The following is a 118866-nucleotide window of genomic DNA, read 5'->3' on the forward strand; positions in this document are numbered from 1 at the left end:
GCCACTTGCTTTTTTCTTGAACACATCTACAGGACTGTGAGCTCTGCCAGGGGCTAACTCATATGTGCTTTTACAATACGGTTTAGCTCATGGCTCACAGCAGGTACTCAAAAATTAAAAACCAAAAGCCCAAAGGAATGAATGCCTCCATGTCAATAAACACATACCAACAGCCTCATTAATCATAATTTTCTCTATATAGGTGTGTCACAGTTTCATTTGTTTCATATATACATTTGACAGTTTTAAGATTTTTTTTTTCTAAAGGCACAAAGAATAACGCAGCACAGGTTATTAAACCTAATCACCCAGAATCAACAAACTTCAAGATTTTTGACAGTTTTGCTTCACTTTTTTTGAATAAAAGAAAGCATTGCAGATAAAGTTGAAGTCTGCATTTTTTCTCTCCTCAGTTTAATTTCCCTCCTTCCTTCTACCTGGACAATGCATTTGGTGTGTACTCTTTCAGTCCGTGATGATACTTACATAAAATATGTGGTTAGTATAGGTTCTGCAGGATTTTGTTTATAAATATAGTGTGTATATAGTTCTGCCATTTGCTTTTTTCCACTCTACAGTGATTTTGAATTCTATCTACAATCGTTTATCCTTTGAAAAGAGCTGAGCTATTTCACATATTTCATCATTTGAATATCTACTTTTTATTTTCCTACTCTTCCCTATTGATGGACATTTAGGTTCTTCCTGATTTTTCTCTATTGCAAACCATGCTACAATGCTCATTGTAATTACATTTTATTCAGTGTTTTACACATAAATTGTAAAATCCATTAAGCTCCTTTTATTTACAATATTTCATCTGACAATTGTTTTTAAGAATTATGTTTACATCTTGAAGACAGAACAAGGGCAGGACCTTTAAACACACACAAAGGAAGGCTGGCAGCTGCCCCGTGGCCTGCAGCCTCGGTGGAGACAGGATGCTCAGTGTGTGAGTGAAAATGTACACCCCTGAGTGCAAGGGGCGCTCCATCACAGAATATTCCCTGGAGGCTGCTTCTGCTCCCAGTAGGGTGCCGAATGCCTGGGTCCAGTACAGGAGAAGACTGGAAAATGAAATTGAGTTCCCAGCTGCACAATAGAAGTCTGATAATCAGCTCCCAGGAGAGAGAAAATAGAGGGAGGGGTGAGGAGGCTCCCAGGAAGAGCTAAGGCAGAGGCAGGGCTGAAAGCCCAGCTGGGGTTCAGCTAGGAAGGGGGACAGGGTGGTGTACCAGGGGCTGGAAATGGTGTTAAAGTCATCTAGAGATGACCTTCATTATTGTTTCTTTGGAGACTAAAATTTGAAAATTTCATGGGAGTTGATTAATGGAAAGGGAAATTCGTTGACTTTGAAGGTGACAGCAGCCCTCAGCATCGGGCCATAGACAGTAGGTGGTAGGAAGTATGACACAGGAGAGCCAGCAGTAGGTGGAGCATTTGGCTGCCAGTGTTACTTCTGCTCCACATGGCAGCACAGTCCCTGCACATGTCCTGGTACCAAATCCATGGCCCCAAATGCAGAGAGTGTGCAGCGGCTGACAAGTCACTGGCAAATATCAGTATACTGTATGTACAGCACACAGCACTTCTACACACCACGTGCACAGCACTGGGTGTGAGTCACACCGATTCCATCTGGGTGTATCTGACATCCTTCTCTGACTTGATTCCATGGCCGGCCAGCTGTATGTCCGTCTCTGCCCTCACTTTTGGTGGCTGACACCGACTTGGTAACTTAAGGGTCCTCCAGGCCTGTTAACTTACTGTCTGCACCCAGGCTGGCGTGCTCGAGAAGAGATGGTTTTCGGGACAGCGAACAACTTGCAATGAGTGCTATGGGGACAGCGTGCAGCTGGGCGGTGACAGCGGCCCGGGCCGCAGGTGGCGGCGGGACCAGGAAGCGGCGGGAGGGGCGGGCCAAGCGCCGGGCGGGTCGGCGGCCGAGCGTGACGCGGCGGCGGTCACGTGACGCCCGTGGAATGCCAACAATGTAGCGAATGTCCCACTTGGGTCTGCGCGTCGGAGCGGCGGCGCGAGCGCCGGGGAAGATGGAGCCGCCGCCGTCCGCGCTGCCGCCCGGGATGCCCCAGTCCCCGCGGGGCCAGCAGCCGCTGCCACCACCAGCGCCCGGTCCCCCGGCGCGCGAGGCCCCGGAGCCGCGGGCCAGGGCGGCCCCGAGGCGGTAGACGGCGCCGAGGTGAGGAGGGCGGGTCGGGGACTGGCCGGGAAGTTCGTGCGCAGGGGCCCGCTCGCAGCCGCCGCGTCGGAGGCGTCGTGGTCGCGGTCCCGGGCCGTGAGTCGGTGACGGGTGGGGAGGTCGGGCGGGCGGCGCCGCTTTGTTGCGCGGGGCGGCGGCGGGCGGCTCCGGCGGGTGGGCAGGGGCGCCGCGGGCCCGGCCGGGCCGGGGGCGGGGATCTCGCGGGGCCCCGCCTCCCCCGGAGTCCCGGAGGGTCCCGCTCGGGGCCCCGCCGTCGCATGTCCCCTCTCTCCTCAGGGCTGTGCCGTCGCATGTCCCCCCTCAGGGCCCCGCCATCGTATGTCCCCTCTCTCCTCAGGGCCACGCCGTCGCATGTCCCCCCTCAGGGCCGCGCCGTCGCATGTCCCCCCCTCAGATCCGCGCCGTCGCTTGTCCCCCCCTCAGGGCCCCGCCATCGTATGTCCCCTCTCTCCTCAGGGCCGCGCCGTCGCATGTCCCCCCTCAGGGCCGCGCAGTCGCATGTCCCTGCCCCTGGTCGGCGCCGTCGAATGTCCCCCACTCAGGACCCCGCCGTCGCACAGCCCCTAGCCCCCAGTCGAGCCTTCGCGCGTGTTGTGGTTCTCACGACCTCACCCTCTCAGTCCCGGGACTCGGCGGGCTGCCTCTGCAGTGCTCGAACCTTCCGCGCTGCCCGCGAGGGCCTGTCCTGCCTGCTGGTCCCACGGGCCCTGGTGCTCACGCCTGCCAGCCGCGCTTCCAGCCCTTTTGCGGGTACACTTTATGTGCGGATTTGCTCATGTTGACACGATTGTAAGCGAGAACTTTGACATTTACGCATTCCTGCGGGGTAAGTGAGGTGTTCTAAATGTGCAGGTGACCTAGACCTAAGTGACAGCCGCCAGGCTCTTCGCAGACTGCCAGATACACGCACAATGTCGGGGAAGTTAGCCCACGCCTTACCCAGGAGCTTGAGTGTGCTGGAACGGGAGTGGGAAGTCACAGGACGTGCGTGACCTCGGTACAAGTGTCTTGTTAAAGTTTCACTCAGTAGCTGAGGGGCCCCCTTTGGTAATGGAGAAAGTAACTGGTGCTTGCTTATTCGGGAATTTGTACCAAGTAGACCTGGCTCCACACTGCAGTGGGACCTCACCTTGATCCCTGCATGATGGCTCACTGTTTTTGATGCCAAATTAGGAGACTAGGCTGCTTTGTATCGTGTACTTTTTTTTTCTTTAGCAAGAAAGATCCTTACCATCCTTATTGGTGTAATAAGGTAGTAACAGAAAAATCTTCCAAATAATGCAGAGACTGTTTAAGAAAGTCTGTTTTAAATTATAATTAACAAGACACTATGTTATTCAGCTTCTCATAAAATTTGGTCTCATTATCCAGGCGTATAGAATACATCAGCATTCCTTTGAAATTAAAATTGCTGAGTATTTAATCTTAAAATGTCAAGCAATTTAAAGTGGTATCTGAGTAGAAGACATCAAGCAAAATGATAATGGTGAGTTACTAGAATCAGAGCATTTAGAACTGGGAAGGATTCTTCCAGCTTCTCCATCCAGTTTGAAATAGTTTTCACCTAAGGGTAAGCTGGAACTGTACATACTTCTATTCTCAGCAAATCACAGGGCTGGTGGGAGGGACTTTCCTCTGGTGGGAGGGGACTGTTTTTACAATGAGATGTCTTGTTGTTTTAAATGCTGTGTTGTAAGTAGCCAGCCCTAGGCTCCTAGATCCCACTGTGTTCGTGGAGGTGGGGGAAGTGCTGATGCTGATAAATGCGCAGTAAACACACAGGCAGGATTTGGGGAAGCTTTGGGGGGTGTTCTGCTCTGTGCTGGAAAACCAGACATACACGGTTTTTGAAAAGCTGCTTTTATATTTTATTTCATGGTTATAATAATGTGAAACTTTGAAAAACTATTCCTTACGGACTTTTTAAAAACAGGCTTGAAAAACAGAAGATGAATTCTGTGAATTTATTTGGTCTTGACTGTAAATCTGCTCTAACGAGGAGCAAAATACCCTGAACACCAGAATGAAGTGACTGACTTCTAGCTCCAGAAGTTCTCTGAATCTCCTTTTTAAAAAGCCTTAGAGAAAAGCTTAGCTGTTTCACTCAACAGAACTGGGCCTCCCAATTGGCTCAGTCCTGGGGTTACCATTCCCACTGTGTGCTGGGTGCCTCTCTGAAGTGGGGCTGTGTTACGCAGAACACCTGTAAGTGGCTCCCTGCTCAGGCCCTGAGTTGCACTCCTAGTCAGCTTTAAGGGCAGTGTTATCTGATGGATAGGTTCATTCTGGAAGTATTATTAAAACGAGGTGATGTTGGAAATAATGGTTATCATGCTAAAGTTAGGATGGAAATTTGGCATTGCTTATTGCTTGCCATTCACTGAATGAAAACTTTATGTTGCATGCCGTCTACATCATGTTGACCTAACTGTGATAAGCAGCTTCTTTAATTAAATACTTTTTGTTTCTGTGCCAATGTTTGACATTCATGGGAATTTTTCTGGAGGAAAATGAAAAATCTCATATTTAGTAGTAGTGGTTTGTATGGACTGTTATGGCTGTTGCAGTACTGAGGCCCCTAGATTAGCTGGGATGGTAAGGGTCTTCTTAAACTGTAAGTCTGCTTTCGAATGCAGTGGGCCTCCATTTGGAGTAGCGGCCTCACCACCTCCAGGCGGTTACCTGGAGCAGGCATGCTAGGGACAGCCTGTTCCTTCAGTAATTAACTCCGCTCTGCCTCCTGAGTCTCACTCCAGTGTTTTTGTTACATGCACCCAGAGAGGACCTGCCCCTCCACAACACTGTCTGCCTGTTCATCCTGCCCCTCTAGGTTTGAGTCTTTTCACAGGAAGTTCCAGACTCCAAGAATAGTTTCACACTTCCTCCATCAAATCATATCCCTTAGCCTTTCCAACTTTGGTGGGACACTCCTTTCACTGGGAGGTTTTCTCCAAACAGGCACGAGCACTGGGATTCTTTGGATACCACGGATTTACCTCTGTGCGTAGCAGTGACGTCTCATGTGGACTAGGCATTCTGACTCCTGGATTGGGGTACACCCGGAACTTGGAGGGAAGGAGGTGGGGCAGAGGAGGCTGGGCTTTCTGAAAGATTGAAACCCCTGCTGGGGTATGAACTTGAATATAATCTCGTATAATCCCGCCCTATATCCTGTATCACAGAGCTATCATGTACCAAGCTAATAGAGAATATGCTGGTTTGCTTTTCCCCTAGATTGTAGTTGTTATTTAGGGGCGACACCTTGTTTCGCCTGGGTGAGACCATATAAGGTCCAGCTCAGTATTTGGCACACATGTGGCACTTCTAACCCCATTGAAACCTTGTGTCGACGCTGTTGATTGAAGAGTGTTCCTGGACCCCCAGAGGGAGGTAATCACTATGTTCTTGGACACCCTCATTCTGAGGAGTAGCCCCTGCCCTGTGGGTCCCTGGACAGCGCTGAGAGGCACGTCAGCCTGGCGGGCGGTTTGTGACTGTCACCCCGGCATCTGGCTGGAGGCCTGGCCCATCTGCCTGGTTTAGTTTCATCTTTGCTAGTTAATTATAGTAAGTATATGACTTAAATAATAACTGGAATTTTAGGTCCAAGAAATTCTGTTTTTAAAAATGCCATCATGTGTTATTAGTGGAGGTCCCATGAGACGTGGGTTTGGTGGGTTCTTTGGTTGGTGCTTGATGTGTGTTTGGCAGCCAGTCTAGGTTCATGAAACACTAGGAGAAATTAGAATAAAAATTCTTGAACATCTGATAGTGTTTTCCAGGATTGGATCGAGAATTGGAATTGGGTTTGGTACAGCCACATTAAGCGGTGCTTAAAAGATTGCTCTCACATTAAGTTATTACACGAGCCACCCATACTGAGTGTAGGATTTAGTACCTATCTCAGCTCCAGATTTGGAAATGAGCTGTTTTTGTTTTGCGAGTTATGTTAGTTTTAAAATTGCAGTGCCTTGTAGTTTCTTTTAAAGTATACTTAACTGATGAGGCCAAATAAACTTACAAAGCTAGATTTACTTTGCTTGTATCCCCATTTTTAAAGTTCACATCCATGAGACCTTACGTCTTATTTATAAAACTCATGATGAAAGAACATTTCTCATATGTTAACTTATTAAAATGATATAGTAGTGTCAGGATACCTCATTTCCAGCTGCAATCTTAATTTGACTGATGAGTATTCTCATGAAAAATTCTTTCAGAAGTTCATACTTTGACCATGAAATCTACTGTCTTTAAAGTAAAGCCTAAAATACAAGCTCTCAAGCTGAGAAAATACAGAGGGTGCCAAAAATATGTATATACACTTTAAGAAAGGAAAACTTTAAAAATTGTAACACTCAATATATACCCATAACAAAAGATGAATACAAGTCACATTTGACGTCTGCAATTACAAGAGGTGCTCAAAGTGGTTGCCATCAGCGTCCAGACACTTCTGATTACGGAGAACTACTGCTTGAGCAATGCTGACCAAAATGTGCACTTGTATACATTTTTTTGGCACCCCTGGTACTTTCATTCTTTATGAGACTGAAGGAAAGTTTGATCCTTTCCAGATTATTCAGGAAGAGCACAGTTTGCCCATAGGTGCTATTTTACATACTCACTTAAGACAGGGACAGTACCTCTGGTGATCCTAGGGCCAGTGCTTCCTGGGAGACTGGAGTGGGATGGAAGCAAGTGACCACTGTGTGAAGTGGCTTTGTGGGGACAGAGCCGGAACAGCAGTTTCCAGGCTCTCAGCCTCACGTGGAAAGGTGCTGGCTCGGGTAGTAGATGGCCATCAGCTGTAACCAGTTAGCCATTAGCCACTAATATAACTGCCGTGGCTACGCTAGGGGGTTGGCTGGTTGGCAGAGAAGCGGACTGCGGATTGTGGCTAGCAAGTGGGGTTAGCAAGCAGATTACATTGCAGATCGTGTGGACCCTACTTCGTGTGTCTCGCCTGGCCGCCAGCGAGACTGGGGTGCAGGAAGACCCCTCACTGGGGTACTGGCGGATGTTTGCTTTTGTGTCTCGACCAGCCGCCAGCAAGAATATAGTGGTATGACTCCCCTACCTATGGCTCCGTGGGTGTTCCTTTTAGGCCTCTGTCATGCGGGGCGGCCTGCAGGGTCTCTGGTCCCGCTCCCCACATAAGAACGCAGGATATGGTGAGGCCAAAAAGGAACACCCACGGAGCCATAGGTAGGGGAGTCATACCACTATAGTCTTGCTGGTAGCTGGGTTGGAGACACAAAAGCAGGAGCCACACCGTTCGCAACCCTCACTGTACCGCTAGCAGGCTCAGCCCCCATCTTCTTGCTAGCCCCCATTTTCTGCTAGTGTAGCCATAGCAGTTATATTAGTGGCCAATGGCTCACTGGTTACAGCTGACGGCCAACTAGCCACAGCTGATGGCCATCCAATCACAGTTGATGGCCATTTACTACCTGAGTGAGCACCTTTTCACGTGAGGCTGAGAGCCTGGAAACTGCTTTCTGGGGCTCAGTCCCCACACTCCACCCCTACAGGCTCTCGCCTCACAATCTACGCGACAAGCGTCTTCCGCGAGGGGCCCTGTGCGAGGAGCCTGTAGGTGAATGCAATATCCTGGACACAGCCAGGCTGTCTGGGCACAGCCAGGGTTTCTCAGGGCACCACCAGTGCTTCTGGGCACAGCTAGACTTCCTGGGCTTCTTAGGGTACCAGCAGTCTCCCCAGACACAGCCAGGGCTCTCAGGGCTCTGCCACTCTCTCTGGGCCTCTCAGGGTACCCTGCTGGAACAACAGCGGCTCACAGTCAAGGTGCTTACATATTCTCGCTGGTGGCCGGTCAAGACACAAAAGCAAATATCCCCCAGTTCCACTACATGGTGGTATGTTCCCAAACAGTCAAGCGGTCCATTAGGGATGGAAGGCAATTCCCCATAGTCCATAGTGATTCGCCAGGGCTGTCCTGGGGGTGAGGGATGACCTTGACCTCACCCTCATCTCCCAAGGAGGACTCAGCAAGCCTTTCCTCCTGGGTCAAGTCCTGCATCCAGGCTGCCTCAGCAAGCACTTCCCAGCCCACAGGGCCACAACCACCTTCGCTTTCTCGGGCCTTTGCTGGTTGGGGAACCGTCCACATCTTTCCAACCCTCCACAGGGTCCAGCTCTCCAGCAGCTGCTCCTCCTGGTCTTCCTGAGACTGAGTGTTCATACGCACAAACTGCTCCACTGCCCTTTGGAGAGCTTTGGCCGGCACCGTACCCTGCTCGCTGCGCCATTTGTCATGCAGGGTGTCAGGCGGGGTCTCAGCTCCCGCTCCCCACAGAAGAACACAGGATATGGTGAGGCCAAAAAGGAACACCCACGGAGCCATAGGTAGGGGAGTCACACCACTACAGTCTTGCTGGCGGCTGGGTTGGAGACACAAAAGCAGGAGCCACACCGTTCGCAACCCTCACTGCGCCGCTTGCAGGCTCAGCCAACATCTTCTTGCTAGCCCCCATTTTCTGCTAGTGTAGCCACAGCAGTTATATTAGTGGCCAATGGCTCACTGGTTACAGCTGACGGCCAACTAGCCACAGCTGATGGCCATCCAATCACAGTTGATGGCCATTTACTACCTGAGCCAGCATCTTTCCACGTGAGGGCGAGAGCCAGGAAACTGCACTCCTGGCTCTGTCCCCACAGCCTCACCACATCCTGCGTTCTTGTGTGGAGAGCGGGACCAGAGACCCCACATGACAGGCCTCTTTCTCCCTCCATACCAGGGAGCCCTCCTGGTGGTGGGTTTTGGGGTGTCACTGAATAATTCTTTCAACCTTTTTGTATGTTAGAAATTTTTCATAATAAACTGTTGAGGGGAATAAAGAAAAAAAGGAAAGCAGGACCTGTGGTCTGGAGTCTGTTTGCATGCATCCCCTTGGTATTTCTTAGCTCAGCATAGACGCAGACGTGAGAACAGGAAGACCTGCCTGGTGTCCATGGCCCTGGCGGCTTTATAACTGGAACATTTTGGGACACACAGGTGCTAAAAACTCACAATATCTCCGCGAGTGGGCCCTGAGGAAACCGCTCCCCACTGTGTGTCCCAGTGTCCTGGCAGGGAAGTGACAGTGCGCCTGCAGCTCAGGCTGCACTCTGCAAGGGGACTTTGCTCTGCGATCAGCACGCAGCCTCAAGGTCAAGTCTGTTTATTGTGTAGCTATGTTTATTTAGAAAGGGGCCTGTCGTGCGGGAGACCCTGCTCGCTGCGCCATTTGTCATGCGGGGTGGCCTGCGGGGTCTCTGCTCCCGCTCCCCACACTAGAACGCAGGATATGGTGAGGCCAAAAAGGAACACCCACGGAGCCATAGGCAGGGGAGTCATACCACTATATTCTCTCTGGCGGCACTATACTCTCACTGGAGGCTGGATCCACACTGTCCGCAAACCGCCATTCACACTTGCCAGCCCAGCCGCCATCTTCTTGCTAGCCCCCATTCTTTCTCTCTTCTCTCCTTTGCTAGCGTAGCCACAGCAGTTATATTGTGGCCAATGGCTCACTGGTTACAGCTGACGGCCAACTAGCCACAGCTGATGGCCATGCAATCACAGTTGATGGCCATTTACTACCTGAGCCAACACCTGTCTATGTGAGGCCGAGAGCCTGGAAACTACTTTCTGAGGCTCTGCCCCCACAGGGCCCGTTGTCCAAACACTAGGTAGCTAGATGGGAATAGTTAGGTGACCTTTTCCCCATTTTTGAATCAAGGTGAAATATACATGATGCTTATCTTTTAACCACTCACACATGTGCAATTCACGGGCCGACATACACTCATATTGTGCTGTCATCGGCACCACACGCTACACTCAGAACTCGCATCATCCTAGACACAAGCTCTGTACCCTGAAGCAGTGCTCCCCATGCCCCAGCACCTCCTGCTCTGCCTCTGCCTCTGCCTGCTCCAGCTGCCTCACGTAAGTGGTGTCTTGCTGAGCTCAATGTCCTCCAGGTCCCCCAAGTTGTAGCATCATGGTTCTGAGACTTTATAATAGTATCTGTAAGCTTCACTCAGGGACATTTCGCTGGGGCCTGAATCTTCAGGTTCGGAGAGAGCGCCCTGCCACCGCCCCGTGCCTGCACGTGCACAGCCTGCTGCTCTCCCGACGGCCTGCCTTACTCCTCCAGCTCTCCTGCCCTCGCCCTGCTTGCGGTTCCGGAGACTGACGAGGAGCAGGCACGTCAGCACCCCACACTGTCGGTGCTGCAGCCCAGAGGTGGCCGGGTGGCCGGGGGAACTCTCCTTGGTGGGGAATTCCAGGTGGGGAAGTGACTCTCCTGGGAGGGACATTTGTCTTGGCGCATAGAGTGGCCTTGCCAAGTTCCAGAGGTCAGGGTGAAGACAGTGCCTTGACTAGCCCAGGGTCGCCCAGATGGGAGCTGGTTCGGTCACCTGGGAGGCAGGTAGCTCAGTGAAGCTCAGGCCTGCTGGGAATGGAGCTCCTTCAGACTGCACTGCTTGTGACTTGAGCTTTCCTCTCTGTGCTTTTCTCTCTTTCAAGTTAAAAGAAGGTACTTGAACTTTTTAAGTGTGGTTATCAAGTAGTCACATAAGAGGGGTTACTTGGAGTGAGTGTGAAACCCTGTTTGTGCATTCATTTGGTGCCTTCCCACTGAGCACACCTGCATTTTGCCCCGGTCTTGTCTCCTGACGTGATTGAAGCCTTTGGTCTGATTCTGAGTCCTGAACTTACTAGGAATCCTAATCGTTGGCCAGTGTGCCGTGCGTTACAGATGGCAGTGGTCTCACACGCAGTGTCACCCTAGCACATAGTCAGAGCAAGGCTTGTTGGCAGGCAGGAAACGGAGGCTCGGAGAGGTGCAGTGCCAGCCGGGCCCCTCCCGCTGCTTCAGCTTTTGCACAGACACAGCCTTCCCAGCCTCGTTCTCGCCTCCCCACAGCTGCCTCCTCCCTCACACGGGCTGTACTCTCGACCGTCCCCACTGTCCAGGTGGCTGTCCTGGCTCTGAGAAGTCGCCACCATTGGCTCTGGTTCCTAAACCAGAGCCGTGGGCTCCATCTTGCAGCAGCCTGTCTAGTGCACGTGACCGGCTGCTGTGGGCCCTGCTCATAGGCACCACTGACTCCACCCTCTTCTCTGTCCTCCAGCTACTACTCTATTTCAGATCCCTTAATTCTTAGGGGAAACTTTTATTGTCACGTGTATTATACCGTATTTCACTGGTTAGTGACGGCTGCTCCTCTGATGGACGCCATTTGGGAGGGGCAGGAGTTGGCCTCCCCTCACCTGACCTCTCTGTCTCATGGCTGCGTAGGAAGGTCAAGCTGGGTAAATTTCTCACTGCTGCTGGCTCTCCATCTCTGTTGGGCCAAGGTGTGACTAACTCTTAAAAGCACTGGGGTTGCTGCATCTCACCCAGGTTTTCTCATCCAGCTGGAGTGCTGAGTTGTCCCTTCCAGGCCACCTTCCAGTGGCTTCCAGACTGAACTCCCTAAAGGGCACTGGCCATGTCACGCTAGGTCAGGGGTGTCCAAACTTTTTTCAGTGTTTTTCACCAAGGGCCGTATGCAGTAAAATACACAAACAGCCGAGCCACTCACTCAAGGTGAAGTACGTATTGCCTCACCTGGTTTATCTTTAATTTTTAATTTTTAATTTAATTTTTAATTTATTGGGGTGACAATTGTTAGTAAAATTACATAGATTTCAGGTGTACAATTCTGTATTACATCATCTATAAATCCCATTGTGTGTTCACCACCCAGAGTCAGTTCTCCTTCCATCACCATCTATTTGATCCCCCTTACCCTCATCTCCCACCCCCCAACCCCCTTACCCTCTGGTAACCTAAACTATTGTCTGTGTCTATGAGTTTTTGTTTCTCATTTGTTTGTCTTGTTCTTTAGTTGCTTTTGGTTTATATACCACATATCAGTGAAATCACATGGTTCTCTGCTTTTTCTGTCTGACTTATTTCGCTCAGCATTACACTCTCAAGATCCATCCATGTTGTCACAAATGTTTCTATATCATCTTTTCTTACCGCCGAATAGTATTCCATTGTGTATATATACCACAACTTCTTTATCCATTCATCTATTGAAGGACATTTTGGTTGTTTCCATGTCTTGGCCACTGTAAACAAAGCTGCAATGAACATTGGAGCACACGTGTCTTTATGGATAAATGTTTTCAGATATTTTGGGTAGATGCCCAGGAGAGGGATTGCTGGGTCACATGGCAATTCTATTCGTAATTTTTTGAGGAACCTCCACACTGCCTTCCATAGCGGCTGCACCAGTCTGCATTCCCACCAACAGTGTATGAGGGTTCCTTTTTCTCCACAGCCTCTCCAACACTTGTTACTATTTGTCTTGTTGATGACAGCCATTCTCACTGGAGTGAGGTGATATCTCATTGTGGTTTTGATTTGCATTTCTCTGATGATTAGTGATGTTGAGCATTTTTTCATATGTCTATTTGCCATTTGTATGTCCTCTTTGGAGAAATGTCTCTTCAGGTCCTCTGCCCATTTTTCAATTGGGTTGTTTGTTTTTTTGTTGTTGTGTTGCATGAGTTCCTTGTATATTCTGGATACTAGCCCCTTATGGGAGGCACTGTTTGCAAAAATCTTCTCCCATTCAGTTGGTTGCCTCTTTATTTTGTTGATGGTTTCTTTTGCTGTGCAAAAGCTTTTAAGTTTCAGATGGTCCCATTCGTTTATTTTAGCTTTTACTTCCATTGCCTTTGGAGTCAAATTCATAAAACGCTCTTTGAACCCGAGGTCCGTAAGTTTAGTACCAATGTTTTCTTCTACGCAGGTTATCATTTCAGGTCTTATGCTTAAGTCTTTGATCCATTTTGAATTAACTTTGGTACACAGTGACAGATAGCAGTCCAGTTTCATTCTTTTGCACGTGGCTATCCAATTCTCCCAGCACCACTTATTGAAGAGGCTGTCTTTGCTCCATTGTATGTTTTTAGCTTCTTTGTCAAAAATTATCTGTCCATATTTATGTGACCTGGTTTATTTAAGTAAACTAAATATATTTTTGGAATTTGCTGCAGGCCAATTAACAATGGATCATGGGCCGCAGTTGGCCCACGGGCCGCAGTTTGGACACCCCTGCTCTAGGTCAGCTGCGTACTGCGGCTCCTCATCCTCTTCACTGAGTCAGACAGGCAGGGGGGCCTTGGAGGGTCTTCCCAATCCCGGGCCTGTGAGCCTCTGGGTGTCACCCCTGCCCTCCAAGAAGAGCCTGCGGGTGGGTGGGCCCGCAGCCTCCCCATCTGCTCCTGCACATGCTGCTCCCTCTGCCTGGAAACCCATCCCTCCATACCCCCCCCCCCCCCCCCCGGCTTTGCTTATCTCTACTTCACAGCTTTGGCTGACTTTCTCCTTTATTCTCCCATCTGTTAGATGACTTTTTCCTCCTCTTGGGCATCTCTTTTTCTTTAAAGCTGTTTATTTTCAGGCACCCTCACCTCTCACTTGACTGTGAACTTGCTGAAGGCAGGGTCTGGTTCTTTTTTGTGTATCCTAGCAGTACCTGAGACTGAGGCATTTGATAAATGTTTGCGAGGTGGACATGTGGGTGGGGGGGAGGGGGAATGAATACAGTTTGACAAGCAATCCTCCCTGCATATTGTCAGGCCCTCCTCATTGTTTACTGGGAAGATAGTATGATTTCTCTCTTCACGATTGGAAACAGGTGATTCGTGTGAGCCCCTAGGAGAAGCTGTACTTTCTGCCTCAGTCCTCAGACAGCCACTCATGATCCTCATGCGTGAAGCACGTCCTTCAGAATGTCTCCGTCTTGTTGGAATGTGAACTCATGGTTCAGAGAGTGAGGTATTTCACACAGATGCTGAGGGCATGAAGCCACCGAGAATGAGTGTGGTCACAGTGTGCCCCACTGTGCAGCAGTGGGGCCGAGCGGCAAGCTCCCGGGCTGCAGCAGGCGGCCTGCAGCATCCGCACAGCCTTCCAGAGTCCTTTCCGCACCTTCAGTGCAGTTGAAGGACACTGAAATATGTTTGCATGTGGAGAAATTTAGTCTGGTTCTTTCTTTCTAAATGCAGTCTTCTCTCAGGTAGAGAAAGGGCATGGTGATGACCCTGCATCCTCCCACCTCTAAGAAAAGAATAGTACCGTGTTTCCAGGGAAACACGGTAGTGTTAACATCATCCTTTGGGCTTTCTGTTGTCTATGCTTACATGATACATCTATGTAAGTTAATTCATACAACACTCTTGCAGCAAGCCTGGCATGTAGTAAATACTGGCTGTCTGGTAGCTATCCTTTCCCACCCGAGGACATCTGTGAAGCAGAGTTCCCTGTCACTTTCTGAAGTCCCTTACTGAGACAAAGCCCAGCCCCTTTTGCCCAACCCCTGGAGAGGATGCTCTTTCCTGGGTCCGTTTTCTGCGGAGGCTGGGCAGGCCCTTGCCTTCTGCACCAGCGGGCCTCAGTGCTGGGCTTTGGCAGCTGATTACATAAATGATAATGATCTTGTCCCAAGGACTGCTGAGCGCTGTCTCATTCCACGTTCCCCACCACCCTGTTACCAAGTGTTGTCATCTGCTCTACAGAGGGCGGGTGTGGGAAGGCAAATGACTGGCCCAAGGTCACCCAGATAAGTGACTTGCACTAGATACCTCGTTGGCTGCTAAGGGCACTGTCAGATTTCGTTTTTTTGAGCTTCATTTCATTTCTGGATGCAAGAATAACAGAGTATCCAAGGATAGCCTGGGGTAGGTCCAATCACTGTTGGAAAATGCTGAGGTCCTAGCTTGTCTATGCAGATAACGTACCTTGTCACAGTGCTCTCTAAGAAACACATCACCCACATACCTAGCAGTCCCCTTCCATTGAAGTGTCAGTCTGTACAAGAAAGATATTTTTTATTTTGGTATTTATGTCAAAATACTGATAAGTTGACCAGTTTACAAAAGATCAGAGAAGCAGTAGCCTTGAACTTCTCCTGATGCACTGGGACTACTTTCAGTTGCAGTATAGGACACCTTCAGTGTTTTCTGGTATCTTTTAGGAAATTTGGGAGGGTTTTATGAGGAAAAATTTCCAAAGAGATGGAAGAAGCACAGCGTCAGGTCTGGGAGAGGTTGGTGAGGCCCGGATAAGGGACAGCGGAGAGGATCAGGAGCGGGTTTATTAGGAACAACCAGAAATCCGAGACCCCATGCAAGAAAGTGCGGCTTTGAATACTCCAGCTGTGGATTTCAAAATAAAACTGTTCAAACAAAGTACCTTCAATGAGCCGTCCGTGGTTAACACTGCTGTTCTCGCCTGCGTTGGATTTGAAGCCACTCTCAGCAGTTGTGGAGATGTGCTTGGCCGCGCGTCACTCCGTATGGGTGGGAAACATCTTGGGACACTTGTGGAAGTCATGTATTCTTGTCATTTCTGAGAGGTGACGTGTTCTTTCCTAATCTTTCCAAGTGGAATATTTTCAAGATCACTGTCCAGTTCTGAAAAGTATTTATTATGAACTTTATGTGAAAACCACCAATGAACATTTCTTCCCATCTTCTTTTTCAGGTAGTCATGATCTTCAAAATGAAGGCTCTGGAAAATTTTGGGTTCTCTATAGGAACTACAAAAATTGAAGGAAAGAAAACTTTTAAAATGAGATTGTTTTGAAAGTATGTTTACAACTAACTGATACTGTTGCCAGTTTTTCAAAGCAATAAAACCCTTGAAGAAGGTTGTATTTATGGTGAGAGGGAACTGGACCCACCATGAGGCCAAAGACCTTTCCCGCCACCACTTACTCTGGAAACAGCCGGCAGCGCCTGCAGGAGATCCGCGAGGGGCTGAAGCAGCCACCCAAGTTTCCCACTCAGGGCCCACCCGTGGGACCAAATGACGCCTCCCTGGGGGGCAAGGATGCTGCGCGGCCACAGCAGCTGAGAGCGGCCCCGAAGTTTGGGCCGTACCAGAAAGCCCTGAGGGAGATCCGGTACTCCCTGCTTCCCTTCGCCAACGAGTCGGGCACGCAGGCCGCGGCCGAAGTGAACCGGCAGATGCTGCAGGAGCTGGTGAGCGCAGGCTGCGACCAGGTGGGTGAGCGCCCCGCCCGCGTGGCGGCCTCCCTGGGAGTCCCGCAACGCTGCTCTGAGTGGGTCACTGCTCAGAGAAGGCGTCGAGGTTAACAAGCCCCGACCCTTCCCGTGGGTCACTGCCCTCTTCTCCACCTTCTCTCCAAAAGGGTCTTTTTAGCTGCTTTTCTGCTGGCCACATCCAGGAGTGTCTCAGTGCACCTGAATTGTGCCACCTGTACGTCTTGTCCTTGTGAAGGGCTCTCACAGGAGTCCTTTCCATGGGGTTTAGTTGGGCTTACTCTGACCTGTCATAGGACAGACTGGCTTCCCTTATCTTGTTTTTGGTTTGTGCTGTTTTTACTTAGTTAAGGGGAAGGTCAACACCAATGGCTCTTCCTTGACTCTGTTTTCTCCTATTAAAAAAAAAAAAAGTCGATATGCTGTTATAGGAGATGTAACTATATTAAGGAAATGAGAGAGAGTAGAAAAATCATCAAAATGGTGGCAACAGTCTACCTTCTCAATTGCTCAAGAATAAAGGGCACATTAATGGAAGTGGCACTAATCATACATAAATACACAATGTGTAGCTATGCCTTGATGGTCCCGTAGCTATTCACAAAGCTGAATAAAATCCAGGTTGGGGCAGGGCCATATAAAATAACCCGTGGAACTAGGGTTCAAGGTAAAAATGTAATTAGTAAAATATAAATTGCCTTATCAAATGACCTCTGAAAGCCCGTGTTTTGTTACCATCTGTCATCTTAAAAGTCACAATTGCATGAAAATGGAAATGTGAAGTATTTTTACTGCCTTGGAAAATTAGTAAGATTTCATGCTCAAAGCATATCAGGATGGTTTGAGCACTTTTAGTTTCTTAGAAATAACCTAACTGTGCACTCCTGGCGTCACGGTCACAGAACAGGCTAACTGTGTCCTCCTTTCTCTCCCTCTTGTTTGTTAGCACAGAACTTAAGTGGAGAATTTACATGCCTCGGATGAGATATTTGTAGGGCCTTCCTTGCTGCTGTGGGACATTGCAAGGACTGACTCGTGCGTAGTTAGCATTGCATAGGAAGCCCAGGGCCATGAATGAGGCGGCATGGAGTGTTCCAGCAGTGGAAGCTGACAGCACAGCCATGGCCTTTCTCACCGTGGGCACATGAGGTCGAGTGTGGTGCCAGGTGCTGCCCGCCTGGCAGAGCTGGATGGTCTGAACGTAGGAAGGGGCCGTCCTGGGGAAACACTGCAGTGACACTGCTGAGACTCGCAGCCCAGCAGCAAAGCTAACAATCCCTGTAAATCACTTTGCCAACAAAAGAGGTCATCAGAGCCAGAGTGTTGTTTGTGTTTGTGTTTCAGCTGTGACAGAAAGAAACAAGTCAAGCAGATGATCCAAAATACAGGTGGGGTCTCACTATGGTAAAATCCATTCGTGATAATTACAGTGCTAGGAACAGGTGCTGTTTCTGATACAGTACAATGCAGGATGACGACACCAAGAGAGTTCTCATCAATATTTATTTATGTTAATTGCTAGCAGAAGGACTCCATTTGCCATAGTTAATACTCCTGAAACAATTGAGTCAGGTTGGTATACAGCGTTCCTTCCTGACTTAAAGCAGCTCTGCCTTTCCCCTTCACCCTCCAACTCAGATGTTTCTGATCTGGATAAAGGGTATATTTGCTTTTAGAGAATTCTATTCAGAAAGTCACTATGTGAGTCCAGATAATGTGTGAGAAAAAGATCAGCTGTACCTATAATAGGTGTGTGTCTTGAGTAAAGCAGATTATTCGAATTATAATAAAAAAGCTAGAGAGAATTCTTATTATTGCAGCTTTTCCCCCTTTGTTTCCTATTGTATTGCCCTTTAATTTAGGTTCAGTTCTGTTCTCTTGTATTTTGAGGCTAATTGCCCTTTTTAACCCTATAGTCATCAGAATGGCAATAAACTCCATGTTCTCCTGAGGTCTCACAGGAGCTTAGTGGTGACCCCCTTTTACATGCACTGTTTTATCGTACGTGCACACACATGCTTTTTCCATTTTATTTGGATTAAGACTCATTGAAAATATTTACTTGAGTGTTTGTAAATGAGTGTTTATTTTAAACTTTGTTAAAATAAAATTCATAAAAGAAAAGTACATGATTCCTAAATGTACATCTCAGTGACTTTTACCCAAGGAATTTTACCCATATAACTAGCACATATGGGTATATTTTTTATTAAAATAGTTTGAAATAGAAATTTCTGGAAAAGTAAAGGATTTTAAGTATTTTCTCCATAATGATATAATGTATATGCCAAATGATACAATGTTCATAAATCTTTTACACATAAATTACTAAAGACATGAAAATTTCTATGGGGAAAAAAAAGGCCAAAATATTACTATTCCTTAAGGAAGGAGCTGTTCTTTAAATATAGATGTAAGGAATTGGGAAGGTCGGTGTTTTGGTTATGAGTGTCATATTTTGTATCACTGGATATTCTTATTACTGGAATAAGTAATAATGTAAATTTAGCTTTTATTATTTATAACATTTGGCTTCACTTTTTCTTTTAATCTTTATGGTTTCAAATGCCCATACTACCAGGTTTTCCCTCTTTTTCTTCCTGATAGTGTTTTAGAAACCACTCATTGGGTTTTGCAGTGACATTGATAGGTATGACATTTCTGCTTCTCAGAGCATGTGACTCGTCTTCTCACTGGTCGAGGTGGGCTGATGGGTACAGATGCTCGCTGGGGACCTGGGAGAGCCCACAGCTGATTTCAGCAGCCCCCAGACCCTTAGAATAACAAAGCACTTTCCTGTGTGTCCTAGAGGAAGACAAGTGACAGATCTCCTTCAGATGTGGCACTAGGAGGTGTTTGTGCTTCCCTTTGAGCAGCTGGCACGTGCTTTTTCTCTGTGGACAGCTGCACCCTGCCCTCTGCTGCGGGAGCCAGGTGTGTGGCAGCTTTGCTGATGCTTCAGGGCTCTTGCCTGGCGTGCTACGTTCCTCTGGTCCTGAATTTCCCTGTTAGTGTGACTTTCCTAATCCTGATTTAAGCCTGTTTTTCCTAGCCTTATTGTATGTGCTTAAGTGAAATCAATCTTTAATGGAATGAGGGTAGGAAGGAATGTAAACAAATCGACGTATTATGCCACGCTCAGCATAAGAAGAAAGCCAGCAGTCGGGATGTGCATTCACAGGCAGGGTTCCTGAGAAAATGATGGCAGCACCGAATACGTCAGGGGTGAACTGGTTAATAGGAAAAGGGAATGAATTCTTTGCATTCGCAAGCCAAAAAGTGCAAGAACTCAAGTTTCTCAACCCATCCTACACGTTACGCCCCCACCCAGGTCCCTTTGCCAAACGAGAGCCCGCTGGGGCTCGTGGATGTCCCAGGGACAGCGGCCCACGGGCCAGGTATTGCCCCAAGCCCTGGTGGACACAGTGTCATTGAAACATTACAGCAGTCATTTGAGATGGAGCCCAGTGGTTTTCCCTGTGTTTTAGAAGAAGCTGTGGCTTCAGGATCATGCAGGTGGTTGGAGCCCCCACTCCCCTGCAGCTCTTACAGCAGGTGTGAGGTAGACATGGTGTCACATGCATGTAAGAGGAAGTACGTCAGTGCTCCCTCGGTGTGGCCCGTGGGTGCTGGTTGTGTCCTCTGTCTGTGGCCACTGTCACCTCTGGGTTTGCTGATATGTGTCTTGTCCTGTGACTTCCTCCTGTTCTTTCCCCCATGTCCAGCGAGGCGCCATCCCATGTCCTCTCACTTCTGTGGGCAGCACTTGCTTAGCTTATCCAGCCCCCGTGCCCCGCTCACAGCTGGCCCTCTGCAGGCCGCCATGCTGGCCGTCCCGGGAGCTCCGTCCTTTTTCTGTGCGTGCCCCCTGCCTCGGACGGTGTGTGGCCTGCTCCCAGACACCTCTCCCCTGGCTCTGTGTGGGGCTCTTTCCACGTCTCGTTGTGCTGGCTGGTAATGTCGTCTCCAGTGTCCCGTGTCTGGACTTGGGCATCTGGGTTCAGCATGAATTCTTTTTTACCGCAGGACCTTCCTGATCCTTCCAGCTGCCCATGAGCTTGCTCCTGTTCAGACTCCCACAGTCATTTATTTCTAACTCCTCGGGCGCTGGGTGCACTGGGCCTGTGCCATGTGGCAGACTGCGGTGCCCTTTCCGCATCCCCTGTTGCAAGGCCTGCTTCCCACAGGGCATGTGGGAGGGTGTGCTCAGTGGGAGGGGAAGGGGGACCTAGCTCCTTGTCACAGGCCCAGACACAACTCTGCCTCACGCTATTCATGTTCAGCCCTAACAAGGCGCACCATCAGGAAAGCTGTAGAGACGCCCAGACAAATGCTGACACCAAGCTGCTGTCCCTCATTTCAGTGGCGAGGTCCTACCTCAGGATTATTTACTGTAATGGAGGCATTTTGCTAACAAAAAAGATAAAAGGAATTTAGATAACATGTACATTTCTTCCTCCCTTACTCTGAAAAGGAAAGACTTCTCTGTGTTATTGGGTTCTGAGACGGGCCCTGAAATATTAATAAGATGAGAAAGAAAAAAGAAACACTTAGCTTTAGGAATGTCAGTAATGTCACAGGAAATTGTATTACAATGGATTTCGGGTGTAGCAGTTCCTTGCCTCCCCCCTCCTTTTCTTTTTCTTTTTGACGTTCAAATTAAATTTGGCCCTGCCACAAGATAAACTGTATACGTTTTTAAAGTAGGTTTACTTTAAAATACTTTGACAAGACACACGCAAATCATACCTTTGTGTCATCCCCCCGGCTCCCCTCTAGTTATTTCCAAACTTATACAATGAACACATACGTGTTCATTGTATAGGTTTGGAAAATATAGAAAAGTATGAAAAGAAAATAGAAATTGCCTATAATTCTATTAGCTCAGCTATGACCACTCCGAACATTTTGGTAAAAGTGTCCAGAATTTTTCTAATTAAAGGAAATGAAGAAAAGCGAGGAGAGACGTGCCAAGGGTGACAGGTGGAAAAGAGTCGATACTGTACATACAGTATGATTCCAATTCTTCTGTTTCCAAGTACTTAGTGTGGTATGTCCCGCTTCACTTTGCTTTGCTTATCTCAGGCACCGCCCGCCCGCCCAGGCTCTTCTCTGCCCCGCCCTCCGCCCCACCCCCAGCCTCACCTTGGCTCACCAGATTGGAGTGTTTCCTGACTGCTCCTCCTGTTCCCTCCACAGAGCAGTCTGAGTGATTCTGAAATGGAAAAGATTCTGTCATTTCCTTTCTGGAAACTTTTCCCACTGTACATGGGATGGAGTTCTTGGCCGGGTAGGCAGGGCCCACCCTGCGGCCTCCGGTCACCGCTTTTCCTGCTGGTGCTCTGGTCGGCCAGCTTTGTGGCCTTTTCCCAGACTTCCTGACACTGGCCCCTGCCTGGGTAGAGCCCACTCCTGCTGGAAGTCCTGCCTGATGTCTTGAGAAAGCCTTTCTGAGCCCTTGGTCTAAATCACATCCCTCTGTTTTGTTCTCTCTCAATACATTGTAACTTCCCTGCATAGATAGCCTTTATCAGTTTGTTACTAAGTAGTTGTGTATCTTATTTAATACTCATCTCTTCGTTTAGATTTCAAGCTCCGAGACAGTGGCTTTGTTCTACTCACCCTTTTCTAGGACGTAGAACTGTGCAAACTCTCAAAAATATCTGATGAATAAGTGAAGAGGTAAACATTTTATTACACACATTCTCATTTTTCATGTCTGTATTTTATCCCATGTTCAAGTAGGTGTTCTATAATTTATTGACAATAACCAGTGTTAAAAGGTAAACTGGGACATACTGATTTTAAGAATTTATTTGAGCAAAAATTGATTAAAATTGGGCAGCACCAAACCGGAAGTGGTTTGGAGCCCTCCACCAACAGGAGCTGGAGAGAGACTTATAGAGAAGAGGTGGAAACAAGGCAAGGAGATCATCTGATTGGTAGTAGCTTAAGCCATTGCCTTATTTGGGAAAGCCAAGTCGGCTGTGATTGGTTGTCCTTAGGTTTTGATGTCTTAACCTTGAGGCATTTATAGGCTTAGGTTTGAGTTTGCTTACATAGGCTACTAAGGCATTAGAACCACCTTATTCTAATGGCCTTCTCTTTTAATTTAACACTGATAATGAACATCTTTCTACATAAATCTCTATGGATATCACTGATTTCCTTAGAATAAATTTTAGAAATGGAATTACTAGAGCAAATGATAAGAACATTTTTAGTTTTTATTTGTATCACCAAGTTTCTTTTTAAAAATTATTAAATTGCCCTTATATTTCCAACCCTGCCAACAGTGAATACTACTACTACTAAAAAAAAAAAATAAACCGAAAGAACAAAAAAGCAAGTGTTTGTCAATTTAATGTTTTTCCTGTATTCTTTTTAAAAAGTTGTATAATTGACATAAAACATATTAATTTCAGGTGTACAATGTGATGATGCCATATTTGTATATATTATGAGATGGTGACCACAATAAGTCTAGTTAATATCCATCACCTCACCTAGTTACACAATTTTTTTCCTTGTGATGAGAACTTCTAATGTCTACTCTCAGCAACTTTCAAATGTGCAGTACAGCATTAACTGTAGTCACCATGCTGTACATTACGTCCCCAGGACTCATTTATTTTATAGCTGGACGTTTGTACCTTCTGACCCCCTTCACCCATTTCACGCCATCCCCTTCCCCCAATCTGTTCTCTGTATCTATGGGCTTGGGTGCATGTGTGTGTGTATCACAGTTTCTTTAACCAGTCATCCATTGATGGACACTTAGGTTGCTTCCATATCTTGGCTATTGTAAGTAATGCTGCAATGAAAATGGGGACACAGATATCTTTTCGAATTAGTGTTTTCATTTTCTTCGGATAAATACCCAGAAGTGGAATTGCTGGGTCATAAGGTCGTTCTATTTTTATTTTTTTGAGGAAACTCCACACTGTTTTTCTTACTGGCTGCACCAATTTACATTCCCACCAACAGGAAACGAGGGTTCTCTTTTCTCCAGATTCTCACCAATGCTTATTATCTCTTGTCTTTTTGATGTAGTCATTTTGACAGGTGTGAAGTGATAGCTCGTGGTGGTTTTGATTTGCATTTCCCCAGTGACATTGAGCATCTTTTCATAGGTCTGTTGCCCATCTGTAGTCCTCTTTGGAGAAATGTCTGTTCAGGTCCTCTGCCCATTTTTTAATTGGATTTTTTTTCTTTGCTGTTGAGTTGTATGAGTTCTTTATATATTTGGGATATTGTCCCCTTATCAGATGTATGATTTGCCAATATAGTCCCCCATTCTGTAGATTGCTTTTTCATTTTGCTGATGGTTTGTTTGTATTCTTAATTGTGGTGATTGGTATGTGATAGTAAAAAGAAAAAGGTAATCGTTCTTTAAGTAGCAGAAAACTGTCATATTGTGAGGGGGCTCTTACTATATGTCTGAGATTTGCTCCATTTTCCTGTTGAAATGAGATGTAAAGTCTAGGACATTAAGACCAAAACACATTTTTGAGGAAACATCTTTTCTGAGTGACTGACACTTGCATGTGGTACAGGTCCTAGGCTGACTCAGGAGTCTGCCGTCCTGGTGGATATGCCAGGGACGGGGCACTGGCAGACCGTGGGCCAGGCCTGCTCCTAGGGAGAAGGACAGGCCGTGAGAAGCGGGAGCAGCGTCTGACACCCCACTGGGCTTGCTGCAGCAGAGTGTTCTGTGCGCACAGCACCACTTCCTGGGTGGTGTTTAGGAATAACGGGCCACAGGTTTGCAAACGAGTTGGGCCCCACTGTCGTGGGGAGTTAGGTCCCCGACTCCACCCCCTGCCTTTATACTGGCATACAGCATTTCCTCCAAGTGCCAAATGTGAAAACTGTTGGGAGATCACCAGTATTATTTGTTTATCACCAGCTATATGTCATGCCAAGCAGTTTCCTACATGGCAGATTGTTTATGTTATGTGGTCATGGCCAATTTGATGGGTCCTGTCGTCCTCGTGGGTGATGGACGGTCATTTTCTTCTGTAGCATTGTGATTTAGCCCTTACCAAGTGCCGTTGTAATGGTGGTGCATAGAGGGGCCTGGGGCGTGTTGCACAGGCCGCCATCCCAGAGACTGAATGCAGTCAGTGAGGTGTGGCCCCCGGGAGGGGGGGATTCTGACATATGGCCTGAACCTTGCTCTGTGTCGGATGGACTGGGTCCGGGGTGAGAAGCTCTGAGTCCTGTGTCTCCTGTTCGCACTCAGCTGTTTGGGGCCCCTTCTTACGCCGTTTCTTAACATTGCCAGTCCATTTACGGGTGTGAAGAGACTGGGAAAAACCCAATAAGGAAATTCCATTTTTAAATGTCATTTAACAATAATCTCTTTTAGAACTATTTTTAATAGTGTAATTATGAATTTCAGACTTAAGAACAAAAAGAAGCCACACCCATTATAGTCACTACCAGCTTCTCCTTATTTTGTTAAAATCCACTTACCCACTAGGGTGGGTGGCGCGCACCTGGAGTCCCAGTTACTCCAGGGCTGAGGCTGGAGGATGGCTTGAGCCCACTTCTGTGCGCAGGACGCTGAGTCTGGCATCAATGTGGTGACCACCACGTTGCCTGTGGAGGGGTGAGGCGGCCCAGGTAGGAAACAGCAGTGAAAGTTCCTGTGCAGGTCAGTAGTGGGGTTGCGTCTGGGAAGGCCACTGCACTCCGGCCTGGGCAGCAGAGCGAGAGGTCCCTTTTGAACCCCTCCCTGATTGAACAGAATCCTGTATCTCTCAGATAAATAATAAAAGTCTGCCCCTTTCCAGATTTATTTTTTTAAATACAGTTACCAGAAATTCACATTTATCAAGTTTAAAGTGAACTACATTCACCATGCAATTTTTATATGTTAGGTTTTACCCATCTTGGATTTCCTTATTTTCCTTATTTTTTTAGCATTATTTTATAATTCATTATTTGGAAGGGAGATGGCTTTCATAATTATACTTTTCTAATTTGTAATTTTGCATAATTAACTTCTTCATTGCGACAATTTGAATCTTTATGTGTTCTTGATATCGTTCCCGTAGTCATGGGAAACTACAGGAACCTTCTCTGCCCTTGGTCCCACTCTCCCACCCCTCACCGTTACCCCCAGCACAGGCCTGGGTCAGGAGTGCTCAGCAGACACTGCCAGGTGACAGATCAGACCGACCCTGTACTTAGGTTCTCACTGAGCTTGCTCTGAGTGTGATTTGGGGATTGAATTAAGCTGCTGGTAGCAGGTCCCCATACCCACATGTGGAGTGAAAAGGAAGGCGTGAGGCTGGCAAGGCGTGGCCAGCACGGTGGTTCTGTGGTGTCTCCAAGGCCCCGAGCTCTTCTTCTTCCTCTCTGCCATCCTCAGGAGAGGCTTCAACCTTCTGGTGGTACCTATGCCATCAGCATTCCAGGCCAGAGGCGGGGAGGGGGAGCAAGAATGGGCTGCCCTCTTCCTTCAGGAGCATCCCACATCTCACTGGCTAGAATGAGTCACTTGGTCACAGTAAGGGAAAGCAGCCTTGGAAATACGCACTTTCATTGGGCGGACTGCTGCCCCTAACAATACCGGGCTGTGTTAGAAAGGAAGAAAGGGAAGGTGGGTCTGGGTTAGGAGACCGGCTGTGTCACAGGGGGGCTAACAGCTGACCTCCCTGAGCCTCCAGGTTCTTCATCTCCTGTGCTTTTGGATAACAACTATTCAGCCTCATGGGTAGTGCTGCAGACCAGAAAGAATGTTTCTAAGTGCCTGGCACAGGGCAGGCATGGAAGGGCTGGTGGTTAAACCACAGTGCTGTGTGTCATTTGTTCCGAAAATTTGTGAGTGGCTGGAGAGCTGGGCTTCAGGTGCTTCATGGTGAGATTGTCACCTCTCAGCAGTCTCGTAGCTGCAGGTCCTCTTTCCCCGGTAACCACATGGAAGAGATTCACTCTAACCCATGCAGTGTGTTCCTATACTTGGCTGGTTATGACATTAGAAGAGTTGTTCATCATGTGGCAGAAATAAAGGTGGTTTTGTACAAAAATAAATGATTAACCGTGACAAAAGTTCCCCAGCCAACAAGAAAACGTGCAATGTAAATTGAAAGCAATCTCATTTGCTTTATAAAAACTTTTATTCAGCAGCGAGCCAGTGTAAAGCTGGTGGCATTTAGCATCTTGGATGCCCAAGAATGTGACTGAGCACACTGGAGCGAATCAGCCTCTGTGCCAGCTGTCAACCTCAAGAGGAAGCTGCATGCATGTGTCCTGTCACTTCCCCTTTCTGCCTCATGCCGAATGGCTTCATTCAATTCTGCTGTTTTGGCTTCTGACTGTCTTTTGGTGTTTTGTGCTAGAAATGTTAGCACAGGAGGCCCTAACCTGTAGCTGGGGATCTGTTAGTAAATTTCCATATGCTTGTATTCAATGTGCCATATTTGTGTCACTTCTTTTTGGGCTAAGGTTTCTGAGAGAAGGGATTGAGGCAGCGGAGGCTCTGCCCACCCCTCAGGATTTCACTGGTAGGTTCAGACTCCACCCACCCTTGTTTCAGGGTTTCCCTGGGTAGGTTCAGAAGTCCTTTGTGCAACATGAGGGTGTATGCTCTCTGACTCTCTGGCTCTCCCTTTCCTCTCTCTAACTCTCTGTCAAGAAAGGCTGGGAGCAGTTCCCCAGAAAAGGTTGAGACATCTGTCTTAGACTTGTCTTTGACTATAGTCTCTACGTAAGTCATTATAATGAGGACCTGCCTCAATAACTGCTATTTTTTTCTCCTAAGTAGCTTTCAAATCTATGTCTTTTCAGTGCTAACACCCTCTACACCCGGATTCTTCTTTGTAGTCTCCCTGACTCAGTATTACTTCCTGTAAACTTTTCCTAGAACGTGACCATCAGCCACTCTCTTGGTAACCACTGCCCTTCTGCTATCATCTGTTCCCCACTTACTTATCACACTTCATAATTTTTCTCTTTACTAGTCCAGCCCGTTGGCTCCAGCTGTGTCTATCTCTTTACACTCCATCTGCCATCAAGCTGTGTCACTTTCTCCACACTGGCTTCACTCATGCTATTTACCCTACCTGGAATGCACTCCCCCAGCCTGCCACCTTCCACCCACTTGAGGCCCACTTCTTCCATGATTCATTCTGTGGCCTTCTCCAGCTATTCATTCCAGCACAAGCTGAATTCTTCCTTTTCTGAATTCCTGTTTTCATCACAATCATCCGGGCAACCGTGGTTGGCCTACACAGGGTCTTTTCACAGGTGAAATACCTGAGACCCAGCAAGATGATGTGATCAGTTTGAGATTATACAGCAAGTGTTTGTGGGGTGGCGGGCAGAGCTGAAGCTGCAGGCCACCCAGTCTGCTCCATGAGACTTGAAAGAGAGAGAAAGAGAAACAGTTGTTCCCCATTTATAAAAATAAGATATTTTCTTACAGTAAAATTATCCATCAACTGACTGATCTGGAGATAATCACTGTTATTTGGCCATACATATATTTGTTTTTGTTAACTTTTTAGTTTGGAAAATTTTTTAAAAAGCAAACCAGCCCAGAGAAAACCCCACGTATCCATCAACATTGGTCAGCATTCTTCCTTGTTTCATCTGTTTCTGAAGTAATTTTTAAAATAAACATTTAATTGAAGTGTGATATCTAGGGTATTTTGAAAACAAATACCAGGCATCATATCATTTATCACCCACATATACTTCAATATATTTCTAAAAAACAAAAAAAGATTAAAAAAACACAAAAGACAAAGTAAAAACATAATCACAATACTGTTATCACATTCAATAAAATAGACATATGTATATAATTTCAGTATAATTTAATAACTACTTGGTTACCATTTTACAACTTACTATGTAAATGCAATTAATATTTTTTTGAACAATCGCTATGGGACTGTCATTCTCCCAAGAAGCCCATGAAAAAAGTTCTACCATTGTCAACATTTTACAGATGAAAAAACCAAATCATAGGTTAACTTACTCAAGGTAAATAGTGTAGGTAGTGGAACTAAGTAGTGGAACTAAAAATCAGATCCAGACCTGGCTGTTTCTTGTTTTGTATCCTGAATTCTTTTTCCTCAAATTAATAATATACAGAGCTGTCATGCAGGGTTTCTGGTCCCGCTCCCCGCACAAGAACGCAGGACGTGGTGAGGCCAAAAAGGAACACCCACGGAGCCATAGATAGGGGAGTCATACCACGATAGTCTTGCTGGCAACTGGGTTGGAGACACAGGAAGCAAGAGCTACACGATCTGCAATCCATCATCCACTTCTCTGCCCATCAACCAACCCCCTAGGATAGCCACGGCAGTTATATCAGTGGCCAATGGCTAACCGGTTACAGCTGATAGCCAACTAGTCACAGGTGATGGCCATCTACTGCTCGAGCCAGCACCTTTCCACATGAGGCCGAGAGCCTGGAAACTGCTCTCTGGAATTCTGTCCCCACAAGAGCATTTCTTCATATCCATTAAAACATTATTCTAAAATGTGTTACGTGCTGTGGGAACAGAGTCCCAGAGAGCAGTTTCCAGGCTCTCGGCCTCACGTGGAAAGGTGCTGGCTCAGGTAGTAGATGGCCATCAGCTGTGATTGGCTGGCCATCAGCTGTAACCGGTTAGCCATTGGCCACTGATATAACTGCCATGGTTATGCTGGTTGGTTGGTTGGTTGGTTGGCAGAGAAGCGGACAGCAGCAGATTGTAGCTAGCAAGTGGGGTTAGCAAGCGTGGATGGTGGATTGCGGATCGTGTGGATCCTACTTCCTGTGTCTCACCCGGCCACCAGTGAGACTGGGGTGCAGAAAGACTATTGTTGGGGTACTGCTGGATGTTTGCTTTTGTGTCTCGCCTGGCCTCCAGCGAGAATATAGTGGTATGACTCCCCTGTCCATGGCTTCGTGGGTGTTCCTTTTTGGCCTCACCATATCCTGCATTCTTGTGCAGGGAGCGGGACCAGAGACCCTGCATGACACGTGCCATCATGGTAGTCCGTCTGCCAGAATTTAACAGTTCTCCTAGTTTTAGACAATGAGCTTGTTTCCAGTTTTTTACTATATAAACAATGCTACAGTGAACATGTTTATTCATAGGTTTTGGAAGACATTACTACTTTCCTTAGGTCAGATTTTTGGAAGTAAAATTACTCCAGGAACCTCATTCTGTAATTGTGTTGTGCAAGTTTTGCCTAGAGGTTGAGTAACCTTGAATAGCAGTGGGTCACGCATGCAGCAGTCAGTGATTGGTGAAGCAGGAATAAACCCAAGTCATATTTTGTCATTCTTGCAGCTTGTGTTTATTGAACACCTACTAGGTGTGTGTACTGTGCTAAACACTGAGGACTCAGAGATGGCTGAGACCAGAGACCCTTCCTTTTGATGCCTGGTTGGTTCTGGACTCTTTCTCATTTACCAGTTAAACTCTCCTGGAAGTGTTTCCACTAGTGCTAGGGAAGTTAAGTGGTGGCAGGCACCCTCATTCTATAGCAGTTATAAACACTGGATTTTAAAAATTAAACATTTAACAACACTGGAAATTATCCAAAAACAGACACACTACAGGAGAGGTTTAATCTCCAAAAACTAGTGGGAAACGGTAACAACTGGGAACTTGTGCCTTTCCAGCCCAAAGGTCTCGTCTAACGCCCATAGCTGCAGAAAAGGGGACAGAGGAGGAAGTAAACGTCAGCCTTCCTGATTGGATGCAGAGACCAGAATCCAGGCAGAGTCCCCAGAATGTAAAGGGGACATCTAGGCAGTGGGGAAGTACAAAGTTGTGAGCTCAGATTCTGAGCGCAAACTCTCCCAGACCCCTGGCAGCAGTTCACCTGTACATGTGTGGGGACAGTCCAGGAGGAGCAGTCAGAAAGCAGGTAAAGACCAGGAAGGAATACATCCTGAGAGAGGAGCTGTGTACAGCCACTCTCATGCGCTTGCTGCATTTTTAAACCAAGTGCATTCCTCAGCCATGTGCTGTGTAGGTGGTGGAAAGTCAAACCCTTCTAGGCTTGAAGCTTTAGAGCACAGAGCAGCTGGAAATTAGTGGTGAGGGGATGGAATTCCCAGAAGCAAGAAAATCACAGACAGGCTGAGCCTCAGCTCTCCCCATAGCCTTTGCTGACAACCAAATGACGTGGGCACAGGAGAACCCCCCACAAGGGTGCCAGGTTCAAACATTGGGGGAACACAAGAACAGAGCAGAGATACCAGTTTCTGTGTGCGGCAGATTGAATCCAGTCAAGCTGCTGCCTGTGACAACAAAACCACTAACCTCAGAACCCAGCAGAATGCAGTATTGCTGTGAGCTATTACCCAGTGTCCAGTTTTCAACATGCAAAAAAACCAAAAAACAAAATAACAGGAAGTGAGACCCTTATTCAGGAAGTAAGGCAGTGAATAGTAACTGATTTCGGGTGGAACGAGATGTCGGCTTTAGCAGAAAAATTTTTAAGAGCTGTTTTTAAATGATTAAGATGGCATTTTATGTGCTTTTAAAACCACAATTTTTAAAAAAGCTATTAAAAATATGTCCAAAGAATGAAGGGAAAACGTCAGAAGAATTAATGTAGTATTAACACGTTGTGTACAGATCACGAGAATCTTCACGAGGGATTTAAACCCCGCCGTACACAACGTGTTAATAAATGCACAGACAGAAAATCTCCACAGAAAAATGGAAACCACAAAAACAGAAATCCTCAGCTGCAAAGTACAATGAATAAAATTTAAAAATTGACTAAATAGGCTCAATATAAGATTAGGTACAGCAATAGAAAGAATCAGTGAACTCAGTTAGCTATATAGATCTGTAGACATTTCCCAGCCAAACATATAGAAAAAGTTGAAGGGGCAGTAGTTTGCAGTAGTTTCCAGCAGATTCTGCCCAGCCGACCCTCTTCTTACTTTAATAAGTCTTCCTTCTATATTAAAAAAAAGAAGAAAAAGTAAAAGAAAAGGTTGAAGAGAAGTAAACATAGTCTCAGAGACCTGGGGTCTCTGTCAGGTGGTCCAGTATGTGTGAAATTGGAACCCCTAAAGGAGAAGAGCAATGGAAAAGGGTAGAAAAATGTTTGAAGCAGTAATAGCTGAGAACTGCCCAAATTGTGGAAAAATTTCTAGGTACTTCAAGAAGCTCAGTGAACCCAAAGCAGGATGAACACAGAGAAAACAGTTCCTAGACTTACCGTATTTAAACTGGTGAAAGCCAAAGATAAAGTCAAAATCTTGAAAGCCCCCAGAGAAAAACGATGTGTTCCTCACAGAGTAATGTATATAGGTTAACAGCTGACTTCTCGTCAAAAAGTATAAAAGCTGAACATATTGGAATGACAAGTTCAGAGTGCTGAAGGGGGAAAAAAAATCTATCCACTGAGAAGTCTATGTCTAGCAAACTGTCCTTTGGAAATGAAAGTGAAGCTATTTCCAGAGAAACAGAAGTCTACGAAGATTTGTCATCAGGGGACCTGTAGGAAAAGAAATGCTAAAGGATATACAGGAAGGGATGAAGGGCACTAGGATGGTAGGTATCAGTGAATATGAAAGGTGGATTTATTCCTTTCCCTTAATTTCTTTAAAAGATATGTCAATATTTAAAGCAAAACAACACTCTATTAATGGGTTTATCATGCATATAGATGGCACACAGAATACTAAGGATAGGGGGTTAAATCGAGTTATATTAATTGCAAAGTTCCTATATTTTCCTGACATAATTAGAAATTAGTATTTAAGTAGATTATGATGTTAAAAATGTATATTGCAGTCTTTAAAGCAACCACTAAGATGTAATTTGTAGAGCTAGAGCTGGAAAGCCAACTGAGGAATTAAAATGGAATATTAAGAAAAATTGATTGACATGAAAGGAGGCAGGGAAGGGGAGATCAAAGGAACAAAAACCAGATGAGATCAATAGGAGCGGCAGACCTAAATAAAACCACATTAATAATTACATTCACTGTGAAGGAATTAGCACTTCACTCAAAAGACAGATTGTCATACTGAGTGAAAAAAGCAAGTTCCAACTATGTTCTGTATACAGGACACACTTCTGAAATACAAGGACACAGACAGACTGAAAGTCAAAGTCTGGAAACAGATACGCCATGCAAACAGTAAACATAAAATAGACACACTGGCGTCTATTAATATCAGACTACCCTTCACGATGAGAGCTACTGGAGACAAAGAGGGACACTTCATAATGGAAGGGTCAGCACACCGGAAGATGTCGTCATGAGGATGCCCCTAAAAACACAACTTCCAGCTACGTGGGGTGAAGCATGTGAGGCAAGAGCTAAGAGGAGAAACGGCAAACCCATGGTCACACGCGGAGACTGTAGCTGCCTCTCAATAACTGATGGAACAATAGGCCACAATATGTGAAAGGGACAGGAGATTTGAACATTCCCAACCACTTCAACTTAATTGGCATCCATAAACACCCTATTCAGTAACTGCAGGGTACACATTCTTCCCCACCGATGTGCATAAAGCTAGGCCATCTGTTAAGACAGAGTCACAGTAGCTTTTCAAAGACTGAAATCTTACAGAATGTGTTCTGTAACCACAAGGAAATTAAATTAGAAAAAAAGTGAAAATCTTTAAAAGCCCCAAATACCTGGACCTTAAACAACTGACTTCTAAACTCATGAGTCACAAAAGAAATCACAAAGGAAATTATTAAATATTTGATGTGAATAATAATAAAAACAATATATCAAAATTTGTGAGATTTTACTACAGCAATACCTAGAGGGAAGTTTATAGTTTTAAGTGATTATTTTAGAAAAGAAGAAAAGCCTAAGATCAGTTATCTAAGCTTCTCCCTTGGGAGGCTAGAAAAACACAAACTGTAGTTAAGTCAAAGAAAGGAAACAATAAAGAGGACAAACAATAGGGACAGAAAGTACAGAAAACCAATAGAGGCAAAAGCTGGTTCTTTAAAAAGATTAATAAGATTGATAAGTCTCCAGCTAAACTTACCCCAAAATGTAAATAAAAAACTAGATAAATAAGAAATTTAAAAGGCATAGACAAAACAAATGACGAATTTCGGGAGTGAATGAAGGCATACCGCTATGGATCCTACAGACATTAAAAAGACTTAAGGAAATATATAAATAATAAATGTGTTATCCAATGAATGTGACTTAGATGAAATGGATAGACTAATTTTTTAAAAGACAAAATACCCAAATTGACACAAGAAGTAGAAAAATCTGAATAGCTCAGTATCTATTAAAGAAATTCATAATTAAAATCCTTCCTACGAAGAAAACTGCAGGCTCAGATGCTTTACTGGTGGTGAGTGCTATTAAACAATTAAGGAAGAAATAACAGTCCTAGCTGAATTCTTTCAGAAAATAAAGGAAGAGAGAATAGTCCCCCACTAATTTTAGAGACCAGTATCACTCTGATATCCAAACTTGACAAAGCCACTGTAGGCATAGAAAACTACAGGCCAATATTCCAATATCTGTTATAAATGCTATTTAAATCCAAACATCCTAATTGAAACAGTAGCAGGTGGATACAGTAAGAAGATAATATGTCAGGACCAAGTGGAATCTATCCCAGACATGCAGGGTTGGTTTGACATTAATCAATATATTCACCCTATCAATACGGTGAAGAGGAAAGCCGTGTAAATAAGAGTAAAGCTCTATCAATAGATGCAGAAAAAGCATTTTACAAAATTCAACAGCCATTCATAACAGAAACTCTCACCAAACTGAGCAAAAAAGGGAAGCTGCCTCAATTTGCTGAAGGGCGTCTGTGTAAAATCTGCAGTTAACATCACATTTAATGGTGAAAAACTGAATACTTTGCCTCTAAGATTGGTAATAAAGCATGGATGTCCATTTTCATCTTCCGTGGAGGTCCTGGCCAGTGCATTCAGGAGAGTAAAAGAAATAGAAGTACACATTGGGAAAGAAGTAAAATTGTCTTTATTTGCATTTGACATGTTCTTTTTTGTAAAAAATCGTACGGAATCTATTAAAAAGCTACCAGAACAAATTATTTCCTATATAACAATTTAGCACAGTCAATGTGCAGATATCAATAGTTTTTCTATATACTAGTAATGACCACTTAGAAACTGAAATTTAAAATGTGATTTCACTTACAATAGCACTTAAAAATATGAAATACTTAGTGATAAATTTAGCAATATACATATAAGGTCTGTATTACTTAAAACTACAAAACATTACTGAATGAGTTAGAGGGATCTAAATAAATGGGAAGATATACTGTGTTCATGGATTGGAAGACTTAAGATGGCATTTCTCCTCAAACTCATCTATAGATTCAACACAATCCCAATAAAGCTACAGCAGGCCTTTTTTCTTTTTTTTAATTGAAATTAACAAACTGATTCTAAATTCATATGTTACTACAAAGGACTTAGAATAGCAAAAGGAATTTTTAAAAGAATACAGGTGGAATACATAAATTACCTAATTTCAAGACTTATACTAATCAAAACTTCAGGCTATAATTGAGTAGACTTTAGAGCTGCAGTAATCAAGACAGTGTGGTATTGGCATAGGATAGACACACAGATAAGTGGGACAGAACACAGATTGCAGAAATAGCCACCATTTATATAGTCAATTGATTTTCATCAAGGTATAAAGAAAATTCAATTTGGAAGGTTAGGGCCTTTTGTTTGTTTTTGTTTTTTCAGCAAATGGTGCTGGGATAACTGGATATCCTGATGGACAGAAATTGACATTTACTCTTACACCATTCACAATAATTAAGTCAAAATTGATTATGGACCTAAATACAAAACTATAAAAACGTTTAGAGTAAAGCATAGGAGAAAATGTTTGTGATCATGACAAAGGCAGATTTGTTTTTTTTAAGATTTTTAAATTAAAATACAGTTACCATACAATATATTAGTCTCAGGTGTACATCATTGTTATTTAACAGTACCCACCTGGCACTATACAGTGTTATTACATTATTGATTTTGTTCCCTATGCTGAGGAACTGATCACCATGATAAGTCCTGCAACCATCTGACACTGTACCACGCTATCACAATATTATTGATCTTTCCCCCCATTTAAAAATTTTCAATTACAGTTGACATTGAATATTATTTTATATTAGTTTCAAGTGTACAGCATAGTGGTTAGACATTTATATAATTTAGGAAGTGATCCCCCTAACTAGTACCACCTGGCACTATACATAGTTATTACCATATTGGTTATATTCTCTATACTTTACACCCCCATGACTATTTTGTAACTACCAATTTGTATTTCTTAATACGTTTTTCACCCTGCCCCCAACCCCATTCCCATCTATCACCCTGATAGATCTGATACTTACCTGGTACCACACATAGTTATTACAATATTATTGACTATATTCCTTATGCTATACCCTACATCCCCATGACTACTGTGTAACAACCAATTTGTACTTCTTAATCCTTTCCCCCTTTCACCCATCCCTAACCCCCCTCCCATCTTGAAGAAGTCCCTCTAAGGTTCCTTGTAATACTGGTTTGGTGATAATGAACTCCTTTAGCTTTTTCTTGTCTGGGAAGCTCTTTATCTGTCCTTCAATTCTAAATGATCGCTTCACTGGGTAGAGTAATCTTGGTTGCAGGTCCTTGCTTTGCATCACTTTGAGTATTTCCTGCCAATCCCTTCTGGCCTGCAAAGTTTCGGTTGAGAAATCAGCTGACAGTCTTATGGGAGCTCCCTTGTAGGTAACTAACTGCTTTTCTCTTGCTGCTTGTAAGAGTCTCACTTTGTCTTTAACCTTTGACATTTTAATTATGATATGTCTTGCTGTGGGCCTCTTTGGGTTCATCTTGTTTGGCACTCTTCTTGCTTCCTGGGCTTGTATATCTATTTCCTTCGCCAGGTTTGGGAAGTTTTCTGTCATTATTTCTTTAATAGTTTTTCAATTCCTTGCTGTCTCTCTTCTCCTTCTGGTACCCCTATAATGTGAATGTTGGTACACTTGATATTGTCCCAGAGGCCCCTTAAACTCTCAATTTTTTGGATCCTTTTTTCTTTTTGCTGTTCTGGTTGAGTGTTTTCTGCTACCTTATTTTCTACATCGTTGGTTCGATCTTCAGATTCATCTAATCTATTGTTGATTTCCTATACTATATTCTTCACTTCTGTTATTGTATATATATTTTTTTATTTCTGACTGGTTCTTTTTTATGTTTTCTATCTCCATTTTTATGTTTCCTATCTCTTTGTTAAAGTTCTCCCTGAGATCATTGAGCATTCTTATAACCAGTGCTTGGAACTCTGCATCTGATAGATTGCTTATCTCCATTTTGTTTAGTTCTTTTTCTGTAGCTTTGTTGTATTCTTTTATTTGAGACATGTTTTTTTGTCTCCCTATTTTGGCTGCCTCCCTGTGTTTGTTTCTATGTATTAAGCAGGGCTGCTATGTCTTCTGGTCTTAATAGTGTGGCGTTAGATAGTAGGTGGCCTGGGATGGGGGGAAGGGGCTCAGTAGCGCAGTCTTTCTGATCACCTGAGCCACGCACTCCAGGTGTGTCCCTTGTGTGGGTTGTGTGTGCCCTCTTCTTGTAGTTGAGCCTTGGTTGATAATTGTACTTCAATGGGAGGGACTGACCCTTGGCCTCACTGGTTGTGAGGACTGGCCTTGACTACAGTGGAAGAGTTGTTGTGCAGGGGCTGACCCTACGGAGCAGGATCTGCCTCAGCTGGGCTCTGGTGTCTGCCCAGAGTGCCCGATGGGTGTGTCTTACTTGGAGGCAGCTGGTTGATTCCCTAGCTCGTTTTGAAGCTGGCCACTGGGGGAGCCAGCTCCAGAACCATCTTGGAGAGGATCCACTATAGGTCAAGTTCAGCCATAGCCTGTGCCCCACCCAGGCCACCTGGCAGGAGCCACAAAGAAACCCATGGTTGATTGCCGCCTGTGCTGTGCTTGGAAGCACCTTGAGCGGCCAAGCCATGAACTAAGGCCGGCTGTCACTAGAGCTGGCTTAGGGCTGCTCAGCCAGAGGCACAGGACATGCTCAGGCCAGATGCTGTTTGTCTGGGTTCTGCAAATCTTTGAGAGACCCAAGGAAAGTCTGCAGTGTGAGCAAGGCAGGTGGTTTGTATGAAAAAGCCACTGGAATTGACTTGGGTGTGCCCGAAAGTTGGGCAGGGCTGGGTCTCAAATCACCAGGGCGTGGTGAATGAACTGGGGAGACTCAGATATGGCGGCCACCTGCATCCACATGCAGGGGAGGAGAAGGGCTCAGCAAAGAAACAATGGCCTCCCCTACATCCCCGTCCAGGAGAAAGCCGCCTCTCCAGCCCCCGTCCCAAGCCAGACAACTCAATTCCCCACCACATGTCCCTGCCGCCTTTCCAGCTGCTGCCCCAGCACTGGAGCTCAGAGCGAGTAATTCCATTGATGGGTAAGTCCATGTGCTGTCCCTTTAAGAGGAGCACTCAGTCTCAGTCACAATCTCTCCTGGTTTTCACAGCCAGAAATTATGGGGACTTCTCTCCCTGGCACTGGAAACCTGGGCTGCAGTGGGGCTGGAATCTCTCACTCTGCTGGGGGGTGGAGGGGACCTCCACAGCTGAAATATCCCTCCTGCTCTTTAATGGTCACAAGTGGGTGTGGGACCAGCCCATTATGCATCTCTGCCCCTCCTACCTGTCTTGAGGTAGCTTCTTCTGCACGTCTTTAGTTGTAGAGCTTTGGTTCAGCAAGATTTTAGGTGATTCTCAATGACAGTTGTTCTGTAGTTTAGTTGTAACTTTGATGTGGTCGTGAGAGAAGGTAAACACAGTGTTTACCTACTGCACTATCTTGGTGTCTACCAAGGCAGAGATTTCTTAGATCCAGCATAATAAGCATGGACCATAAAAGTAAAGTTGATAAATTTGACTTTTCCAAACTTAAAAAAATCTTTGCTCTTCAAAAGACATCATTAAAACAACAAAAAGTCAATCCATGGAATAAGAAAAAAATATTCCCAATACATACATTGGACAACAGACTTGTTTCTTGAATACACAAAGAATTTCCAGAATTTGATAGTAAAATGACAAACATTTTAAAAGGGTAGAAGATTTGAGCCGACACGTCACAAAAGAATATATAAGAATGGCTAATAAGCACATGCATGAAAAAATATTCAACATCACTAGTCATCAGGGAAATGCAAATTAAAACCACAGTGAGATACCACTACATACTTACTAGAAAGGATAAAATTTTAAAGTCTGATAATACCAAGTGTTTGTGAGGATGTGTAGCAACTAGAATTTTCTTACCCTTCTGATGGAAATGTAAAACAACTTCTTAAGTTAAATGTGTGCTAACTGTACATCTCAGTCCTTCTTCTCCTATGTATTTATCAAAGAGAAATGAAAACATACTCTACAAAGCACTTGTGCATAAACATTCATGGCAGGTTTACTTGTAATAGCCCAAACTAGAACCCCTCAAGTGTCCATCAACGGGTGAATGATAAGTAAACCTTGGCACAGCCATGCAATGGCATACTACTCACCCATGAAAAGGAACAGCACAGATGAATTTCAGAATCACGCTGCATGCAAGATGCTAAACACAAAGTGGCATTACGTAGGATTTTCATTGTATAATATTTTAGAAAGTGTAAACTAACTTCAAGTGACAGAAAGTAGATCAGTGGCTGACAGGTGGGGTGCAGGAGGGAGTGTTGCAGAGGGGCACTAAGAAAATTTCAGGAGTGATGTGAACCCTATCTGTTGTGATGGTGGTTTACTCGTGTACCTGCCCATCACACTCCTTGAGCTCTCCCGTTAAGTGAATGCAAATAGAGTTTGTTTCCCTCTCCCCCTCCTGTGACCTAGAGGAGGATGGCACATCAGGTGAAGTTCCAGAGACTGTTACTGACCTCACGGGCAACGCTTCCTATGGCCAGTACTTTCAGAAGTGGCTTAGGGATGAGCTGGCCAGATCTTGGCGGTGGGGGGGGGGGGGGGCGGTTTGGGAGGAGAGATAATCTCTTCCAAACTGTCAGACAAAATCAAAGCCAAAAGCAAGCTGTACTTTAAGAAGCCGAATGACAGGGCCCTAAACTGGTCCTTGTCAGAACGCCAAGATTCATCTCCAGGCCGCATGGCCATCAGTGCCTGTGTCCACAGCCTGCATCGCTCTAGCCTGGAGCATTACGAGAGGGGTCATGGTGGAAACTGCACTTCTTCCTCTGTCCGGGGGATGGGAGACCCCACCATCTGTGAGTCATCATGGACCATTCTGAATGATGATGTGGACATCATCTGGGTCAGTAATTTCGAGCTAATGGAAAGCAGACAGTTTCGTGTGACGCCAGCTTACATGTCATGAACAGAGATAAACACCTACATAATCCTTTCTGCAGGAAGACACTGGAAGTAGAGTTACTGAACACCTACATAATCCTCTTCAGAAACCCTCCACAGGTGCTCCTGCAAATGTGTGCTACCCATGCCTCCACAGAGGCCAACCAGAACCTCTCCATCAGTGCGCAGAAGGGACACATCACTAAAGGTGTAAAACTCCCTGGGAGTAGAAGATAGTGGGTTAGACATTCGGGAATGTCAGTGTAATTGGTGATAACTGGTCATGACTAAATCGGACAGACCGTTATGTGGGAAACCCAGGTCTGCTGGCTCTGTGCAAGTGTGAGTGGCTCAAGGGCACGCCGGTATTCTCTGGGCCACACTGCTCCGCCCAAGCCACCGTGGGAGTTGTCTGAGATGAGGTGTGCTCTGGGGGTCCATAATCTGCACCTGGTCTGGGAGAGTCCATGCAAAAAAGACAAGATAAACCATCACACTGTTTTTAATATCAGTTACATGTTGAAAAGATACATTGGGTTAAATAATACAGAAGGTGCTAAAAAAATGTACACACATTTTAAGAAGGAAGAAAAGTATTAAAATTCTAATACTATATACCAATAACGAAAGTCATGTTTGACTTTTGCAATTACAAGAGGTGCTCAAAATGGTTACCATCAGCGTCCAGACACTTCTGTTTATGGTGAACTACTGCTTGAGCAATGTTGACCAAAGTGTCCACTTGTATACATTGTTTTGGGACCCCCGGTATATACAGAGAGTGCCAAAAAATGCATACACATTTTAAGAAAGGAAAAAAGTATTAAAATTGTAATACAGTGACTACACTAGCATTCATTTAACACCATCTTTTCAGCCAACATCATATGACACATTGCTACGGTAATTCAACTTTGAAAAGTAATACATAGATAACATCTCTTAAAATGTGTACATTTTTTGGCCCCCCCAGTGTTAACATAAGTTCCACTTTTTCTCTTCTTGAATGTGGCTACAAGAAAATTGGAAATTATTGCGGCTCATGTTATGTTTGTATGAGAAGGTGCTGTCCTCGCTGGTGGTCACAGGAAAACTGAGAGCAACAGGCTGTCTCCTGCTCAGGCAGAGCTCCCGCTGGCACTGAAACTTCCTCGCTAAAGGTGTCACCAGCTAGGGTAACTTTTGTCATTTCATTGTTCCTTATTATCGTTACTTTTAAATGGTAATGTGTACTCATTGTAGAAAACTTCTGGCACTGCAGATGAAGAAAACAAGCAGCTGACCTCTGAAAGAAAACCGCTAGTAAGATTACATTTTTTAACATTCATATTTTAATAAGTACACCTTCAGCCTTTTTGTATATATGCGTTTTATAAGAAAACAAACTAGAATCACATTTTTGTAATCTCACCAGCTTTCTGATTTTTACTAAAGGTTTATCATTTCATGAATTTATTATTTCCATATTCCACGTCTTTTTTCTTCTTGTGTTTAAACCCATTCATGTGGTTTTTCAAATTGATGTTTAATTTCACAGTTAAATATTTTACTTTTCCCTGTGAAGCGCTATAAACTGTCTGTGGGGACCGCCTCCACAGGAGGCCAGGAGGCCAGCTTTATGTTTTCCCAAAGTCCCCTGATCTTTTTCTTACCCAGAGCACGAAGTGTGTCATTAATTGGGCCTCCCTGCTATCCTTCTGGAATCCTGAGATCTCGTGTCCTTGCTGATCCTGGATGTCAGAAGCAGGGCCCTGGGCTTTGCGGTGATGGATGCTGGGCCCCACCTAGTGCCCCCCCCTCCCCCGCGCGGAGCCGCCACACCAGGCCCGCGCCTCTTTTTCTCCTCAGCTCCGTTTTCTTCTGCCCCACGTGTCCCAACTTGGAAAAGCCAGGACTTTTCACCTTAAAATGTGGGCTTTTACTTCGCCTTGGAAAGTAGAAGCCATGGGCCTTCCCTACTTCCAGTCGTCCTTGTCGCCGCTGCTGGCCAGGCTGTGGCCCGGCGGGGGTGGGAGCTGCGGGACGAGGAGCAGGCGGAGCGCCCCGCGATCGCTGTCGCCATCGGCCTCCCGTCCGCCAGGGGTCCGCAGCGCTGCCCGCCCAGAGCCGTGTCCTTGTCCCCCGGCATCATGTGCGTTGGCGGCGGCGCGCAGCCCCCGGTGACGGTGACGCGGCCCGGTGGGTGCCGCAGGACCCCGGATCCTGTGTGATGGAGAGTCTCTGTCGTGCGGGGCGGCCTGCGGGTTCCCTGGTCTCATTCCCCACACAAGAACACAGAACGCAGGATATGGTGAGGCCAAAAAGGAACACCCACGGAGCCATAGGTAGGGGAGTCATACCACTGTGGTCTCACTGGAGGCTGGGCCCACCGGACGTGCGACCTGCTGTCCGCTTTTCTGCCAACCGACTGATGACTCTCCTCCACTCTGCTCCTCTACTCTCCTCCGCTCTCCTCCGTAGCCGCAGCAGTTATATTAGCGGCTAATTGGCTAACTGGCTACAGCTGACGGCCATCTACTACCCGAGCCAGCACCTTTCCACGTGAGGCTGAGAGCCTGTAAACTACTTTCTGGGGCTCTGTCCCCACACTCCACCCCTACAGGGTCTCGCCTCACAATCTATGCGACAAGCGTCTTCCGTGATAGTCCCTGTGCCGTATTAGCCTACTGACACCTACGGACGAAAACCAACAGTAGTCTTAGGAACCAACAATGGCAAATCCCTTCCATCTGGGAGGATACATGCCAGCTTTTTGTCCTGGGAAAGGAGGGTCGCTGCCACTGGCACCTTTCCCGGTTTGTGGTACCAGACCTTTATGGCAGTACTTGGGGTCCCTGGCATAGTTTCAACATGTAACAGAACAGGGAACCCCATAATAGGCCATAGTGAGAGCACATAGTTTCCTCACAAAATCATCCCGTTATCGGGACCTCTGTATACTACAGTCACTTGTGGTGGCCACTCAGCTACCACCCCTGGTGTCACTTGCAAATCATGAGTCAAACCGGCCCCCCATGGGGCTATCAGGCCCAACCACCGACAGTGGGAGCTTTTGACCTGCCAGGGCCAAGTCCATTGCTGCCGTTCCCCTGCTTTCAAGCATGTGGGTGCTGGCAGCAAAATGTTCCCATTCCTGCCGTAGCCTGGCTTTAACAGAGTCTCACTGGTGGTAACTTGTAATTGAATGGGAGCGGCCGTTCGATGTAGCAGAGCTTCAACTGGTGCGGGCCCTCCCTTCCGTGGTCTCTCATTCAGGACTCTCAGGATGTCCCATTGACGCGAGGCCCAGTCACGCATCGTGGGAGGGTGTTTCAACACCCGGAGACCTTGCTTCAAAAGGCCATTATAGCATTCAATCATGCCAGCTGCTTGTGGATTGTACGGGGTGTGAAACAACCATTGCACGTCCATCCTGGCAGCCCAGCGCTGCATTTCTTGCCCCGTAAAATGGGTACCTCTGTCACTTTCAATGACTTGGGGGCGCCCATAGAGGGCGCACAGCCGTGTAAGGGCGACCACTGTATGCCGCTGATCCGCAGCCGGACAGGGCCAAGCAAACATCAACCCCGTAGCAGTGTCCACTGCTGTAAATGCGTAAATCGCATTGCGGGCCTTAGGCAGGGGTCCAATGTAATCCACTTGCCAGCGAGTGAGGGGCACCCTCCCTCGCGTAATCTGCTGTGTCTCCCAGGGGAGCCTCCGCCTTTGGGAGCTGTCCTGGGCACAGACGGCACAGTCATAGCAGGCATCTGCTATCTCCTGCCATTTCAAAGGCAGGCCCAGCGCCTGCTCACCTGCCACATGGTTCGGCTTCCAACGTGCTGCAATTTCCTATGCAGCCAGTGGGCCACGTCAGTGGCAGGAGCCCGCTCTGACCATCATACCCGTGCTAGGGCGTCTGCTTCATCATTACCTGGGGACACTAAGGGGGAGTGACCTGTGACATGCATTAAGGTCACATCGTTTCTCTGCCCTAGGTCCCAGAGGTCCTGCCACATGGCTTGACCCCACAGTGGACGGTGTCCCACCAACCAGTTTTGGTGTTTCCATGTTGGGAGCCACAACGTTAGGCCCCGGAACACCGCCCAGCTGTCAGTGCAAATAACTAGGGGCCCAGGCTCGTGGCTGATCACCATCCACACAGCCTGTAATTCAGCCCACTGGCTACTCTGGCCCATCCCAGTATCAAACCAAATGGTGTCTGTTTTGGGCTGCACACCAATAGCCGTCCAAACAGCTGCAGCCCCTCGGCTAGAACCATCGGTAAACCAGGCATCCTCAGGTACTGGGGACTGTCCTTCTCTGTAGGGCGAGGGCTCCAAGTCCTCCCCTCTAGGCAGAGCACTTGGCTCAGCCTGGGCTACAAGCTCCACAGGCCCCAGGACCTGTTGTAGCTCTGTGCTCAAAGGGCTTGAACTAAGGGTGCTACGTTGCTCCAAGTAGGCACCCCACTTGGCGAGGGTGGTGGTCTGTGCCACCCCCGTTTTGGGTCCCTGGGTCCATGTACGGACCCACCCCTGGACAGGATAGTTTGTTCGAACCAACACCCGTGCTGTTCCTGTGATGGCTTCTGTGGCCACTAGGGCTGCATACACAGCGGCCAACTGTTTCTCTATTAGAGAGTAGCGGACCTCCGCTCCTTTCCATAATTGGGACCAAAATCCCACTGGCAACCGGAGACGCTCCTGCCGTTGCCAGAGGCCCCATCCATACCCCTCTTGGGTTACGTGAACATCAAGTTCAAATGGGCAGCTGGGGTCCACTACTTGCAGAGCCTGTGCCTGCTGCACTGCCCATTTCGTGGCAATGAAGGCTTGTTCTATAGCCTCTGTCCAATCCCATGAGGCCCCCCTTTTTTTTTTTATCATATTGTACAAGGGCCTTGCCATTTGTGCTAAATGGGGTACAAATGCCCGCCAATATCCTAGCAGACCCAAATACGTCTGCAGTTGGGAGACCTTGGTCGGCCGGGGAAAGGCTTGTATCTTATCAATGATTGCCTGAGGTATAACCTTTGTCTTACCCGACCACACAACACCCAAAAACTTGACGGGTAAGCCAGGGCCTTGGACCTTTTCCTCATTCACCACCCAGCCGCGTGACTTCACGTGGCGGAGAAGAGAGGGAGCTGCTTGCTCTAAATCAGAAAGAGAATCTGAGGTTAACAGAATGTCATCAACATAATGAAACAAGGCCACAGAGGATGGGCGATCCCACTGTGCCAAATCCTGGGCCACGAGCCCGTGGCAGATAGTGGGGCTGTGCAAGTATCCTTGCGGAAGGACTTGAAAAGTCCACTGCCGCCCATCCCACGTAAAAGCAAACTGCTCTTGACACTCGGGTGAAATGTCAATGGAGAAAAAAGCATTGGCCAAGTCCACTACATAGTGATATGTCCCCAGGCGGACAGTCAGACGATCCATTAGATCATGAATTGAAGGCACTGCAGCGTGCAAGGGTGGCGTCACCTTATTTAACTCCCTATAGTCCACAGTCATTCGCCAGGTCCCATCTGGCTTCTTGACAGGCCATACTGGGGAGTTAAAGGGACTGTGCGTTGGCCTCACAATATGTGCCTTCTCCAATTCCAATATTGTACGACCAATCTCCTCCTGTCCTCCTGGCAGGCGGTACTGTCGCACTGTAACCACGCACCAGGGCGCTGGCAACACTTGAGGAGGGTGGTGAGCATGCCCGCGTGTCACCGCTTTCACCACCCGGATCCGGAGACGGAACTCTCCTACCGACGTCTGTAAGCTGAGGCCATGTAGCGCGCTTACCCCTAGACTATATTCCGGAACGGGGGAGACATAAACCTTGTAGGTACGAGGAGGAAGCCTTCCTATACCCAGTGGTAAGGAAACGGTTTTCACAGTCACAGTTTTTCCCCCGTAGCCATCAATGCAGATTGCTGGTCCGGGGAACAGTTCTGGGTTCCCATAAACGAGACTGCAGTCGGCGCCAGTGTCAACTAGAGCCAAAACCCTCTGTACATTCGAAGGGGACCAATGTATGGACAGTTCCACGTGGGGCCTCCAGTCCCTGCTCGTCCCCTCTGACCGGGTACCTTGGCCCCACCCCTAATCAAGCTGAAAGGAGTTGGCCTCAAGCGGCTGCATGAAGTCCTGGAGGGACACGGGTCGCGCTTTCCCAGACTCCTCCTTTATGCTTCTCCGGAATTGTTGTTCCGGATGCAACTGTTTCCAAAGTTCCAGCAGGAGTGCATTGGGTTGTCGGTCTATTTTCTTCCTATCGACCCCTGCTCGCTGCGCCATTTGTCTTGCGGGGCGGCCTGCGGGTTCTCTGGTCCCGCTCCCCACACAAGAACGCAGGATATGGTGAGGCCAAAAAGGAACACCCACGGAGCCATAGGTAGGGGAGTCATACCACTACGGTCTCACTGGAGGCTGGGTTCACCGGACGTGCGTCCTGCTATCCATTTTTCTGCCAACCGACCGATGACTCTCCTCCACTCTGCTCCTCTACTCTCCTCCGCTCTCCTCCGTAGCCGCAGCAGTTATATTAGCGGCTAATTGGCTAACTGGCTACAGCTGACGGCCATCTACTACCCGAGCCAGCACTCCTCCACGTGAGGCTGAGAACCTGTAAACTACTTTCTGGGGCTCTGTCCCCACAGTCTCTGCAGGTGGCTCAAACCCGCCCCGCCAGCTGCCCAGCTGTCCAGCATCCCGGGAGTCAGCAGCCTGGCACCTCAGTCAAAGACTCCAAAGTAGACATGAACAGTTTCAACAAGTTGAACAGTCACAAAGAAAAGCAGCTGGGGACGATGCCAGTGTGCACTGGACACACGATGGTCCTGCAGGGTCCGAAGGGGCAGCCACTCTCATACCTTTGTGCCCCCTTGTGGCCCAGAGTGTCCCGGGGAGGCGGTAAGCAGGGCCCGGCAGCGTCCACTCCTTGGTCCTGGTCTGGGTGCGTCGACCGGTTCCTGTCGCTGACCTGCTCCCCTTCCCAGGAAGGCAGACCAGGCCGGAGGCCGGCGGCACATGTCTGTGTAACTGAGCAGCCCACAGACAACAGCTGAATCCTGGCTTCCCCTGTCACTTTGCTGTGCAGAAACACCCCACCAAAAACATTTTTGTTTGTTTTCATCCCAAATCAAATATCAGCCCACCCACAGCTGCCTGTCTGGGAAGCGTGGGCTCAGTGCTGTTCCTGTTCTTACCTGTGACTGGTCCGTTGTTCAGTGAGTCTGGGGGTGGGTCTTCAAAACCAGCAGAGGAAGATAAACAGACACCTGCTGTCCCCCTCCCCCTGAGCTGTTTGTCCTTGGGAACAGAGTCCTTTGCATCCCTCTGGTAGCACCACCCTGTGACACTGTTTTGAGGTCCTTCCCCTCCATCCTTTGGGAGGAATGTCTTCTGTCTTTGGTGTCATCGTCCCATCCCTTTACTTAGCATATTTGATCTCTCCCTGAGCAGGGAGTGGCGGGTAAGCAGCTGTGCTTCACTCCTGTTCCTTCCTCGCTGCTTGCAGCCCTCTTGTGCTCTGAGCACCCAGGGGACCTCACTGCTCCCAGAGCGGGTCTGTGCCAAGTGACGGGGCACTTGGGATGAGGCTGATCCCAATGTTCTGTGGATGTTCCTGAAAATGACCTTGGGAGAGCGTTGAACTATTCGAGTGCCCAGTCTCGGTGGCCATTGTTTTTCAGTCCCATGAGCATTGTGACATTTGTTGTCTCAGATTGCAGTGTTTTATGTTTTGAGTTTAAAGTTGACTTTCAGAATACTCTTAGAAAAGAACTAAACTTTTTTCCTTTGTGGATCTGCTTTTTTTGGCAACTGACATAGATAAGCATAGGCTTAAAAATGTGTTACTCCCCATTTTCTTACCTTTCCTGTTGCACTCTGCATTTTCCCTTTCTTTCCCCCCTCACCCCCCCTCTGTTGGCCCTCCTGCCTCCCCTCCTCCCTCCTCCCTTCCCTCCCTCTCTCCTTCGTTTTCCTCTGCCAGGCCATTTTTCAAATATACATTAAAGATACCCAGGTGTTGGTATCTGATAATATCTGTCACTTCTCTTATCTGATGAGTGACCTTTTATTTTTAAGATGACTACAGACCTATTTTTAGACATGTTTTCAGTAAATTTTGAACAGCAACTTTTTAATCACACATCTTCCAGTGTTAGGAAGGCAAGGAATGTCCGCAGGCGAGCCTGCTGTTCCATGTCACCATCCTTTGTCTCCTGTGGTCCCTCATGAGCGCTTTCCTTCTCCCTCTACTTTGGGTGTGCATGCTCGGCATTTGTAGTGGGTGGTTCGTAAAACTGGGCCATTCTTCTTGCCCTGGGTTGTTCATGAAAGCCTCCTTCTTCTCCCTTCCCCTTTGCCCCGTCATTCCCCCTCCTCCCCTGCTGCTCTCCTGACTATGGACTGGCACAGTAATCCCAAAGGAGCCACTCCTCTCTTAGGAAGACTAATGCCTCTGTCCCCTCCTAGAAAGACAAGTAAAGTAGCCACTGGTGTCCTTGGAGTTCTGGTTGCATTTGGGGCCCTGAGCCCTCTTTCTGAGGATCACATCCCAGGGTGGGAGGAACCGGCTAGTTAGCAGAGAAAGCAAGCTGTTTTTCTTTTGAAGTCTCAAAAGACCCTGATTGCAAACACATTTTAGACAGAAGAGAGAAAGGATGTCTGGGGACCTTTGTTGTGTTTTCTGCTACAAAATGTGAATAGTTCAGAGTGAAACCTTTCGTGATGGTTAGTGTCGCTCAGGAATAAGCCAGACTTCCAAGGTTTGGAGATGCTTTCAGTCTGAAAAATTGATGATCAGAAATGGATATTTTGTTCTGTTTTAATTAAACCCCAAAGTTTGCTTTAGAAAAAAACAAAATAGAAGCCATGACTTCGTGACTCGTCCCTCTCGCCTGGAAGTGGTCGCAGGGCTCCTGGTGACTTCTGAGCCCTCTGTTACCACAGTGGTCGGTGCTGACACAGGAGAAGCATGGGCTGGGGGACTGAACACCAGCCCAGAGAAGGGAGGAGGGCTGGCTCGGGATACTGGCTGGGGAACCTCGTCCCCTCCGGAAACTGCCCACTCCTTCCTCTACGTGGCTGGGAGTGCAGATCCTGGCGCCCCACTCCTGCCTTTGCTAGAGAAGAGGAAGATCCAGTGCGTAGGCCCAGGTATAACACACCAGCCACTGGGAAAGCGTCCAACCAAAGAGGGAACAGGAGGATGTTCAGTGTTTACTTGCCGACGGTCAAGGTGATAGCCATGTCCCAAAAAGGTGATTATTTCTATGAAAGCAGGGCATTGTGGCTTTTTTCTACCCCAGAGATTATCTGGAAAATCCCTTTGTGAGCATAATAAGGATCTTTTATTCTCAGGGCAAATAGTTCTGCTTACATCAGCTTCAGTTTCTCAAAAACACATACGTGAACCCCCCACTTCATGTCTATATGACTTTGTGTTCGTTTCTGATGCCCTTCGTCTCCATCCTGCTTGCTTGAGTTTTCAATTTATCTGACTCAGGTGGTAAACACAGGATTCCTAAAATCTCCTTGACAACGAAATCAAAAGCTCGACTGTGACTTTCTTGTAGCTCACTCCGTCCCTTCAGACATTTGGAAAGGGGACCTGATTTACTCTGTATGGTTAGAACTCCGGCGATGGGAGCAAGGTCCATGTGGGCTCATCTACAAACGACACAGGAAGAGCTTTCTGAAAAGGAGACGTCAGGGAGGTTGGGCTCCACGGCCAGTGGGGGGGAGGGTTGTCAGGGCTGTGCTGAGGACATCTAATGCATCAGGTCACGTGCAGGCCTGAGTACACGTTAGACTCAGCGAGGGGCTCCGGAACATGAGTGAGCAAACACGCACACTCACACACATACATGCACTCACACACACACATTCACACACATATACACATACACACACTCATACACTCACACACACAATACTCACATATACTCGTACACACTCATACACACACACATACATCCACACACTCATGTGACTCATACGCACACATACATACACTTTCATACAAACACACCACATTGACACATACACTCACACAACTTGCATGCACAGGCCTGGGCGCCAACCCCAGTGGTTCAGATTTCGTTGGTCTTGATGGGCTCTGCTGGTATTTAACAACCTCCTCAGCAGCCATGAGCACCCCTGACTCGTCTCATCTCTGCCCCTTTCCATTTCCCTCGGGCCGCCACCCGTTACCCTATGCACTTTTGTGTCACAAATGAAGTCATCTCTTGTGATTTGAGGGAGAGAGTATAGAGCAGTCCAAGTGCAGGTTTCTGCTATTGCTTGTCACGGGTTTGTAGAAGTGAGGAGGCTGAGGAGTATCACTTGGCTGCTTGGTGACACTGGTCTCCTGATTCTGTGGAAGGCGCGCTGGAGCTCTGTCAGAGGAGGCCAAGTGACACATGTGCCAGAGCGTGTGCAGTGATGGCCTTAGCAGCCTGCACTCACGGCGGAGCGCTAGGGCTCCTGGGACAGGCGGGGAGTTTCAGTGAGGACAACAGGAAAACTGCACATCAGAACGGTGTTAAAATGAAGTACATGGAAGGCAGGGCTTGGAAAGGGTTTTGTTTTCTCTGGAACCTTAAATGTGCACATCAGAAATGCCTCTGAAAGCACTTTTCATTATGGAAAACTTAACATGTCAGAAGTAGACAGAATGAAATAACGAGCCCTTTTGTATGCATTGCCCAGCTTTAACGACGACCTGTCCCCTCGGCTCACCTCCTCCTAGACTCCCTGCAAAGAAATCCTGGACATCACACCTAGAAGCACCTTTCTGTGTGTGTGGACAACCAAGGACATCTCCCCAATATTGTTGTGTGGCTTGAAGAGAGAACACACAGGCCAAGTGACTTGCATGCTGTGGGCTAGCAGACTGTGGACACTGATATGACAGCTGTGGTGTTCATGCTGGTGACAGGAATGCAGATGGCATGTCTGTGGGAGGCGTGACTGCCAAAGGATGGGTGTGCTCCTATCCCCGTGGCATGGTGCAGGCACTCCTCCTGGCGGACAGAGAAGCAGTGCCGACGGTGGCAGGAATGGCACCTGGCCGGTCAGTGCCAGTCAGATGTGCCTGTTCCATGCAGGGGGACAGCAAGCCAGGTCTGTGAGTACCCCTAGTACTCTGTTGTAAGCAGGAGCAAGGTCTTGTGAACTGGAAATGCCATTTTATGTCGGGAGCATGGCTTCCACACATGCATTTCCTGAGGCACTGCCTGGGCAAGTGGCCTGGGCCCAGAAGCCAAGCCTGAGCACTCAGTTTTCCTTGTGCTGAAGACTTGGATGGCAGCTCGGAGACAAGTAGCCAGGCCCAGAGCTGACAGTCACTGGGTGCAGACACAGCAGGCAGTGGGAGTGCTGCAGGGATACGAGCTCTGACAATTAAGTTCGCGAACTCATCCTAGAAAAAGTGCTCCCTGCCTCATTGCTGAGTATCACTACGGTCACCTTCGAAGTACTCCCCTTGGGAAGCTATGCACTGACGCCAGCACTTATCCACCCTTCAAAGCAATTTTGGAACTCTTTTTCTGGAAAGGCCTTCAGAGCTGTCATCGTGTTACCCTTGATGTCCTGAATGTCATCAAAATGTCTTCCTTTCAATATTTCCTTTATCTTTGGGTAAAGAAAGAAGTCATTGGGGGCCGGATCAGGTGAGTAGGGAGGGTGTTCCAATATAACTATTTGTTTACTGGCTAAAAACTCCCTCCCAGACAGTGTTGTGTGAGCTGGTGCATTGTTGTGATGCAAGAGCCATGAATTGTTGGCCAAAAGTTCAGGTCGTCTGACTTTTTCACGCAGCCTTTTCAGCACTTCCAAACTGTTTGTCCAGTTGGCACAAATTCGTAATGAATAATCCCTCTGATATCAAAAAAGATTAGCAATATCATTTTGACTCTTGATTTGGACGGAACTTTTTTGGTCGTGGCGAATTGGCTGACTTCCATTGTGCACTTTGACGCTTTGTTTCAGGGTTGTATTTGTACACCCATGTTTCATCACCAGTGATAACACGGCCCAAAACATCGTCTTGCCTCTCCAACATGTCTTGGCAAACTTTGACTCTCCTTTGCTTTTGTTCATTGGTGAGCTCCTTTAGGACCATTTTTGTACACACCTTTCTCATGCCAAGATTTTCAGTTAAGATTTTCCTAACTGTTGATGTTTACTTGTCTGTTATGCTTCTCACAATCAGCCAACGATTTTGACGCACAATTTGACAAATTTTTGCACTGTTATCAGTTGTGCTCGTTACTGGCCGCCCTGACCGCTCTTCCTCAGTGACGCGTTCTCTCCCCTCAGAAAAACATTTAATCCACTTGTACACTGCCGTTTTCTTCATGTCATTATCCCCATAAACTTGGACTAACATGTCCCTGATTTCACTTCCACTCTTAACTAAGTTTAGCAAAAAATTTAATGTTTGTTCGTTGCTCTAATTCAAGCTCTGACATTCTCACAAGGGCACACAAAAATACACAACAACAATAATGAACGCCACTCAGCAAGACACTGCCACACGTTGACATGAACACAGCTGTGAGACACTGATATACCAAGGTTATGAAACCTTACTGAGCTCTTTGTACAGTGCTGCCAATGTAAGTACACAGTCGCGAGTTCACGAACTTCATTGTCAGACCTCGTATAGAGGTAGGTGTGACTTACACCTGAGAGACTGAGGAAGGCCCTTCACACTCGCAGGTGGCCTCAGACTGATCCACAGTTCAAACCTGGCATGTCTGGCCCCTGCTTACACAACCTGCTTCTTTACAGACCTGGCTGGGTAAGAGGGTGGCTGTGGAAGAAAAATAAGCCAGAAAGAGGGACTCCGTGCCTCTCTGGGAGTGTTGGTGTGAACAGCCTGTCAGTCTTGGGCTCTGGTGACAGTATCAGAACAGTCTTCCTGGCCTGCCACTCGCTGCCCAGGGTGATTCCTGCCCTTCGGTCACGGAAGCCCAGGTGGTCCTGCTGCAGCCGTCCAGCCCCCTCTGAGCCCTCGCCCCTCGCATGGCCTTCATCTGCCCTGTGACACAGTTTTGGTGATGGTTGGTGATACCACCTTATCACCTCACAGCAATAAATTCCTGCAGTGTCATTGCATACCTAGCCCAATGCCCACATGAAACAAGTGCTATGGGTAGGAGCGTCCCAATCAGGAAGAAATTTGTTTCATTTATTTCCTTACATGGTATTTTTGAAATAAATATTTACTGTCCCGTTGAACCCTAAATACACATGCCTGAGGGAATGTGTTCAGTTTTAATGACCTTTTTGACTGAACCGTCATTTACATATCTATTATGAACTAGCTGGTGAGCCTCTGAGTAGGAAAAAGGATCTGAGGACTGAAGCTAATAAGTTACAACTTCCCAGTGTTTTCCCCAAACGGCAGACCTTCAAATACAGAGGCTCCAAAGAGGATCGTGGCACCTAATTGAAGGGACAAAAGAGTTACCTGTTTGGGGAAGGCATTGGTTGCTGACAGCTCCCACCCTTCTAGCAGTGTTTTTCCCAAATGGCAGACTGAACTCCTGGACTGGATCAAATGATCCGTTTGGGTTGTGAGGTCCAACGCAGAGTCACATCACATGTAAATAGAGTAAGTGCTGTTTTTATAAATTGTGAGTCAGTATAAACAGCAGTGACACAGCTTCAGATAGAGGGATTTTTCCCTGCACGGGAGGACACCGGCATCGTGCTGGCCGTCTTGGAGTGCCAGGCACTTTGCTACAGCTGATGGTGTCACCACCTGTCACTACTTGTGAGGCGTCACGTTTGTTAGAAACCTGGCAGGTGCAATGAAACGAGGATGGATTTGTTTCCGGTTTTCTGTATTTTTCTCTGTAAGACAAGTTCTTTGTCAGGTGTAATTTGGTGCCTGATTAGTCTTCCTTCCATCCAAGAACAAACACAGGGCCGAGGCTCATGCACAGCGTTCCCCTTCGTCCTGATCTCCCTCAGTGCAGGGAGCTGGACCTGACAAGGTGGGCGGTCACGGCCTCTGCCCGTGGCGGTGGTTTCCGTCAAGAGGAGCTCTGTGAGTGACAGGCTTTCTGCCAGTTTCTCACGGTGGAATTAGCAAACTAGTCGCTTGCTGGCCATGTAGAGAAGCACTTGGTTTTCACTCCATCACATACAAGGCAGTGTTCAGTGGCATTTGCAGTACATTGAGGATGTTTCCAGAGTGTAGGACAAGGGTGAAATGCAAAGATTTTCCCCTACTTTTTTTTTTTTTTTTAAGATTTTATTGGGGAAGGGGAACAGGACTTCATTGGGGAACAGTGTGTACTTCCAGGCCTTTTTTCCAAGTCAAACTGTTGTCCTTTCAATCTTAGTTGTGGAAGGTGCCATTCAGCTTCAAGTTGTTGTCCTTTCAGTCTTAGTTGTGGAGGGCACAGCTCAGCTCCAGGTCCAGTTGCCGTTGCTAGTTGCTAGTTGCAGGGGGCGCAGCCCACCATCCCTTGCAGGAGTCGAACTGGCAACCTTGTGGTTGAGAGGACACGCTCCAACCAACTGAGCCATCCGGGAGCCCAGCGACAGCTCAGTTCAAGATGCTGTGTTCAATCTTAGTTGCAAGGGGGCGCTGCCCACCATCCCTTGCGGGACTCGAGGAATTGGACTGGCAACCTTGTGGTTGAGAGCCCACTGGCCCATGTGGGAATCGAACCGGCAGCCTTCGGAGTTAGGAGCGTGGAGCTCTAACTGCCTGAGCCACCGGGCCGGCCCCTAGCTTTTTGCAAACTGCTGGTTATAGAACATTAATTTCACAATTGCTTGAATTCTGTTTATTAACACCTATCTGGTAAAATTTTAAAAGTTGAGCATTAGTGAAGCCAAAGATATTTTGCTTGTCTTATTACAGAAGGTGGGAGTAAGTTGTATTGGGGTTTTAGGTGAGTTAATGTGTGTAGTATGGCTTACTACAATACATACTGTTAACTTACGTTAGACGTTTTTAGTTATGTGTGGATGTTACTTTCAACACATCTGAGAAATTGTGTCCAGAAGGGTACAACATGTAACCCTTCCTGAGTCCTGACCTCACGGGATCTGAACCACGCACTTCTCGGCAGGACCCTGGCGGGAACAAGACAGCATAAAGCAAAACCCCACCCAACATGAGCAGGAGCTTCCGCTGCCTCGGCCAGTCCTCTGCTTGGCTGTCCCTTTACCTGTTCGGCCAGCAGCTGGTATCTGAATTCCTCAGAGTGAGGGATTTGATTTGGAAGAAGAAAAGTGTTACTAAACCATTCTTGCCAAAGTGCAGTACAGTTGACCTTGAGCAACACGGTGTGAACTGCACGGGTCCACGCTTACGCAAGTGTTTGCAGTAATATGTAAGTGTATTTTCTCTTCCTTATGATTTTCTTAATAACATATTCTTTTCTCTAGCTAACTTTATTGTAAGAATACAGTATGTAATACATGTAACATACAAAGTATGTGTGAATCAACTATTTATGTTATCAGTGAGGCTTCTGGTCAACAGTAGGCCATTAGTAGTTAAATTTTGGGGGAGTCAGAAGTTATATGTGGATTTTTGACGGCCCGAGGGGGTCAGCATCCCTAACCCCTGCGTTGTTCAAGGGTCAACTGTAAGCTCATTTGAGTAGTCATCTGAATATTACTGGAACAGGAGAGTTTGCAGTTTGACCTGGAACACCATATATTTGTCATTCAAAGGAATTCTGAGTGGCATTGACTCAGCACACACATTATGGGGTGCTGGCTGTATGCCAGGTTCTGTGTTAGACCCGGAGGCGCAATAACGAACATAAGGCCCTGACGGACCCTCTTGAACTTTACAACCAGCCAGCAAATACACTTCAGTACCTTTTCTCTAAACTAACTTGTCATAAAACAGACATCTTAAGACTAGTTTAGATTGCCCCTCTGAAAAAAGAATTATTACATGTTGTTTGTGAATTTCTGAGAAAGGAGTTTCACTTAGTTGAATCTGTAAAGTTAAACCACTCAACTTTTTTTTTTTAATCATTTTTCTTTTTTCTTGGCCCTGTGATATTTATTGTTACTGCTCAAATTGGACTTTAAGGCTGATAGCAGTGTGCTGGCTGCAGGAACAGATTTTTGCCCCAGTTCCTGAGATAAGCAAAACTGAGTTGCTAAGCTGATGGCCTTTCTGACTCAGTGACTAAGGCCTCCATGTGCAGTGTCATCACCCCCACGCGCCGTCTCAGCACCTCCAGACCCCCTGAGCACTATTCTCAGAGCCTCCCTCACCCCCCACCCCGCCCCCATGTGATTGGTAAACAAGCAGCGTGCCCTCCTGGGTCAGAAATCCTTCCTTCACAGCTGGCCTCAGAACAGGTGTGCTCTCTGCACGCGGTACTCCCCTAAATCATCTTGTCTGCAGAAACCTGGACTCTTTCAGGTATTCTAGAATTAGAAAGAAAGCACTGGTTTTTGTTTTTATCAGGTGTAATAATGTGTTCCCTCAAGCACATTGCTCAGTCTAAGAATTGAGCGGGTCATTAGGCGTCAAGCCAGGACAGCTGATGCCGTGAGCTGGCGAGTAGTGCTAGTCACCCGGAAAGCAGCCGGCGGGGGTGACAGGCAGAGGGACGCGCAGGGGGCACTGTTACTGCAGGAGCGTGCCATGCCTCTAGAGTGTGGCCCCCACACAGAGGGACTGTCTGCTTCTGTCACTGCTGCGTCCCCAGTACCAGGAACAGGGCCTCATACTGTTTGATTGTGTAGTGACTGGAGTGCATGAGCGACTACAAGTGAGAGCACACATTCCTGACTTGAACAAGGTCTTTGTCACCAAACTAGTTGCTTTGTCATGGAGACAACCATGGTCATCTCCTGTCCTTACCCTCCCCCCCTCCGTCCATGTCATCTTTGGGACTTTGGGTAAATTGCCAACCTGCCCTGGTCTCAGTTCTTCCATCTTTGAAACATGGCTGGTAAGGCTTGTTTCACAGGGTGACTGTGGATTGACAGCAGACGATTTGGGTCAAGAGCCTGGCACAGCACTAGGCCCCTTATCACACTGTTCCTTCGATTGTCCTCTCAGACATCCTGTTTCCTTTACACATCCGCCTGCAGCTGACCTTTGTGGCCTATCCGATGGCGTCGTAGTGGCACTGAGAACATAATCCTAAGGTGGGCACCCACTCAGTAGGGTATTTGACTAGAAAGCTTCCTAGTGGAGGAGTTGAAGCTTTTGGCAAATAGTAATGAATGAAACATTGTGTCATTCTGCAAATCTGTGGACTCCCCAGCAGCCAGCTGGTATTTTGGCCCCAGATTTTCCAGAGTTGAGCAAGGAGCACGACAGATTTTTAGTTCCAGGACTGAGGCAGGGGCCCCGCAGCCGCGGGTGGGAGCACGGTTCCGCCCTGATGGGGAGGCACTCCCACCAAGCCGTCTTCTCAGAGAACAGTAAGGGGCCCGCCGAGCTGTACAGCGTGAGTTCTGATTTTCAGTTGATGGGCTCTCTGCCCCTCATGGGGACAGTGACCAGGTTACAAGCACAGGTCACCACGTCATGAGAAGGACTCGTCCAGCCAGTCATGTGCAGAAAGTGTCAGAGTGCATACTCCTCAGTGTCTGGGACCCGGGGAGGGTGCAGAGGGATATAGATTCTGACTCTGCACTGAAGTTGACACCATTCTAGAAGCTCCAGTCTTTGGTGAGGCCGAGGGAAGGGAAGCATTTCCAGCTGGTGGGCAAAGAAGGAGTGGGAGGAGTTGAGAGGGGCCATGGGTTGTGGCGTAGAGGAACTGCTGGTGACGAGGTGTGTGTTTCTAGAACACGGCCATGCCCTCCTGTGACGTAACCACCATTAACACGTTGGGAGATGCTGTGCTTGAATTTGACAGAGACAGGGCATATTGTGTGAACTGTTCGACTTGTTGGTTTTGGCTTTGTGTTGGAAAACACTCTCAAGCATCAGTGCATTTTGGCCATTTGTGCATATGTGGGAGTGATGCACTTAAATGCAGGTTGGAAGGACTGTGGGTGGGGCCTGTGGATTGGGGTGTCATGGTAGGGTGGGTGATCAGGTGGCCAGGCAGACCCACAGATGTCTACGTCTGCAGGCTTGTGTCAGGGGCCCTTTGGTTTTCCCAGGGGATTCTCAAATCTGTGAGGGGCAGTGCAGTCGCAGAGCAGAGCCAGAGGGCCTATGGTCCAACAGCATGGACCCCCGCACCTAGGCCCTGTGTCTTACTGCTCTGCTTCCTGTTTGCCCCTCGCAGGGCCACATCCCTGATGCCAGACTTCTGGTTCAGTGTCGCCAGGGGAGGGGACTGAGCAGGGTAGGGACCTACCAAGCCAGGTGCTTTGCCGCAGACCTCCAGTCAGGCGCCCTCTTCCGGCCCAGTCCATCCTCGGCCCTGAGGGCTCACAGCACCCCGAGGGTGTCATCCTCTGTGCTTAGGGGCAGCAGCTGCCCCTCCATCTGTTTCATGTTCTGAAAGGCACTGAGCTCCCTTCTCACTGTGATGTCACGTAAGAGCTATGGTGACATGTTAAGCAGAGTAACGAGATAGGGATTAGGAGTGGCTCGTGCACACACATGAGCCAAAGTCCCACACGGTGCAAGTTAATGAGACCCACTTTGCTCATTGGTTTTTACTTAACAGTATATTGTAAACATCTCCCCGTGCCATTCACTTGTATTCTCTAGCACAGTTGTTTAAAAAACAGTGTTGTATTCCACTGAATGGATGATAGACCTTAGTTTAGGTTGGGAATCAGGGCTGCAGTTTTTCACTCAGAAACCACACCCAGGTGGATATAAATTCCCTGCTGGGCATGACTTGCTAGCCAGAGTTGGCAGAGAGTTGGCACTGTTTGACACCAATTGTCCGACAGAGGATTTGAACCAATTGCAAGAGGGGTTTCTGGGTAGGTGAAGGTGGGGAGACAGGAGCAGGTGCAAAGGAAGAAGGTCTCCAGGGCACCGAATCAGATGTGAAATGGTGCTGTTCCTGCCTTCTGAGAGCTTAAGGGGTGGTGGGGAAACCGAGGCGTGAGGGGGCTGTGCTCTTGCGCATTTGCTCACTGTTCGTTTGTTGCTCACGAGCATGACTCAGCAGCTCCAGTTGGCCAGGCACAGGGGACCAGATGTGAGCACGACTCAGCCCCCTGCTCAGAGTGCTTCCAAGACAGGAGGCGGAGCTGTGAGGAAAGGGCAGGGGCCAAGGGACCCACAGAACCCCAGGCCTGGTTTTACTGTTAAATATGTTTGGTGCTGATTGCTGATGTCCTATTTCAACATTTGTAAAAGTAGAGAGAATAACGTAGCATTTTCCACATTTGTTTCGGAGAAATACTGTGTTGCACACTGTTCTGCGTCTCCCTCCCGGAGAAATACTGTGTTCCACACTGTTCCTGCGTCTCCCTCCCTCACTCCCTCCCGAGAGGCAGCCACTATTCTAGTCACCTCCATTTTGTCACCTCCATTTACATTGTATACTTTTACTGCTGCCCCATACAAAAAGAACACAACATGACTTTGTAACTTGCTTTTTTCATTGGACATTATGTTGCTGAGATTTATCCGTGTTGATAGATGAGCTCTATTTCTTTTTGACTGCTGAGTTATATTGCATTGTATCATTATAGCGCCACTTAACCTGTTCCTTATCCTGTTCAGGGTGTTTCGATTGTTTCAGTTCCTTTGCAGACAGACGTGCAGCGGCGCTTCTGCGTGAGCTCTTGTGGCTGTGGGAGTCTCTTGAATGTATTCTTAGAAGTGGAATTTCAGGGTCATAGAATTTGAGCATCTTTACGTGACTGGATATTGACAAAGTGTTGCCCATGTGGTTAGAGCAGCTTCCGCCTGTCCTCAGTTTACCCTTGCCAACTGGGTGTGTCAGACATTTTCAGTATCTGTCAGTGTAGTGAGGGCAATGGTCCCTTGTTTTAAAATGCACTTCTGTGAGTACTAACAACGTGGGACTTCTTTGGCTTCTCCATGTCTTGGATTCTGACCTCCTGCTCACTGTGTGGACTTGGGGAATGAGTCCTCATGCTGAGCCTGTCTCCTGATATCCGTGAGCCACAATACCTACATGTAGTTCTTATGAGAACCAGAGACCCCGCGCATGTTCCTGGTCACTTGTGTCTCAGTCTCCAGTCATTCTACCAACAATACCCGGAACGCTGCCCCTGCCCCATGGAGAAGACCCCCTTCCCCATCCAGCTATGGTCTCACACCCACAGCTGGGTGTGTGCCGTGGGGGAAGGGCCTCTGCAGTGTCCACAGAGCAGCCACATCACATCGTGTGCTCCAGATCCTCCAGGGGAAGTGCCCATCGGGGTCCCTCGATTACTTTTCCCACTGTGCTTTGTCACCCGTTTAAATCCTGAAATCAGTTGACAAACCAGGAAGTGAAGTAGGGAGGCCAGGGTGGCACTGAGCGAGTGTCGGGTAGTTGGCTGAGTTCTGTGCGTGGGCACAGTCTCCAGTGTCCTACAGCCACATGAGCGGCCCCCTCCCCCCACCTGTCCATGCTGCTCAGCCAGGGAAGTCCCTCAGTTCCTGGGACATTCAGGGCTTTTGCAGCTGCTGCTCCCACCCCTGTACAAACCTTCCGGGCTCAGCCCCTCATTTCCTCCAGGTCGCTGCTCATGTGTTTCACTTTTAAACGTCCTTTACAAAATAGCAAGCCTGGGCCCAACACACACACACTCCATCACCCTGATTTGACTTCCTTCTTCATAACACCTGTCGCCATCTCAACATCCTAGGTATTGATTTCGTTTTTGTTTGTTACAAGCCCTGTGAAAATACGAGCTCCTGTTTCATTCACCCCTGCCACCTCCAGCACACGTGGGCCCTCAGTAATGCACCTGTTTGTAAATGTTACCACCGCCCGCAGGCAAATAGTATGTAAACCAGTAAGTACCACACAGTGGCATGAGTTCACTGATGGTGTGACTGCCAAGTGCAGTGTCAGTTCTGCTGGGTCGCTTGCTGGGTGCGGATGGGGCATCAGAAAAGGCTCCGTGGTGGACAGAAGACTGGCGCTGACTACTGAAGTGTGGTGTTGGTCACACAGGAGCTAGGAGTGGGTCGACATCCAGCCTAGGAAGCAGTGTGGGCAGAGGCCCTAGGATGTGAAGCCACACGACAGATTTCTATGATGCATTTCAGAGCGGCTGCCATTCAGTGCAGCCCAGTGGTGGGGTCCAGCTGGAGCTGCAGAGGCCACAAAAGGCAACACTGTGGAGGTGACTCTGTGGGGGGCTCTGAGCAGTCAGAAAGACCAGGAAAAGAGGGGCAGACCTGAATTCCGACAGTAGCGGACTGGGTGTATGTGTATATGCATGATGCATTTTTACTGAGGCTTCATTTTCTGCGCATAGGAGCAATACAAACTCATTATAGATTTGGAAAACATGGGGAAAGTGTGAGAATATAAAATTCCCACGTAATCCTACCACGCAGCGATGATGGCAGTGCTAGCATCTCAGGCTGTTTCATTCACTGCCTATTGCATTCTTTATCCTCATTAATAACAATCATTTTTTTCCAATTATGAAGTTTGTCAGATGTTAGGTTGGGAGCCCTGCAGGAACTGAGAGCTCTTCGTGATAGTTACTGGCATGGAGAATGCTGGCCACAGAGTCCCACATTCTTGAACCTTATTGTAAGTTCAGCCTTTCCCCAAATAGGGAAATTACATAGATTTTGGGCCCCTTATTTCTAAGCCCATGACCAGTTTGTCTCCACCTCCCCACCTCTCCCATACACCTACACGCACACTCCACACTCCGTCCCCTCTCCAGGGTGGCTGGGCTGGGCCTGGCCTGCAGAGGGGCGTCACATGCCTGGGGTCACTCCCTGCACTCTCAGAAATGGCATTGATAACTTTCTCCTTCCTGTGAAAAATTCAGGGCAGAGAGGGGTGTGTTTACACCTCAATTTGGCAAAAGCTATTCTTGTCCTGTTGGGCACACCCAGATTTAAATGCAGCGTCCCACGTAATAGTAAATATATTAAAATAAATGCGCACGGATTTTTTTCACATAAAATTCATACCACTGGCAATGCATGTTCTGAGATTTCGCTGTCAGCAACATAGAATTAAAAAACCATTTCCAGGGGCCGGCCCGGTGGCTTAGGTGGTTAGAGCTCCGTGCTCCTAACTCCGAAGGCTGCCGGTTCGATTCCCACATGGGCCAGTGGGCTGTCAACCACAAGGTTGCCAGTTCAATTCCTCGAGTCCTGCAAGGGATGGTGGGCTCTGCCCCCTGCAACTAAAATTGAACACGGCACCTTGAGCTGAGCTGCCGCTGAGCTCCCGGATGGCTCAGTTGGTTGGAGCACGTCCTCTCAGCCACAAGGTTGCCGGTTCAACTCCCGCAAGGGATGGTGGGCTGCGCCCCCTACAACTAGCAACGGCAACTGGACCTGGAGCTGAGCCGCGCCCTCCACAACTAAGACTGAAAGGACAACAACCAACAACTTGACTTGGAAAAAAGTCCTGGAAGCACACACTCTTCCCCAATAAAGTCCTTTTCCCCTTCCCCAATAAAATCTTTAAAAAAACCATTTCCAACTGGTCTTCACAGCCAAGTATCAAACAATTGGATTTTAAAGCACTGTTAGAAAATGGAAACTGTTACAGAGTTTCTGAGCCTTGTGTGATACGAATTAAAAGTTAAACCCCCATATGTATCCCTTTCAAAGTTACATGGTAACTTTTTCTGAAAAATACATAAAAATGTAACTAATAGCCAGGGAATTTCAGTTTTCACTACCATGTTTTATAACTACAATGTTTACATGTGAATAAATTCCGTTGCTTAATAATAAAGTGCCCTGTATCTTTCAAGGGCACTGCTGAAGTGCGGAGTACATGCCTGTCTTCCTTCTTAGCTGAGCCTCTAGCTTCCAAGATTGGCCTATTGACTTGGTAACGTTTGAAAAATAACCACAGGGGAGAGAGGTCTGTGTGGTCTGCATCCAAATACTCCCTCCCTTTGGTGAGAGGGGGCGACTGTCCCCAGCAGAGTGAGACAGAGGCAGCACTGAGGCCACAGAACACAGGAAAACAACACAGCCGCTCAACAAAAGGCGAAGGAGAAAACTTGGGGACTGGGACAGACCTTGCTTGAGTGACATAGGCCCGTGTGCAGTTTGGGGTGAGGGGTGTTCATGGCCCAGCCTGCAGGCTTATTTGTCTGGAAGGAAGAGCAGCCAGCCTTCCCACACAATTAGCCCGCTCGGTTTCGGGAGCCAGACTTGGCTGGTAGCCCAACAGGACACATCTGTTCTTCCAGAAGCCCGTCCACGCTGTCTGTACTTGACGACTCTGGCTTGTCCTTTGGTAGTCTAGTGCTCAGTCACAGCACAGGTTTGTCCCTTGGAAACTCAGTCTCATCACAGCTCACGGCTGAGGTGTGAACGGTCTTCATAGAGCTGACCCGTGTCCTCGTGCCCTTTTCCAGGATGTGCACACCTGGGGTCATGGGCACCTTTGCCTTCCATGGCCACGCACACACCTCCGGTCAGAGTTCTCACCAACGGCAGGTTGCCCCGTCGCTCACAGACCACTGGCCTGTCACCTTTCTTGCTACGATTTTTCATTCTCCAGCATCATGGCCTGAGGCAGAAACTGAGTCCTGTCCTTTATGAAGACCTTTTCCTCTGAAGGTAGCATTTCCAACAAGAGTGAATTCAAGTTCCAAGTTTATTCCCTTCTTCATTCGGCTCCTTACCTCCAGGCCCTGGAAGACAAGGGCAGTGGCCTTTTGTCTTACTTTATCTTTCCTAGCTTATCTCCATCTCTGTCAGGACAGCATTGGAAGTGCAGAAGTAAGTTTGCAGAACTCCCAAGCTTGGCAAGCCCTACCGTCTGGACACGTCCAGACCTCTGAACCTCCTTGAAAGGGAGAGAAAGTCAGTGCTGTCCTGGCCAGCCTGAGCCCTGTCCAGCTGGGGAGCAAAGAAGGCTGACTTTGGGTCTCTTGGCATCTGTCCAGTGTAGCCCACACGCTGTCAGGATCAGTTGTGTTCTTTCTGAGCTTTCTCTGACTGCAGTCTTTCCCTATCGACCAGAAAGTCTATCAAGCTGTCTTCTGAATTCTGCCCATCCCCAACGCCACCCTCCATACAGCGTCCCTTAGTTCAGTCTCTCGAAGTCCCCGTCTTTCTAACATAGTACTTGATTTTCTTCTGTGTTGGGAAATCATGGACCTCTGCCTATTCGTGACATCACCCCCTTTGGCGGGTGCTTCCCTAGAGTTGTCTCTCCTGTGGGACCAGCGTCACCCCTTCCTGAGCACTGCCCCGCCAGTGCACCACTCCTATGCTGTCTGCTGAAGGCCCCCCACCTCCTGGAGTGAACGCACAGAGCATGGCTGTGTCTGCCCCCAGGAGTGACCATCTGGATTTCCTAGCGACTCTTTTAAGACCTTGTGAAAGGGAGGCACATGAGAGCTCCCCATGCTTTTATGTGCTTATTTTCCTGGTGAATTGTACAACCCCAATTTTAGAGCACCTGCTGTCCTCCTTAAAAATAGGAGGGATGTCCTGGTGGGGGAACTACTCTGGGGGGGCCCGAGCAGACTGTGAAGCGCGTGCGCAGTCTTCCTGCACTTCAGTCCGCTCCTCGGGTCAGGCCGCTGCTGGATGGTCTCCTGGTGCAGTGGGAGCCGCAGGTTGCCTGCAGGTTGGAGGCTGGGCTGGGGAAGCAGTGCAGTGAGCCCCAGCAGTGGGCTGACTGTGTGCACGTGCAAATTCATGCCTACACACAGGTACTCAGGACCCAGGAGCTCTCCTTCAGAAGACGTGACACTGGACAGCACCTTCCCCTCCTTCCCTGAAGCAGTGTAAAGTGTTTTTGTATGTTATATTCTATTTTCCTATTGATTTTTGTGATTTCTCAAAAAGAAATTGGACCCAAGTCATCATAATGATAGCCGTACCCAAGAGTTTAGTATTTCTTTAAGAGCAAAAACATTTAAAGATATAATAATAATTTTTTAGTCAGATGTTAACCTAACCAAATTTTATTTGAGGGTCTGCAAAGTTGCAAGACTGTCAAAAGGCAGTGCTTACTGCCGAGCATGCAGCCAAATTATGATAAGTAAATGCAAAGTGGGTGTTTTATTACTGGGGTCATAATAGGAAAATAAGAACAACTTAATGGGATATACTGGAATAAAAATATGTTTGTTTAGGTTCTCAAATATCACTAATTATAGCGGCAGTCACTGTTGGAATAACCTTGCAATTTTCTGATGAAATACTTTTTCTTGGCAGTCTCACAGATTCAGAGAACAAACTGATGGTTGCCAGATGGGAAGGGGGTTGGGGGACAGGGTGAGAAAGGGGAAAGGAGTAAGAAGTACAAATTGGCAGTTGCAGAAGTAATCATGGGAATGTAAAGTACAGCATAGAGAATGTAGTCAATAATATTGTACTAACTGTGTGTGGTGCCAGGTGGAGACTAGACTACATGTAATCGGGGGGTGGGGGTCACTTCATAAATGATATCAGTGTCTGACTACTACGCTGCACAATTAAACTAGTATAATAATGAATGTCAATCAGAACTGAAAAATAAAAGTAGTGAAATTATTTTAAAAAATTAGATACCCTTGAACAGTAACTACTATTAAACGCTAGCTCACTACAATTTATTTCACTTAGTTTTTGGTAACATTTGTTTTTCTGAATAAAAATGTGAACTATAGAAAATAGCATAAAGTAAAATATTAGTTATCCCTTATCCTGTAAACATAACCTTATTAAAATCCTTTGATTTTTTTTTCCCCCTGTACGTGTCTAGATATAAAGACTGGGATCATATATGCACAAGGTTTTGTCATGTGTTTTATTATTCACCCAACAGTATATTATGAACATTTTCCTATGTCATTAAATATATTCACAACATCAAAATATTCCATTATGTGAATGTACCATGTTTAATTTACTAATACTTATTGAGAGACATTAGATTGTTCCTAAATCTTGCTCTTATATTTAAATAATTCTGAGATGAACTTCCCCGTATACAAATAAGACAAATTAAATATTTCTTAAAAATTGACTTCTAGAACTTGAATTGCTAGGTCAAAGGATGTGAATGTGTTTATGTTTTGTGATACACAACAACAAACTGATCACTAAAGATGTAACCATCAAAGAGCTCCCACCTGGACCTTGTACAGTTACAAGGGTGACATTTTCTTTAAGGAGCAAGGCTGCTGCCAACTCACTCTCTCCTCATCAGGGTGTCTTCTTGAGCACACAGTAGGCCCAATTAAAAGGCTCACTCTTTTCATTTGACAGTGCATGTTTGTGAGCCTTGTGATCTTGAAATGGTAAATATGTCCAGAATTAGCTCAGGGTCCCTCAGAAGGTACACAAGTGTGTCCCCTGGCCTCTCAAGGAAATCAGAGAAGTTTTAGTCATTCTGTCTTCTACTTTTCTGTAAAAACGTGTGTAAAATTCTGTCCAAACTTCACACTTTTTTCTTGTAGTGCTACCTTACATGCATGCAAGTCTGATAATTACCCAATATTAAAATTACATTCACTCTTTCTTAAAAAAAAAAAGAAAGATTGTTTCTTGGCATTTTGTTAAACCTAATAATAGTGATAATCTTACATATCTGTAAATTTATTCAGAAAATTTTCTGATCTTTACAGAAATTGGGTTTATTTGGGCAAAAGTTTTGTAGATCAAACTGTTCAAAGTTTAACATAAAACAAATAGTAGACATACTTTAGGTAGAGATACTTTCCAGATTATACATTGCAAAAAAAGGAGAGTTAATTATCAATGATCTATTGTGTAACAAACCATCCCAGGATTTTTAGTGGCTGAAAAGTGACAATAATTTATTACGTATTACGACCCTCTGGGTTGGCTGGGCTCCACTGGGCGATTCTTCTGCTCCACGTGGCCTCTGCTGGGGTTCTGGGTGGACCGTTGCACCGTGACTCAGCTGGCTGTGAACATCCAGCACACACAGCATCACTCACATGTCAGAAGAGCAGCAGGCCTAGGGTCTCAGCGCTGGCTGGGTCTCTCTTTTGGCCACTCAGGGATCCTGGAGTGAAAGTGAAAACAGCCAGTTCTCTTGAGGGCTGGGCTCAGGACAGCACAGGTCACTCTGCTCACTCTGCTGTTGCATTGGAGCAAGTCCCAGGCCAGCTGCGATTCAGGGGAGAGGAGACGGATGCCATGTCCCAACGGGAGCTGCAGCCCATTGCAGATGGGGGTGGAGTTGTCTGTGCTCATTGTTGGACACAGTTAGGACACAGGAATTGACATACAGGATCAAGGACCCCTGAATGTGTGTGTGTGTGTGTGTGTGTGTGCGCGCGCGCGCGCGCGCGCATCTGTGTCCGAGAAAACTAATAGGGATTTTGGTATGTTAAACTCCCATCGAGTGTGTCATACCTCTGTTCACTTGTCTTGATAGTGGCCAAAGTAAAATCTCTAAACTTTTGTCAAACATCCCTGAAAAACATGGAACTTTAGGATTGGCAGGAACTTTGGGATGACCTTGTGAAACCTTGCCCTGTCACTGGAGTCAGCTGTGACCTGGAGAATTTTCGTCATCTGTCCACAATTCTGTAACGAGACAATATAGGCAGATTTATTATTATGGAATTTGACACATATATAAGTATTCTTGTCTTACCCTCTTTAATAAAATCATTGTGTATTTCAACATTAAACCAAATTAAGTCAAATTTTATATTTCTCATGTTCCCCTGAAACCCTTGTTCATAGATATGATTAATTTGTACACAGCTTTGATACTAAGAGACATAAATTTTATACATGAGCATTTTTCATGTTTACAGTGTTGAAAGTTGCATGTTTTGTTCACGGCTACATACTCAGTGTCGAGAACAGTAGTAGATGCTCAGAAAATATTTGTCAGGTAAAGAATTGTGGCCATACATGCGATGTTCTGGCTGCATCAAGTGCAGTGAAGTGTAATTCATTATAATTAACATAACTATTCTGTCATCAGATATTTAAGCTCTTCCTAACTCCCACTTATCCCATTCTACTTGAGGGGCTGATTTATTATGCCTAATTCTTAAGACATCCTTATACAAATTGACTTTCAAATGGAATTTACACGCTGAGAATAAATTTCAAGGAGTAAAATTAATGACTCAGGGTACACATTTAATTACTTTCAATACTTATTAACAAATACTCGCCTCAGAAGAGTTTTATGATTTATATTGGCACCAAAAATACGAGACTGAAGAGTTTCACTAGCCCGTTTATCTTTAAATGATTTACTTTATTTTGGTGCTAACAATAGTTATAAAAGGCTGCTTTATTAGAGTGTCTTTGATCATACACAAGGTTGAAATTTTTTCATGTTTGTTTAATTTTAGGCCAAATTTCTTCTTCTCTCCCTACCTATGTTTATTTATATATTTTATATATAAATATATATATCATATATAAATACATACAAATTTATATATTGTATGTATGTATATATATATATATATACATATATATATATATATCCCTCCGAAGTGCTACGCCACTGGCTGTATAATATATAAATACATACAAATTTATATATTGTATGTATGTATATATATATACATATATATATATCCCTCCGAAGTGCTACGCCACTCGCTGTATAATACTTTAGGGTGTAGGGCTGCAGCTTCATCTGCCGGCCGTCAGAGGCCACCACCAGGGTTGAAGTCCCCCATAGTCTCACTGATGTGAAGCAGTGATTTATTTTCTTTTCGTGTACACATTTACAATTCAAAGGGGACTTGGTTTTTTCCTTCGCTTTATTTTCCCACCATCGTTTGAGTACACACAGGAAACCGCGCCCTAAGAAGTCCAGGTGGACCTCTGCGTGTTCCTTTTGGGAAATACACAATGCAAAGCACGCGGGGGCTGGCCTGCCGGCCGCAGAAGGTTCCCGCACAGTTCACCAAGCCTGTGCTTCTGACTAAGGCTTGAGAGCTGGCACAGGACACCTGGAATGCGCGCCCCACTGGGCTTCCAAAAGACCAGGCAATGTAATGCGGCAGGAACCCTGCAAGAAAGCACGTGGGCCTTGCGTCCTTCGTCCAGAAGCACCTTTGGTGGGGGGGTGGGGGGGGCTGTAACTTACATGGACGCACCTCAGGAAACCCGCGCTCCCTGGTTCTTCAGTGTCCTCTGTTCTCAACAAGCCTAGTCTTTTGGATCAGATTCCTTTCTACGCAGAAGAGGAGGAAGCCCGCCCTGGGTGTCTGACATGACAGCTGCCTGTGCTGTCTTCCTTGTCCTTGACGAGCGGACGATGTGCCCTTTTCTTTGGGGTTTCTTTGGGGGCACAGCGTCTGAGGTCCTCAGAAGCTACTGAAACTATTACCCCCCAGGACAGCAACGCCCAGGTGGCCATGGCGGCTCAGCCTCTTCAGCGAGCCATGGCCAGAGATGCCTTTGCTCCATTTAAGCTTTGCACGTGGCTTGATAGCGTGGTGAGCAAGGTGCGGAGGCGGGCAGGCGCAGGCGCACCGGAGGGCCGCGTAGACCCAACGAGGCTGATGATGTTCGTCTCCTTTTCTGGCCCAAACTCATCGTTGGAATGTTAAAATGGTGGCATATAACTTTGCTAACATTTGAAAAATGCTTCCTTAACGGGAAGGGGGGGGGGGCGGAGCTCTGTAGGAAATTCTTTTTTTCGTTCATAATAACGTCTCACTGAATTTAAACTGTTCTCAGTCGTGTGTTGGTGCCCAGAACATACTTGAGCTGCAGGGTATGTGAACCCAACTGTCTTCCTGTGAGTTAGGAGTCAAAATGTGGAACGTGGCAGGTTCCCCACAGCTCTTGCCTGTTCTCGGGTGACACGTCAGGTGGGCGCGCAACTGGCCAGCCGGCAACCTTTACCTCCGCCGACACAGCAGGAAGGAGAGCCTGCCTCAGGGGCCAGGGGCCAGCAGAGCCAACCGCCGTCCCTCCTCTTCTGGCCGGGGGCTTCCTGCTCTGAGCGGCTGGTGAGGCAGGCCTGTTGATGCCCTGGATCCCGTCATGCTTTAGACGTGCGCCCGCAGGGTCCGCTGACCTTGCTGGAGGCCACCGCCCACTGTACCCCTCACTTTGCACCTCTCTGAGCGGGTTTACCTTCTTATGGTGACACCCCAAGCTGCTGGCTGTCTTGGTGACAGAGCCTGAGTGTGGCACCGCCACACACAGGAAGCAGGTTGTGCCGTTCGATGTGGTCAGGGCTCAGTGACATGTGGCTCCGGCCACGAGCAGCCACGGCAGCCAGTGAGCTGCACTGCCCGGTGCATTTGGGTGGCTTCTGCCCTCCTATCAGCTTTGGCAGCATGGCTGTGTGTACATGTACAGGGGGGCCCCTGAGGTTTCACACACAAACTCCCTTTGCTCAGTGAGGGCAGTGACAGACCAGGCCAGACCTGGCACACTCAAGTTGTTGAAAGGTTTTATCTGGTCAATAACGTTGAAGTGCTGAGGTTTATGGTTTGAAACGTCCCTGTGAGCAAGAGTCATTATTTGTGGTAGCCTCATGTTGATTCTTCTTGCCTAAATTCCTAGATTTGCAGCACAGTAAATGTACAAGTCCTGAAGGGAGCCCGGTTATCAGGGAGAGAGTTGACCCACCCATGCACACTTGACTTAGCGGACACCTGGCACGGAGCAGGTCTGGAGTTATAACATGCCTGGCAGTTCACGCTGCACATGGGCCGTGGCCTCGTTTCACACAGAGCAGCATGGACAGTTTGTCTAGTTGAAGGGTTTGTGGTTAGGGTCCACTCCTAATGGCACATTTTACAAATGGGCACCAGGAGCTCCAGGGTTACCCTGGTGACAGGTTCTCTCCCACGTCTTTCTCCAAGCAGTGGAGACGCCTTTGCAGACGCAACCCATCGCATCACAGAGCATGAAGCAGGGTGGGGCTGCACTCTGCTCTCTCTCAGCAGCTCTTCCAGATTTTGTACACTTGCCCTTTCTGTCGATCCAAATTCTACTTTTGAAACACAGCTCTGTCCTTATGACGACCTCCCAGTCTGCCTAGTAAACTGTCACCCTGTCCCCTCTCCCACCCTGTCCCTCCAGCCCCTCCTATCCCGTCATCACCCCCTTGCTCCATGCTCACCCACTGGCCCCTGGACCTCAGGACGCTCCAGGTTCCCTTCTGTGAAACCTAGAACTCCTCTGCCTGCTCCACGCCTGCACCCAGTAGGCCAGCCTGTGTGGTTATCCTCCCCTCTCCCGGTCTTTCCTGTTGGCCCACAGCTCTGCAGAGCAGACCCTAAGGCTCCTGGGCCACAGCCCTCACAGCCCAGTCCTCTGCTGCCTGCTTGATCTTCCCCACCAGACAGCGCCCCCAGCTGGCCAGTCTTCCCTCTGCCCCAGATCAGTCTTCTCTTTGACCCACAGCGCTGTTGAAAGCTTCTGCAACTGCCTTCAATCAGGGCAAAGCCCTGGGGCCCTCCGCCGAGGGCAGTCCTCACCCCTGCCTCCTCAGGCTTCCAGCCCTGCCTCCCCACCAGGCCCCTGCTCTAACTGTTCCAAGAATACGTTTTCTTTACTGGGCTCCCACCTGCCCAAATTTTGTCTGTGCTGGAGGAGCCAGCTGTGCGCCACCTCTTCCATGGGCAGCCCCTAGGGCCCCTTCCTCAGTGGAAGGAGTCTGTCTGCTGTGACCCTCATCCACGCTACCTGCATCTTCCCGGGTACGCACCAGTGTCTGTGCCATAGCAGTTCTGAGGGCCTGTCCTGGCATGGCTCCGCAGGCTCCTTAGCCTGTGCTTGCCCTGTCCCGCTAGACCAGGACCCTTAGCGCAAGTCCCCTGCTGCTATAGGCAGCACAAGGCATTGGAAACAGTAGGCCTTCGGGATGCTTTTTATAAATGACTCTTTGACAAAACCCTCACCCCTTAGGACAGGTCACCTGCTCCCCACGCTCCTCTCAGATTGAGCCTGGGTGTGAACTAGGTCAAAGCAAGGTCTTCCTGGCACACTGTTCTAGTTTTAGGTTTACCCCCAAACCAGAACATACCAGCCTGACCACACACATTTTTCTACGAAGCGGAACCTCAGGTCCCCCACCCAAATTTCTGTATGTTCTTGACACTCGCTGAACAGACTGTGGTTTAGTGTGGGTCAGACTCTGTCATTCTGAGACTCCAGCCAGCACAGAGGCGAGTGTCACATCAGTCAGGTGCGGGCAATGGGAGTCCCTGGTGGGTTTGTTGACGATGGCACATGTGCTTCCCACAGGAGATGGCTGGCCGAGCACTCAAGCAGACGGGCAGCAGGAGCATCGAGGCTGCGCTGGACTACATCAGCAAGATGGGCTACCTGGACCCCAGGAACGAGCAGATCGTGCGTGTCATCAAGCAGACCTCCCCAGGTGAGCGCAGACCTGCCCTGGGAGCCAGGACACTGGCGATTTTCACATGCACAAGGGAGGCCCAGCGAGGCCATCCTCACATCCGCTCTCGGCACCCTGCCATGTACCATACCTGTCGTGGGTGAGCCGGGCCTGCCCTGCTCTGACATGCAGGACGGAGGGCGGTCACAGCTGGGACTTACCTGGGTGCCTCCCGTCTGAAATTATCTGTGCTACTTCCTACCTGGGGAAAGTGCTTGTTTTGTTTTATGAAAGATACAAAAATTCACTGGACACCAAATTTAGGCAACCCAACAGAGTGAGAATAAAAGCGTTCGTTTGACTTTCTCTTGGGCCTGTGGAGGGGTCTTTGAAAAGGGAGGCTTATTTCCTGGGTTCTAGAACACGCATGTTCTCCCACTGTAGCCTGTAGGAAGGCCAGGGGTCCAGCACCTAACACTGCCCCATTGGCCGCCGACAGTGGATGGTCTCCTTCCAGGACAGAGCCGACTGCACGATCGTCTGGTGCCTGAGACCCTTGCATGTGACAAGGGACTCAGGATACTTAGCAAAAGGCGTCCCCCCGCCTTGTGGAAGGCCTCGGAGAAACCCACACCATTGTTGTGGGGATTGCACAGGCTGTTTGTTCAGAGGAGATGGGCCTGTTTTCCTCTTGGCAGTGCCAGGCCCTCGTCCGTCTCACACGGCTCCCAGGCCGCAGGCCTGTGCTCTGCGACATTCTCTTCTGCATTTGCCTGTGCTGTGTGCTCAGTGCTACATCTTCTTAGTCGAGGAAACTGTGATGTTTGGCTGTGACTTCTGCCTGGCGTGGTGTCCGTAGGGGGTCTTGGCTCTGCCAGGCGTCCCTGTGAGGGGTCTCTGTGGGCAGGGCAGAGCCTGCAGACTCCGCAGGCAGCCTGGATGTCCCCAGAGCAGGGCCCTGCCCTGCCAGAGGCCTTCAGCCTTGGAGCGGCATCAGCATGCTAAGGTGAGCAGGAGTCTGAAACTGCCAGAACCCGCAGCACAGACCCCTCTAATGGCGCGTCCTTTTCTTTCCTCTGCAGGAAAGGGCCTTGCGCCCACCTCTGTGCCAAGGAGGCCCAGCTTCGAGGGAGCAGGCGACCCTTTCCCCCCCTACCATCAGATGAGCGGCGCCTATGAGGGCTGTGGCGCGCTGGATGAGGTGCCCCGGCAGTACGTGGACTTCCTCTTCGCCGGGGCCAGCCCCCACGGCGCGCCAGGCGGCCCCCAGCACCAGCCCAAAGGCTATTCCTCGAGCATAGAGGCGGCTGGGCTGACTTTCCCGGGGGCCGGGCCCGGGGTCCAAGGCCTCCCGCTGCAGGCCCCGCACTACAGGCCGCACCTGCTGGTGTCCGGGGAGCCCATGGGCTACGGCGTCCAGCGCAGCCCCTCCTTTCAGAACAAGGCGCAGCCAGACGCGGGTGGGTACGCCAACCTAGCTGCCAAGGGCCCGTCCGGGCAGCCCGGGGTCAGCCACGCATTTCAGCCCGCGGGAGCCGCGGCGGGTCTGTACGTGCCGCACCCGCACCACAAACAGGCCCCCCAGGTGCACGTGATGGGCCCCCAGCAGAGCCTGCTGGCGCCCGCCAGGAACAGCCTCAGTGCAGACCTGTACGAAGCAGGCAGCACGCCGGTGCAGCCCTGGCCGGCCCCAGGCCTGGCCCGCCGAGACTCTCTGCAGAAGCCGGGCCTGGAGGCGCCGACGCGCCCGCACGTGGCCTTCCTGCCGGAGGGCCCGGTGCCCAGCAGAACCAGCTCCTTTAACAGCCACCAGCAGCAAGTGGCGGTGGCCTCCCCCAACACCATCACGGCTGTCACGGCCGCGCACATCCTGCACCCGGTGAAGAGTGTGCGCGTGCTCAGGCCCGAGCCCCAGACTGCCGTGGGGCCCTCCCACCCGGCCTGGGTGCCGCCACCCGCCCCCAGCCCGGAGGGGCCCGAGTCCGCCGACGAGCACCCCCCACCCTTAGGAGGCGCCGGCACCTTCCCGCGGGACGTGGACGTGAGGTGCCCGCCCCCACCATACCCCAAGCACCTGCTGTTGCGGGGCGCAGCCGAGCAGGTGGACGTGGACAGTCTATGCACCGAGGTGGAGCAGCGGCTGCGGGGTGCACAGGCCGAGACCCCGGACCGGGCCGATCGGGGCCCCAAAGGCGCCAAGGCCGACCGAGCCGGGAAGGATAAGAAACAGATCCAGACGTCTCCCGTCCCAGTCCGCAAAAACAGCAGAGACGAGGAGAAAAGAGAGTCTCGGATCAAGAGCTACTCGCCCTACGCGTTCAAGTTCTTCATGGAGCAGCACGTGGAGAATGTCATCAAGACCTACCAGCAGAAGGTCAACCGCAGGCTGCAGCTGGAGCAGGAGATGGCCAGAGTAATGTTTCGTTTCCTTCCTACCGCTGTCCGTGCCCGCTGCCTGCCGTAAGGGGTGGATGGCAGCAGATGCCTTCCGCTTCCGCCTCGTCGTCCCCTTAGGTGCAAACCCATCATCTCCCGGCGGTGGCCTGGGCACAGCGGAGGGACCTGGAGCAGTGGCAGGTGTCGCAGCCGCCCTTCCCCTGTCACCCCGACGTCAGGGTCCTAACAGGAAAACTACCAAATGAATTGTTAGGATGTGTCCTCATTCATTAACAAAATTCATCAGGTTTTGCTAACTAGTAGTAAAACAGTTTGGGAAGAGTAGGAGTGAAGTTTGAGGTTTTATGAATTGAAATTGTGGAATATATAAAGAAAAATATAGTAGTGATTGATTTATCTTTTCTTTAAGTGGATACTTAACAATTAACATTTTAAATATACTTGACACTAAACAGCGAGAGAAGATAATTGATGAAATTATTTAAATAAAATGTTAATATAAATTGAAATCACACAACCAATAATTTCAAATTCTAAAAATTTGTGGGTTTTGTGCTCTCCCATTTTCATTGACTTTTTCTTTTCTGTTTTCCTATTTTCCATGAGCTATTAAAATAGTAGATTGCTCTTAGAGTTCCAGGAATTTTATGGTCCCCTTTCCCACAGCTTTTTATTAGTAGGCGTTTCCTTTAGTTTTTAGGGCCTAAAGCGACCTCGAGAGAGAGCTGTCTGCTTTGTCTTCGTTTGGGTTTCAGATTTGTGTCTGCCTGTGGTACAAAGAACAGAACCGAGTGTTCTCTTGCTTGGGGCATGTCGGACCCATTCTTGCGTCCTGTCATTCCTATAGATCCAGGCAGGGTCCAGTCAGTCCTAGGGCATCTCTTGCCAGGGCCCCTGTGACGTGACCTTGTCTTCTTCCGCACAGGCGGGGCTTTGCGAGGCCGAGCAGGAGCAGATGCGGAAGATCCTCTACCAGAAGGAGTCCAACTACAACAGGCTGAAGAGGGCCAAGATGGACAAGTCCATGTTTGTGAAAATCAAAACCCTGGGCATCGGCGCCTTTGGGGAGGTGTGCCTGGCGTGCAAGGTGGACACTCATGCCCTGTACGCCATGAAGACCCTGAGGAAAAAGGACGTCCTGAACCGGAACCAGGTGGCACACGTCAAGGCCGAGCGGGACATCCTGGCCGAGGCGGACAACGAGTGGGTGGTGAAGCTGTACTACTCCTTCCAGGACAAGGACAGCCTGTACTTCGTGATGGATTACATCCCGGGCGGGGACATGATGAGCCTGCTGATCCGCATGGAGGTGTTCCCCGAGCACCTGGCCCGCTTCTACGTCGCCGAGCTGACCTTGGCCATCGAGAGCGTCCACAAGATGGGCTTCATCCACCGGGACATCAAGCCGGACAACATTTTGATAGATCTTGATGGTCACATCAAACTGACAGACTTTGGCCTCTGCACTGGCTTCAGGTGGACCCACAACTCCAAGTACTACCAGAAAGGTACTGTCGCAGGCCCGGGCACCCACCCCGCACTGAAGGGCAGCTGCAGCTCACCCTGGCAGCTGCTCAGCCTGGCAAAATTGTCTGTCACTCCATTATTTTATAATTTGGTGAGACATCCTTTGCTCCCTACAGACAAAGTGACATGTGTGAGGGTTTTTTAAGTTGGTGGATTTCAGTTTTACTCTGATATTTTTGGGATAGTAGGCGATGGGGTGTCGTGGGCCTTTGTGAGAAACCATCACTCTGTCCTATTAAAACGAACCTTAAAAAGGAAGTGTCAGGACCCCGAGGAACCGTCTGTGCGGCCAGCCTGAGTCTCCTGCAGTGTCTGGGTGTACGTGTAGATGCAGAGTGGTGTCGTCCATCTCCTGTAGTTGTGCCGTATACAGGGAAGTCAAAAATAGCAGGCCTTTATCTTGTTCATGGCTCGGATTCTCCCAGCACTTACTTTAACACCATAGCTCAGGCTTTCCTAAGTCATTCCCATTTTATGGCACTTACGCCATTTTTGTTGACATTTTTTAGTCCTCTGACGCTTTTCCATGGTCACGTTAAAACACGTCTTGCGTGCTCATTTCAGTGGCACATGTACAGAGCGCGTCTTATCGTGGGTGGGAGCTATTGGGACTGGCGTGTGGGTCCCTCAGGTCCCTCAGGTGCAGCCTGCGGTCCCACGATCACAGAACCATCGTTTGTGCCCGGTGCCCTGCTGGCCTCACGCAGTGTCTCTGCCCCAGGACGCGGGCTGCCCCGCGGAACCTCAGGGCTACCTGTCAGGGTGCCAGCAGCTGGGCCGTCTGAAGCTGTGATCTGTTGTGATGTTGAATGCTGACAATTCACTTTGTTTTGTATTCTCTTCTTTCGCTGCCGTGATTCCTGGGTGGAAGGGAGCCACATCAGGCAGGACAGCATGGAGCCGAGTGACCTCTGGGATGACGTGTCAAATTGTCGGTGTGGAGACAGGCTGAAGACCCTGGAGCAGAGAGCCAGGAAGCAGCACCAGAGGTGCCTGGCCCACTCCCTGGTTGGGACCCCAAATTACATCGCGCCGGAAGTGCTGCTCCGGAAAGGTGGGTACCTGGCTGCTCACCTCCAGTGTCCACACTCCTGCTGCCCAGCGGGGGGCGGTCTTCACTCCAGTCCTTTCACTGTCTTCCTGGCTCCAGCTTGCTAAGACCCACCCCACCCATGTTCCCATTGGAAGCGTGCATCACTTCTGTTTAGGGATGGAAGTCACCACTGGGCAGTCTCTGCTCACTCCTTCCTTTGGGTGGGGTGCGTGCTTCCTACCTGTGACCCAAGGGGGTCCCTCCACAATGGTTCTGCCAGCCATGTGATGGAGACAACTCTGAGGGTCACCAGGACACTACTCAGCCTGCCATCTCCAGCTGGTCATTGAGTGTGACAGTCCAAACGTTGTTTCCCCTGGTTTCCCTGCTAGTCCAGAAGCACCTTACAGGAGAGGTTTGGGGACAGCAGTGTGCAAAGAATTACAAGTGCTCACTTGGGGGGGTGTCCAGATGTGACATCTGACTGAGACCCAGAGGAGCCTCTCAGGGACCCATCACGTAGCCCTCGCAGCAGTGGTGTGTTGCTTTGGTCTGTGCAGTGGTCCAGCGTGGATGGCCTTCTCTGCTCGTGTGCTGTTCCAAGTCATTGCAGCAGCCAGCTTTGGATCAAGTGTCAGTTTCCTTTGTTCTCTGTCAGAGCCCGTCTGACAGGAACCACCCTGAGAGGCGTTGGGAATAGTAACCTTAGAGTAGGAGGAGGGGGCCCGAGCTGTGTGGGGACATTCATGTCCCCCAGCACCCCACCCTGTGCACAGGCCCACAACCAGGGGGTGGAATTATTCTGCAGCCTGCAGTGCCACCTGGGCAGGAGCTAGACTGGCAGTCCTGCCAGTAGGTCTTATGTCTCAATTCACACCTAGCCAGGGTTACGTGACATAAAGACTGGAGCCTGGCTTGGACTGGACCTTAGGGCTCTGGAGGAGAAGTGGGAGAGCGTCAAAGAGAAACGTGTACCTTGCTTTCAGCCCCTGGAGCCCCTGATCCAGCCGCGGTGACACACCTCGGCTCTGTCAGGGAGCTCTGTGACCAAGAGCCAGCTAGGTAGTTCCTCGCATAGACGGTGTCTTTGGTGACACTTGTTCCCTCTATCAAAGTGCCCCCTTCTCTCCTCCCCTCCTCTATTTTCTTCAACTTCCTCCAGACCCTCCCAGAAAAGGCTCTCCGGGAAACACCCATCACTGCACACACCTGTCTATTGGCATGTCTTAGCACTTTCTGTTTTGTGCTTTCTACTGTTTTAATTTGTGTCTGTTGGTATGTCCTTGAAGAACTTAACACTCTGGTTGGTATTGTCACTAACAACAAGTAATCTTTTCAAATTAAGAAGCCTTTTCTTATTGCAAAAGTATCCTGTGTTTATCACAGACTAATGACTGAAAATAAGAGAAGGCAAGTGACCATCCTCTTTCCCACATGAAGACTGTCAGCGCCCCACAGGTGCCCTTTCCAGCTTTTATTCTGAGCCACTCATGCAAGGAGACACGTTGGTGTAGGTCGGTTTTCTTCTGCATAACACGCATGCTCGTGGGCCGTGCTTCTCGCGTGGCCGTCGGTGAGTCCCTAAGGCTTCGTGCAGGTCTCTGAGAGGGCTGCACGCCTGTCTTCCAGGGTACACTCAGCTCTGTGACTGGTGGAGCGTCGGTGTGATTCTCTTCGAGATGCTCGTGGGGCAGCCCCCCTTCTTGGCCCCCACCCCCACGGAGACCCAGCTGAAGGTAACGGAAGAGGAAACGTGTCTGTTTGCTGCAGACACACATGGTCTTGTGACCTTTTATTCTTAGTGTAGGAATGTCAGTTGTATATGTTGGGTTTTTTAAAGCATTATTGTTATTACCTATTTTGAAAATTTTTATTTTAATAAGTAAAGCCACAGAGTTAGACCTGAATACGCGTGTATGAAATTTTCCTTGAATCCTTGGTCACCTGCCATCTTGGTGTTCCCAAGTGAGGGCAGTGAGAAGCAGTGCTCAGATCTAGGCTCTGCTGCCACTGTGCCTGCTGCTTACAAACAGACAGAAAACTCTAAGTGACCTAAAGAAATCACTTGGTGTATTTGGAGGTTATATCGTTGCTGTCTGAAAACTATCAGCTGTATCAGACTGGTTGCGCATACTTCTAATATTAATTTGAAGTAATTAAATAATTATTTTATCAATCATTTAATGCTAACTAATTAGTTTTAGAATGATGGCCATTTAATCCGGAATAAATGATTGGTAACTTGAGAAAGATTGAATTGAGAATCTGATGAAATCTTTGGAACTTCTCAGAAGAGTGCACTCACCCACTGACACACATGCTTACTAGCAATTCTAGGGAGTATTCATGTGCCCCAAAGTTCATGGTAGATCCTAAATTAATAGCTCCTTAATCAGAGGGACCCTACGTTAAGGCCAGGCTTCACTCCAGTGACAGTGAATTGGAATTCAGCATCCTCTGTATCCTAGTTGAATAGCTAAACCACTCACTAATTTGTCTGAGTGATGATAACCCTGTGTCCAGTGGGATAAACTTTACCATTTTAACCTTTTTCAACTACAGTTCGGTGGCAGTAAGTACATTCACAGGGTGTGCACCTGTCACCACTGCCTATTTCCAAACACTTCCATCGTCCCAAACAGAAAGTGTCCCAGGTAAACACTAAGTCCCCATTCTTCCCTCCCTCCAGCCCCTGCGACCTCTCTTCCACTCTCTGTCCCTATGATCTGACTGCTCCGGGGCCTCATATGAGTGGGATCACACAGTGCTTGTCCTCCGGTGATTTATTTCACTCAGCAGAATGTCTTCAGGACCCACCCATGTTGTCAAGGGGAACAGGATTTCCTTCCTTTTTAAGGCGGAATAATATTCCCGTGTGTGTGTATCACGTTGTGTTTGCCCACCATCTGGCAAGTGGACACATGAGTTGTCCCCACCTTATGTGGCTATTGTGAATGGCACTGCTGTGAGCATGTGCACACAGGTGTCTGTTCGAGCCCCACTTTCCATTCTTCTCAGTGTGTCCCCACAAGTGGGATCGCTGGGTCATGTGGTAGTTCTGTATTTATCCTTTTGATGACCCTCCACACTGTTTCCCACAGTGGCTGCACCAATCTGCAATCCCACCAGCAGTGCACGAGGGTTCCCTTTTCTCCATATCCTCACCAACACTTATTTTCCTCCATTTTTAAATAGCAGCCATCCCAGTGGTGACTTCATCCCAGTGAGCTGGTGTCTCACTTGGTTCTGATTTGCATTTCCCTGATGATTAGTGACGTTGAGTCTCTTTTCTTTCGTGTGCTTACTGGACATTGGTGTCTTCTTTGGAGAAAGGTCTGCTCAAGTCCTTTGCCCATTTTAAATCAGGTTGTTTGTTTTGTTGTTCAGTTACAGAAGTTCTTTATATATTCTGAATGTTAACCCCTTATCAGATGGATGTTTTGCAAATATATTCTCCCATTCTGTGGGTTACCTTTTATTCTGTCAATCGTGTCCTTTGGTGACCAGAAGTTTTAAATTTTGATGCAGTCTAATGGTACATTTTTCTTTTGTTGCCTATGCCTTTGGTATCATGTCCAAGAAGTCATTGCCAAATCCAATGTTATGAAGATTTTGCCCATGTTTTCTTCTATGAGTTTTATAGCTCTAAAAATGACTGCTCAGGTTCAAACCAGCCATCCACCCACACCCCGCCTGCCTCCTCTGAGGCCCATCCCCCGGCCCGCAGCCAATGATGCTGCCGTGTTCTCTCCTTATTCGAAGTGCGAACAATGAAGTCCTTAGGTTTTCTCCTCACAGTGGGCACATGTGACATACGTGTTTACTGGTCATCCAGACGGCTGGTCTGTGTGGTTAAGCATGAGGAATACGAGGCCAAGGTGGTAGGTCAGTCAGCTTTATTCTTCTCTGTGACCTTCCTTTTTTTTAAATTTCAAAACCTCAGTTGACCATCTCTTGGTCACGATAAATACTGAATGAGAACCATGAAATGGTTCAACAGAAATCTGTTGCCATAGCTAAAGAAACGACTCACAGAGGATCAGTCTCTTCATTTTTGTGGAGAGCGCAAAATTCTTTTACTAAACAGCCTCTAATGGAAGACAGTCGTCGCTTGGTCTGTGTGTGGCCTCAGCACCCAGGCCTCAGGCCACGTGTCCCCTACTAGACCCCCACTGACCTATCGCTGCCAGGTTCTCAACTGTGGCTTCTGTGTCTGTCCTGACTTTCCTCCCATCATGCAGTAAAATTGCGTAAATCACATCATCACGTACTGTCCCAGAGCTGCCCATATTGGCCTTGGGATGTGGAGAAACTAAAACTGGTTCTGTTGTGTCTTGAGGTGATAAACTGGGAGAACACGCTGCACATCCCAGCCCAGGCCCAGCTGAGTGCGGAGGCCCGGGACCTCATCACCAAACTGTGCTGCGCCGCAGACCAGCGCCTCGGCAGGGACGGTGCCGATGACCTGAAGGCCCACCCGTTCTTCTCTGCCATGGATTTCTCCAGTGACATCCGGAGGCAGCCCGCCCCCTATGTTCCCCAAATCAGCCACCCCATGGACACCTCAAACTTCGACCCTGTAGATGAAGAAAGCCCTTGGGGCGATGCCAGTGAGGACAGCAGCAGGGCCTGGGACACGCTCACCTCCCCAAACAACAGGCACTCTGAGCACGCCTTCTACGAGTTCACCTTCCGCAGGTTCTTTGACGACAACGGCTACCCCTTCCGGCGCCCAAAGCCTTCAGGGCCCGATGCTCCGCGGGCCGGCACCCCTGCGCTGGAAAGCGCTGATCTGGTGGGTCAGGCTGAAGGCTGCCAGCCAGTGTATGTGTAGGCAGCAACAGGCCCCCTCCCGCTGCCTCGGGCCTGGGGTGCCCGTAGCTGCTCGGTCACAGGCCTGAGGGAAAGTTCAGGTCGGCTTTGTGTTCAGTTCCACCGATGATTAATTCACTTGAAATTCTGATCTTCAACAAAAATACACCAAACAAACAAAAAAGCTTTTTAAAAAAGGATGCAAGTCTAGCATATCTTCATTTCTAGATTCTGGTTGAGTGGGATGGGTGTCGACATTGCTTTGAACTAGCTTTTGAGGAATATCCTGCATTAAAACATTATTTCTAAAAATTTAGTACAGTTTAAAAAGAGCACTTATTTTGTTTATAGCCATTTTTCCTACTAAATTATAGGGATTAACTTTGACAAATCTTGCTGCTGTTATTTTATACCTTTGTATTTTGTCCACAGCACTTACATTTAGGACAAGACAGTACAACTGAAGAACATGTGATAAGAAATCTCTGTGCAATAACATAAGAAGAAAGATAACACTGTTCTGATGTTACTGATACCATTTTATTCACACAATGTTTTTTGTTTCATATTTTCCCCACATTTCAAAATTGTGATATAATGTTAAAAGCTGCTTTTTTTTTTCTTTTTCTTTTTTTTTTTTTTGCTTTTTGCATATTATAGTATCATAGAAAGTGTGAGCAAGGTGACTGGGTGTGATTTCCGATATCTGGTGTGTACAGAGGACCGCATGAGCAGAGTTTTCTATTATAAAATGACCGTATCTTGCCATTCACAGCGGGTTCTGTGAAGACGTTTTTACCGAGAATCTATAAAAGAGACGCTCTAGACAGTGTGCGATGACGTGTCGTGTGGGTGATTTGGCTGTGACTGTGCCCTGACTGTTCTGTTGGAGAGATGTCGGTGTGTAACTGACAAGACTTTCTGTGTGTGTCTTGGGTATGATTGGGTTCTTTGGGGGGTAAACGTAAACATTTGTCATATACTAAACTTGTGTACATCAAAAGGGATTAAGTTAGCTATGCCAAAAAGTTCTAAGTTAATCGTGGAACTCTGTCCATGTCACTGGTCAATCTGCTCTCTCGTTCCTGGTTGTAGCTGACGTGTGGAATCTAATACGCCACTGTGCTGCCAACAGAAGGCCACTGAGAGGCCTGCCCTAGGCCATGCTTGTCTGAGGCAGCGGCGGTGTGGCAGGTTGGAGTTCAGTAACCGAGGCAGGCACCCTCTCACATTTTGTTTTCGGTGTGCTTTGAAGTATCAATCTTAACTTGGTTTTAAAAATACATGTTTCTCATCTTTGTAAAACAGCAAGGATTACTCAAAGTGACATTGAAATACAAAAATATTAAGCCATACATATTTTCTTAGAAGTGTAGATGTATATATAACTACATAGCTAAACATACAAAATATTCCTTATTTCAAATTAGTATGATTCCTATTTAAAGTGATTTATATTTGAGTAAAAAGTTCAAATTTTTTTTTTGCTTTTTAAAAACCTGATGCATCGTGTTTTTCATTATATTATTCCACATATTTTTCCTTGAAGTTTTTAGCATAATGTATTCATTATTTAGTATATATCTAGGCAGCAACACTTAAGCATTTATCAATGTCTAAACTAAAAACAAAAAATGATTCCCGTGTACTGGTTTACATTGTGTATGAATGGCCGATTCTGAAGTCTGCTGTGCTTGTATCGTGACTGTCAGTATTTTTGCTATTTTTCAGTAATGCCATGTTGTTATTTACAGCGCTCTGACACACTTTTATGTGGTAGGTTCTTTCTCAGGAACTCAATTTAACTATTATTTATTGATATATCATTGCCTTTGAAGAGCTTCTACTGGCACAATTTATTATTAAAATTTTGAATCCAAACTCCTTGGTGTCATGTTTTATTGGAATTTGTAAGTTCTTGCTTTTGTCAGTGAGTCGTATGAGACAGTTAAAATTAGTTTTTTGTGTATCCTTAGAGAAATGAAACTTTATGCATATACAGCACAAGAAAATATGTATACTTTTTTGCCTCTTTGACACAAGTAGGAGAATTATGCATTTTTTATGCATCTGTTTTCTTTACTTGGAAGTGCACATAAATTCTTCATGCTTTATTATTACCATGTAACAGTTCATCGTGAGGGTCTATTATAATTAGACCAGTCCTGTATCAGTAGATATTTCACTTGTTTCTGGACTTTTTCTCCTATAAACCGTGTTGGAATAAATAACCTCTTACGGTCATCATTTTGTGCCTGTGCAAGTAAATGTGTAGGATAGATTCCTAGAGGTAGTATTTCTAGGCCAAAAGTTCAGTGTATGTGCAATTTTTATTGCAAAGTAGCCCTGAGTGGTGTTGGGAGGGAGCCCTGCATGGCTGTGTCCTACACGTCCTGCCAGCTGGCTGAGAAGGCACAGCCCTGACCACTTCTCAGCACTGAGTTTGCTATGGGCACTTTTAGGGGTGCGGCAGTGTCTCCTTCCAGGATAAAAACAGCCAGTGTGCTTACTGCTTGCTATAACAGGGGTGATCTTCCTCCAGCTAAAGGAGCCTCGGCAGAACCCATCTGGGCCTCCTGTGCTTCATCCAGAGACTTGGGGCAGTGAGAACTCGTGCAGACACGTGAGTGTCGTGCTGTGCGTGACAAAGTCCTTGGTCTCTGATCCCAGAATCTCTTGTCTGAGTCCAGCATTCATGAGGGAGTAACAGGCTCACGTATTACCTTGCAAGTGGGGTAAAGTCAACTCTTCCACCTGGCATAATACAACAGGTATTGTATCGATATATACATTCCCAGTAGTGTTTACTTAGAGTCTTGCCAGACACACAGTGTAGTAACCTTTCCAATCTTTGCCCCTGACTAAAAAACAATCTTGGTTTACTTGTACTTGGCATTCCTCTTACTTTGAAAGGAGTTGAGCATCTCTGTGTAGGCTTGATAATCTGTTTGAATATCCTTACAACGTGGTGGTCCTGATTTTATGCATTATTTGAGTTTGGTGCCTGCGGCCTTCCTCAAAGACTCCCAAACTATTCCCATTCCCTCTCACTTCTCGTCTCCTCTTCCTGCCCAGCTGAAGAGAACAGTTTAACTGGGCTAGTGGCCAGACAACGGGTTATGGAGAACAGACTCTGTCCGTGTTTTTGACAGATCCCATAGGAGATTAATACCTGCTCAGAGGCTGGGAAGGCACAGCCTGGCTTCCCTGGGTTTTGGTCATTGTTGGGTGTGATTGGAGTTTGTGGAAGGATGAAAAAGCTTATTGTGTTCCTTCCAATTTTCCTTCTTCACATTTGCATGCTACGTGTCCCCTGATGTAGCTAAATGCAAATAGTAGCCAGCACAACCGGCTTGCCCTGAGCCTCCTGGGGTCCAGACCATTTTTCAGTTACAAACTTTTGAAATGGAGTTTGCTTCTTCCAGATCTGGCTTATAAACCAAGTTTAGAGCCCCAGAACTTCACTAATGTTTTATTTCCACTGGTGAAACTCAGCATAACCAAGATGATCTTTGCTATGTGTGCGTATTTATAGGTAGTACTATGCATGTGCTATTAACCCTTACATCCTTTCCCATCAGTAAAGAAACTCTTCCTTACAGGAGAATTTTCCATTTTAAAAAAGTGGCAGCTTAAAGTTAGTGGATAAAACGTGCTTATTCACTGTAGAAAGGGAGAAAAATTTTATGGTTATTTGATGCTGGAATGAAATACATACGGCCTAGATGAGAAAAAGTAGTCCGATGGCAAGATTATTCTTTTGAAATTCACATCAGACAGTGTTAAAGTTTTTGTTTCAACCACCAAACATACTTTAGAAAATTCAAGAGGAAAAAGGAACGCCTATTGTATTTACTGATAGTTTTGCTGACTGTGTTCTTTCTTCCTGAAGGTCTAAGACTTTTTTTCTTTTATCTTTCCTTCTTTTTAGAAGACTTCTTTAGCCAGTCTTTTAGGATAGGTCAACTGGGGATAAATTGTCTTTGTTATCTTTCATCTAAAAATGTCTTCATTTCCCCTTTGTCCTGACAGATATTTAAGGTGTACTGTTTGGGGTAAAGGGCTCTGGGTTGACTTTTCTTTCTGTGGTTGAAGCAATACTGTGCCACTTCCTCCTAGCCTCCATGGTCTCTGATGAGAATCTGCCATCATTCTAATTGTTTCCCCCCACAGATAAGGTGTTATGTTTCTCTGGCTGCTTTCAAGGTTTCTTCTTTGATTACCTTTTAGAAGTGTAGTTATGGTATGTCTTGGCTTGGATTTCTTTGGGTCCTACCCTATTTGTGGCTCACTCAGCTTCTTGAATCTATAGGTTTATTTCTTTTGCTAAATCTCTCCTCCTGTGAAGGCCTCAACTCTCATGTATTCCTTTCCACTTCCCCCAATTCCCATACCAATGTGATCAAAGATAGCCACATTTTCCTGTGCTAAAACTGAATTGGCATTAACTGATACATCTGTCCCTTTTTAAATTCCTGAAGTAGGAGTCCTGGGCAGGAATTCAGGGGCCTTGATTGTAAGCCCAACTTTGTGTAGTATGGGGTCTGAACTTCTGTTAGATAGATTAGTTGTCGCATCCCGCCCCACGAGGGTTGTGGGGAGCGAGGAGGGTGGCGCAGGGTTAAGAAAAGACAGTCGCCATGAATAGAGTTTAAGTGGGGGGGCCAAGGGACGTGCAGCCTCAAGGACTGAGCGGGCCTAATCGCCTACGCATTAGCTTTTATTAGTTAGGTGGGAATAAAGCTTGTCAATCTCAAGATCTGTGAATTCCATACACCATAGTAGGAAACTGATTCAAACAGATCACCCTTGCCTGCAGGCAGCTGGACCCTAAGTTTCAGGATGTTTGTACTTCCCCAAGGGCCAAAACCTTTATGCATATGAATAGATAGAGAGCACATCATTGAATCTCTTCCCTTGCAGGTTGTGGGAAGGAATGCAGCCACAGAGGCAGAGGCTCTCCTTAGCCTGTGAAAGGTGGGGGGCTGTGCCCAGCTCTATGAACCCCGTGGTTTCTCCTGTTGGTCCCCACTCTACTGCGCCTGGCTTGAGTTGTTCCCCCCCCCCAATGGGGACTCTTACTCATCATTGGCTAACCAGCCATCTTTTAGGGACCAAACAGGGAGGCATAAGATGCAAACACAAAGGTGAAGCAAAGTCCCTGAAAGGATCCGTCTCACAGACTCTCCTTTCTTAGGGGCAGGTATAAGGAGACAGATGGGTAGGCTGCTGCGTGGCGACAATGTGTGTCAGAGAGAGTTTGAATCAGCAGTTTTTAAATTATTCTTCAGAATTAGTGCCTTCTGGCTTCTGCGTCCATCAAACTAGCTGTACTTTTAGTCTGCCAAATAATTTGGAAAAAAAAAAAGCATTCTAACAAAAAAGCTTTAAGACCACTGGGTTTTTAAATTTTATCTATTTATTTAAAATGTATCTTTCAATTACAGTTGACCTACAATATTATATTAGTTTCAGGTATACAACATAGTGATTAAATATTTGTATACCTTACAAAGTTACAACCACTAGTTTAATTGTTGATAATGTCTTTTTAAGCTAATTTTTAATTTTATAAGCATAATAAATGTACCTAGTTTTTGAAGAGTTATATTAATTAAAAAAAAAGGGAGTTGCTGTCCACTTCCTGCTACTTCCTGCTTCCCAAGCACAACCACTCTCGTGCTTTCTAAGTTATCTCTCTGGCATTTCCATTATAATTACTAATAGCTTTTAATGATATTTCTGATTTTAAATATTTTCTATTGTTGCGGAAAAACGTCGGAGACCGAGAGACTCAAGCGGCACACAGAGATCAGGGATAACACAGATTTATTTTGCCGGCAGGCTCAGCAGGATCGTTCCCAAAAAACTGAGCATTTACTGGGGTCGGGCGCTTTGTTTTATAGGGTTAGGCCTCCATGTTTGGGGGGGATTCGCGCCATTGCTATTGCGGCGCTAGGGATTGGTTAAATCTGGCTGGGGTGCCAGGAAGGTCCGTCCCTAACTGCTGTGATCGCTCAACACTGTTTTGACGGGAAAGCCTCTAACTGCTGTGCTCACAGGAAAACTGCTCCAATAAGATATTGGAGGAGGGTGGGGGGCGGGAAATCTCCCAAGGCTTTGCTCGCAGGAAAAAACTGCCCCAACATGCCCCCTCTGTTGATGATCAGAAGGGGAACCCTGAAGATCATCATTTAAACTGAGAGGGCAATAGCCCCGTAGGGCCAGGATGCGGGTGGTAGTCAGACGGGAGACGGTATTTTCCATGAAGCGGACAAGGGCATTGAAGATGCACAGGCCGATGGTAGCAAGGAGGAGAATGGAGAGTAAGGGACCTGCCAAAGGGAGGAGCCAGGAAGTCCAGGACTGAGAGCGAAAGCCCCAGGAGGCAAACTCCTTGCGGCGGTGCTGTAGGCGATTCCGGAGCTCACGGACCTTGGTGGCGACGATCCCAGACTGGTTCACGTAGTAGCAATAGTCTTCTTGGAGAAAGAGACAGGTCCCACCCTTTTCGGCCATGAGCAGGTTAAGGGCTCGCCGGTTCTGGAGCCGACTGCTGCCAGGCTGGAGAGTTGGGTCTGGAGTGACGTGAGTGAGTCTGCAACCTGCTCCATGTCATCATTGAGTTCTTGAGGAAGTTTGTAGTAAAAGTCGATGCAAGTCCCAAGGCCGGAGGCACCAGCGGCGACCCCTGTAAAGATGCCAGCACCTATGAGGAAAGGATGAGAAGGGCACCTGACGGGCACGATGAGAAGGGGAAATCCGAGACTGGAACTGCGAGTCAGTGTACAGGGAGGCAGAGGGGAATATAAAGGTGAGGATGCAGCCAGTGTCAATGTTATTGGCACCCCAGCATCTGAAAAGTAAGCCGCCTTCGTAGGAGAGGAAAATGCCGGGAGGGGCACAGTAGGGTAGTGGCTTAGTGAAGGTAAAGCAGCGGGGGTCAGGGGCCTGTGCGCGGCCTGGGGGAAGACAACAGGTTAAGTTCGGGGCAGGAGCTAGGGGATGCCGATTGGGCCGGAGATAATGGAGGTGTTGAGCTGCCGGGTAAGGTGCTGAGTATCTGGAAGTGTGGCCCTGCGGAGGGAAGTTAGGTTGAGGCCACGGTAGCGGGGCTGAGGCGGAGTAGCCTGAGCGATCGCAGCAATCCGGGTTGACGCAATGTCGCGGAGGGCAGTGTCCTGGACTCCACCGCCATCGGAGGACCTGGCTTGGGCTAAGTAGGTCCAGCAGACAGACCCTCGGGGGAAGAGATTGCAGGGGGACTGGGGGGTCTGAATCAGAGTGGTTGTCCAATAGGTGTGGCCGGATTTTGTGCAGGTGGTCGGTGTGGTTCCCCGGTAGCATTCCTGGGGCATGAGGGTGTAGAATTGGAAATAGGCTCTAGTTTCAGACCCCCGGAAGCAGGGACATTTCGAGGAGAGACTTAAGGGGGAAAGGCAAAGGAGACTTAAGAGCCAGAGGGCCGCTGGCAGGTGAGCATGAGCAGAGGAGAAACCCATAGCAGAAATCCGAACAGGAGGAGACCCCTCTGGGAGGGGGTCCAGTCAGGCAGGGTCACGGAGATGAGCAAAAGAGAGGCCAGAAGGGTGAGCAGGCAGAGGGTGACAATGGTTAGGGGAGCACAAATGAGGACTGTCATTCAGGTGGTCTTCTTAAACGTAATCTTCAATGGTTCATCGGGTACCGGGTGTGGGGTCCAGGCAGGCTGGTCCGGTTCCGCTCGCTTGATGCGAGAATGGTGGATCCACGGTGTGATATCGGAGACCTTAAGGGCAGTGGGGGTGACAAGGATTACTGTGTGGGCCCGTCCATGTTGGGCGGAGGGGCTCACGCTTCCAATCTTTGACCCAGACCCTGTCACCTGGAAAGTGAGGATGGACGGGGTTCCCTAATGAGACAGAAGTTCTTTCTAGTAGATGTGAGTGTAGGCCCGTAAGGATCTTTTCTAGGGCAATAAGCTGACCTTAGAGGTGGGAGTCGCCTACTACTCTGAGGCTGCCTGGGATGGATGGTAGCAACATGGGAGGCCGGCCATAGAGAATTTGAAACGGGGAGAAGCCATCCATCCGAGGAGTACACCGGGAGCAGAGGACAGCTAAGGGAAGTAGATCTGTCCATCCCAGGGAGGTCTCTTGGCATAGCTTAGACAATGTTTCTTTGAGGGTACGGTTCATGCACTCTACTTTCCCTGAACTCTGAGGTCAGTAGGCTGTGTGAAGCTTCCAGGAGACATTGAGGGCTGAGGCCAGAGTCCGTAGTACATCTGAGACAAGGCTGGTCTGTTGTCACTGTGAATGGTGAGGGGAAGCCCATGCCATGGGATGATTTCACGGAGAACTTTGGTGACTTCTCTGGCTTTTTCAGTTGGGGTGGGAAAGGCTTCTACCCAGCCCGAGAAGGTACAGAGCTAAGACAAGAAGGTATTTTGTCCCTTGGTGAGGGGTCATTTCTGTGAAGTCTATCTCGATATCCTTAAAGGGGCAGATCCCATTCATTGGACCCCAGGTGGTGGGGTCAGTCTGGTCTTGGGATTGTGCTCAGCACAGGTAGCACAGCGCTCCGTGATAGAGCAGCATGAGGCTGTGAGTCTGGCTGTATAGAAGTTTTGGCTAGCAGCTTTTTAAGTCCAGTCTTCCCTAGGTGGGAAGTAGAGTGGTGTTCTGAAATGATGCGGGCAGCGAGGGCGGCTGAGATAAACAAGCGGCCATCATGCGGTATCCACCAACCCTGAGGGTGTCAGGGGGCTTCCTTATTCTGTGCCCAGGTGTCTTCTGCTGTGGTGTAGGTAGGGCTTGGCGAGGCTGGGGTGCTGGAAGCAATGATGGCTGCATCTGTGTCCTGGGCGGCTGCCCTCGCGGCTTGATCGGCGAGGCAGTTGCCAGCAGCCAGATTATTCTTCCCTTTCTGGTGCCCTCGGCAGTGGATGATAGCTAGGCGTTGGGGTGCCCAAACAGCTTCCAACAGCTGTAGGATTTCGCCTTTTTTTTTTATGGTCTTCCTTCAGACGTGAGGAGGCTATGTTCTTTGTAGATGGCCCCATGTATGTGCACGGTGGCAAAAGTGTACTTGGAGTCTGTGTAAATATTAGCCTTTTTGTCTCTTGAAAGCTGCAGTGCCCGTATGAGAGCTCAGAGTTTGGCCCATTGGGCTGACTAACCGGCAGGGAGTGCCTTTGCCTCCAGAACCTCCGAGGCTGTAGTCACAGCGTAGCCAGCTCTACGCAGCCCACCCTGTAGGAACTGCTGCCATCAGTGTAGAGTGTAACCTGTGCGTCCTGCAGAGGGGAGTCCTGTAGGTCAGGCCATGTGGCATGAACCTCAGTGATGACTTCTAGGCAGTCGTGTTCTGGCTCGCCTTCAGCTGTGGAGAGGAAAGTCGCTGGGTTTAAGGCTTGAACAGTCTGGAGGCTTATGCGAGGATTTTCCAGAAGGAGTTCCTAGTATTGGGTGAGCCTGGCGTTGGAGAGCCATTACGGACCCTGACAGTTTATGAGCGTAAGTACAGAATGGGGAACCTTGACTGTGAGTTGTTGCCCGCGGGTGAGCTTGTCAGCTTCCCTGTTGAGGAGTACTGTAGCGGATAAAGCCCGCAGGTATGGGGGCCATCCGGAAGCGACCGGGTCCAGTCTTTTGGACAGGTAAGCGATAGGTCTCATCCAGGGCCCAACTGTTTGAGTTAGGAGCCCCAATGCAGTTTTATCTTTTTTATGGATAAACAGGCAGAAAGGTTTTTCCGTATCGGGTAGGCCTAAAGCCAGGGCTCTTCCAAGTAAGTCTCTGAGCTCCATGAAGGCCTTTTCCTGTGTCTCTCCCTATTTCCTTTTCTCTCTCGCATTACCCAAACAAAATTGGTCTCACTGTAGTTTGGGGACTGGGCAAGGCCCAGGATGCGCTCGCGGAGCACGGGGGCAGCTGGGGTGACCGCCGGGGGTGCTCCCAGGTCCCCAAGCCGAGCTGGGGATGAGCCTGCCAGTGGCAGCAGTCGGGCCGCGGTTTCGCCTAGGTCTGCAGCGCAGGAGCGCGTGGGGTGCAGCGGCAGCGGGGAGCCTGCGGGCCTCCTTACAGGCAACCAAGCAGGAAGCAGGGACCCCAGAGCACCTGGGGAGCAGTGCCCCTGTCGCTGCCTCAAGGCTTTCGGGTTTCTCCCTCCACCCCGATGCCCGCTGAACTTCCACTGCAGAAACGCTCTCGGTGTTGAAAAGGCAAAAGAAAGGGACAGTATTGCCTCGGGGCACGCCCTGGGAGCCCTGTGCTCCCAGCTTGCGCCGCTGGCGCCTGCGTCCTGGGGAGAGCGCCCCCTTTCCGCGCTTCCCAAACATAGTGGATTCCCAGCGAGCGCAGCTTCCCCAGAATGTTTTTCTGGCACTCAGACGTTTGTCCCCAAACATTCAGTGGAGTTTCCTTCTGTCCCCTTGGGCTTTGTCGGAGGGGCATAAGGAGTTCCTTTTGGGGCCTGGGCCACGAGAATCCTACAGTGTCCCTTTTCACTATAGCAGAACTGTACCCAAGGTAGAAGGGTCCTGGCAACTTCCAACCAGGAGTCGATTTATGGAAACTGATCCGGGTGACTAGGATTGCCGGTCACCATGATATAGATGCGTCGGATGACGGCCAGGTCTAGGGTTCCCTCTGCTGTCAACTGACGTTAAAAGTGAGCCATTCTAATTCACAGAGTGTTCTTAATTTTCCTGGTGTCATGCGGACTTCATAATCTCCGCCAAAATCCTTTTTAAAATTCTTTTTTTTTTTTTTTTTTTTAAGATTTTATTGGGGAAGGGGAACAGGACTTTATTGGGGAACAGTGTGTACTTCCAGGCCTTTTTTCCAAGTCAAGTTGTTGTCCTTGCAGTCTTAGTTGTGGAGGGTGCAGCTCAGCTCCAGGGCCAGTTGCTGTTGCTAGTTGCAGGGGGCGCAGCCCACCATCCCTTGCGGGAGTCGAAATGGCAACCTTGTGGTTGAGAGGACGCACTCCAACTGACTGAGCCATCCGGGAGCTCAGCGGCAGCTCAGCTCAAGGTGCCTGTTCAATTTTAGTTGCACTGCCCACCATCCCTTGCGGGACTTGAGGAATCGAACTGGCAACCTTGTGGTTGAGAACCTGCGCTCCAATCAACTGAGCCATCCGGGAGGCAGCTCAGCTCAAGGTGCCGTGTTCAATCTTAGTTGCAGGGGGCAGAGCCTACCATCCCTTGCGGGACTAGAGGAATTGAACCGGCAACCTTGTGGTTGAGAACCCACTGGCCCATGTGGGAATCGAACCGGCAGCCTTCGGAGTTAGGAGCACAGAGCTCTAACCGCCTGAGCCACCGGGCTGGCCCCCTTTTTAAAATTCTTTAACATGCAGTCTAAGACTGTGGGCTTACTCTGCTTCCCTCCCTTAGTGTACGATGTCACAGACGTTGGGGAGGGGATTCACTCAGGTGCTGCCCTGCTCGAGTCCGTCGCGGGAACTTAGGAGCATCTTGGCTAAGGTGTACTGTATAATTTCCAGACCAGGCCACTCCGTGGAGTGAATCACCGTTATGCCAAATGACGCTCCGTGAGAATCAGGGTGAAGCCTACTCAGGTTTCCATAGCCAAGGCTATGGAAGCAAACATTCAGGTACACAATCAGTTACTCATACAATCATACTGGGTAGACACCCTCCCAAGGGCGTCCCTGCCTGGGTAAGTTATAAGAACCTACCGGGAGGTGATCAGGCTCCCCTTCTGTCACATGGGACAGGACTGACTCGTACAATGGCCCCGGGGCTTACCTGGTCCAATGGGAGGATCTGGCTGGTTGTCCCCGGTCCCTCTCAGCGGGTCCAGCTGGGGAGGCGCAGGCCGCGGTCACCCCGGGAAGGCCCAGTTTGGGGTCCGCCAAAATCGGCAGGGTGCGCCTACACCCTTCTTGGGTTCCCTGTCGCTCTGCGGCCCGCCTCTTGCCCCACACCGGTGGTGCAAGGGGCCAGCGCGGTTGGGTTTCCTGGTCAGGGAACCAAAATGTTGAGGAAAAATGGCGGAGGCCGAGAGACTCAAGCGGCACGCAGAGATCAGGGAGAACACAGCTTTATTTCGCTGACAGTCTCAGTGGGATCGTTCCCAAAAACTGAGCACTTACTGGGGTCGGACATTTTGTTTTATAGGGTTAGGTCTCCGGGTTTGGGGGGGATTCATGCCATTGCTATTGCGGTGCTAGGGATTGGTTAAATCTGGCCGGGGTGCTGGGAAGGTACGTCCCTAACAGCTGTGATCGCTCAACAATGTTTTGACGGGAAAGCCTCTAACTGCTGTGCTCGCAGGGAAACTGCTCCAATAAGATACTGGAGGAGGGAGGGGGACAGGAAAGCTCCCAAGGCTGTGCTCGCAGGAAAAAACTGCCCCAACACTATCAACTGCATATTATGATAATTCTCGTGTACTCCCCTCCACAACCTCTGTTTCCCAATATAGTTCTATCACGATTTTCAGTTAAATCAATTGTCCATATAAATATTATTAAGATTACCCTAGGTAGTCTTTGAGGCAAATAGTATATTGTGGCCGTTCCTTTTTCTTGCGCAACTTTTTTTCCTCTTGGACTTAGTAATTTCCTTATTTTTTCATTTGTTTTCTTCGAACCTGTGGGTCCCTCCGTCCTTCCTTTGCTCCTTCCTTTGTCCCCAGTTGTTGCAATGGATCTGGCAAATGCCAACCTATCATCCAGGAGCACAGATGCTTTGTCCACCTACCCCTGCAGTCTGGACCGGCTGTTCTCCCAGCCTGCCAATCAGGTGTCATCTTGGGAATGCCTTTTGTCACTTTCTTGTATGAATCCCATTTCTGCCACATACCTGAAAGCGTCATTTTTTACTGATTGAAAATATGGGTAGACACAAAATTCTAGGATGAAAAGTGACTTTGAAGGCATAAGTCTTTTGTTCCCCCGCTTCTGGTGTCACTGTGCGCAGTCTAAGGCCACTCTGATACTCAGACCTGTATGATGGGTCTGTCTGCCTCTCTAGAAGGACTTAGGATGGTGTCTGTATGCCCAAGGTCCTGCATTTCATGAGTGTGTTTCTTGATAAAGGTTGAACACTCTTGGTACTTTCAACCTAGAGACTTGTGCCCTTCAGCTCTGGGAAATTTTCTTGCATTATTTCTTTGAGCTTTATTCCCTCTGTTCTCTAATTCATCTAGGTTGGATGTCCTCAATTGATTCTCTGATTTTCTTATGTTTGTGTCCTGTGATCCATGTCTATTTTATTCCACTTTCTGGAAGATCTCATTGACTTTATCTTTCATATTTTATATTAAAATGTCTCTGAGGACAGACATTATCTTTTTAACTCCTATGAGCTTATTCTTATTCTCTAATCAGTGTTATCATTTTATATTTTTAAACTTTGTGTTTATTGTTTCTCTTATTATGTCAAAGGTCTGGTTTTTCTCTACTTCTCCAAGTGTCCTTGTGTCCTCAGAGGTCCTGTTTGTTGTCATTCTGCTGTTTGTTTCCTTGCTTTGTCTTTTCTCTTTCATGTTGGAGACTTTTACTTTAAAAACTCGGACCACCTTTTTTTGTTTTAAAGGTAGATTTATCAAGATATAATTCACATAAATCCACAAGAGTCACCCATTTAAAGTGTATTATTCAACAGTTTTTAGTATATTCTCAGAGTTGCACAAACATCACCACCATCAATTTTGGAACATTTTCATCACCCCAGAAGAAGTCCTCTTCCCTTTGGCAGTCGGTCCCATTTCTTATCCCCACCTCAACTTCCCACCTTAGGCAACCATTACTCTACTTTCTGTCTATCTGAGTTCCACTGCGTGTTGTAGACATTTCCTATAAATGGAATCATACAATATGTGACCTTTGGTGACTGGCTTTTTTCATAATGTTTTAAAGGTTTATCCGTGTTGTAGCATATAGCAGTATGTCATTACTTCTTATTGTCAAATAATATTGCATGATGTAGACTTACCCCAATTTATTTAATAATATAGGCCTACTTGGATTGTCTTTTACTTCTTGTGTGAGTTTTGGCAGATTGTGTCTCAAAGAACTGGTGCATTTCATCTAGATCATCAAATTTGTGGATGTAGAGTTGTTCACAGTATTCCTTGATTATCCTTTTAGTGTCCATGTGGTAATCCCTCTTTCATTTCTGATACCATCAATTTATCTTCTCCCTCTTCCCCCCGCCCCTCCTTATTAGTCTGGTTGGAAGTGTGTTGATTTTATTGATCTTTTCAAAGAATCGCTTTGCTTTTATTGATTTTCTATTCTAATTTTCCATTTGCAGTTTCAATGATTTCTGCTCTAATGTTCATCATTTATTTTCTTCTGCTTTGAATTTAATTGCTCTTCTTTTTCTAGTTTCCTAAGGTGGAAGGAAGGTTAGATTACTGATTTTACGTTTTTCTCCTTTTCTAATATATGCATCCATACTATACATTTCCCTCTAAGCACTGCTTTTGCTGCATCCTACAAATTTTCATAAGTTGTATTTTCATCTTCATTTATTTCAAAATATTAACATTTCTTGAGATTTCTCCTTTGACCGAGTGTTACATGGAAGTGTGTTGCTTAGTATTTTGTCATTTTCCAACTACCTTTCTAAGAGCTATGATTTTTAGTCTCTTAAATGTACAAAAATGTATATAGAATGTGTTCTATCTGGATTAATGCTCTATGCTGAAATAAGGATTGGTTGAAAGTCTGGTTTAGAAGTTTTCCAGATCATCTCCCCAGCTCTGGCCAGACAAGTGGCTGCCCTTCCACCAACTGGAAAAAAATGGGAAAGTTATTTGCTGAGGATGATAAACAAGAGGGTTGCTGAGGTTGTGAGGCCTGTTTTAGACAGAACTATGGGACTGTCGGAGCAGGATGAAGTGAATATGCACACTGAATCCTTCAGCCCTTTTCCCACTCAGCTCTCAGAATACCAGCCACAGGCTATCATGCTCTGGGCAGGAGGCTGGTGGTCTTCTCAGGGGCCGCTGAACCGCCTGGGAGGAGAGACTTGGAGACACTGGCATCAGGGTTCAGCAGCCAGAGGACCTCGTACACATAGGCCTCCCACACACTCAGCCTCCATTCGGCACTGCAGTGTCCAGCTCTCAGTTGGGAACCTCCAAAGACTAGATGAACCTGAGCAAAGCCTCTAACATGGAAGATGCAGACAAAAACACAGACAAAAAGCAACCTAAATGAAAGTGGCTGTGTGAGGAGAGGAAAGCTTCAACAAACTACCATTCATGTTTTGAAGATGATAAGAGATGTCAAAACCTTGAAACAAGAATAGGACACTGTGAAAAAGACGTTCTGAGAATAAGAGAGAGCTTAGAAATTAAAAAACAAAAAAATCATGATAGCAAAAATGAAACACTTAGTAGAAAGTTTAGGCAGTAAAGTTAAGGAACTCTCCCAGGGGGGATAAAAAGCCAAAAGATGAAGAAACGGAAAATAAGAGAAAGAGAGACATAAGGAAATTATGAGATAAGTCTATGTCTTCTGTCTGAATCATAGAAGTCTCAAGGGAAAAAATGTTTGAATGGAGTTGAGGAAATCCTCAATGCAATAATTCAGGAAAATTTTTTCTCCAACTGCAGCCTATTTTTCTTCTCCCACACGGTAGTGCTGTGTTTTCTCTGCACTATTCCAGCTTCTCACACAATGGGGGGATTCCCTGGGAGACAGGCTTCTCCTCTGTTAATAATTCATCTAGGTCACAGGGCGCAGTGTCCCGGTGGATATGCGGAGAGCTTTTGATGTTCCAAAGCTCTTCCAACTCCAGATTCAGAGCCTGTGTGCTTCAGCAGTTCTGTTACTCCTGCAGGGATCCGCCCAGATAGGTGGGGTCAGGGGCGGGGTGAGTTGTGAGAGGTGGCCCAGAGCAATGGCCGCGACCACCACCACAGCCGGTCCTGCTTCCACAGGTCTCTCCCCTTTGCCAGAACTAGTTGGGCTGCGAATCTGTGTCTGCGGTCCACAGTTCTCAGAACAGCAAATATTCTGTTGTTTTGATCTGACACTGCTACTGTTTCGCTTCTAGCACCGGGCAGGTGGGGGCGGGGCGAGCTCTGGGAGGGGAGGGAGGGGGCGGTTAGTCTCAGTGCCTGAGGCTCCGTTCTCTGCTCGGCAGTGCGGGCTTAAACCACCGTTTTCAGCCTTTTACCCTCAGTCTTTTCTCCGAGGTCTCTGCCGTGAGCGTTGGGTTCAGCCGTGTTATATGCTGTCCCCTCAGCCCTGTGGTGCCCTGGCGGAGCCCTAGCAGGCCGAGTTCTTCCCTCTCCCGCAGCTGCTGTAGTTCTGGGAAGCGGCGAGCTCAGAGCACTGAGCTGGGTCTGCGTCCTGCGCCCGCGCGGCTCCGTCTCCGCGCGCTTCTCCCTTTCCTCCTCCTCCCCGCTCGCGCGATTCTCCCACCTGTAGGTGACTTTGGTAGTCGGCCTCTTCGTCTTGCCTGTCTGCTGTGCAGGGAGTCCTTTGTAGAGTTTTTGTTGTTCGATTCATTGTAAATTCCAGGGGAGCTTTACAGAGGCTCACCTCGCGCCGCCATTTTGATCCAGAAGTCACACGGGGAGCTAATTCAGGAAAATTATTCAGCTAAAGGATGTATTTCTAGATCAAAAGGGCCTGCAGTGCCCAGAACACTGGATAAAAGTAGACCACATACAAAATTTCAGAATATTTGGAATAAAGAAAATCCTGCAAGCTTCCAGAGGAAGAAAACAGTTCATACATAAGTTATTTCCAACTTAAAGTCTTTACCCAGACACGTCATTAATCGAGTGTGAGGGTAGAATAAAGGCATCAGACAATCAAGAATTCAGAGTACCGTGTTTCCCCGAAAATATGACCTAGCTGGACAATCAGCTCTAATGCATCTTTTGGAGCAAAATTTAATACTGTACCTGATCTTATATATATTATGTAAGACCTGGTCTTATAGTAAAATAAGACCCACTATTATATTATATTATAGTATAATATATTATATTATGTTAATATATTACGGTAAAATGAGACAGGGTCTTATATTAATTTTTGCTCCAAAAGATGCATTGGAGCTGATTGTCCAGCTAGTCTTATTTTCAGGGAAACGGTATTTCCTTTCCATACTCTTCCTTAGGAAGCTCTCGAGAGATGGACTCCACCGCAAAAAGCGAGAGGAGGATGTGCGGTCCAAAAGACCCACAAAGGAGGGGAGAGAAGGGTGTCGTGGGGACAGTGCTGAGGCACCCGGATGACTGTGGTGCTGCATGTCACCTGGAACACGTCAGAAACCTCTGGGACTGACTCCAGAGGCGTCTCACCTGTCTTGAAAGAAACTGGAGTACTTAGTGGAGAGTTTGGGATTGGATTTAAGTGCATGGAAAACTAACCAATGGTGGATTGATTCTAGGGAAAACTAACAGTTGTGTAGGAAAGTAAAAGTGGTTATTGTTTCCCTACGGTTTCTTCAGAGAAGGCATTGACATAGTTGGAATAATGAGATGCTAAATCCTTCACCAAAGTTATGACAGTACTATGTCAGGAAGATGGGGGGACAGGAAGGAATGCACGGGTGCCAGGGGCAGAGGGCTTGAAAAGACTTAAATTCTCATCTTCCATGCTGGGAAAAATAATTACATCCTGCTAACATGGAAAGCTCAGGATGTTGCCTTATAAGGAGGCCATTTGGATACATTTGTTTTTTCTTTGTCATGTGTACATATTGAGGTTGCTTACCCCATTTCCTTAATGGGGTCTTTTAAAGAGCAGAAGGTTTTAATTTTAATGAAGCCCTATTTACTATTTTTCCTTTTATGGTTAGTGCTTTTAGCGTTTTGTTGAAGAAATCTTTTCCTTCCCCAACATCATGATGACATTCTCCTATGTTTTCTTCTGGAAGTTTTTAAAGTTTAGCTTTTACACATCTAGGATCCATGTCAAAGCATTTTTTGTGTTGAGTGATTTTAGTTAAAGATGTCTCACTCCCCCATCGACTTGCTGTGCGTAGCACACAGTAGGCACTCAAGTTTTTTGTTAAATGCACATATTCACCTACAAGCTCTTTCAGAGCAGGGCCTGTATGTGACAGTCATTTGTTTTCTGCTTGCTCTATGCTGTCACCCGAAGCCCGACACAGTGTTACCAGGATATTAACACTCAGTAACTGGGAGCCCACAGGAGCCGTGCTTCTGCTGTGCCCACAGAGCTGGGGCTGGGGCTGGCATGTGTGTCCCCACAGACAAAGGGAAGAGACTGGGCACACTACATGCTGGCAGCTGGGGGGCATGGACGGGCCCTTCTGGTCCTACCTTCCTGGGGTTTCGCCTTCTGCCCACGCACGTGTGGCTAGGCTTTGGTTTGCTAGTGCTGGATTTTAAAGACAGCATAGCCTGTGAGCTGCGGCCATTTCTCTTCGCCCTGGGAACTCTTTGATCTTATACCTTATCTCATCGAAGCATGACATCTCTTCAAAACAAACACCACCGGCTTTGGGAGTACACACAGCCAGTATTAGTACACTGATGACACTTAGATACCCATAGTGTTTTACTTTCATCTACCCAAATACAAGGTGAAAAAAATCAACCACAGTCATGTGACACAGCCAGCAGCTTCCTGCTGTGAAGAACCCGTCTCCACAGGCTCAGTCACAGCACTGCAGGGACGGGGTTGGAGGGACGCTGGAGGACCACAGGAGACAGGTGGTGCCATCCCCTGATCTCCTGTGACACTGGCAGCTTCGCACTCGGGTAGGGTTTCCAAACCACACGGTGTTCTTGTTTGGTTTCTCTTCTTTTTCTCCTGCAAGGAGTGACATGAGGAGCCCAGGGTGTGAGGGCTGAGGGAGGCCCTGGGTGCCTAGGGCACCTGTGCGCCCACCTCCTCACCCCCTGGGGACCACTGCCCAGAAGTCAGTTCCTACATCCCCTGGGTTGCCTGATATGGTTAGATCATCTGCCTAATAAAACAGCTTCCCTGGGTCCATTGCCGAAGATGAGGTCCAGCGGTGGCCCAGAGCTGGCGGCTCTCAGCACCACTCTAGGTCCCTCCCTGGTGGCAGGATGGGACCATCGGAAGCTTTGGCGTCAGGCGGACCTGAGTTTAAGTTCCTCGCCTGTCTGAAGCTGTGCACTTTTCTTAACACCTGAGGCAAAATGTGCTTGATTCCTTGATGTAAAATGAAGATAGTGGGTGGCACTGGGAGATCTAAATGCAAGGCCCCACAAAGTGCTCGCGCCTGCGAACAGGCTCCCCGCACAGGGACTCAGTTCCCCTCTCTCTCACTCCCCGCCCTCCTCCACACACCTGTGGAGCCACTCACGGGTCCTGGAAGGCACATGGACCTCCGGGCTTCCGCTGCCTCTGCATACATTTCCTTTACCTGCAGTGCTGTTCCCTCCAGGCTTTCACCTGAAAACCACCCAGCTCCAGGGCCATTTCCACGATAATGGCCCCGTCCACCCTGGACATTGTTCTCTGCTCCAAACCCCACAGCACGTGTGCAGACTGCCAGCTGCGCATCATCACGCTGACTATGGACATTTGTTTACAAGCGCTGCTCTCAGGCTCCGGGAGCTGGGACCAAGTCCTAATCCGTCCCAATCCTCTGCCTGCCTAGAGCCTGGCACCCTGTAGCAGCCACTTGAGACATGTTTGCTGAATAAATGAATGAAAATACATCATTGTTCATTGCGCTTCTGCCCTAGAGTCAGAGGACTGTAGCCCAGTCAGAGGTGCCCGCAATCTCTCTGCATCTCAGCTTTGTTATCTGCAAATGGAAATAATATCGGTGTCTATTTCACAGCTGTAGTGGTGAAGAGGAAAGATGCACTGCAAGGGCACGTACCCAGCCAAGTATCTGGCTCGTTCTTATCCTTCTTCAGTATTAGTGACCATTAGCAGAAAGTCATACTGCCTTGGGTGAGTCATAACTGCCCTCACCCCAGAGCATGGTCTGTAAAAGCACAGAGCAGGGCCGAGTTATTTCTAAAGCTGTTGTACCTCTCAAGAACTCCTGTTGTAAGATCCTGTGACAACCCCCTCCTCAATCAAAGTTAATGTCAAACGTGCTCATGGGCTTCTGAAAGGGCTTATCTGTAATGACCCCTTTTCACAGTAAGAAATCTACCATTCAGTGTCATGGGAACATGGGTAGTGTCAAAATAAAATAAATACACCCGAGAAGTGATTTTTACGGAATCTTTTTATAAAAACTACTTATTAAACGTTTACAGAAAATAGAAAAACTGCTTTCCAGCTATGGACCTGACCTGACTGTTGACCAGTTTTTCTTGCAGGAAACTCTAAACCTGCATGTACTGTGAGGTGAACACCACAAGACCCTACTTCCCATGGGTCACAAGAGTTGGTCACAAAAACAGTAGTGGTTTACGCAAAGTGGTGCTTTTCAGCTTAAGAATATTTTCATGCCCATGAGCTCATTTAGTGTTTGCCACAAACGTAAAGGTGGCAATTCATTTTGCAGTTGAGGAAACAGTCCTGCAAGGCTTATCTCACAGAACTAACACATGTCGCCTGTGTCCTCAGATTTTTGGGTCCTTGTTAAAAATTTTGTTCAGAAAAGGCAAATAAATGCATTGTTGTTCAAAGTCAATAACCCTGAGATGGTTGGTTTTGTGTGTCAGTGGGACTGCCTGCTGGGCGCTCAGATTAAACATGATCCCAGGTGTGTCTGTGAGGGTGTTTCTGGAGGAGGTCAGCTTTGACTCAGTGCGTGCCTCATCTAGTCCACGGAGGGTCTGAGTAGAGCAAAGGGTGGAGGAAGAAGAAACGTGCCCCTTTTCTCCTTCCACAGCTCAAGCTGAGACTTCTGTCTCCTCTCCTGCCCTTCGCTCTCAGGCCTGCACACTCGCAGTGAACCAAAACCCAGGCTCTTGGGGACAGGTCGTGGGACTTCTCAGCCACCATAACCGGGTGAGCCAACTCCTCATGCTAAATCTCTCTTTTTCCATATGTACGAGAACAGGTCTAATTGGCTTTGTTAAGCAATTCACGAATCAGGCAGCATCCCACCTCAAAGCTAGAAGGGCGCTCTGGGTTGTAAAAATAAAAGGTTTTTGTAGGCAGAGAGAGGGTGGGACAAGAAAGAGTACATTATTTCAGGAAGGTCACCTCCCCTTAGGGGAAGGCAGGCGGGCTCATCAGACAGATGACCTCACTAGTGCTGACCAGGGAATTCCAGACCTATTGGCTTAAAATTCTACTCCTGGGAGGAGCCAAAACTGCAATCAGTTTTGGTAGTAAGTTTCGGTTTGGTGATGTGACTTAGCAAAAGTGACTCCATTTTGGCCTGCTGTTTCCTTTTTAGAAATACATAGTTTATTTGTTCTGTTTCTCTGGAGAACAGTGACTAATATAAATCCTTTGCTCACAGCAGCGTTATTCACAAAAACCAAAAAGTGCAAGCAACTCAAATGTACTAGACCATTACTCAGCCCTAAAAAGTAAGGAAATCCTGTTACCTGCTACGTCATGGGTGAACCTGGAGGACATTGTGCTCAGTGAGATAAGCAGTCACCAAAAAACATACTGTATGATTCCACTTACATGAGGCCCTCAGACTTTTCAAACTTATAGAGACAGACAGTAGAATAGTGGGTGCTGGGGGCTGGGGAGGGGCAGGGGAAGTCAGTGCAAAATGGGGACAGAGTTTCTTTCCAAGACGAAAAGCTCTGGAGACGGGTGGCAGAGACAGCCGACAGCAATGTGAGTGTATTTCACAGTACTGAACTGTACACCTACAAATAGTCAATAAATGGGAACTTTTAAGTTACGTGTTGTTTACCACAATTAAAAATAAAATGAATAAGTAATCCCCTGGGGGGCCCAGGACGGGGGCGGGGGGAGGCTGCGGTCTGTGGAGGAGGCATCATGGTGGCTTGCTGTGGGCTGCTGTCCATAGGATCCTTCAGGGAGAACCCACTACCTGGACTTTGCTGTCAGCGTTGCTGGGTTCCAACGTGCAGCACCGAAGGTGTCTGTCTGGCTTGCCCTGTTGTGTACCAGGCCCTTCAGAAGCCACAGATGGTGTTTGTGCAGTAGCAGAGTAGGGGGCCCTCACCACGGCACAAAGGGGACTGGCTGTCCAGTCTCACTGGTGTTCCCTGACAGCAGGAGGCGAAGCAGGCTGCCAAGATGTCCGGAGGCCTGCACGTGCCTCACGCTCATGCGGAAGAAACTGGGTCTGTGCATCTTCCTGTGTGTCCTGTCCCCGAAGGCCTCCCTTCATCCACATTTGGATCTTGTTAGAATCTACTATTCAGCTCCCTTCCTCGTCTTTCCATCTTCTCAGGGGTTGACCTCTCTGTAGCAGTCTGTGCTGTGGGTGTTGGGAGACAAATTACTGAGGTTGTGCCTGGGGGAGAAGAGGACATTCCCTCTTCCAAACACTATTATTGTGAGCCATGGGAATCAGGACAGGTCAGTTCAAATCTGAGATCTTTAGACAAGTCACCCCATTATCAAATTTCTGTTAGTATCTTTATTTTATTGAGCTTTGTGCTCAGTTCAACAAGTGTTTAATGAACACCTACTATGTGACTGGTACTATCCAAGGGGACACGTTCTCCCTTCTTTCCCTCACTCATCCAGTAATGTGTGTGTGTGTGCATACCTGCACGCGTGTGTGCCCGCTATGTGGCAGACACTGCTGCATGTTGGGGATGCCCATCAAGAAGGCAGACACACTTCCTGTCTCCTAGGACTCTCAGTGCAGTTAAGCAGCTGGACAGTTACAATGCAATCGTCTAACAGGTGTGCTGGGGAAGCGGAGGTGAGTGGGAGCACCTCTGCGCATCCCCGCGCCTGACTGGAGAGGTCAGAGAGGGCAGCCCAGAGGAAGTGACACTGCTCGGAGCCCAGTGACAGATCAGGTTGCAGCCTGGGGGCTTATGGTGCCTGCAGGAGACGGAAGGCTGAGACATAGGCAGGGACTGGACCAAGAAGGGCCTCATGAGTCATGTTGAGGAAACTGGGCAAGGTTCACCGTGGTTGGTTTCTGCCATTGGCAACCAAGGAACTCTACCAGACTCAAGTCGGATCCTAGGTTCTTCCACCTCAAATTTGGGCAGGAGCTGCAGCCATGATCTGACTTGGAACCAAGCCTTGGGCGGAGAAGGTATACTTAGCCCTGTTTTATAGATGAAGTGGCTCACTCAGGCCGAGGGAACACAAGTGACCATCCAGTGTCACAATGAGTAAAGCAAGACTCAGGCCTCCTGTCTGTCAGGATGGAGTGGCTTGCCCAAGGCCACCACGTACTGACCACACGTGCTTGCTGGTAGAGTGCCTCACGTTGGGGGTCTCATTTTAGTAGTGATGGGATCATAGACTTTAAGCACATCAGTTAAAGGCAGTAAGGGAAGGAGGAAGCCTCATTAGCTGGTAAGAGAGCAAAAGTGCCAAATGGTGCTTCTCCCAGTGTTTGGCACAACTCTTCAGAATTTAACCCCCATGTTGAAATACAGTTTAAATCTTTCTTAACTTCCTTTTCCTGAATTAATTGTCCCCTCACCCAACTGACTGGTCTTGTGCCGAACAAAACCAAGTCACCCCTGGTGACCTCTGCAGCTTGTACCCCCTAGGAATGAGGGGCCCTGGACCAATCCATCTGGAAAAGGCCAGGTGGGGGGCCACGTGGAACGGCCGTGCAGGTCAGGATGCTGGAGGAGGCCAGCGCCTTTGCTTTGGAAAAGGAACAGGCTGTGCAGCTGAAGTATTTTTTAAAGTAATAAAAACATGCAAATGTGACATGTGACTTATAGCAACTCCCAGGAAACCCTTTTCAAACAAAGTTTGTGTCTGGTCTCTGTGCAGCGCCAACCTGACACCTTCCGGCTGGAGCATTGCCCATAGGATTGCAGAGAGCTCGGCTCAGGCCAGAGAAGCAGTTCTCAGAGTGTGTCCCGCAGACTTTAGGGGCCACGAGGTCCCGTTTCCCAACCACACACATGGGCGAAGCTGGACTCTCTCCACCCCCTTCAACCAAAACAACAGTCTCAACACATTGAATGTGGAGGCAGAAATTGGAAACCAGACGTTCTAGAGATTCCGCCTATTCCATCACCACAACCTGTGTTTTGTTCTGGAAAAGAGTTATTTTGCATAAAACATGCATGTGAACAGGTAACAGTCTGATTAATTTTTTTTCAATAAATAAGTATATTTAAATTTTCTTAGTTTTAATTTCTAATATGGTAAGTATTGATAGGTATAATCCTTTTCCACTCCTTCACTCCTCACACACAAAAGTCCTTGGGATCCTTAATAATTTTTAAGACCATAAAGCGTTCCTGAGTTCAAGTTGTGAGACCCTCTGGCCTAGAGCAGTGTCATCGCGAGTGTTCAAAACTCCACAGAACAGGGACACCCTACGTGAGTGCTCTGCGCCTCTGGGTCCCTGGCTGGGTCCCGTGTGATGATGGAGAGTCGCTGTCTCCACAGCCTCCGCTCTAAGACCCACATCCCCACTCGCATTGTTGGCCATGTGATACCTCATGTGCTGCTCCAGGCCCCAGGTCTTGCCCGTCACTGTGTCTGGTGCCCTTGTCAGTCAAAATTAATTTTAGACTGTAATGAAAAATAAAAAGCATTTATTTGAGCAAAAGGAGTTGCAATCCAGAAGCAGATTTGGGTAGAACTGAACTGTGTTCTAGAGAGAGCAAAGGAAGCAAAGTGTCTGAAGGCCAGAGCCATGCACAGAACTACTAATTCCAGCATATTCATGGCAGGATTTTAAAAATAATGACATGCCCAATGATATGAGACAATTAAAAGTATTATGGTATAACTATGCCGTACTGCCTTTTCATAAATCTTTAGGAATCACTATATAAAGTTAGGTTAAAAAGTGGAGAATACAAACTATGTATAGTATGATCTCAATTATGGAATGTAGAGCAAAGATCAAATTATTAAATGTCTGAAAAAAAATGAAAAGTGTTAAAACTAATGGTTGCCTCTTCTGGGTGGAACGATTAAGGGTGATTTTTTTTTTCTTCCTCCACTATATTTTCTACTATGAAACTGTGACGTTTTATATAATAATTATAGGAAGAAAAAGCAGGGTTGGGCTCTGGAATCTCCAGGGTCACCTTTAAGTCTAAAATTCTATATGATTCACAGTACATTTGTATCACTAGGGTTTTGGACCCTCCACTGATAATGGCAGGATGCAAGACAGTTTTGCTAATAGCAGTGCTGCTTTGACGTGTTGACGTAGGTGACGTAGGATCTGCTAGCAGTTCCTGAGTGTGGGCCGGGATCGTGTCTCGTGAAGCCGAAAAATAGAAACATGGACCAAGGAGAGGCAAAAAGTTTTAAAAAGAGGATAGTTTATTAGAGGCAGGAGAAGAGATTGCAGCTCCCAAGTGGGAGGGGGGTCCCGAATGGGGGTGCCCCCATGACTGAGGCAAAAGCTCTTACTTTTATACCTTCCCTTGCCTGCTTGGGGAAGGGGAGCTGTTTGAAGAAGGGAACTGGCACCTTCTAATGAAATTCGTCTACCAGGTTTGTTCTGCTTGCCCATCCTAAAGGAATCAGCAAAGCAACTCACTCTTATCAGATCTGCTCCATTTGTCACGCCAAAAGGAATTTTATGATTAACATCAAGGCCTTGTTACATTATGTCCTGGAGCAAAGGAGTGATTTCAAAACCTGAAGTTTTGGGATATGGCTGTCTTTGTTTATTCCACAAGGGACCTCCCTGTCTACCTAGGGACATGCTAACTCTCCTATGTCAACCGCCCCTCTGAAGATGAAACCCTAACTGCTGTTAGGGGACAGGGGCGACAACCGCTCTGGCTGCTTCAGGCTGAGGAGGACGTAGAGAGAGACCAGCAGCTAGGGCTTGCCCAGAGGTCTATCTAAGGGTCCCCGGTAGATGAGCAGATCCAGATGAGGAGTTTGTTGCTTTGGAGGCCGCGAAGCCAGCTAGTGAGTGGTCCACAAGCAGAGATACACCGTAGGCAGCAGCAAGAGGTAATTCCTATAATAATGAATAACAGAAATATGAGAAAGGCTTCTTGAAGTCCTGTTAAGCTAGGAAGCCAGGAAGTAAGAAAGGATAAATCTAAACCAAAGAATCCTGTTTCTTAGTTTAATATTGGAAATCTTTAACTGTGAATTATTAGAGAGACTGAAACAGCATAACCCTTTAAACTTTTTATATTCTTGACTGTTTGAGAAGTAGATAATCTATGGCAGCTTTGTTTGAGAACTGTTATTCTGACCTGTCCTAACTTTTGTCTCATGGCATGGATAGCCTGTGAGTTGGCGTTTTAAGGTTTTTGTTATTGAGTAAGCTATTTGACTATCTAGCCTTTTGTATGTCCTTTTCTATAAAAGAACTCTCATCAGTGAAGAGCGTCCAATCTGGGTTGTCGAGGGGTATTTTTTTTTTTTTTTGTACGTCTGTTTTAGCAGTACAGGCTTGTATTAAAACTTATTGGCAGTTAATTCTTCCTCTGTCTCTGGGAGGAAGGTGGCAAGATTAAGGGTGGAGCAGGTCCCTATTTGAATCACAGGACCTTTTAAGAAGGCCTGATGTTGTAGGAGGCGCCTATCAGTGAGCCTGTGACTCTTATTAGCATTTAAAAGCCCTTGAATGTGGTGTGGGGCAAAAACGAAAAACGGTTAAGTCTGCCCCATTGTGACCTTGGTGGCTTTGGGCACTAGGATGGCAGCTGTACCTATGGCCTGGAGGCAAACTGGTCAGCCGCATGCTACGAGGTCTAGTTTTTTACTTAAATAGTTTTTGAGTCCTTTTTAAGCTTAATTTTGTTTATTTTATATTTTCTTTAAGGTATAGACCAATGACAAGAAACAGGCTGAGCAAAATGAGCCCAAATCTGGGGGCTGATTTTATCTTTACCACCAAAGCAGTTTTCAGAGGAAAAAGGTCCAGAGTGAGCATTTGACACAGAATAAATGGCTTCTACATCAATTAGGAAATGAATAGGCTTACCACGTCAGGGTCACCCCCCCCCCCACCCCCGTTTTACCCGCTGTGATGAGAACAGCTTGGGAACCACTGGGAACTTCAGGCCCAACAGTGATGACAGCCATTTTGGGGGGAGGGAGCTGGTCCTTGCTCCCTTCAGAACAAGGGGTACTCCCTCCTGTAGCCCTTTAGTCTGTAGGGGGCGCAGCTGTTTTGGAGGATTAGGAATCCAGTGACCTGGGCTTGTATATCCAGAGTAGGCTCTTTTATTTGGAGCTTTCTCTGGGGCTTTGGAGTGTCCTGAGGTGGCTTCAGCCCTGGGTTGTCTATAACTATGGCCAAAAGTCTGGCCTGTCTCTGGTCTTATGCTCTGGTCTCACTGTTCCTTTATTCCTCGTTTTTCTGCCTTGGCTGTTAAAGACATTTAAACAAATTCCTGGCCTTTTTTAGGATCTGAGCCTCTTAATCAGGGATGTAACAGTGGGTCAGAACCATTAGAATTCCCTGCCAGTTAGGGAACAACATTAGGCTAAGTTTCCTTATGTTGGCCGATAGCTGACACTGAAGAAAGCACATGAACTTTAGCAGTTTTACAATATAAAAGTTTACTTAACTGTTAGCAAAACTTAGTTTTGAGATTTAATTTTTGAGTAACCAAGGATGTGATTGAGAAAATATAAAACAGAAAATTATTCTGGTGACATATATACTGACAACCAAAAGCAAGCAATTAGCACTTCTACTGGCAAACCCAGGAATATATTTGACAACCTTTAAGAGCATAGGTTTTAGTAATAAAATATATTTATTAACAGATCTTAATTTCTCCTAACATTCGTGTGACAAGAAGCTAGAAATAGATGAACTTATGATGTACCTAATAATTAACACCTCAGTGTTTCGTTATTTTGAAATACCTAGATATTTAATTTAAGCTATTTTCTTGACAAATTCTGTGAGAGGTATCATGACTTTAGTATTCTGGGACTCCAATCTAAAGGCTGTTTCCCTTCTAATGAATCTCACTGTGGGTGGTGGCTGTAGGACTTAGAGCAGCAGAGTAAGGGCACTGGCTTGAGGTTTGGTTTTTTAAAGTGTCACTTTTTTCCTTCAATTACCTCAGGCTTAGGCATTTCTGTTTATAGGTGGATTAGGAGATGGGTGTTTGTTGAAGGGTCGTCCTCAGGAGAGGAGGATCCCTGGAGTTCTCTTGGAGGAGTCTCTTCAGGAGGGGTCTCCCTAGGGAGAGTCTCCTTAAAAGGAGTCCCCCTGGAGGGAGTCCCCCTCTGAGGAGTCCCCTTAAAAAGGGACTCATTGGGGGAAGGGCGGCAAGAGATCACAGCCAAAACAGCCGGGTCAACTTTACATTTTTTACAGAGAGCTGGGTTGTCCCTCAGGGCAAAAAAGCCTGAACAAATGGAACTTCTGACCACTTGCCCTCCTTTCTGCAAAACAGGTCTAGTTGCATGATAGTATTATAATTAATACTTCCCTCAGAAGGCCAAGTCTCCCCATCTTCCAATGAGTATTTAGGCCAAACCTCTGAACAAAAGAAAATCAGGTGCTGTTTCTTCAAAGTCTGAGGGTCAAATTTGTCCCAATATTTCAAGATGCAGTTCAGGGGGGTGTAGGCGCGTGAGGGCTGATTGCCCATCTGAAAGGGAGGAAGAAGAGAAAGGCGTCCCTTCGCAATTCATCTCCCACGATCTGCTCTGAGGCGTCCCCCAGACGCGTGGGCCACGGACACCAGGCGAACGGTTCCGAGGCAAGTGGGGAGACATGGTGCGCCAGGATTATTTGTGCGCTTACCTCCGGGTGGGCGCCTACCCTGGCCCCCCTGAATGTTTGGTGTTGGTCTACAGGCCAATAAAGGCTGTGGCCTATGATGGGATGCTTTAAAGTAGCGGGGTGTGTACCATGACTCTGGGCATCGCAGAAATTGATTGCACGAATAATATAACAGTGGCCTTCTAAATAAAGGTGTTTAAGGACAGAATACATTCTCAAGGCTTGTAGCTTGGGTATGGAGCCTGTGCAGAAAGGCCAGGGGGACGTTTTGATTCCCAGTGGGTAAGAGAGTGCAAAAAGAGAAAACGGAAGGCCCAAAAGGCTTCAGATAAAGTTTCTTCCTTAAGGTAAAGTGAGTCTGGAATATGTTGGTCCTCCTTAAAAACTTTGCCTGGAGGTGGCTGAGGTGGCCTGGCGGGTGGTGCGCTTTTGTGGCCTTTCCCCCTCTGGGTTGTTGCTGCAGCCCTGCTAGGAGCTGGGGGCAGAGACAGGCAGCAGAAAAGCTGCTTGCAGTCCCCAGTGTACAGTGAGATCACGGAAGAGCAGGGAATGATTTGAGAGGGAATGTTAAATGCCAGTAAATCTTATCCCGAGTGACAAGAGATGTCCTATAGAGGCAGAGGTTCATGTTCTTACCTTAAGATGTCTTGAGGTCGGCAGGTAGTGCTGAGGAGGTCTCGCAGGGAAGAGACCCTAGACCAGCATCTCAAAAGTTGAAGTGAGACAGTGACAGGATGAAAGGACAGCAGAGACAAAGGAGTCATCTTGCTGGCACTCTTACGGGCAGTCAGGCTGGGAGAGAACCTAAGGAACCTTTGGAAATTTGCCGTAGAGTGGCCACGGCCAAAATTCCCTCAGTTGTCCGCAAAGGCCCACAGTCCTGGCCGAGCGGCAGTATTCAGTCTCCTCCTGGAAAGAGAGATGAGAAAGCCGTGGGGAGGCGAAGCGGGCCTCTGTACAGCTCCCTTACGGGCAGTCGGGCTGAGGGAAGACTCATGGAGCCTTTGGGACACATCGCAGAGTCGCCACGATCAGAGTCCCGCAAATGCTGCCAAGGGCATTCACCTCAACCACGCGCCGTCTTTGGGCTTTACTCCACCCGACAGAGAAAGCAAGAGAGAAGGCAGTTAGACTGTGGCCGACATTCCTCCAGCTCAGTGCCGGAGGGGATCCACCAGAGCCCTCTTGCAAGGCCTGCCCTCCGAGTCTTCAGAGTAGCAGCCGCGCTTTTCACATTTAAATGACTGATGGAGACCTACTGTTTGCCTGATAGAGTAAAGGAGACAAAAAAATGATGAAGGCCCATAGGGTGGGCAAGTAGAAAGGCACAGATAAGATTTACCTCCCCTTCAATCCCGAGCAAGCCCCCAAATGATGGGGGTGATGTTGGATCTGCTAGCAGTTTTGGGATCATGTCTTGTGAAGGCGAAGAATGGAAACACGGACCAGGGAGAGGCAAAAAGTTTTTAAAAGAGGATAGTTTATTAGAGGCCAGAGAAGAGGTTGCAGCTCCCGAGTGGCAGGGGGTCCCGAATGGGGGTTGCCCCATGACTGAGGCAAAAGCTCTTACTTTCATGCCTTCCCTTGCCTGCTTGGGGAAGGGGAGCTGTTTGGAGAAGGGAACTTGTTTGAAGAAGGGGACTGGCACCTTCTAATGAAATTCGTCTACCAGTTTGTTCTGCTTGCCCATCCTAAAGGAATCAGCAAAGTAACCCACTCTTTATCTATCAGATTTGCTCCATTTGTCGCGCCACAATGAATTTTATGATTAACCTCAAGGCCTTGTTACATTATGTCCTGGAGCAAAGGAGTGATTTCAAAACCTGAAGTTTTGGGATATGGCTGTCTTTGTTTATTCCACCAGGGACCTCCCTGTCTACCTAGGGACATGCTAACTCTCCTGTATCAGTGTCACTACCTGAGATTTCTAAATCTTGGACAAGACTTCAGTGTCGTCTGTAGAACTTAAGTGCATGGTTGTTATTGTTCACGGTTTGTCAACGCTGCCCCAAGACTGAACGTCAACACAGGGATGCAGATAGACGATAAAAAGTGTAACTTGTAAATGTGACATTTTCATTTTGCTGCATTGTTGTAACACTTCTACCAGTTTCTTTGAGACAAGGAGATAAGCCCAGTGTATCCGGAGTGGTAACCAAACAGGTATAAAGTGATGCGTTTGAGAGTGTGGCCACATGCCTGCCACTCCCAAGTTTTTGTCCTTTGTCCCACTGGGGAGAATGTGAGCAGAAATGGGCATGGAGTGTGTCATGCAGGGTGTCACACGGGGTCTCTGGTCCCACTCCCCACATAAGAACGCAGGATATGGTGAGGCCAAAAAGGAACACCCACGGAGCCATAAATAGGGGAGTCATACCCCTATATTCTCGCTGGCGGCTGGGTTGGAGACACAGGAAGTAGGAGCCACACGATGCACAATCTGCCACCTGCTTCCCTGCCAACTAACCAACCAACCCTTTGCTAACTGCAATCTGCGGCGCTAACTGCAATCTGCGGCGCAAACTGCAATCTGCGCTTGCCAGCCATCTGCTGCTAGTGTAGCCACAGCAGTTATATTAGTGGCCAATGGCTCACTGGTTACAGCTGACAGCCAACTAGCCACAGCTGATGGCCATCCAATCACAATTGATGGCCATTTACTACCCGAGCCAGCACCTTTCCACGTGAGGCCGAGAGCCTGGAAACTGCACTCCTGGCTCTGTCCCCACAGGGTGTCTTAGCCCCGGGCCTCCAGGCTGCTCGACAGAAGGAGTAGGAAGTCCCCCCAGCTGCCCAGGCATCTGTGCTGGCAGCCCCTGGCAGCCAGCTGCAAAGTGGGCTTGGCCTTCTTTGAGCCACTATGGGAGGAAGAAGGCCCAGGCTGCCCTTAGTCTAGCTCTTCTCCAAATCAAAGCCATCCATTCAGCCCCTTATGTGTTTCAGGCCCCAAACCCCTTGGGTTCATTGACTAGTGCAGGCCCCTTGTGGGACAACTGTCCTGGATTAGTTCCCAGGTCTTTGGTGACCCAACCCAGAGATTCCTGACTTGCTGCTCCTCTATCTGTCCCAACTTTGTCCCTGTACCCAAAGCCCCTTTCTCTTCTCTTCAACCCCAACAGACCTTAGAGGATCCCTTAAAACCTGAACCCAAATCTTTAGTTCTCTGTCATGCTGGAGACCCTGCTCGCTGTGCCATTTGTCATGCAAGGCGACCTGCGGGGCCTCTGGCCCGCTCCCCACATAAGAATGCAGGATATGGTGAGGCCAAAAAGGAACACGCATGGAACCATAGGTAGGGGAGTCATACCTCTATAGTGTCACTGGAGGGTGGGCCCACACAATCTGCAACCTGCTGTCTGCTTCTCTGCCTGCCAACCAACCAACTCCCCAACCAGTGCAGCCACGGCAGTTATATCTGTGGCTAAATGGCTAACCGGTTACAGCTGATGGCCATCTACTACCTGAGTCAGCACCTTTCCACGTGAGGCCGAGAGCCTGGAAACTGCTCTTTGGGACAGCTGCTCCAACCCCCTAAAATTGTTCCTCTCTCCTGAGCAAGGAGGACACTGTCTGGTGGGTGCATCACTTCCTTTGTCATGGGTTGGTGCTTACAGCTACTCAACCCGAGGTCACAGGCTGGTATGAAGGTGAGCAGTTGTCCTTGTGCCCAGTCAGCCATGTCCACTGCTCAGGCCACAGAGTGGCGGGGCACAGCCACTGCGTGGTCATAAGCTGTCGTGAAGATTCTCGTGATCCGTACGCAACGTGTTAACAGAACACGGAAGTAAGGTTGATGGGAAATAAACAGTTTCTAAAAAAAGTGCACATCTTTGCACACAAATCTTTTTCTGCTTCTCTAATTACATCCTTAAGAGCATTTTTAAGTCTCTTGTTACCTTTTTCTAAATTGATTTCTTGGAAGGCTTTTGCAAATTCATACTCCCACTAGAGCATTAATTTCATAATAGTTGTGAATGTTGTCTTTATTTTATTCTTTAAATATTGCACTTCTGTGTTTAGAGTAAATGTGTAACATGGTTTTTCTTTCATTCCAGAATCATGGCTGAGGCCCAAAGCCAGGGATCAAAGATGTTAAGAATTCACATTCTGAGAACCCCTGGGCTTACCAAGGAATGTGTGTGTGTGGGGGGGGTTAGCCCACTCCATCCTGCTGCTCTCCAAGCCCTCTTACCTCTCCTGTCGCTAATCAGGAACCATGTGCCACCAAGCGAGGGAAGACAACCGGGAAAGGACGGCTTGAGAGAAGGGAGGTGGGGAGCGGTCAGTTGATTGTTTGGCTGGGCTGCTTCCCTGAAGTAAGATTGTGTCTGTTGAGTGGACTTTGTGAGTGATAACTGGACCCAAGGCAGCCGATTCAGAAGGCTGCCCCACTGGGCCGGCGTGGGGGTCTGCGGAACCAAGGGAGGCAGAGGCTATGCAAGAGGGCACCCTGGAGCCAGACCTCCCATCTCGCGGGCTGTGCAGATTCACCCCTCATGGAGCCCCCAAAGGCCCCTTCCCGAGGGAAGCTCCACAAAACCCAGTCAGCATTAGCCAGAGGGGCAGGGATGACTGACAAGAAGTGGGAACCTATCATGAGGTAATGAAGTTGAAGCCCTCGAGCCCCTCACCTGCACGAGCCCATTTCCATTGTAATGCTCGTCCTGAACAGTTCATTACTTTTTGTAAGCTTCAGGTCTGGGTCTGCACCTGCTGGGCGGTCACCAGGCGACCTCTGTCTCCCACATTCTTCTTTCTCTGACGCCAAAGATGCCTGCGGCCCAAGTTCAAGAATCTGCCCAAAATGTCTGTAAGGGACTGGCCACCCAGTGGGAAAGGGCAGTTTGATTTGGGACAAAGTTATTGGGGGATATTTATACTTCATGTTATGTTTCAATGGATTGACTCAACTAGATTCAAAAGTTACAAGAAGGTGTGCAGCTGTGGCTCCCAAACCGTATGCTGAGATGCCCAGCACTTGGCACCTCACAGGGCGGACAGACATTTCCGACTTCCCAGGACAGAACGATGTCTGTCAGGCAGCACTCCCGCTACTCACTCAAGGCAGCTCAGCTGCAGCATTAGCTCACACCACACTCTCTGCGAAGACACAGATTTTTGCAAAGCTGGGATTCTGTGGGTGTCGTGGTAAAAAGCAAGTAAGCACCGTGTGTATTTTAATTTCAGAAGCATTAAGATACCATAACCTCCAAGTTCTCTTCTAGTTTTAAAATATTATCTGTGATCCACAATTGGCTTTTTCTTTGCACCAGAATGTCAGCAGTGGAGATAGTCAGTAACTATACTTTTGCTTAACGAATATTCCCCGAGAGCCACTAACTTAGGAAAGACACAAAATTTAGTAAAGTTGGCTATAAAACAGACCCCACCAAAAAAAAAAAAAAATCAGAAAGCACCCTGAAAAAAAATCTTTGTGTCCAAGAAAAAGTACATTACATAGTCAGTCACTTTTGGTGAAGGATAAGTAGGAATAATTTTGAAGCCCACGACATTGTTAAATAAAAACCTTCACAGACAAAAGCTTTTCCCAAAGGAAGCATTTATGGAGCCATGTGCTAGCCAGAAAGGCTGGTCCTGGGGCGTGCAGTTTAAGCCACCAGCCACAGGGCTGGATGGAAAAGACCAACATGTCTGCAGTCCTGGGCACTTTTATATATTATGTTTCAGGGAAGAAAGGTGTTAGTTTTGTTGAAAGAATTTACGTTGGCTACAGACAAGGGGGCTGGGAATAGGTGAAGGGACGGGTGGCAGTTGTGGGGACAGAGCCAACAGTGCAGTTTCCAGGCTCTCGCCCTCACATGGAAAGGTGCTGGCTCAGGTAGTAAGTGGCCATCAACTGTGATTGGATGGCCATCAGCTGTGGCTAGCTGGCCGTCAGCTGTAACCAGTGATCATTTGGCCACTAATATAACTGCCGTGGCTACACTAGCAGAAAACGAGGGCTAGCAAGAAGATGGTGGCTGAGCCTGCTAGCGGCGGAGTGCGGGTTGTGGATAGTGTGGCTCCTGTGTCTCCAACCCAGCTGCCAGCGAGAGTTTAGTGGTATGACTCCCCCATCTATGGCTCCGTGGGTGTTCCTTTTTGGCCTCTCCATATCCTGCGTTCTTATGTGGGGAGTGAGAGCCAGACCCCGCATGGCCCTCTGCATGACAGAAGTTCTATAATAAGTAGGAGGTCTGAAAGGGAGAAACATTTACTATTTTGACTGGTTACAGGCAACAGTCCTGCAAGTTCATGCACAAGCAGGCTGAGGTGGCCTCTGGTGGTCTTTAACCAAAGCTCCAGCAGGCATCCAGGAGAGTGAGTAACCTATTGTCAATTGGCCCCCAGCTATTAACTGGTTAATTACTCTTCTCTTTCTCTCACTCTCTGGAGGCAGGCTGTAATTTCATTTAGGACATCTCAGACTTTTTCTCCTATCAACATCATAGGCGTTAAAGGAATACCCTAAAAGCGGAGGGGGAGTATTTCGACCAGGTATCTACCCTTTCTTAGACCGTAAATATTAGTCTCTTCTGCCTTGTGAGAAATTATTGGATTTGCAAAACTTTCTTCTCTTCTCCTATTTTAGGGTATAAAGAGCAGATGTGTAGGCTGGAATAATGCTCCTTACCCCTCCCCAGGAGAGTGTTATTGTTAAATAGTAAATCAAGAAATAACAAGAGTCAGGCATTTGGAGGAGAAGTTAAACTAGTAGGTAAATTCTAGTGTCTTCCAACATTGAGGTTTACAACTTCAACGTTTGCCCTAAAATGCATGGCTCCATTATGTGTGATGTCTGTAACCCACTTTATAAAGCATCTAAATTAAAAATACTCTGTGAATTTGAAAGGAAGCATACTCATCCTCACATTTGGTAAAATACTTTTCCTTCTTCCTCTTTCTTAAAGAGTGTCTAGATGCAAAGTTCTTATCTAATTCCACAAAAATGCTTTGGAACACAAGACCCAATCTGAACCATTATAATTCTCAAACAGTTAATGTCACAAACTATGCATTTGTCCACACTTTTACAGCTATATCATTGATTTGCAGTAATTACTCTTTGTGGCAATTAGAGACATTTTGTCATCTTTTTGCAGATTGCTATACTTAGTCAAATATTTATTGTCAGGCATTCTGTTACTACTTAGTTTCACACAGTTCTTTAAAAAGGCCATTCACTTCATTTTGGCTCTCTTTACCCTTTTGTAGTGAAATAAAAGTTATTTCGTTTGTTTCTTGAGCAACATTTTCTCAACTTCAAGTTGAGAGATACCAAATGAAACGTGTTTTTCAGTGGAGCTAATAATGTGATTCTGCTGCAGTGACATAAAAAAAAATAATAAAACCTCAAAAGTGTGACTTACTTATAACCAGGAAGAGGAAATTAATATAAAGATTTCAACAGAGGAAACTTAAAAACTCTGAAATGAATTTGACTTTCTGTTGTTAAGCAAACTCAAAAAGTCTGGGGGGGCTTTGCTAGAAACAAATGACAAGGATTTATTCAAGGGTCCTAGGGTTTGCAAACCCAGTACACAGCTAGGCAAAAAACCAGAAGTGTTTCAAAAAAACAAACAAACTTGAGTTCTAATAGTACAAAGTCATTGTTGAGAATTATCTGTCCTGCTTTCTTAGCCCTAGGATTGGTCTAGGACAGTTGTCAGTCAGATGTCAGGTGGCCTGGATGACAGGCACCAGGAAGTCTGGTCAGGTCTAGTGGTCTGGATGATGGATGTCAGGTAGGCTGGATATGAGTCCTTCAGGGAGGTAATCAGAGGGTTATCTGGAGGTCTGGTTATGTTCAGCTATTGACACTGGGCGGGAAAGTTCGAAAAGTTTAAGTTCCCAGAATACTTAAGAGCAACAGCTGGGTCTTTCTTCATGCCACAACCTTCATGCTAATGTTGATAATTTAAAGCGTTAAATAATAAAAATGTTAATGATTTTAGCAGCCTGGTTAAATGGGCTCCATTTTATACACTCTCTTCACTTGCCTCACTGTGTAGCCCCAGGAAGCTGAATAACACCAAAAGGTAGAGTTATAGGAGTGGATGTCGGCCCAAAACGAAACACACCTCTCATCCAAACAAGTATGTCGAGTTAGAGCTGGTGTGAGTACTGCGACGACGGCTGTACAGGACCCCCTGCCTAAACGGTGAGTTAACCAGGTACTCCGACGGCCTTTCAACACGGGCCCATAATGACGGCGCTACTCCACACAGCCGGCAGCCTTGGGTTCTCGCTGGGTTGGAGAGGCAGGGAGTCAAGGGCCGGTCCCTGTTTCCCCGGCGTGAGGCAGCCTCGGCAAGACAACGTGGGCCTTCCCGCAGGGGTCGCAGCGGCCTGCTGTCCCAATCCACCTGGACACCTCTCGCAGTAAAAGGAGCGCTCCATTCGGAATGCGCTCTTTTGT

General features: G+C 47.7%; 2 protein-coding genes across 3 annotated transcripts; one reads left to right on the forward strand and one right to left on the reverse strand.

Moving 5' to 3' along the window:
- The first annotated feature begins 1962 nt into the window (after positions 1-1962).
- LATS2 (large tumor suppressor kinase 2) lies at positions 1963-83617 on the forward strand. Of its 2 annotated transcripts, XM_074330142.2 has the most exons (8): positions 1963-2200; positions 15781-16301; positions 71874-72006; positions 73050-74380; positions 75290-75872; positions 76763-76945; positions 78554-78660; positions 81264-83617. In XM_074330142.2, exons 2-8 carry the CDS (start codon positions 15981-15983, stop codon positions 81756-81758), a joined length of 3153 nt encoding a protein of 1050 aa, XP_074186243.1. In that variant the 5' UTR covers positions 1963-2200; positions 15781-15980; the 3' UTR covers positions 81759-83617. The 2 variants fall into 2 exon arrangements, with proteins under 2 accessions (XP_074186243.1, XP_074186244.1); XM_074330143.2 differs by lacking the exon at positions 78554-78660.
- Positions 83618-88734: 5117 nt separating this feature from the next.
- On the reverse strand, positions 88735-89654 carry LOC148755065 (syncytin-1-like). Its single transcript, XM_088793479.1, has one exon. It carries the CDS (start codon positions 89236-89238, stop codon positions 88735-88737), a length of 504 nt encoding a protein of 167 aa, XP_088649605.1. The 5' UTR covers positions 89239-89654.
- Between the last annotated feature and the right edge of the window lie 29212 nt (positions 89655-118866).

This window comes from Rhinolophus sinicus, chromosome 16, assembly GCF_057876585.1.
Source record: "Rhinolophus sinicus isolate RSI-liver-muscle chromosome 16, RSI-T2T, whole genome shotgun sequence".
Taxonomy (NCBI): Eukaryota; Metazoa; Chordata; class Mammalia; order Chiroptera; family Rhinolophidae; genus Rhinolophus; species Rhinolophus sinicus.

What these genes read in the sequence shown, in the direction of transcription:
- LATS2 (XM_074330142.2), top strand. Translation starts at nt 15,981, where the DNA reads ATGAGGCCAAAGACCTTTCCCGCCACCACTTACTCTGGAAACAGCCGG. An exon ending in CTCCAAGTACTACCAGAAAG is followed by an intron (nt 75,873 to 76,762) that starts GTACTGTCGCAG and finishes CCTGGGTGGAAG; the next exon opens with GGAGCCACATCAGGCAGGAC. An exon ending in GGAAGTGCTGCTCCGGAAAG is followed by an intron (nt 76,946 to 78,553) that starts GTGGGTACCTGG and finishes CCTGTCTTCCAG; the next exon opens with GGTACACTCAGCTCTGTGAC.
- LOC148755065 (XM_088793479.1), bottom strand. Translation starts at nt 89,238, where the DNA reads ATGGGTTTCTCCTCTGCTCATGCTCACCTGCCAGCGGCCCTCTGGCTC.